At 41.0% G+C, this 144,179-nt stretch overlaps 3 protein-coding genes and 1 pseudogene across 6 annotated transcripts; 3 read left to right on the top strand and 1 right to left on the bottom strand.

The window, feature by feature from the left end:
- The first annotated feature begins 5,802 nt into the window (after nt 1-5,802).
- LOC138089579 (homeobox protein NANOG pseudogene) lies at nt 5,803-7,380 on the top strand (annotated as a pseudogene).
- Nucleotides 7,381-23,778: 16,398 nt separating this feature from the next.
- LRP11 (LDL receptor related protein 11) lies at nt 23,779-73,761 on the top strand. 2 transcript variants are annotated; one of them, XM_068984874.1, is made up of 7 exons: nt 23,779-24,412; nt 32,519-32,676; nt 50,933-51,074; nt 55,370-55,495; nt 56,288-56,494; nt 66,317-66,412; nt 72,224-73,761. In XM_068984874.1, the coding sequence occupies exons 1-7, from the start codon at nt 23,779-23,781 to the stop codon at nt 72,286-72,288; spliced, it is 1,428 nt and encodes a 475-aa protein (XP_068840975.1). In that variant the 3' UTR covers nt 72,289-73,761. The 2 variants fall into 2 exon arrangements, with proteins under 2 accessions (XP_068840975.1, XP_068840974.1); XM_068984873.1 differs by having other exon boundaries at nt 71,963-73,761.
- Nucleotides 73,762-76,660: 2,899 nt separating this feature from the next.
- On the bottom strand, nt 76,661-117,949 carry PCMT1 (protein-L-isoaspartate (D-aspartate) O-methyltransferase). 3 transcript variants are annotated; one of them, XM_068984875.1, is made up of 9 exons: nt 117,721-117,949; nt 104,741-104,845; nt 103,478-103,509; nt 95,309-95,413; nt 93,384-93,504; nt 91,527-91,612; nt 87,082-87,251; nt 79,014-79,157; nt 76,661-77,455 (listed from the first exon to the last, which is right to left on the bottom strand). In XM_068984875.1, the coding sequence occupies exons 1-9, from the start codon at nt 117,947-117,949 to the stop codon at nt 77,443-77,445; spliced, it is 1,005 nt and encodes a 334-aa protein (XP_068840976.1). In that variant the 3' UTR covers nt 76,661-77,442. The 3 variants fall into 3 exon arrangements, with proteins under 3 accessions (XP_068840976.1, XP_068840979.1, XP_068840978.1); XM_068984878.1 differs by lacking the exon at nt 79,014-79,157 and having other exon boundaries at nt 87,035-87,251; XM_068984877.1 differs by lacking the exon at nt 79,014-79,157.
- Nucleotides 117,950-119,752: 1,803 nt separating this feature from the next.
- Nucleotides 119,753-130,882, top strand: NUP43 (nucleoporin 43). Its single transcript, XM_068985439.1, has 8 exons — nt 119,753-119,872; nt 120,180-120,302; nt 121,110-121,187; nt 122,179-122,359; nt 124,160-124,295; nt 125,272-125,423; nt 127,256-127,378; nt 130,463-130,882. Exons 1-8 carry the CDS (start codon nt 119,753-119,755, stop codon nt 130,690-130,692), a joined length of 1,143 nt encoding a protein of 380 aa, XP_068841540.1. The 3' UTR covers nt 130,693-130,882.
- Nucleotides 130,883-144,179: the final 13,297 nt, after the last annotated feature.

Raw genomic sequence — 144,179 nt, 5'->3', positions numbered from 1 at the left:
GCAGCCAAAGATGGAGAAGCTCTATACAGTCAGCAAAAACGAGACAAGGAGCTGACTGTGGCTCAGATCATGAACTCCTTATTGCCAAATTCAGACTTAAACTGAAGAAAGTAGGGAAAACCACTAGACCATTCAGGTATGACCTAAATCAAATCCCTTGTGATTATACAGTGGAAGTGAGAAATAGATCTAAGGGACTAGATCTGATAGATAGGTGCCTGATGAGCTATGGATGGAGGTTCGTGACTTTGTACAGGAGACAAGAATCAAGACCATCCCCAAGAAAAAGAAATGCAAAAAAGCAAAATGGCTGTCTGAGGAGACCTTACAAATAGCTGTGCAAAGAAGAGAAGCGAAAAGCAAAGGAGAAACGGAAAGATATACCCATTTGAATGCAGAGTTTCGAAGAATAGCAAGAAGAGAAAAGAAAGCCTTCTTCAGTGATCAATGCAAAGAAATAGAGGAAAACAACAGAATGGGAAAGAATAGAGATCTCTTCAAGAAAATTAGAGATACCAAGGGAACATTTCATGCAAAGATGGGCTTGATAAAGGACAGAAATGGTATGGACCTAACAGAAGCAGAAGATATTAAGAAGAAGTGGCAAAAATACACAGAAGAACTGTACAAAAAAGATCCTCATGACCAAGATAATCACAATGGTGTGATCACTCACCTAGAGCCAGACATCCTGGAATGTGATGTCAAGTGGGCCTTAGGAAGCATCACTATGAACAAAGCTAGTGGAGGTGATGGAATTCCAGTTGAGCTTTTTTCAAATCCTGAAAGATGATGCTGTGAAAGTGCTGCACTCAATATGCCAGCACATTTGGAAAACTCAGCAGTGGCCACAGGACTGGAAAACGTCAGTTTTCATTCCAATCCCAAAGAAAGGCAATGCCATAGAATGCTCAAACACTGCACAATTGCACTCATCTCACATGCTAGTAAAGTGATGCTTAAAATTCTCCAAGCCAAGCTTCAGCAATACATAAGCCGTGAACTACCAGATGTTCAAGCTGGTTTTAGAAAAGGCAGAGGAACCAGAGATCAAATTGCCAACATCCGCTGCACCATGGAAAAAGCAAGAGAGTTCCAGAAAAACATCTATTTCTGCTTTATTGACTATGCCAAAGCCTTTGACTGTGTGGATCACAATAAACTGTGGAAAGTTCTCAAAGAGATGGGAATACCAGACCACCTGACCTGCCACTTGAGAAACCTATATGCAGGTCAGGAAGCAACAGTGAGAACTGGACATGGAACAACAGACTGGTTCCAAATAGGAAAAGGAGTACATCAAGGCTGTATATTGACACCCTGCTTATTTAAATTATGCAGAGTACTTCATGAGAAACGGTGGACTGGAAGAACCACAAGCTGGAATCAAGATTTTTGGGAGAAATCTCAATAACCTCAGATACGCAGATGACACCACCTTTATGGCAGAAAGTGAAGAAGAACTAAAGAGCCTCTTGAGAGTAAAAAAGGAGAGTGAAAAAGTTGGCTTAAAGCTCAACATTCTGCAAATGAAGATCGTGGCATCTGGTCCCATCACTTCATGGCAAATAGATGGGGAAACAATGGAAACAGTGGCTGACATTTTTTTTTTTCTGGGCTCCAAAATCACTGTAGATGGTGATTGCAGCCATGAAATTCAAAGGCACTTACTCCTTGGAAGGAAAGTTATGACCAACAGAGACAGCATATTAAAAAGCAGAGACATTACTTTGTCAACAAAGTCTGTCTAGTCAAGGCTATGGTTTTTCCAGTGGTTATGTATAGATGTGAGAGCTGGACTATAAAGAAAGTTGATCGCTGAAGAATTTATGCTTTTGAACTGTGGTGTTGGAGAAGACTCTTGAGAGTCCCTTGGACTGCAAGGAGATCCAACCAGTCCACTCTAAAGGAGATCAGTCCTGGGTGTTCATTGGGAGGACTGATGTTGAAGCTGAAACTCCAGTCCTTTGGCCACCTGATGCGAAGAGCTGACTCATTAGAAAAGACCCTGATGCTGGGAAAGATTGAAGGCAGGAGGAAAAGGGGATGACCAAGGATGAGATGGTTAGATGGCATCACCGACTCAATGGACATGAGTTTGGGTGAACTCCGGGAGTTGGTGATGGACAGGGAGGCCTGGTGTGCTGCGGTCCATGGGGTCTCAAAGAGTCAGACATGACTGAGCAACTGAACTGACTGACTGACCATTTGTTGAGTTTTGTGCACTAAACTGTAGGGGTGTCACATTTCAACAAAAAATTAATATCTCAGCTTTCACTAATATCTAGACAAATTGGAAGTTTTCTCCTGTCTGGAATAAAATCAGTTAACTCAATTATGAAGATGCTGTACATTTTTCTTTTCTGATGAGAATCACACGTTTTTATTAAAACTCCTCTAATCAAGGACACAAATTATTTCAGACTTCTATTTTCCACAGCTGCAAAAGAATAAATTTTGATTCTTTAAGCTGTTGAGTCTGGTAATTTTTATGAAAGGACTTCACTTCCAACCCAGCCGGCATCTTCTTGAGCTGCATTCCCAACACCAAATGGTAGTTGGTGAGTTATAATGCAGACAGGAGACCAGTTTTAGAAAAGAGCAAAGAAATTGACCCAGGGATGTCTAGAAACTTGACATCTAGTAGGTGTGGCAAGAAATACCAGTGAAGGGTGTGCTGATCAGTACACAGGAAAGGGATAACTGGTTAATGATGTAAATAAGAAGGAATTTCTGTTTGGCACAATATACAAAAATTAATTTTAGGTTGATTAATACATGAATGTGACTATTCCTGGGGTCTCAGGGCTGTACGCTAGTAGGAGTGCATTTGGTGAGTTCCTTTAGGTGTGGGGCTGGATCAGTAAAAAAGAGAAAGCACCGTTTTGGGTAGGATCCAGGTTATTGTTGGGTCACTAAGTCATGTCTGACTCTTTGTGACCCCATGGACTGCAGCACGCCAGCCTTCCCTGTCCTCCGCTATCTTCTGGAGTTTGCTCAGACTCATGTCCATTGAGTCAGTGATGCCATCCAGCCATCTCATCCTCTGTTGCCCCACCCTCAATCTTTCCCAGCATCAGGGTCTTTTGCAATGAGTCAGTTCTTTGTATCAGGTGGCCAAAGTATTGGAGCTTCAGCTTCAGCGTCAGTCCTTCCAATGAATATCCAGGGTTGATTTAGTTTAGGACTGACTGGTAGAGACCTAAAATTCCTGGCTCAGCCTTGGGGCAGAGTCCTGGCAGCCAGCCTCTCCCCAGAACCACCCCAAGCTCTGTGTGGGCTCTGAGACTGCTGCAGGGCCCCCTGTCTTGGGAGAGGACTCATCAGAGTATGAGTGTGTGTGTGTGTGTGTGTGTGTGTGTGTGTGTGTGTGTGTGTGTGAGATAGAAAGGGGGTTGTGTCTGAGAGGAGAAGGGCAGAAGAGAGGAGTGTGTGTGGCGGTGACACACTTATTTGTGATGAGGAGGGTAAGTGTGAGGAGAGTGAGGGACCACTGGGGAGAGTGTGTTGGGTGTGAGGGGGGCAACTACAACTCATTAGTATGTCAGGACGTTGGGTGTTTGATGGTGTGTGTGTGTGTGTGTGTGTGTGACTGTGGACAGCTGAGCCTGGGACAGAAGGGGAGTGGACAGTATGTGTATGCAGAGGGCCTGGAGGGGGGTGCCCTGGGGGCCCCAGAGAGGAGAGAAACAGTGAAGGGAAATGCCTGTGAAGGGGAATTTTCTGGATGGCAGTGGATGTAGATGGGAGCCTTCTGTGTGGAATTTGTGTGAAGCAGTGTGTACAGACAGTGTGAGGAAGCCAGGGTCCCTGTGGGAGGGGAGTCCAGCGTGTCTCGGGAGAGAGTGGAGAGTGTGGAGGGCAGGCAAGCAGGCACTTGTGTGTGAAGAAGAGTGTGTGGTGGGGGTGGGGGTGTGCAAAGTGGGGAGAGGGTGTGAGGAGACCTGCATGGGAAATTTCTCGAGGGCTTCTGTGCACAAGGGTGGAAGGAGAAGAAGTGAGAAGCACGGAGTGTATGAGGGGTGTGTGAGTGTGTGCAGCTGGAGAGTCAGGGTGGAGTGTGGGTGACGGAGGGCAGTGTGGAGTATGAGGGGGCTGGAGGCTGGGAGGGTGGGGGCTGGGAGAAGAAACACGGATGGGGAGTATGGGGCCAAGGTGGGTGACAGCTGCTGTTGGAGTGGTTGCCATAACGACTGACTTCCTATGACTCGCCTTTCCTTGGCCTGGACTTTGGAATAAATTAACAGGCTTATTCCTGGCCTGGACCTGGAACTGAAGTTGTAAGGGAGCCAAAATGGGCAGGGATAGTAAAGAAACTGACACCCCCATGTCACTTCCTTTCACTCTTTTTTTCTTTTAGCTTGGAAATGCCACACAAGAATAGCTGCCTGGGGACAGGTGTCAGCTGGGGTCATCAGCCTTCACCTGCTGATGCCTCCCCCAGGCCCAGGACCTGAGCTGCATTCCCTCCTTCAGTTTCCAATCAGCCTGGAGCCTCTGAGCAATTGTCTTCCCTTCAGTCCTCTCCTGCCTACAAAGCTCTTGTGGAGGGACTCCTGGGGGTGCAACAGGGGGGAGCGGGGACACCAATGGAAGTGGGGTTTTGTGTGAGAAGAGAAGAGTGTGAGACACTGAACGGAGGTGGGGAGGTCAAGAGGAGTTTGTGGCAAGGGATGGGCAGTGTGGGGCAAAGATGGGAGGTGGAAATGATGCAGAAGGAAGGGGCACGGGACAGCGGGGAGGGGTGGGGCGCGAACCCTCTCCCAGGAGCACTCTGCTGTGCCCCACTCCAGGCTGGGTCCCCCTCTCTGTCCCCTAATCGCTCCCTTGTCCTTTCTTCTCCCTTCACCTTCCTCCTCCCCTTCCTGTCTTTCCTCTTACCACCCCCCATCCCAGATTTTCCCAGCTCTCCCCCAGCTCTGTCCAGCAGCTCAGGCAGGAAGCAAGGAACCTGCACAGAGAGACCCACCGCCCCCCACCAGCCCCACCCTTAGATACCCACGGCCACATGTGTCCTGAACTCTTTCTAGCAGCAGCGGAAGCAGTTTCAGGGGAAACAGGGCTCAGGAGCCTGAGCCAAGTTCCTGGGAAACACTCCATCCCACCCACAGCATTGACTCCAGGAATTCTCTACTTCCAGAGTCTTCTACTCCTGGCATCCTCCCAGGCCCCTTACAAGGACTTTATCTTGACAAGAGGCCACCCTACAACTGATCATATCATGTTTACTTCCCACCAGATGGTTTTTGTTTTTTCAGCTCAGTGGTTAACTGCGGGACTCAGGATCATGTGCTTTCTGTCTCTTGAGTCACTTGGCACTCTCCTCTTCACACGGCTGACCCCCTCCCCAATATGTGTTAGGGCTACTGTACTGGCATCAGCATGTTCCCTGGGGAAGTCCTCAGCCACCCATGTGGATGTGTCTATAGCACATCAGGGGTTAAATGGACACACCAGTGAGGATGGGGGAAGGGGAGGGAGGCTGTAAGGGAACCAAAACAGGGCAGGGACAGGGAGGAAACTGACACCCTCTGTCATTTCCTGTCAATCTTTTTTTCTTTTAGCCTGGAAATGCCACACAAGAATAGCTGCCTGGGGACGGGTGCCAGCGGGGTCAGCTGCCTTTACCTACTGATGCCTCCCCCAGGCCCAGGGGCTGAACTGCTTCTCTCCCTCAGTTTCTAGTCAGAAAATAGTGGCTACTTGCGGTGGAGGAGCAGTACATTTGCAAAGAACTAATATTTTTATTAATACCTGATGCTGGGAAAGATGGAGGGCAGAAACAGAAGAAGGCATCCGAGGATGAGATGGCTGGATGGCACCATCGATGCAATGGACATGAACTTGGGCGAACTTCAGGAGATGGTGAGGGACAGAGAGGCCTGGCTGCAGCCCATGGGGTCACAAAGAGTCAGTCATGACTGAGTGACTAAACAACCGTATTTTTATTGGTGGTTTGGCAGTAAAGAATCCGCCTACTATGCAGGACATGTGTATGAGACACTGGTTCGATCCCTGGGTCGGGAAGATCCCCTGGAGAAGGAAATGTCAACCCACTGCAGTATTCTTGCTGGGGAATCCCGTGGACAGAGGAACCTGGTGGACTGTAGTCCTTGGGGTCACAAAGAGTCAGACACCACTTAGTGGCTAAACAACAACAAAATATTTTTATTAAACTGAAGACAACAGCATCTGGGAACAACATCTGCTCAGAATAGAGGTGAAGACGAGGATTTTTATCTTCTATTTCTTTTTCAACAATATCACACACCCCCACCATCCACTTTATGGTAGAGTCATAAACTCCACTGGGTCATCTCAGCAAGCGTCTCTCACCTGATTTCAATTTGGTCACAGTCATTATTAGGAGGGCAGCAGGTACTCTGGGTGAAGACAGGAGGGCAGGCAAGAGAGGGACCCCTGCCTGCTGGAGAGTATGACCTCATTTAAGAATCAAGACTTTTTTTTCCTTTCTCTAGATTGGGCTGGTTGGCTCCTGTTATCTGACAGTTGATTCCATTCATTCCATCTTCTTAATTCTTTTACACCTGGAGGTCTTCACCTTTCTCTAAGCTCTTCTACCTAGGTTCTTAAGCCTGAACTCTTCCTACCATCTAGCTCACAGGTTTTTTCTCTCTCTGCTTCAACATTAGTGTGGACCCAGCCTGCTTGGCCCCAAAGCATCCAATTCCAGGGACTCTTCACCAATGTCTGAAATTTCTGGGCCTGAAGGAAACCAGGTGTCCTTGCAAGGGTCATCTGCTGAGACCCTCGACAAGGAGACTGGACAGTCCTGATTCTCCCACAAGCCCCAGAGTAAAACTGTTGCCCATACCTGCCGAGAAAAGTGCAGTGAAGAACGAAGAGAAGGTCCCAGGTAAGAAACAGAAGATCAGAACCATGTTCACTCAGACCCAGGTGTCTGTGCTCAATGACAGACTTCAGAGGCAGGAATCAGCCTCCAGCAGATGCAAGAACTTTCCAATATCCTGAAACTTAGCTACAAACAGGTGAAGCCCTGGTTCCAGAACCAGAAAAACAAGTGACTCCGTGACTCAGGGCCACAGAATTCCTGGGTTTCTATTTCTGGCACAGGACTGCTTGGCGACCTCTTCTGGAAACCTGCCTATACGGAGTGAACAGACCTAGGATATCCCACCTGGGAGCAGCCAGAGCTGGAACAGTTGGTCTTAAAGCAACCACCCCAGAAGGAGTCAGAGCTGGTATCCCCAAGCCTGGAAGAGCCAGACTTGGAACAATCAGTTCAACAAACATATCGAGGAATTCCTGCCACCCCAGAGCCAGGGCCAGCAAAACAGTCCTGTCAGCGATTTGGAAGGCACTTTGGAGACTGCTGAAGAAAGCTATAATGTAATATAGCAAACTGCTAAGCATTTGAGTTCCCAGCAAATGGATTTATCCCCAAATTACTCTATAAATGCAGAGTCAGGATTTTTATAGATAACTATATTATTATATCTTTAATATGAGCAGTGACTGTATTCTCTAGAATTTTTCTTCGTTTAGAATTTTGTACCTTTCTACCTTGGAGCTTCCCAGGTGACTCAGTAGTAAAGGACCCATCTGCCAGTGCAGGAGACACCAGTTCAAGCCCTCGGTTGGGAAGATCCCCTGAAGAGAGAAATGGCAACCCACTCCAGTATTCTTGCCTGGAAAATCCCATGGACAGAGGAGCCTAGCAGACTACAGTCCATGCAGTCGCAAAAGAGTTGGACGGGACTTAATAATTAACATACACAAGAGACAACTCTACACATGGACATCACCAGATGGTCAATACCAAAATCAGATTGATTATATTCTTTGCAGCTGAAGATGGAGAAGCTCTATACAGTCAGCAAAAACAACACCAGGAGCTGATTGTGGCTCAGATCATGAACTTCTTACTGCAAAATTCAGACTGAAACTGAAGAAAGTAGGAAAACCCACTAGACCATTCAGGGATGACCTAAATCAAATCCCTCACGATCATACAGTGGAAGTGACAAATAGATTCAAGGGATTAGATCTGATAGACAGAGTGCCTGAAGAACTGTGGACGGAAGTTCAAGACATTGTATAGGAGGCAGGGATCAAAACCATCCCCAAGAAGAAATCCAAAAAGGCAAAATGGTTGTCTGAGGAGGCCTTACAAATAGCTGAGAAAAGAAATGAAAGGCAAAGAAGAAAAGAAAAGATATATCCGCCTGAGTGCAGAGTTCCAAAAAATAGCAAGGAGAGATAAGAAAGCCTTCATAAGTGATCAATGCAAAGAAATAGAGGAAAACAATAGAATGGGAAAGACTAGAGATCTCTTTAAGAAAATTAGAGATACCAAGGAAACATTTCATGTAAAGATAGGCACAATAAAGTACAGAAATGGTATGTACCTAACAGAAGCAGAAGATATTAAGGAGAGGTGGCAAGAAAACACAGAAGAAATATACAAAAAAGATCTTCATGACCCAGATAACCACGATGGTGTGATCACTCACCTAGAGCCAGACATCCTGTAATGTGAAGTCAAGTGGGCCTTAGGAAGCATTGCTACAAACAAAGCTAGTGGAGGTGACAGAATTCCAGATGAGATATTTCAAATCTAAAAGATGATGTTGTCAAAGTCAGCTCAGTTCAGTTCAGTCGCGCAGTCATGTCCAACTCTTTGCAACCCCATGGCCACAGCACTCCAGGCCTCCCTGCTGCTGCTAAGTGACTTCAGTCGTGTCCGACTCTGTGTGACCCCATAGACGGCAGCCCAGCAGGCTCCCCCATCCCTGGGATTCTCCAGGCAAGAATACTGGAATGGGTTGCCATTTCCTTCTCCAACGGATGAAAGTGAAAAGTGAAAGGGAAGTCACTCAGTCATGTCTGACTCTTAGCAACCCCATGGACTGCAGCCTACCAGGCTCCTCCATCCATGGGATTTTCTAGGCAAGAGTACTGGAGTGGGATGATATCGCCTTCTCTGCCAGGCCTCCCTCCTATCCATCACCAACTCCCAGAGTTTACTCCAACTCATGTCCATTGAGTCAGTGATGCCATTCAACCATCTCATCCTCTGTCATCCCCTTCTCCTCCTGCCTTCAATCTTTCCCAGCATCAGGGTCTTTTCCAATGAGTCAGCTCTTTGCATCAGGTGGACAAATTATTGGAGTTGTCAAAGTACTGAACTCAATATGCCAGCAAATTTGGGAAACTCAGCCATGGCCACACTGGGAAAGGTCAGTTTTCATTCCAATCCCAAAGAAAGGCAATGCTAAAGAATGTTCAAACTATCACACCATTGCACTCATTTCACATGCTAGCAAAGTAACGCTCAAAATTCTCCAAGCCAGGCTTCAATGGTATGTGAACTGTGAACTCCCAAATGTTCAAACTGGATTTAGAAAAGGCAGAGGAACCAGAGATTAAATTGCCAACATCTGCTGGATTGTAGAAAAATGAAGAAAATTCCAGAAAAACATCTACTTGTGCTTCATTGACTATGCCAAAGCCTTTGACTGTGTGGATCACAACAAACTGTGGAAAATTTTTAAACAGATGGGAATACCAGACCACTTGACCTGCCTCATGAGAAATCTGTATGTAGGTCAAGAAGAAACAGTTAGAACCAGACATGGAATAATCGACTGGTTCCTGATTGCGAAAGGAGTTAGTCAAGGATGTATATTGTCACCCTGCTTATTTAACTTCTATGCAGAGTACATCATGCAAAATACTGGGCTCAGTGAAGCACAAGCTGGAATCAAGATTTCCGGGAGAAATAACAATAACCTCAGATATGCAGATGACACCACCCTTATGGCAGAAAGTGAAGAACTAAGAAACCTCTAGATGAAAGTGAAAGAGGAGAGTGAAAAAGCTGTCTTAAAACTAAGCATTCAGAAAACGAAGATCATGGCATCTGGTTCCATCACTTCATGGCAAATAGATGGGGAAGCAATGGAAACAGTATCAGACTTTATTTTTCTGGGCTCCAGAATCACTGCAGATGGTGACTGCAGCCATGAAGTTAAAAGACTCTTGCTCCTTGAAGCAAGAGTCTTGAAGAAAAGCTCCTTGAAGAAAAGCTATAACCAACTTAGACAACATATTAAAACGCAGAGACATTACTTTGCCAACAAAGGTCCATCTAGTCAAAGCTATGGTTTTTCTAGTAGTCATGTATGGATGTAAGAGTTCAACCATGAAGAAAGCTGAACGTGGAAGAATTGATGCTTTTGAACTGCGGTGTTGGAGAAGACTCTTGAGAGTCCCTTGGACTGCAAGGAGATCAAACCACTCAATCCTGAAGGAAATCAGTCCTGAATATTCGTTGGAAGGACTGATGGTGAAGCTGAACCTCCAGTACTTTGTCCACCTGATTCAAAGAACTGATTCATTGGAAAAGACCCTGATGCTGGGAAAGATTGAAGGCAGGAGGACAAGGGGATGACAGAGGATGAGATGATTGGATGGCTTCACCGACTCAGTAGACATGATTGAGCAAGCTCTGGGAGTTGGCGATAGACAGGGAAGCCTGGCATGCTGCAGTCCATGGGGTCGCAAAGAGCCGGATGTGACTGAGCGACTGAACTGAACTGAACCAGCAAGTAAACAAAAACAACCTCTCTACCTTGTGTGCCAATTGTGTGCCTTTTGTATCAATTTGGGAGGGGTGGGAATTGTGGGGAGGCTATGACTGGAGTCCAATCAAAGGGATTTCAGAAGCTTTCAGACATCATAAAAAGTGTCTGGCTATGGATAGCTGAATTATAACACCATCTTTTGGGTATCTATAGGATCCAGAATCTAACCTCAAGATAAGGGAGCAAAAGAACAAAGATGTGTGACAAAGGATTATTCATATTTTCTGAGAGTGAGAGGCTTTCCTTGTTAAGAATTTCAGTTGTTAAGATGAAGGGTTAAGCTACCATGTCCTTCACTGATGTTTCCTCTGTCCTGTTTGGCTATTTTACTACAACCTCTTATTTGTTCATTACTAATTTTTATAGAAAGAAGTTTTGTATTTTGCCACATCATAATAGATGTTTGACTAAAGAGGAAGTCCGGGATTATTAATTTGTGCCAAGACCTAAGTTCAAAGCAATATTCATTTTGACTGGCAGGTACATGGATTTTGTGCCAAGCATCATGCTTAATGAAGCAGATAATCGAAACAGAAAGCACTGATTGATTGTACCACATGAAATCACTGAGCCAGCACTGTTTAGTCTTGTAATTCAAGCAGATTTGAGTGTGACTTAAAAAAAATCAGAATATCATTGCTACCACCTGGCTTTCCATTTATACTTTAGATGCATGAGTAAAAGGAAAAATTCTTACAAGAGATTAAAGTAGAATTTTTTAAAAGATAGCATGTCTGATATTTACAAAATTTTTGGCTCTAAACAACTGCGTGTGATGAATCGACAATGAATTTGAGGAAATAATTAAATGGTGAACGAGAGCCTGAAAACTTTTGGGAATATAGCCACATAAAGTGGTAAAACCCAGGAAACTCCAAATTTAGCTCTCCGGCACTGAGCTGCGCCCAGTTACCATTTCCTACAGCCTTGTCATTGCTTTGGGTTAAGTTCAGCTGTGAGACATGGGAAGAGGCAAGGGACAGCTAATTCAGGAAGATGCGTTAGGGGCAGAAAGGACAGGAGCACCTCGTCTAAAGTGTCATGCGAGATGTGCGGTGTGCTGTGATCAGTCACGTCTGACTCTTTCGACCGCGTGGACTGTAGCCCACCAGACTCCTCTGTCCAGGGGATTCTCCAGGCGAGAATACCGGAGTGGGTTGCCATTTCCTCCTCCAGGGTCATGCTAGATACTGGAGAAGCAAGAAACAAGTAAGAGGAGGGAGAAAGGTGGGGGGAATAGAAAATAAAGCAGAAGAGAGACGGATTTCTGATATTCATCACTTGATTTGCTTTTGGAAATTAGTCATTTACAGCAATGCCATTTGTCTCTGATGTCTGTGCCCAGTCAGTATCAAAGATAAAAAACTAAGGCAGAGGATAGTAAAAATCCACAACCACCAAGGAATCAGAGGAAGTCTTTAAAACTGTAATGACTTTTTTCTAAAAGACTGGACATTTTGATTGCAAAATTAAAAGAATCTTACTTTTAAACCTAGTGTAAGCAATAGAGAAATACATAATGAAGTGAGTATATTAAATAATGAACAATTTAGTATATATTCCTAAAAGTGTTTCAATATATGTAATATGGGTGGTATTTGTATGTCAATTTTAATGGAGTATTAATACACTGTAACAGGATTATACCTACATTCTCTTCTGAACCTTTTATCCACTTGCCATTACATTTTTCAGCCTCTTTGCACGTCAAAATTTAGAAACAACTATTCAAGAACATTCCGATTCCCTATTTTCCTTATTAAATGTATTAGCCAAGATTGAGATGGTTTCTTCCTCAAATATTCTCTGTCAAAACATTTCTGATAATGAAGAAAAGAGTGAAATTCAAGTAGCTGAACCAGGGAAAGATCAAGTTTTTTGTTTTTTCTAACATCTCAATAAAGTGAGGAAAATTTTGAAAGTGATGGGAATACCAGACCACCTGACCTGCCTCTTGAGAAACCTGTATGCAGGTCAGGAAGCAACACTTAGAATTGGACCTGGAACAACAGACTGGTTCCAAATACAAAAAGGAGTCTGTCAAGGCTGTATATTGTCACCCTGCTTATTTTACTTCTATGCAGTGTACATCATGAGAAATGCTGGGCTGGAGGAAACACAAGCTGGAATCAAGATTGCCGGGAGAAATCTCAATCACCTCAGATATGCAGATGACACCACCCTTATGGCAGAAAGAGAAGAACTAAAGGGCCTCTTGATGAAAGTGAAAGAGGAGAGTGGAAAAAGTTGGCTTAAAGCTCAACATTCAGAGAACTAAGATCATGGCATCTGGTCCCATCACTTCATGGCAAATAGATGGGGAAACACTGTCAGACTTTATTTTTCTGGGCTCCAAAATCACTGCAGATGGTGATTGCAGCCATGAAATTCAAAGACGCTTACTCCTTGGAAGGAAAGTTATGACCAACTGAGACAGTATATTGAAAAGCAGAAACATTGCTTTGTCAACAAAGGTCTGTCTAGTCAAAGATATGGTTTTTCCAGTGGTCGTGTATGGATGTGAGAGTTGGACTGTGAAGAAAGCTGAGTGCCAAAGAATTGATGCTTTTGAACTGTGGTGTTGGAGAAGACTCTTGAGAGTCCCTTGGACTGCAAGGAGATCCAACCAGTCCATCCTAAAGGAGATCAGTCCTGGGTGTTCATTGGAAGGACTGATGTTGAAGCTGAAACTCCAATACTTTGGCCACCTGATGTAAAGAGCTGACTCATTTGAAAAGACCTTGATGCTGGGAAAGATTGAAGGCAGGAGGAGAAGGGGACGACAGAGGATGAGATGCTTAGATGGCATCACCGACTCAATGGACATGAGTTTGGGTGGACTCCAGCAGTTGGTGATGGACATGGAGGCCTGGCATGCTGCGGTTCATGGGGTCCCAAAGAGTCAGACACAACTGAGCGACTGGACTGAACTGAGGACATTCTGCTAAGTGAAATAAGACAGTCACAAAAAGACAAATACTGTGTTATTCCACATATACAAGATTCTTAGAGTAGACAAAATACTAGGACAGAAAGTAGAATGGTGGTTTTCATGAGTCAAGGAGAGGGTGAAATGGGGAGTTAATGTTTGATGGGTACAGAGTTACAGTTTTGCAGTGATAAGGTCTATGGAGGAAGATGGTGGTAATGAATACACAACAATGTGAAAGCATTTAATATCACTGGACTGTACACTTTAAAATATTTAATAGCTAAGATGGGATTTCCCTGTTGGTACAGTGGGTAAGAATCCATCTGCAAATGCAGGGGACATGGGTTCGGTCCCCGGTCCAGGAAGATTTCATGTGCTGTGGAGGAACTAAGCCCATGCGCCACAACTATTGAGGCTGCATGCCACAACTGCTGAAGCTGGCATGCTTTAGAGCCCTCACATGGCAACCACTGAAGCCTGTGTGCCTAGAGCCTGTACTTCACAACAAAAGAAGCCACTTCAATGAGAAGCCCGTAGCCCATGCACTGCAACAAATGTTCACCACATCTAGAGAAAGCTGGTGTACAGCAACCAAGACCCAGTATAGCCAAAAATAAATTAATTCATTAACTTAAAAAATTAGCTAAGATGGTAGATTCTGCTATGTGTATTTTATCACACACACAAAACAGTTAAGGGGGCACAATTCTGGCTCATCACTGGTCCTACTTTCCTGGCAGCAGGCCTCAACCCTGACCCTTCCTGCACCTGATTTCTGCTCTGAGTCACTGGTTTACAGCAGGAGCAGCCGCAGAGAGAGGCCATACCCGGGCAATGATGATGTGGGTGTTTGCCACTGGGCTGGTAGGGTAGGGAAGGGTGAGGGCAGCTCTAAGTGCCAACAACGAGGATCTGAAAACGTGGACCTGGGACATTGCCTAAAGCTGGAAGACCCCTCATCCTGGTGTGGGTTTCCCAATAGATCAGTTAACACCTGTGTTAACTTAGGTGTCTCTCAGCTCAGCTGAGCTCCTAACAAGGAGTGGTGGGGTGTGGTGACGGATCAGGAGAGCCTGGGGACTGAGCTAATCTTGATCAGATCCATGTTACCTCAGCTTTGACAGGAGGAAACGTCAAGTAAGATGGTGTGAGTCACTGTGGATTGCCTCAGCTTCAAGACAACAGGAAGCAACATGCAGCCTGGTATGAGCCACATGTGCCTCAATAGCTGAGGGTCTTGCCTTGCTGTCACTGCTCTCTCCCTCACCTGCTGGGAGCCAGCGTGAGGAACTCCGCCCATGGCAAAGGTCATGAGGAAGGAGGCTTGGCTTACGCAAAGGCGTGATCAAGCCTCAGGAAACCCCTTGTTCCCGAGCATCTACCCCCAAATCTTGCCTACACCTCTGACTATATGGGGGGCTGTTCCCCACCAGTTCTCTCGGAGAAGGAGTAAATGTGCAGCTCCAAGGCAATAAAAATTCCTGGGCATGACAAGAGTGTTTCAACTTACGGACTCCTCTGAAGGTTCTCTACCCTGCCTGTACAGGTTCGTCTAGCCACATGTGACTGTTTACAGCACTCCAACTGTGAGAGGCATGAGATGTTTTGGACTTACTAAAGGCAGATTCCTTTGGGAAGTTAGAAATTATTAGTATAGTGGGTTGGTTAGGAATTATATTGGTGAAGGGTTTTTCATTTGTTGTGCCAATAATTGCTGCTAATTCCCTGCCCTGGGTGTGACAAGGGTGTCTCAGGTCAAACCTCTCTGCTGGCAGACTAGCTTGTGTGACAGGATTATCCATACTCCTGCCACTACTCCTGGGACATTGCCTAAAGCTGGAAGACCCCTCATCCTGGTGTGGGTTTCCCAATAGATCACCCTGCTCTCCAGAGCCTGAGAAAGGGTAGAAGCTTGTGTACTGACACTTTACCAGAACTTTACCACATGATTGTTAACTACCTTTCAACCATAAACAGCACAGAGAGTTTGGAGTATTTTGAGAGTCTTAATTAGCATAGGGCTTTTCTCATTGTTGAGTCAATGATTGCTGCTAGGCCTCCATATCCTTAGGCACCTGGGAATATATTAATCAATGTATTTGGAATATAGAAAAGGAAATATAGTAGTTTTTTGATGTTAGCAATACTAGACTTTTTGAGTTAATGAATTTTCTCTTTTGTAATAGAGCACTGTACTTTGTTATAAATCACTGTGTCCTTGCTATGGAAAAATGTAACTTTATCACTACCTTAAGACTAAATAGATCTTAAGGGGAACATTGGTGAAGGGTTTTCATTTGTTGGGCTGATGTTTGCTGCTAAATCTCCGTATTCCCTGCATTTATAATAAATATAACTAGCATATAGGAGAAATAAGTATTAACCTTTAAGATTGATCATGTTAACCTTGGGTTAAATAAATTCCTTTCTTGATTGTAACTCACTACACCCTCACCCTATAGGAATGCAACTTTATTTGGAGGGTAGTGCCTGGTTTATGAAAAACACCCTTGGAAAAAATAAGTTTTTTGGTTATCAGAAAGAAAGGGTCGTAAATGTCAGCAGGCCTCATGGCCAGAAGATAATGTAAAACCCCTAAGACCTTTTTTTATGTAAAGCACCTGATTTTGATAAAGGTCAGGACTGCTGACCCCCGCGTGACTCTGTATTCATCCCTATGTGTAACAAAAGGTATATGAGCAAACCTAAAAAATAAATGGGATCAGTTCCTGGAAAGACTGATTCCCCCATGTCGTTTCTTTCTTGCTCCCCGTTTTTCTGGCTGAATAATGTGGGTACTCACCAAGCCTGCTAATTTTGCCTGGGCTTCTAAGATTGGACCGGGGAGGCCTCAGTGCCTCCTCTCCTTCGGGAGAATGGAAAGACGCCTGTGGCCTATGTAGGTGGTGATTGGTATTCCACGTAAACCGAGTTATTCAGCCTCTTTTTCCTCACTAATATTTCCTACTACACTGTCCGTTTCTAATCTAGCTCTCCATCTGTAATTAAATAAGTTTTTTCCTAGGACGCCTACTCCGTCCCCACCTTTGAATTACCCTGCATCCACCGGGGCTGGACCCCGGCATTCACCCTCACCCTAGACCAAGAGGAAGTGTGCACTTCCTAGACCAAGAGGAAGTGTGTACTTCCTAGACCAAGAGGAAGTGTGCACTTCCTCTTGGTCCACTTCCTCTTGGTCCAAGCCCATGACAGAAGGCGCCATAAGCCAGGCTGCCATCGGGCTGTCATAGCTCCTCCGCTGGGCTCACCCAGAGTTTCCGGGGTGTCCAGAGAGATTTCTCCCTGAACTATCCCCAACTTCACTCGCTCTCTGCGGTGACTCCACTTCCTACTGTACTAAGTGTCATGTTGTCTTACAGAGGTGAAAAGTACGGAGGTGAAACAAAACTCAACCCACAGTCAGAGTTGCCCACCCCTCCCCTCATGACTCCATTCTGACTGGTGAGCTGGGTGAGTGGGCAGCCTCACTTCACCTCAGTTTCTTCCTCAGTCACTCAGGGAAAGAAGCAGGACCACTCTAACCAAGGAGTGAGGAAAAAGTGAGGTCACATTTGCCAAGCCCTGGGTGCCCAAGAGCGGGCTTCCCTGATAGCTCAGTTGGTAGAGAATCTGTCTGCAATGCAGGAGATCCCAGTTCAATTCCTGGGTCGGGAAGATCTACTGGAGAAGAGATAGGCTACCCACTCCAGTATTCTCAGGCTTCCCTTGTGGCTCAGCTGGTGAAGAATCTGCCTGTAATGCAGGAGACCTGGGTTCAATCCCTGGGTTGCAAAGATCCAGGAGAAGGGAAAGACTACCCACTCCAGTATTCTGGCCTGGAGAATCCCATGGACTGTACAGTCCACGGGGTTGCAAAGAGTCAGACATGACTTTCACTTCCACTCGGTGCCCAAGAGATGCTCAACAAATATCAGCTGTCCTCATTGACTGAAGAAGCTTCAGTTATTTTTAAACTCTCCAGGATCCCCCAGAGAGAAGCCCTCTACTCCCTTCTGACTAGAGAACCCCAAATCTCTCCCTTTGCAGAAATGCTGACTTCCTTTTCTTAAGCAATTTTTTCTTTATTCACCTCGGCCCTTTTTCTTCTTGATGGACTCAAAATACTTTATTATAAACATCATATTTACAAACACTAAATATGCACATGGTAACACAATGCACTGTTTGTGCTAATAGTAGCTTTTATTTTATTTTTAATTTAAAAATGTTACTGAAGTATAGTTGATTTATAATCTTGTTAATTTCAGGTATACAGCAAAGTGATTCAGTTATATATTATACATACATATATATACCATATAGATTGTTACAAAATATCAGGCATAGTTCCCTGTGCTATATAGTAAGTCCTTGTTGTTTATCTATTTTATATATAGTAGTGTGTATATGTACTAGCTTATATTTTAAATGCAAACTCTGAGCTCCACATAAAGGAGACAAGGAAATTTTTTTTTTCTTTTTTTGGTTGTGCCTTGTGGTTTGTGGGATTTCAGTTACCTAACCACGGTTTGAACCCAAGCCATGGCAGGGAAAGCCTGGGATCCTAACCAGCTGGACACTCTGGAAATATATATATATATGCTTTTTAGCTAAACTCAGAGTTAATAAATTAATAAATTATTTACTCAAAAAAAGAATAAGTTGGTGACAAATTCACACTCAAGTAGTTTTGACTGTTGAGGGAAGTAAGTAGCCTATCATTTGAAACCTTAGCAGCAAACATAGCATACACATAGGTTACACACATTTTGCTATTTGTTAAATATATAGGCATATAGATAAATATGTTTACATCCTTCAGTAAGCTGTAAGAGCACAAAACTAGAGAACAAATCTTTCCTATATTCAACTTATTTGACCTCAAAATAATACACTTTCCATCTTTCAACATATATTCTAATTTCTTACCTTGCCTTAGAAAGTAAATGTACACAGTTCAACCTGTATTATTTCCATGCTAAATACTAGTTGCATGCATTTATTAAACAGGAGCATCCTTATGAGGGGATTTACGAATTTGTTCTGGGACAGAAAATGAGAACCAGATAGTGATTTCATCACCTTAAACTGAATTCCTTAGCATCCCCTCATGATAACATATGGCAAATCTTTAACCATAAAGTACATTCTGGGCCTTGTGTAGTTCAAAGTGCTAGGACAAAATCATACCATTCTCACTACCTTTGAAAATAAACAGAATTCTTATACTTACCTTAGATCTTGTTTGAACATCCCATTCAGTTTATTGGAATTTTTTTAAATGCTGCATTACAAATGTAATACCAAATGAAGAAAACAACTTAAATCTTATTGAAAGCAATTATCAGTCTAATAGCATCAGTGAAAAACCAAAATGGTACTTTTAGTCAAGGCATGAAATACACATAAAATCTAGCTATTTTCCTATTATTCTTTGAGCACTTTCAAGTTGGAAAATACATTACAAAAAACTGAAAGATTCTGCTAAGTTTACTCATTGAGTACTTTTGACACTGAAAATAAGAGAAAGATTAATACCACAGTTTTCACCACTGGGACACAAGAATCATTAAATGATAGGATTGAGGACTTCTCTGGTGGCGCAGCAGTTAAAATCTGCCTGCCAATGCAGGGGACACGGGTTTGAACCCTGGTCCAGGATGATCTCACATGCAGTGGGGCAACTAAACCTGTATGCCACAGCTACTGAAGCCCTGTCTCCTAGATCCCACGCTCTGCAACAAGATAAATCACCACAGTGAGAAGCCAGCACACAGCTAGAGGGTAGCCACTACTTCTCACAACTAAAGAAAGCTGGCACGCAACAATAAACGATCCAGCGTAGCCATAAATAAATAAATAAAATGAAATTCTTTTAAGGAATTTTTTTAAATTTGGGATTTTTTATTTTATTATTTATTTATTAATTTTTAATTGGAGGCTAATTACTATACAATATTGTGGTGGGTTTTTTTTTTTTGCCATATATTGACCTGAATCAGCCATGGGTGTACATGTGTTCCCCATCCTGACCCTCCCTCCCACCTCCCTCCCCATCCCATCCCTCAGGGTCATCCCAGTGCACCAGCCCTGAGCACCCTATCTCATGCATCAAACCTGGACTGGCGATCTATTTCACATATGATAATACACATGTTTCAATGCTATTCTCTCAAATCATCCCACCCTCACCTTCACCCACAGAGTCCAAAAGTCTGTTCTTTACATCTGTGTCTCTTTTGCTGCCTCGCATATAGGGTCAGCATTACCATCTTTCTAAATTCATGCGTGTACCTCAAGACCTCTGCACCTCAGTAACGACACCTGGGCACCCAGGACCCAGCTGGACCCTAACAGTTTCTCCTGACCCACAGTCCATGGGCTCAGTTTCTGTGCATTGCGGGAAGTTAAGTTGTGGTAACTGCAGGCTTTGTACATGGAGGGAAGAAAACGTGAGACATTGAGAGAAACAGGAATTCTGTGTTCAGAGGGGTGGAGATGCAAGACCACCTGGCCTGGAAGGAAAGTAGCCTCTGGGGACCAACTGCCCTGGGCTGAGGGTCTCCGCCCTTGGATCCCGGCCCTCTTTCTGGCCCTGGCGATGCTTCCTGCCCTGCCCATAAGTGGCATATCTCACATGCCAAAGCTCCCTGGTGCTTTTCCTCAGGCCACTGTGAAGTAGGCTTCCGTTGTTTGCAACTCAGAGACTCTGATTTTTATTTTTATTTTTTCTGGCTGCGCTGGGTCTTCACTGATGTGTGTGAGCTTTCTCTACGTGCAGTGAGTGGGGGCTACTCTCTGATTTGGGCTTCTCATGTTGGCGGCTTCTCTTGTTGCAGAGCACCATTTCTACTGTGCTCAGGCTTCAGTAGTTGCGGCAAATGGCCTTAGCTGCTCTGTGGCATGTGGGATCTTCCCAGACCAGGAATTGAACCCATGTCCCCTGCAATGGCAGGTGTATTCTTAACCATTGGACCACCAGGGAAGTCCAATCCACAGAGATTTTACCATGACAAATCCCATCACTAAGTGACGATATATACAAGTCTGTGCAGAGAATCCAAGGAGGAGGCCAGGGAGGTGCCCAAGGAAGTTGCTGGGATGAGAAAGTTGTCAGGCAGCCCCTGCTTTCACTTTCTCGGGACTGTGTGTCCCCCATGCTCTACAGGTGCCCCCTGCACCCCCTCAGCTGAGCAGCTTCTCTGCTCCATCACCCCACACAGGACTATGTACACACACACACCCCACTCGCCCAACTGGCCTCCCAGCTTCACTTCCCTCACTAATTCCATTGTTCCTAGATTCTCTGTCCTTGGGAGACAGTGTTGATTGCTGGGCCCGGGCCAGGAATTCATTATGGTTCCATCAGCACTGGACGAGGTGGGTCACCTGGGAGCTGGGGCTCCAGGCAGGTGGACAGAGCAGACGCTGTGAAGGGGGTGAGGATGGGGACGACCTTAATAACATGACTGCTGGGCCAGAAGGTTGTAGGGGATTCAGGCTTCAGCTAGTTGCACATCTTCTAATCTTGGGGAAGCTCCCTTATTTCTCTGGGACCTGGTTTTTTCCTGTAAACTTAAAAGGTAGAACAAGAAATCATAATAATTATTATTTATTGAGCATCTTCCATGTGCCAGGTGCTCTTGTAAAGATTTTACATGCACTAGTTTCACTTGTTTATTGCCTGTAAAGCATTTAAGACAGTCACTAGAATGACAACCTCATTCCAACCTTCAATAAATTGATGTATAATGTGCAACTCTCAATTTGCTGGACTTTTACCTTTAATGATCTTATAAAACAGAGAAACATCTCCATCTATTCAGATCACAGTCCTGACATTTGTATCCTCATATAAAATTTCTTCTGTCCATTCATAAGGTTTTGATGTTTAGGCTTTCAAATCAAAGCTATCCTATTTCCAAAATAATGGAAATGAGTTTATTTATTTTACAAATATAATTTATAAATATATTTATAACTGATAAATAAATTACTTCCTTTATCATAGTTCAGTCACTCAGTCATGTCCAACTCCTTGCAACCCCAAGGACTGCAGCACGCCAGGCCTCCCTGTCCATCACCAACTCCCAGAGTCTACTCAGACTCATGTCCATTGAGTCGGTGATGCCATCCAACCATCTCATCCTCTGTTGTCCCCTTTTCCTCCTGCCTTCAGTCTTGCCCAGCATTAGAATCTTTTCAAATGAGTCAGTTCTTTGATTCAGGTAGCCAAAGTACTGGAGTTTCAGCTTCAGCATCAGTCCTTCCAATGACTATTCAGGACTCATTTCCTTTATTACAAGTCATAGCAAAAAATTGAATCAATACAAAGCCTTATAAAGTAAGAAAGTGAACACTTGCTTCACTTACTTCTCCTTTAGACTTCCTTCACTCACTTCTCTTTTTGACTTATTTCACTCTGTCTGACAGACTCTAGGTCCATCCACATCTCAAAAATGATCCAGTTTTGTTCCTTTAAATGGCTAAACAATATTCCCTTATATATATGTACCACATCTTCAAATTCATCTGTCAATGGACACAGGTTGTTTCCACATACTGACATATAACTGATTCACTTTGCTGTGTATCAGAAACTAACACAATATTGTAAAGCAATTATACGTCAAGAAAAAAAGGTAAAACATAAAATAAAATCATGTCTTCTCCCTGCTACTAGAAAAAAAAATAATGATTTAAAGGAATTCCTTTGTTTATCTCCAAGTGTATACTGAAGAGTGCACCTGGAGTCAAAAGGCAATAAATTATTAACTGACAAAAAGATTTTTTTAATTAAAAAATAATAATAATAAGCCCAGCATGCTTGAACCAGAATGCCCTCCCAGAAGTGAAGGCCGGTGGGGGAGGCGCTAGGCCCCTCTGGGGCACCGCCTTCTTCCCACAACTACCTTCAGTTCAGTTCAGTCACTCAGTCGTGTCTGATTCTTTGCGACCTCATGAACCGCAGCATGCTAGGCCTCCCTGTCCATCACCAACTCCTGGAGTCCACTCAAACCCATGTCCATTGAGTTGATGATGCCATCCAGCCATCTCATCCTCTGTCGTCCCCTTTTCCTTCTGCCCCCAACCCCTCCCAGCATCAGAGTCTTTTCCAATGAGTCAGTTCTTCCTATCAGGTGGCCAAAGGATTGGAGTTTCAGCTTCAACATCAGTCCTTCCAATGAACACCCAACTGATCTCCTTTAGGATGGACTGGTTGGATCTCCTTGCAGTCCAAGGGACTCTCAAGAGTCTTCTCCAACACCACAGTTCAAAAGCATCAATTCTTTGGTGCTCAGCTTTCTTTATAGTCCAACTCTCACATCCATACATGATCCCTGGAAAAACCATAGCCTTGACTAGACGGACTGCTGTTGGCAAAGTAATGTCTTTGCTTTTGAATATGCTGTCTAGGTTGGTCATAACTTTCCTTCCAAGGAGTAAGCGTCTTTGAATTTCATGGCTGCAATCACCATCTGCAGTGAGTTTGGAGTCCAGAAAGATAAAGTCAGCCATTGTTTCCACTGTTTCCCCATCTATTTCCCATGAAGTGATGGAACCAGATGCCATGATCTTAGTTTTCTGAATGTTGAGCTTTAAACCAACTTTTTCACTCTCTTCTTTCACTTTCATCAAGAGGCGTTTTAGTTCTTCTCTTTCTGTCATAAGGGTGGTGTCATCTGCATATCTGACAGCTACCATCCCTGCCCACACACACACACACACACACACACACACACACACACACACACACACACACACACACAAACAAACAAAAGCGAATATGGGCGGGCCCGAGCTTGCGGGGTGCGGGCCCGGAGGGGCGGGGCTGGGCGGGGCTTGACATGTCCCACTTCCCGCGGCCGCTGTTCACCTCCGGGTGCTGATCCGGTAGAGGCACCCTCCTTCTCGCCGATCTGCCCCCGGCTCCTGGCAGAGAGTCGCCGTCTCGCCCGGGCTTCCAGGAAGGGACGAGGAGTGGTGCCAAGGCGGCGGGCCGGCTATGCCTCCAGCCGCTACGATTCCCGCAGGCGACCGCGCGCCTGCGGCCTCGGGGACGCAGCGGGGCCCCGGGGAGGCTGCGGTTTGAGGTCCCCGGGGCCTAGCGCCCGCCGCGATCGCGCCCTAGAACCCCGGGGCCGGCGCTCTCCCGTCTTCCGTCTCCCTCGCACTCTGACGGCCAGCGTCGCCTCACTTCCTCCGCCGCCGCCAGCCATGGCCTCCGCCGCCCGGGAGGGCGCGGGCTCGGGGCGCAGGCGCCCGCCGCCGCGTTGGGCACTGCCCGGCCTGTTGCTGCTGTGCTTGTGGCTGCCCGGTGGTCGCGCGGCCGGCTCGCCCTCCGCGCCGCTGTCCGAGCTGCATGCGCAGCTCTCGGGGGTGGAGCAGCTGCTGGAGGAGTTCCGCCGACAGCTGCAGCAGGAAAGGCCGCAGGAGGAGCTGGAACTCGAGCTGCGCGCGGGCGGCGATCCCCAGGAAGGCTGCCCGGGCCCCGGGGGCGGCGGCTACAGGGCCAGGCCCGACGCCATCATCCGCACCAAGGACTCGATCGCGGCCGGCGCCAGCTTCTTGAGCGCGCCGGCGGCCGTGAGGGACTGGCGGCAGTGCCTGCAGGCTTGCTGCCTCGAGCCACACTGCTCCGTGGCCGTGGTGGAGCTGCCCCGGCGGCCCGCGCCCCCAGCCGCCGCGCTCGGCTGCTACCTCTTCAACTGCACCTGGCGCGGCCGCAGCGTCTGCAAGTTTGCGCTGCACCGAGGTTACAGCAGCTACAGCCTCAGCCGCGCCCCAGAGGGCGAGCAGGAAGGCCTGGAAGCCGGTGCCCCGGCCCTCGCCCGGGCCTCGCCTCGCCTGGGTAAGCACGCCACCCGAGGCCCGGGCCTGGTCGCTTGGGCCCTGCTGTCGCTGTCCTTGCACCTGCTGGTGGCTGCGTCTGGGAGACCTGCCTAGGCAGGACCGCTGGGCCCTCCTCAGTCAAGTCAGAAATAAAACATCTGGCTTTGATGTCTCAGTCCTAGGGATGGTTTCTGAGAAGCCCCCAGTAGATTGGGTGGAAGCGGACATGGTGGACTGCTTCTGGAATTTTCCTAAGCTTAGGGAGGAATGCTGATCCGAAAGGATTCACAGAAATTCGATTTAATGGAAGAGAAAAGTTCAGGGGGGAAAGTCTATTTTAGTCTCAGATTCTTACAAGATATGGTCTTTGTCAAGTAATTACAAAAGCAAAATCTAATTAGATGCCAGATTGCTCATAGCCCACCCTTATTTCTTAGGTTGGCTCTCAGGATCCATGATTCCACCTAAAGTTGCTTTATCAGACAAAATTCAGAAGGGAATAGGTAAGGTTATTTTGAAGTGGGTCTAACTATTTCCCATGAACTATGGTTCTCTTTTTTAAGGAGTGGGGAGAAAAGGAACTCGATTAATTGAAAATGAAGTTTAAAGCACCTCTCTTTTGAAGAGGAGCTAAAAAGGATGCTTTTCGTTTGATGGTTTTTATTCTGGGGATGATCAGAATGAGAATTAAGACCCAAACAGGAGGCAAAAAAAAAAAAAAGTGGCAGTTGGAGATAAGATCTCAGGAACTAAAACCTTGATTGGGCCTGCTTGTGTTCAGCTGAGTGTGTTTGATTGCGCTCTGTTGCTGTTTGGTTTATGATGACGCAAGAGTGAAACCATAACAAGATTAGAGGGGCGTAGCCTCAGCCACTTTGGAAATCTGGAGTCTCCATGACCTTTAGGTCCAAAGAGAATGGTCTGGAAATCTGTGTCCACAATGGCCCATCTCCCTTCCCACCTCCAGTGGAATAAACATCCAAGGTCACCCGAGATTTCTAGGCCTTGAGGCACACACTGCAAAGGACCCCAAAGTTTTCTCCCTGAAGTGGAGGCAGGAGGCACTTTCACATGCGTCCCTCAGCTTACCCATGGCTGTTAGACACACATCTTTCCTCTGCCCAAGCAGGGACTCAAAAATAAATCCCAGCACCAATGAAACAAAATCCCTTTCCCTTCTCACTGCACAACTGGAGGAAACCAGCATTGCCAAATGGAGCTTTCTTATAAGCCAGTGGAAACAGAAAGGAAAGTGGAAACAAGGAAAGAATATATCCACCATGAGGGGTGGGGGTGAGGGACTTTAGTTTATTGTAGAAGTTTCTGGATCATTTTTTCTTCTACTCCCTTTTTTGACCTTCCTTTCTCTGGGCGGGGGGTAGGGGAGAGTTTGTCTAGTAATTCACTTTAGAGATGCTCAAGGGTACACCCAGATGACCACTGGGCTTGGTCCTTATTCAGGAAAAGAGCCACCTTGCTCACAAGTTCTTTGGATCCCAGGAATATGGACACATGGAAGGGTACTGCTTGGCCCAAATGCCCTCATTCTGTCTGCAGAGAGGGCAAAGGTCACTCTACCCGAGTGTCTTGTGTTTTTCCTACCTAGATCCTTAACCTCCTGAAGTTCCCTGTGCTTCTGAGACTAAGTGGTTCCTTCATGAATGTTTTTTGTTTTTCTGAAGCTGTGAGCAAAAGTAGTTTAAGGCTAAAGAAGCATAAAAATGGTTTAGAATTTTACAGAAAATGTTTTAGGGTCCATTTGAGGTGAATACAAGGATCATAAAAAAAGGGCAGGGGGCCAGGTGGAATTGCACAGTACACATTTTTAGCGGACCCCATCAGCCCTGTTTGTTGTTATAGCAGACCCCATCAGCCCTGTTCTTTGTGGACATTTATTGAGTTTGATAAGTGGTACTGCTATAAGCTCCTTAGACACGTGAATTCACTCTGTCCTCACAAATCTGTCCTTTCCAAATCTAGGTTCTCTCATAATCCCCAGGGTACTCGAAGGCTTGGTGAGAGAAAGTAACCTGCCCAAAGGTCTCATAGCACCTGCTTTGTGGAGCTATGCATTGTAAGTTGTGAGCTGTGCTGTGTGAGTTGTTAGCTGTGTTATGTGAGTTGTGACCTGTGTTGTATGTGTTGTGAGCTGTGTTGTGTGAGTTGTGACCTGTGTTTTGTGGAGCTGTGAGCTGTGTTATATGAGTCGTGAGCTGTGCTCTGTGAGTTGTGGAGCTGTATTCCGGGGCAACTTGAATGCTTTCTCCAACAGCATCAGGACACCTGGAAGCAGAGATGCCCTCAGTAGAGTTTCCAGGGTGAGACTGACTAAGCAGCTACCTGGGATGATGGGAGGAGGTGGGAAGGAGTGGAGTATGCTGGAGAGAGAGGTGTGCTGAACTGACGCAATCTGCCTGCAGTCGTGTGCAAAGGGCAGGGCAGGGGGCTTGCGGTCCTGAGTCCTGAATTTGAGAGCCGGCTCTTCTCCATGAGGTTCCCTGCTCATCCTCTTAGGACTTGAGTGCTGGCCTTGCCTTCCAGCTGGGCTGTCATGAGGATCAAGGGTGGACATGCTTTGTGAATTAGAAAGGCGGTTCCCACGTACCTGATGTCACTATGGGACCTTGGCTGTATTGTGTGGCTGACTGGAGGACCTGGGGGGGTCTATGTTTTCTGATGAAAGTGAGGGACGGCAGGAAGGAGGGAGTGGAGCAGTTAGGACCTCAGAGGACCCGGAGAATACAGTCTGAAGAGCTCAAGGGCCAGCACCCTTATGCTCTTTCCACTGGATATTCAGCCTGAAAACCAGGATCTCTGGGCAAACGCTGGGTAATCTGAGAAGTCAGGCTTGCATCTGTATTAGGGAAAGTCAGTGTTGGACAGCACTCTGCCATCCCCTCTGTAAACCCATGCGTAGCCACCCCAGGCCTCTCTCTTATCTACTCCAAGAGCAAAGGAAAGAACTGACCTGGGAAGGTTCAAAGCTCATCCCTCCGTGAGTGCCTGACCTATTGCATGCTTCTCACATTTTCAACCTCTCCCTTTTGTGTTACAACTAAATATCACAAAAGAGTTGCAAATAATCATGTAATACTATTGAGATAACCAGTGGGAATACATTGAGACTTGCAACTCAGATCACACAGAAATTCCAAATGGGTTAAAGAATTAAATAATTTTTAAAAAAATTAGGCCATAGGTTACTCCATACATAGAAGATTTGAAGAAAATAAATCCACTATTACACATCTGGGGGGAAGATAACTTTCTAATTGATTAAAGAGATCACGAAGAGAAAGGATGTAGTGTACACATGTTTTGAAAAACTTCATTATGTCAAGAAACAAAAGAAATTGCAAATAGAAGTCTGGGTAGATATGAGACCAGTGTATTTATTGTATTAATAGTAAGCTTATGTGAATCAGGGGCTTCTCTGGTAGCTCAGCTGATAAAGAATCCGTCTGCAATGCAGGAGATCTGGTTATGTGAATTAGTAGGAAGAACAAAAAGAAGTAGGCAAAGGATATGAACAGTTTCCAGAAGAGGATATTTAATTGATAAACATGGAAAAATGTTCAACCTTAGAAACATAATCAGAGAAATGCAGATAATACCAGCTTACTGTTCCCAGGTGGCACTAGTGGTAAAGAACCCGCCTGCCAATGCAGGAGACCTTAGAGACTCTTTCAGTCCCTGGGTCAGGAAGATCCCCTGGAGGAGGGCATGGCAACCTACTCCAGTATTCTTGCCTGGAGGATCCCATGGACAAAGGAGCCTGGCAGAGTACAAGTCCAGAGGGTCACAAAGAGTCGGACACAACTAAAGCGACTTAGCACACACACATGCGCTGTTATTACACTGGCAATAATACATTTACTGAAGAGTTACGTTGGTATGCATGTGGAGAACTTCTAATCATACATGGTCACTGAAAGTGTACATTGAAATGTCTCTTTTGGAAATCAATCAAGAAAGATATCAGAGAACATTAAAATATTCATTCTCCTGAGATATGTTTTAAGGAAAATGATCCATGCTAAAGAAAAGTATGAGCAAAAAAATTATTGTGGCAATATGTATGATGATGAAGAAAATTGGTAACAAAGTAATGTCCAGTGGTAGAGGCTAGGGACTTAAAATGACAACTGTGAAGTTTATACAGTGACGCAAGCAATGGTAGGATGTATGAATAAATATCAATAAGTAAGAATACATCAATAAGTTAGGTTAAATTCAGGATGTAACCTTATATTTACTCTAACTAGAATACATTTGAGTGCTCCCAAAATACAGTGGGTTACGTGGAGCCTTTCAGTTAGACAGATCTGAGCTGACATCTCAACTGACAAATTTATCACTTGTGTGGTCTTAGGCAACTAAGTTTGCCAATCTGACCTAGTTTCCTCAGAGACTTGTGAAAATTGGGTGAATTTATGGCTCAAAAATGCTTCATGTGATGCCTGATACAAAGAAATCACCCAATAAACAGTAGTTGTTACTTATTATTGGGTTTCCCTGGTGGCTCAGTGGTAAAGAATCTGCCTGCAATGCAGAAGACCCGGGTTCAATCCCCAGGTGAGGAAGATACTCTGGAGAATGGAATGGCTGTCCACTTCAGTATTCCTGCCTGGGAAATCCCGTGGACAGAGGAACCTGGCGGGCTATGGTCCACGGGGTGGTAAAGAGTTGGACGCAACCGACCAGCTAAACACCAGCATCACCAACATTAATTGCTATTATTGGCAGCTCAGGTGGGGAAAGACCAACAATACACGCCAAAAATGAAGACAATCATATTGCGGTTGTAAATAACTTTTTCCTGACATGTTGCAATTAAGAAAAAAGGTCACAAAAGCAAACAAACAGAAAAATCAAGATGGACTTTGACCTTTAATATCTAAGCCTCTTCTCTTAGTCTGGCTGGCCCCACTTCCATATCCTCAGCCTTGACTATTGGTGCCCACGCAATAAGACCCAGATTCCTCTTTCTTGTCAATAAGGCGTTGTTCAGAGCAACATATAGAAAATCAGAGTAGTTAATATACCTCTCTGCGTAAAGTGCCACCTTGATATGCTCCATCAAGATTGATGTGAGTTTTATTTCATCTGTGTGGATCATACCAAATATGCTTAATGTTCAAAAGAAATCAGTGTTTCCAGAGTACTTCACGCTGGCTTATTACATTTTTATAACAAAAACTCAAAGTGACGTTTAAGCTTGTTCTTCATTAAGTCAAAATTTTTCTTGAGTGACGGCACATTCCTTTCCTCCTTTTGTTGTCATTTGTTTATTTTTAAGACCTGTTTCTGGCTTAAGTCGCCTAAGCCAAATCGCTCTGGGTTGTTTTATTTTTAAGATGTTATTTACTTATGTGTTTATTTATGGTCATATCAGTTCTTCATTGCTGCATGCGGGCTTTCTCTGGTTTCAGTGCATGGGCCTCTCATTACAGCAGCTTCTCTTGGTGCAGAGCTTGGGCTCTCGGGCTCTAGGGCTCAGTAGTTATGGTGTATGAGCTTAGTTGCCCCACTGCTTGTGGGATCTTAGTTTCCAGACTAGGGATTGAACCTGTGTCCCCTTCCATGGCAAGCGGATTTTTTAACTACTGGACCACCAGGGAAGTCCCAGCTCTGACTTATTTTTAAATACATTATACAGTGTAATTTGCCTGGACTTAAACTGAGGAGGAAATACAGTTCTATCATTTCTGATACAAGGACCAATTTAGAGGATATGAAGATTTTACTGTGTTCATAAACCATATCTTTAAGCTTCCCTAAAGAAAAGTAAATGACTACAGTGATTTTTTTTCTTCCAGGAGGGCCAGGATTAGTTTTATAATATGTGCAGTATTTCCGAGCTTATCTGATTTTTCCATCTTAAATATTTTTGGTTAAATCTTTGAGGGCCTAGGACTTCCCTGGCAGTCTGGGGGTTAGGATTCCACTCTTCTTCCACTTCCACAATGGGCGAGTGTTCAATCCCGGTTGGGGAACTAAGATCCCACAAGCTTTGCAGCAAGGCACAAAAGATTCCAGAATTGTAATGTAGTAAACCATTGTGTGGAAAGTGACGAACCTTCCAGAAGCAAAGGAAAGTTCTCTGTAGAACTAAAAGAGGGCCTGTTAGTAAAGCACTTGTCATCTCTCTGCTTCCCTGGGAGAAGCAGAATAAAGTCATCAGGCACTGGCTCTTTGCTCAAGGGGTAAAAAACAGACCAATTGTCTTCTAAGGCAGGGGTTGCTTGTGTGGCATAATTTGATTACTAGTCCTCATTGTTCTAAATGACTATAAAAATGGGACTCATTTTCTCAATAGGAATATGTACCCTTCAGCAACAGCAAGTGTGCTGATTCCTTGTGTTAGTCGCTGAGTCGTGTTCAGCTCTTTGTGATCCCATGGATTGCTGCACGCCATCCATGCGTGCGATGGTGGGATGTCCTCCACCATCTCCTGGAGTGTGCTCAAACTCCATTGAGTCAGTGTTACTATCTAACCATCTTATCCTCTGCTGTCCCCTTCTCCTCCTGCCCTCAACCTTTCCTAGCATCAGGGTCTTTGTCAGTGAGTCAGCTCTTTGCATCAGGTGGCCAAAGTATTGGAGCTTCAGCTTCTGCATCAGTCCTTCCAATGAACATTCAAGGTTGATTTCCTTTCGGGTTTACTGGTTTGATCTCCTTGCAGTCTGAGAAAATAATAGGATTACTGCTAGCTTCAAATGTCAGGCTGTTGCAGAAACCAGTACTCGAGAAACCAAGCACCATGCTTGGAGAGCTGGAGAAGTCAGGTTTATTACGCCAGCGGGCCCAGAGGAGTTAACACTGTAAATTCTGAGCCCCGAACAAAGGGATTACAGAGTTTTTATAGACAGACTGTAGTGGGCTACACTAGCTATTAATAGGCTGGTTTAAACTAAGGGATTTCTCATGTGAGGGAACAGTGGTCAAGATGGGGAGGGGGATGCCTGACCTGGACAGGCATGATTAAGCAGGTTTGCAGGGGCTGAGTGATTGCAAAGAGCAGAACAAGGGTGAGCGAGATAAGCTCCAGTTCCTAGTATTGCAAGTCCCCATTTTCTGGGACTATGCAACCTACGTGATCTAGACTTTGCAAGGGGCAAGCTGAGTTACAGAGGCAGGAGAAGGACGTTATGTAAAACTTCAACTTTTCCCCTGCAAGGCAGTGGGTATCTGGATTGGCCCTTAGAAGTTTGCTTGGGGGGCAACTTCAGCTGTGCAGAAAGAGAGCACTGTCTTAGCAACATCATTCAAAATAAGTTAAGGAAGTCCAGCCCAAAATTCAGATCAAGTTTTGGTGCTAGAGGAGGAAGGAGATAGTGGAATAGTGGATGCCAAGAAGGATGTATTACAAAAGCCTGCAGAGTTGTTTCTTCCCAGCTAAATTACTAAGTTTTGGGGACTTCCCTGGTGGCCCAGTGGTTAGGACTTCACCTTCCAATGCTGGGGGTGGGGGGCGTGTGTGCAGGTTTGATCCTTGGTGGGGGATGTAAGTCCCACATGTCTCATGGCTAAAATACCAAAACGTGGAATGGAAGAAATACTGTAATAAATTCAATGGAGACTTTAACAATGGTCCACATCAAAAAAGAAATTACTAAGCTTCATCAAAATATATGTGCATTTGCGTAAGTTTACTAATAAGATGCTTAAATCAAGTAAAACATCCACAATTCTGCTCTTAAGAATGCTTTCTGTGTCTGATGGCTTCAACCAACCATCCCTGGAGCAGCTGTCCATCATGTTTAATATTTAGTGGACACAGTGAGAATCACCATGAAGGAGAAAAGCTAAATATCAATACACACTTGTTCGCTATTAATATTTTAGGATATCTCAAATTCTGTGTCAGCTTCCCTTATAAAAACTAGTAAGAAGCTGTGAAACTCTTCTGTTTTCCTAGATGAAAATTGGATTCCAAGAATTTCTATGTGAATTTTATGTGAATCCAAGAACTTGTCTTAACTTTCCAGATTTAATTTATTGCAACGAAAATAAGAAAATAACTTTCAGTTGCTATACATCCTCTTGGCAAAAATACCTCTCATAATAAATGAGAAAAAATAGGGAATCATTTCTCCTATGAATTATTTATTTTCTTTCACAGAAAAGGACGAGCCTCCACTCAGCAAGGCTGGGCAGGATGTGGTTTTGCATCTGCCCACAGATGGCGTGATTCTGGACGGCCGAGAAAGCACAGATGACCATGCCATCGTCCAGTATGAGTGGACAATGCTGCAAGGTGACCCAACAGTGGACATGAAGGTAATTCATGTTGTAATTGTAAAGAAAACTAATGTTTCAGCAAAGTGATCTTTCTACTTACGTTCCCCGAATGTCTGTAAATTGGCAGAAGTGTAAAATGGAGAAAGCATAAAAATGGTTGTTGAAAAAGTGTCTTATTATATCAATTTACTTTTCTTCTGAGTAAACAGTGATCCTGATCATGTGTTTTGTTCTTATTTTGTTTTTTTGGCCACATCGTTCAGCTTGTAGGATCTTAGCTTCGCAACCAGGGGTAGAACCCAGGCCCTTGGCAGTGAGTGCATGGAGTCCTCAGCCCTGGGCCACCAGGGAAGACCCTGGCCATGTGTTTTAAAGCTTACCTTCATTCTTGCTTTTTTGTCGACTTCTCTAGAGCACATAAAAGCTTCAAGGGGAAAGACTCATGCTTTGTTTTATTGACTTGGATTAAAAAATGTCTTTAAAACATTTAAGAAATGTTAAAAGCATTTTCCTTTCTTCTTTGTTTCAGTTCAGAGCCCAAGTAGAAAATATGGAACATACAAAAGAACATAGAGAGGAAAATAACAACAAAATGAACTTACTGTTCGCATGATCCAGAAAGCAAGCTTCTCACTTAGCATTAGGCCTGCCTGAGTTAGTTGAGTTAATTAAGTGAGGAGAGTTTAACATCTAGGCCTCTTATCAAGTGCACGTCACTGATTTTCATAGGCTGGAATTGCAGCCGATGGGAATGAGCTTCTTGTCCAGTGCCTACCTACACTCAATTAAGATGTAACTGACATGCAACATTATACCAGTTTCAGATGTAGGACATCATGACTTGATATATGTGTATATTCTGAAATGATCATCACAGTAAGTCTAGTTAACATCTGTCACCACACAAAGTTACAATTTTTTTTTCTTGTGGTAACAACTGTTATGATTTACTCTCTTCAGTTCAGTTCAGTTCAGTTCAGTCGCTCAGTTGTGTCCAACTCTTTATGACGCCATGAATTGCAGCACGCCAGGCCTCCCTGTCCATCACCGACTCCTGGAGTTCACTCAAACTCATGTCCATTGAGTCGGTGATGCCATCTAGCCATCTCATCCTCTGTCATCCACTTCTCCTCCTGCCCTCAATCCCTCCCAGCATCAGAGTCTTTTCCAATGAGTCAACTCTTCACATGAGGTGGCCAAAGTACTGGAATTTCAGCTTTAGCATCATTCCTTCCAAAGAAATCCCAGGGCTGATCTCCTTTAGAATGGACTGGTTGGATCTCCTTGCAGTCCAAGGGACTCTCAAGAGTCTTCTCCAACACCACAGTTCAGAAGCATCAATTCTTTGGCGCTCAGCTTTCTTCAGAGTCCAACTCTCACATCCATACATGACTACTGGAAAAACCATAGCGTTGACTAGACAGACCTTTGTTAGCAACTTTCAAATAAGAGACAGTGTTATTGACTAAAATCACCATGCTGTACATTACATCCCATGGCTTATTTATTTTATAACTGGAAATTTGTACCTTTTGACTCCTTTCACCTAGCCCTGCCCCCTGCCTCTGGCAACCACCAGTCTGTTTGCTACATCTCTGAGCTTGGTTTGGGGTTTTTTGCTTGTTTGTTTGTTTTAGATTCCATGTAAGTGTGAGATCATACAGCATTTAATTTTTCTGTCTGGTTTGTTTCACTTACCATAATGACTTCAAGGACCATCCATGTTGTTGCAAATGGCAAGACTTCCTTCTTTTTGTACACCGTATTTTCATTTTGCTCTTATCAGTTGATAGACGTTTAGGCTGTTTCCATATCTTGGCTGTCGTAATAACACGGCAGTGAACATGGGGTGCATATATCTCTTTTAAATTTTATTTATTTTCTTTTTGGCTGCTCTGGGTCTTCCTTGCTGTGTGCAGGCTTTCTTTAGTTGTGGCAAGCGAGGGCTACTCTCTAGTTTCAGTGCAAGGGAGGTCATTGCAGGGGCTTCTCTTGTTGTGGAGCACAGGCTCCAGAGTACCTGGCTTCAGTAGTTGCGGTGTAGGCTCAGTTTGTGGCCGCAACGCACATGGAATCTTCCTGGACCAAGGATTGAACCCATGTCCCCTGCATGGCAGGCAGATTCTTAACCACTGGACCACCAGGGAAGTCCTATATGTCTTTTCAAGTTAGTGTTTTTCTTTCCTTCAGATAAATATCTGGACGTTGAATTGCTGTATCAACAGTCTTCAGTCCTTAGGAAAGTGGCTTTTTATTAACCCTGCTGGGCCTCTTTGTAGATAAGAGTATTTCCTGGCTTAGGCAGATAAACTTCATCCAAATCACTCCAGTCAGAGAAGGTGGAGAAAAATCTGGGTTGGTTTGCCAGGGCTACCATAGCAGAGTATCACAGACTGGATGGCTTAAACAATTCATTTCTCACTGTCCTAGAGGCTGGAAGTCCAAGGTCAACGTGTCAGCAGGTCTGCCATCTTCTAGGGCCTCTCTCCTTGGCTTGCAGGTGGCTGTCTTCTCCTTCCTACATCTTCACAGGCTCTTTCCACTGTGAGGAAATACTGATTTCTCTGCTCTTGGGATGAAAACAAGAACAGTAATCAGCTAGTCCCTTACGACTGATTTAAGCACATTGATTTATCCAAAGACTATACAGTCTTAGAATTGGACCAGACCTTTGACCAGCATCTTACCCAGTCTCCTGTCCGTACAAGAGCCTCTGCTTTCACCTCCCTTCTAGTGGTCATGCAGTCTGCCTGGTATTTCCAGAGATGAAAACTCACTAGTTCGCATCATGTCCTGTGACATCTGGAATCAGCTGTCATAACTAGGCCAATAGGATGTGCCTCCCTGTTACTTCTATGCACCTATGTTGGGTCTTCCTTTTGAAAAACACTGAACACATCTTTTTATTCTATGCAGCAGCAATTAAAATTTGTGGGGTGTTTTTTTTTAAATGAATGTTACCACTGAAAATAGTCTTCTCAGAGCTCAACACTCCCAGTTCTTACGATGTTCCTCATATGAATTGGCTCTTAGACTATCCACCATCCAGCCTTTTTTAGATTTTCTCAGGTTCATCCATGCCCTTCTTAAAATCTGAAATCCTAGTTGAAACCTATACTTAAATCTGTGGTTCATCCTGACAGACTATTACCTCCTGTGATCCAGACATTGTCTCACTTCTATTAATGAAGATTCATTTACATAAACTATTTTAGTATCTGCTTCTCACTATAGGTTCATGTTGACCTTTCCATCAGAAACTAAAAATATGCGTGCCCAGTCATGTCCAACTCTTTGTGACACCACAGACTGTAGCCTGCCAGGCTCCTCTGTCCATGGGGTTTTCCAAGCAAATGCTGGAGTGGGTTGCCATTTCCTCCTATAGGTTTCCACTATAGGTTCATGTTGAGCCTTCCATTAGAAGGAACACCTAAAGCCTACTTCATCTTTCCACACAAATTGCCATCTTGAGGTCTCCCCCATTCTCTGTTTGTGTAATTGATTTATTGAACCTGACTGCAAAGCCATATGTTTATCCCTTTTATACTTAAGTGTAGTTTTCAGCTACAACAGAAATAATTTTTGAACTTTGAGTATCATCCATTATATTGGGCTTGGCAAAAAAGTTTGTTCATGTATGGCTGAGTCCTTTCACTGTTCACCTGAAACCAGCACATTGTTAACTGGCTATATATCCAAATAAAAAACTTAAAGTTTAAAAAAAAATTTTTTGTATGGGTTTTTCTGTAAGATGTTAAACCTGATAAAAAACTCAAATGAACATTTTGCCAACCCAATGTTTATTATTCCTTTGTGCTTTGTGTGAGCTGCAAAGTTAATACATTTTTACTGAAATTTCTGAGAATTAAGATTGATAAATCTGAAGCCTTGAAGAGGGCTTCCCTGGTAGCTCAGACAGTAAGGAATCTGCCTGCAGTGCAGGAGGCCCATGTTCAATCCCTGGGTCAGGAAGATCCCCTGGAGAAGGGAAGGACAACCCACTCCCACATTCTTGCCTGGAGAATTCCATGGACAGACCATGGGGTCGCAGAATCATACACAACTGAGTGACTAACACTTTCACTTTTACTTTCAAGATTGATCAGAAAAGGAGCATGAACAAGCCACTGATCAGACCTCTATGAGAGTTCCCTTGAGGTGGATGCTGACTATTAACTGGCACTCATGGGTATATTTGTTCAAGCAATTGCAAATCTGTCTCTATGATCACCTAGATTTTCATAGTTGATAGGAAAAGCTTTATTCTGTAGATTATGAATTGTGTGTATGAATGCCAAGTAAAAATAATGCTTATGATTCAGTATTAAATTTACTGAAGGTGTTTATAAAGAAGTAACAAAATTAGGCATTTGAGGCTGACTAAAGAGGAAAACGTGTGGGGCTTCCCTGGCAGTCCAGTGGTTAAGACTCTGCACTTCCACTGCAGGAGGTGAGGATTCCATCTCTGGTCAGAAGAACAAAGGAAAGAGAAAAGAGGAAATTGTGGACAATTCCCCAGCCAAGTTATAACAGTGATAGCACATAGACCTAAAACTATAAAGCCACCATCTAGCAACAAAGCCTGCAAGAGAGGAGCTATTTGCTCTCAAACTGCAACTGTCTTACAGTGGTTATTTATAATCATTTATAAATAATTATATATACAAATATATATTGTATATATTATATAATTATATTATATATTTTATATATAATATAAATATATAACTATATTTATAAATAATTTTATATTTATATATAAATATATTCTATATCTATATATATTATATATAATCATCATATATAATTATATAATATATATGATAATATATATTTATATATACTATAATATATATAAATATATATTCGTGAGACATTCACGAATGCCCTCAAAGTTAACTCAACTCTCATTGGTCAGGCTTTCCACTGAGTGCCTATCCCAACCCCTTCTTGAGCCCTCTCCTCCCCTCTCTTCACCATCTGCAGAATTCTCACCCCTTTTCTCATCTTCCATGGTACAATAGTCAATCCTCGCTTTGTTTTGCAATACTTTAAGACCAGTTTCTAGGACCTGTCCTTTCACATCCAGATCACCCATTCAGGTCTCCAAAAAACAAAAATAAATGAGGTTCTCCATCTTAAGAAGAATTATGCTGCCACCTTAATTATGATAAAATGAATAGCTAACCTTACTTTAGCATCTAGTGTGTGTCCAGTATTGTTCTCAGCACTTTAAATTGACTAAGCATAAGGAAAAGCTCATGTTCTTATGGAAAAGCTCATATGGTTTCCTCATTTATGAAGGAAATGAGTAAGAGAGATGACTGGCCATGACCAAGAGGATCTGTTTGTTTTGCTTTGTGCTTTGGCTGACCCTGCAGCTTTCAGGATCTTAGCTGCCTGACCAGGGATTAGACCCAGGCCACGGCAGTGAATGTGCCAAGCCCTAACCGCCAGACCACTAGGGAATTCCCAAGAGGTTTCTGAATTTAAAGTTACATATTTTCTGCTTTCTAACAGGATATTCCACATCCATTTAACGGAATATTATTCTATAACACATTCTTAAATGTAAGAAGACACTTTTTTTAGATAGTCCATTATATGTTGCTGAGTTTCATGATTATTTAATATAATACATTAAATTTGAAGTCAGAATGTAAAATATGATACAGAGTATGACAGTGTTCAAGGAGACTTGAAATTCATAAATCTGTAGATTGATTTCCATTCATCAGATGTGGAAAATTGAGCTAAACTGTCTTAAAATACCATGTGTGAAAGTGTTAGTCGCTCAGTCATGTCTGACTCTTTGTGACTCCATGGACTGTAGCCCGCCAGGCTCCTCTGTCCATGGGGATTCTTCAGGAAGAATACTGGAGTGGGTTGCCTTTCTCTTCTCCAGGGAATCTTCCCCACCCGTGTCTCCTGCATTGGAGGTGGAGCCACATGTAATGGAAGCCTACTAAAGGATGGATGTTGTTTACACTAATAATGTCATTATTAACTTAAAACCAATTGCACACTGGTGTGTCTGCTATAAATAATTAACTTTTACAAACAGATAGGTGTATTATCTACATGGAAACATGTTTGTGAAGTGGAAATAATAATTACACCAGGACCACAGAGATCAACTGAAACTGCCTTGAGTAAACAGATACATGGGTCCCTCTTGATAAAACTCAAGTTTCATGAGACTGAATGATTAGCCTCCTAATTAATCTCATTTTTAGATCCCCTTAAATGGATTTAAATAGGTTTTTAAAACTGAGGCTTAGAGAAAAGGTTTTCTAGGAAAGAAACATAAATAGAAAAATATTGACTTTTTGTCTTAGGGGAAAGAGAATGTAAAATAAATGTTGAATTTCAAATTGTCTTCTGTCTTATGTAGGAGATGTTTTGTGGTTTACCCCTCCTCAGTCAGATTCCCTGGGATATAATCTGGGTCAATACTGAAAATGACTACAAAAGGAAAGAATCATATATGTTAAGAGAACATTAAAAAACATATTGAAAGACTTTCTAAACATTTAGTTAGCAGGGTTTTCAAGGCAGCCTGGGTTGTTTAACTAATACACAAAGTTCCAGAGAACCCATGTGATCTTTGAAGAGTAAAGGCTATTAATAACAATATCTGTCTTCTGTTTTTCATTTATGTTTGTTGATAACAGGTCAAGAAAATACATAAAATCTATACTATCACAACAGAATTTATAAGGATTATGAAGGATTTCTTCAGAATTATTTTCAATGAGGGACAGAGTGATGAGTGGATAGGGATTTCAGTCATTTGTATGCTACCAGGATTTCTCCCCCTTTCTCTTTCCCTCCCCTCCCTCCTCTCTTCCTTCTTCCGTTTCTCCTTCCTTCTGTCCCTCCTCTTCCTTCTCATCTTTATTTCTTCCTTTCTTAATATTCTTTCCCTTTATCTCCTGAAGCCTAGAGCTATACTTTGTACTCACTAGGATGCTGCTGCTGCTAAGTTGCTTCAGTCGTATTCGACTCTGTGCGACTCCACAGACGGCAGCCCACCAGGCTCCCCCATCCCTGGGATTCTCCAGGCAAGAACACTGGAGTGGGTTGCCATTTTCTTCTCCAATCACTAGGATGCTAACACTCGCTAATTGATTGGCTCCTTTAAAAAAAGAAAAAAATGGTTGACTATTTTGCTAACCTTTCAAAAGCTTCCCTTTTAACCCTCAAATTTTTATCATCCTTCCTAGCAAGATCAGCATTGTTCCACACTCTGGCCTCACATTGATGTTAAGAAGGGCCGCTAAGAGCTATCTAACAATTACTTTGCATCTCATCAAAGGAGATCCTAGGCACATATCACCTATTGTTTTTTCTTGGCTACTGGACAATATCTAGTCTTCATGAAACAAACTGTAAATCCCTTTAATAAAAGTTATCCTAGATATTCTAGGCCATGGGGTAGGGGTAGAGGAGCGAAGGGGAGTAGACCGTTTCTAAATTTTAAAAAGAGAAATGATATTAATAAATAACTGAGAAAGCTTCCTATCACATTTCAACTATTTCTTTCCTCCCTCAGTGAGTCAGTTTAACAGTGAATGAAAGAAAAAGTCTAACGCAGCCTCTGCTTGGCTTTGGTTTTTGAATCCTCGATTCACCACTTCCCTGTGCCAGATGGGATAACAAAAGGCCTCTTTCAAGGTATTATCATTGCATGAACAGGGACACCCTTCCATGGCCCAAGACTGGGCTCTTGTCTAACACTCGGGCACAAATGTTCCAAGGAGACACAGGTGCTGACAAAGTAAGAGAACTCACTGGGAAGAGGTGCCCGGGTGGAGAACAGCAGGATAAGGGGACCCAGGAGAACTGCTCTGCCACTTGGCTCACAGTCTTGGCCTTTACCGTGATGGGATTAGTTTCCAGGTTGTCTCTGACCAATCATTCTGACTCAGGGTCCTTCCTGGCAGTGCTCGCATTGCTCAGCCAAGATGGATTCCAGCGAGAAGGATTCTGGAAGGTTGGTAGGACATAGAGGTAAAGAACCTGCCTGCCAATGCAGGAGACAGAAAGAGACACTGCAACCCCCTCTAGTATTGTTGCCTGGAGAATCCCATGGACAGAGGAGTATGGCAGGCTGCCGTCCATGGGGTCATGCAGAGTTGGAGACAGCTGAAGCTACAGCGCACACACAGACACACACACACACACACGCACACACACACACGGTAGGACATATGGATTGGCATCTGCTCTCTCCTTCTGACCTTTGCCGAAGTCTTTCAGTTGGAGGTAGTTCAATAGGTTCCACGCTCCTTACTACTGTAGGGTAACTCATGCAAGTGGTTCCTGTCGAACGTGGCCGGAGTGAGTGGGCGGTTTCAGTCAGTGGTTCTCCTAACATTATTACTGCGATGAAAGGATGAAATGCAAATGCAAATAAAACCCCTGGAACAGTGAGCAGCACAGAGTAAACAGTCAAAAAGCATGTTATTCTGTTTATTCTGAGATCATCTTTCCTTCGATGGTATCCACATGGTCTCTGGTAGTCCTGTCTTGCACCCAGACAGACTATGTTGGTGCCTGGATAATGTTCTCTTAGAGATTCTCCCAAGGAACCCCAAATACTTACTCTCTGTGTTCAACAATGCCCAGAAGGCCTTTAACAGGGAACAAAACCTCATACCTCCAGTGCCTGTGGAGGAAATCCTCCAAACTCTGGTCTTGAGGTAGGAGATAGATGGACCCCCCCACCTCATGTCCCCCCCACCCCCAACACACACACACCCAGGGTGAGCATTGGAATTTGTTCCCTGTGGACAGAAACTCCAAAATATCATAGAGGGACCATTGAGAGAGGAGGCTGGGCCCCTGCTCAGATAAAAGATTAGAGACCACATATTACATATTTCTCATTCTTGAAATCAAGGAGACCCTCCCAACTAGAAAGCTCCTTGGAGGTCAAAAGGGGAGTGATGTCAAATCTACCCATAGACCTCTTTGGTGGAGTCCATCTTGCCTGAGACATGTGCGTGCACACGTGGGAGAATCCTGAAATATTCCTAATACAGATTCTCAACCAGGCAAATCAAAATGATCGGCCAAAGGACACCCAAATGAAAAAATATCCCATAAAAGTGATTCAGACTGCCACTAGGGCATGACTCTCTCTCTGAATCCGCCTGTGTGTCCGTCCACATGTACTGTATTCTTTTTCCTCCTAATAAACACTTGTTTCACTACTTCCCATCTTTGTGGGAATTCTTTTCTGCCAAGCTGAAGGGGCAGGGCCTTGTCCCTGACCTCTGGTCTAGTGTCTAGGATTCAGCTCTCACTGTCGTGCCCCGACCTCAGTCTCCAGAACCAAAGCCCTCAATTGCAGGTGGAGGCCACCCCAGATCAGTCTGGGTCAAAACAGTATGGTTTTTTCCCCCCTTTCAGAGATACAGGATAATATGTTTATTTGAGAATTACTCAAATTTAGTAACCTTAACAAACAGTGAGTTTGAAAGTAACAGTGACACTTTTGTAATTAAGTCCCATTCAGGCCCCTTTTGTATTAACTCAAGAAAACAGTTATAGTTCCACTGATTCATTTCCTGGGGACCACCAGTTTTCCACTGGTTTCCAGACACTCTCCCCCTCCCATACATACACACCCCTCTGGAGATCTAAGTATAATATGTTTCTTTTGGAATTACTTAACAGATTTGGTAAGTTTAGAAGCAACAGTGACACTTTTATAAGTCCCACACAGTCCCCTTTTGTAATCACCCAAGGAAGCTGAGTTCCACTGATTCATTTCTTGAGGACCATCATTTTCCCACTGGTTTCTGGACAGTGTTTTGGGTTTTTTTTTTTTTTTCCCCTCTCTTTTTTTTTTTTCCTAAACAGGACTTTTTTGAAAAGTGAAGTTTCTTTTTTTTTTTAAGACATTTATTTTATTTATGGGCTACTCTTCCTTGCGGTGCTTGGGCTTCTCATTGCGGTGGCTTCTCTTGTTGCTGAGCATGGGCTCTAGGGTGTGCAGGCTTCAGTCGTTGATGTGTGTTCTCAGGAGTTGCAGCCTGAAGGCTCTAGACATGGGCTTAGTAGTTGTGGCACATGGGCCAAGTTGCTCTGAGACACACAGGATCTTCCCAGACCAGGAATTGAACTCATGTCCCTTGTAATGGTCCTGGAGAAGGGAATGGCAATCCACTCCAGTATTCTTGCTTGGAGAATCTCATGTACTGAGGAGCCTGGCAGTCTACAGTCCATGGGGTTGCAAAGAGTTGGAATTGACTGAGTGACTAAGCACCCTTGCACTGGTAGGCAGATTCTTAACCACTGAATCATCAAGGAAGCCCCCCCAAAGTGCGAGTTTTTCTCTGAAAAACCAGAGAATAGTGGTTTCCTGGAGGTGAGAGCAAACAGAAGGGGAGACAGAGAAGCAAAAAAAAAAAAAAAAACCCACCATATGTCAGGGCACCAAAACAGATATGGACCTCGGCAAAATTTCACCTACATTACTGCCTCTCAGCTATTTTATTCACCTGAAAATTTTAATAAAAGGCAAAAAAAGTTACAGCAGCCCACAGGGCATTTTTGACACACAAAAGATTATCAAGGCTGCAAATTTCCTAAGAAACATCTGGGGATAAGTTGGTGTACATGTATGAATATTCTGTGGTGGCTTTAAGGATTTCTTTGTATCTTGTTTCAAGAATGAACGGTAATGTCAGTCAGTAGGAAAAAAAAAACACACCTTACCCCCCAACCCACAGCAAACCCTAGGATTTACTGTTCCACTTAAACAGGAAGATACATGAGAACATAATGGATGAATAATTCATACTTGTTTTGTTTCAAAGTTAACCTGGAGCCTTGAGGCAGACTACTCTTTAGGCATGAATTTTTTTTACACAGTAGCTCAAGACCTTCAATATTTAACTGCTTTTTTTTTTTTCCTTTAAGAAAAAATACTTGTTAGAAAAGGTTTAAAAGTAATCTCCCTGGGGAAAAAAAAATAGGTATTACCTCATGAAAAATAAAACTGAGTAAGCTGAGTTGTGAAAGCTCTACTCCAATAGCAGCAGGAGCTTTGTAGTCTCTTTCCTGGTCAGGAACACTAAATTTACAGCACAGTAGGCTTCTGGCATCACAAAATCTGCAGTCAGTCTGGGCTTCCAGGTCCTCTTGCATTTAAACCTGACTTCCTGTCACTCTCTTTCAAAGGTCCTGGCACTTCTATTTTGGTGTGGGTAGTGGGGTGAGGATGGGGTGGGGGAGAGCTTTTAGAGGTTTTAAGGGACTCTGTGTGTGTGTGTGTGTGTGTGTGTGTGTGTGTGTGTGTGTGTGTAAGGAGTATCTGACCTTTTTAGACCACAACAGGCAGCTGTGGTTCAGAAATGATTCTTGGAATAAGAATGCAGAAGGCTTAAAGCTCTGCTAAGTTGCAGGATATAAAATCAACACACAGAAATCCCTTGCATTCCTGTACACTAACAATGAGAAAATAGAAAGAAATTAAGGAAACAATTCCATTTACCATTGCAATGAAAAGAGTAAAATACTTGAGAATATATCTACCTAAAGAAACAAAAGACCTATATGTAGAAAACTATAAAACACTGGTGAAAGAAATCAAAGAGGACACAAATAGATGGAGAAATATACAGTGTTCATGGATCGGAAGAATCAATATAGTGAAAATGAGTATACTATCCAAAGCAATCTATAGATTCAATGCAATCTCTATCAAGCTACCAAGGTATTTTTCAGAAAACTAGAACAATTAATTTCACAATTTGTATGGAAATACAAAAAAACCTCGAATAGCCAAAGCAATCTTGAGAAAGAAGAATGGAACTGGAGGAATCAACCTGCCTGACTTCAGCCTCTACTACAGAGCCACAGTCATCAAGACAGTACGGTACTGGCACAAAGACAGAAACATAGATCAATGGAACAAAATAGAAAACCCAGAGATAAATCCATGCACCTATGGACACCTTATGTTCAACAAAGGAGGCAAGAATATACAATGGAGAAAAGACAATCTCTTTAACAAATGGTGCTGGGGAAACTGGTCAACCACTTGTAAAAGAATGGAACTAGAACACTTTCTAACACCATACACAAAAATAAACTCAAAATGGATTAAAGATCTAAATGTAAGACCAGAAACTATAAAACTCCTAGAGGAAGACACAGGCATAACACTCTCCAACATAAATCACAGCAGGATTCTCTGACCCACCTCCCAGAATATTGGATATAAAAGCAAAAATAAACAAATGGGACCTAATTAAAATCAAAAGCTCCTGCACAACAAAGGAAATTCTAAGCAAGGTGAAAAGACAGCCTTTGGAATGGGAGAAAATAATAGCAAATGAAGCAACTGACAAAGAATTAATCTAAAAAATGTACAAGCAACTCCTGCAGCTCAATTCCAGAAAAATCAGTGACCCAATCAAAAAATGGGCGAAAGAATGAAACAGACATTTCTCCAAAGAAGACATACAGATGGCTAACAAACACATGAAAAGATGCTCAACATCACTCATTATTAGAGAAATGCAAATCAAAACCACAATGAGGTACCATTTCGTGCCAATCAGAATGGCTGCGATCCAAAAGTCTACAACCAATAAATGCTGGAGAGGGTGTGGAGAAAAGGGAACCCTCTTACACTGTTGGTGGGAATAGAAACTAGTACAGCCACTATGGAGAACAGTGTGGAGATTCCTTGAAAAATTGGAAATAGAACTGCCATATGACCCAGCAATCCCACTGCTGGGCATACACACCAAGGAAACCAGAATTGAAAGAGACATGTGTACCCCAATGTCCATTGCAGCCCTGTTTATAATAGCCAGGACATGGAAGCAACCTAGATGTCCATCAGCAGATGAATGGATACGAAAGCTGTGGTACATACACACTGGAATATTACTCAGCCATTAAAAAGAATACATTTGAATCAGCTCTAATGAGGTGGATGAAACTGGAGCCTATTATACAGAGTGAAGTAAGTCAGAAAGAAAAACACCAATACAGTATACTAATGCATATATATGCAATTTAGAAAATAGTAACAATAACCCTGTATGTGAGACAGCAAAAGAGACACAGATGTATAGAACAGTCTTTTGGAATCTGTGGGAGAGGGCAAGGGTGGGATGGTTTGAGAGAATGGCATTGAAACATGTATATTATCATATGTGAAGCAAATCTCCAGTCCAGGTTCGATGCATGATACAGGGTGCTCGGGGCTGGTGCACTGGGATGACCCAGAGGGATGGGATGGGGAGGGAGGTGGGAGGGGGGGTTCAAGATGGGGAACACATGTACACCCATGGCAGAGTCATGTCAATGTATGGCAAAACCAATACAATATCATAAAGTAATTAGCCTCCAACTAAAATAAATAAATTTATATTAAAAGAAAAAAAAAGCTCTGCTAACTCAGAGGTAGGATTCTACAGCGACTACAAGCATGGAATTTGGAATCATATGCTGTGTTGTGCTGTCCTTAGTTGCTCAGTCATGTCCAACTCTTTGTGACACCACGGACTGTAGCCCACCAGGCTCCTCTGTCCATGAGGATTCTCCAGGCAAGAATACTGGAGTGGGTGGCCATGCCCTCCTCCAGGGGATCTTCCCAACCCAGGGATCGAGCCCAGGTCTCCCACACTGCAGGCGAATTCTTTACCATCTGAGCCACCAGGGAAGGCTAAGAATACTGGAGTGGGTAGCTTATCCCTTCTCCAGGGGATCTTCCCAACCCAGGGATCAAGCCCACATTTCCTGCATCTCCTGCATTGGCAGGCAGACCCTTTATTTGGGGCTATGCTGGGTCTTCATGGCTGCACAAGGGCTTTCTGTAGTTGTGGCAAGTGAAGCCTACTCTTCGTTTTGGTGCCCAGGCTTCTCACTGCAGTGGCTTCTCTCATCTTAGAGCATGGGCTCTAGGGCACATGGGCTGCAGTAGTTACGGCATGAGGGCTCACTTGCCCCATGACAAGTGGAATCTTCCCAGACCAGGGATTGAACCTGTGTACCTTGCATTGACAGGAAGATTGTTAACCACTGGACCACCAGAGACATCCCCATTTGCTCTATTTCTATGTCTACATATGTTTCTACACACTGTCAGCAGTTAACTTTGCTCAACCCCTTGGATTTTATATGCTGCTTCTTTGTGCCTCTAGCCCTTCTTCCTAAGTTTGTAAGAAGATGATTATTCTCTGATTGGGCTGAGATAGAGGCAAAGAGTTGGACACGACTGAGCAACTAACACTTTCACTACTCTTGTTTTGACTAGGAAAATAAAGACAATTGAGTTCGTTTTGCTTCTTTTATGAAATTTTGGGTCATATCTGTGATGAAAAGTAAATAGAAAAAGGAACACATAACTAAAGAACAGAACCTAAGCATGTCCATCTGAATTATCTAGACAATTGTATTAATAATAGCAATTTATGTTCTGGCCTCTGTTGGTCAATTTAGCTGCCCCCTTGTCTCTTTCAGCCTGTGTGTGTGCTGGGTTGATGGCACTGGATTACAACAAGAATCTTGATGGCCTTCAAACCACTAACAGAGTTCTCTGTTTTGCAAGCTGACATGAGGCAGAAAGCTAGCATGCCTTTGGGTTCATTGGTTCAATGGAATTTCTTACTAAAATATTTTGTATGACGTTATCTTGTCACTACTTATGACAATTTGCCCAATGCCTTATATACTTTAAAAGCAACTGTGGGGGTGAGGGGAATAGACAGGTAGTACTTGTTTTGTAACCAAGTGTTGTACTAATAATCATGTATGTATATATGTGTGGTATATAAAGAAATGCAAATGTATGTTCCTTGCCACTAAATTACTATTTTAGGGAGGTGCAGTGGAGCCAGAATAACAGACTGAGTTATACATTGATTTAGCTAGAGGCTGACCATCAAAGCCTCTGTTACTATAGAACAGATCCTGGGCTGAGATTAGAAGTTCTTTGTTTTATTAAAGGTAATGTATCTTTCAAGTTACAAATTGGGTGTGTTGTGGTACTTCCAAGCAGCTAAGACTCTGAGCTTCCAGTGCTCGAGGGTGTGGTTCGATTCCTGGTTAGGGAATCCCAGATGCCCTGGGGCTTGGCCAAAAAAAAACAAAAAACAAAAAACAAAAATTGGACATGTTGCGTATACATCTGTGTGTATGTGTGTGTGTATGTGTGTGTGTATGTAAATGCTTCCCAGTGTCATAAATGTGAGGAGACGTCTAGAAACGCCTGGATGCTTGGAGGGAAATCATCTATCTTACAGTTCTATATATTTTTATATTGATGCTGAAGAAAGATAGCATTTGTTAGCTAAATAACTAAACTAAAAAGGACCAGGGAATTAAAAGTACAGATTACTTTGTATAAAATAAATAAGCTACAAAGATGTATTGTACAGCACAGAGAATATAGCCAATATTTTATAGTAACTATAAATGGAGTAGTTATTGACTCACTATGTTATACACCTGAAATTTATCTAATATTATACATCAACTATACCTCAATTAAAAAAAAAAGCACGTCAAGCTATGTCACAAAGGAAAGTGAAGTGGCTCAGTCATGTCCGACTCTTTGCAACCCCGTGAACTGTAGCCTATCACGCTTCTTCGTCCATGGGATTTTCCAGGCAAGACTACTGGAGTGGGTTGCCATTTCCTTCTCCAGGGGGTCTTCCCAACCCAGGGATCAAACTTGGGTCTCCCGCATTGTAGGCAGACACTTTACTGTCTGAGCCACCAGGGAAGTCTTTCTTGGTGGTCCAATAATTAAAACTCTGCATTCCCAATGCAGGGCATTCAGTCGCTGGTTAGGGAACTAAGATCACTAATGCCACACACAAAAAAAATTAGCTTAAAAAAATAATCAAATCAAATTAGTGTTTTGCCTTTTACAGCTTAAAAACTTGAAAGTGTTTTCTGTATCCAGGAAATAAAACCACAGAGGGAAAAAACAACGTGAAATGAGGAAATCCAAAAGTCAAAAGTGTTTGCTTCCTTTTCTCTCTGGGTCTGGGAGACAAGATGAAACAGCAAACTCTTTAAATAAATTGCTGCACAAGAAGGGGCAAGAAGCCTTTCGTAGAAGAATTTTCACAGGAGACTAAGAGGATCTTGTTGACTTTTGCAGTTATCAAAATAAATCTCACACAAAGCTCTTGGTATTAAGTTACTGTACTTAGTTTCTGCTCACAGAGGAAAGGCCTGCAGGTGTGGACCGGTGCCAATTGCAAAGCCTTCTTCGGAGGCCCTTCAGGCAAGATCCAGTCTCTGCCAGCTGTTGTCAGCATCCACCTTTTCTATTGGTGCCCAAACCCAGCAGCTCTCAGAGCTTTCCCATGGATACAATCGTCACCACGCCAATGGGTAGCTGAGTGGCAAAATCTGACGTACCTGTCCTTCCCCTCTCAGCAGACTTTTCAAACTCGATTTATCTGAAAAAGTTTTTGAGACAAACTTCTATATAACTCGGCTATATTTACTAGAGTGCTCTTGCCCCATAAAGGCCAGAGGGAAATTTGGGTCATTAAAAACCATATTAAGGGATTTCCCTGGTGGCTTAGTAGTGAAGAATCTATCTGCCAATGCAGTACACACAGGTTCGATCACCTAGTCTGGGGAGATCCCACATGCCATGCACCACAGCTCCTGAGCCTATGCTCTAGAGCCCCGGGGGAGTGATGTGCAGCTACTTGAGCCCGGAAGCCCATGTGCCTTAGAGCCTTCGTAGTGAGAAGCCTGAGCACCACCACTAGAGCAAGGCCTGAGCAGCAACAAAGACCCAGCTGTTGCTGTTGTTGTTTAGTGGCTAAGTGGTGTTGAACTCTGCGACCCCATGGACCACAGCGTGCCAGGCTTCCTTGTCATTTGCTATCTCTCAAAGTTTGCTCAGACTCATATCCATCAAGTCAGTGATGCCATCCAACCATTTCATCCTCTGACCTCCCCTTCTCCTCCTGCCGTCAATCTTTCCCAGCATCAGGGTCTTTTCCAAGGAGTCAGATCTACACATCAGGTGACTGCGAGAACCCCATGAACAGTACAAAAAGACAAGAAGACCCAGTACAACCAATATATAAATAAAATTATTTTGAAAAACCATATTAATCCTGCCAAGTGAATAAGGACAACTAGAGCTGCCATTTAATAAAGACTGTCAACTCACACACACAAAGGAAGAAAGCAGGGAAGGGTTATTTCATTTGAAAAGACTGAAATTAGCATGCACCCAGGTCTGGATCTGGATCCAGTCTTTCCTGCCGCAGAGAGGAGGTACCTAGGAAGGCCACAGGGAGCCTTCAGAGCCGAGGAGGACAGATGGCCCCCTTAGAGGGGGGTGCTCTGTCCTTCCAGCCCCAGAGTTGGGAAGAGGCTTCCCGGAGAAGGCCCAGCCTGCTGAGGTGTAGTTGGACACTGGCACACTGAGGTGTTGACATCCAGAAGCCCAGTACCTCACTCACCTTCACAAAAATCTGACCAGGGCTTGGGTGAGGCTGATGTCTGTGTGGATGCCCCACCCAGCCCCCAGACTCAGTGCTTCCCTGGTCTCTTAAAATCTCCATTAACTTCATCTGGGCCTCACTCAGCGTCCCCCATTCACAACCACACTCTGACTCAGTCCTCCCATCTACCCGGTACACTTGGGGTGGCAAACCTCCAGGCTGCTGGCCTTCAGCAGTCTTAGGTCTGAGCTCGGGCAGACCAGCTGGAGCAGAGGACAGAGCCTCTCTCTCTCACACACGTTGCTTGAGGATGCAGGGCTCCCGTCAGCACGCTCCAGTGTGGTTATCACCCGCCCCCGAGTTCCCCTGCGTCCCTGTCTAAGTCCCAAGAAGCAATAAACAGTGGTGTCACCTGCCACATAGCTGCCGCCTGGTACGGCCTGCCTGATTCTAAGCCAGAGTCAGAGACAGCGAGAGTCTGCCCAGCCACCTCCTCCGGGCAGATCCGCACTTCACTACCTGCCTGGCCACCCTTTCCCTTTGGCTTAGCCACGCCCCTGTGGCCATAGGGAGGGGTCATAATGACCCTTCCCTTGCAACCATATGAGTGGGGGTGGGAGGGAAGTTTCCCAAAGAAAGGGGGTGTCAGGCCCCAAACCCATTGGAACTCAATCTCCTGGCCAGCCTGCCAAAATTGTGTGTGATCAGTATTCTGAGACCTAAGACCAGGAGTGGAGAAGGGGGTCATAGGACTGCTCCAAGGATGGCACTGATTTCCAGCTCAGGAGGATGTCAGATTCTGTGCTTCAGGCTCTTAACTATGATGTTTCCTGTTTGGGTATCAGGTGCCTCAGTCCGGAACCCTGAAGCTGTCCCACCTGCGGGAAGGAACATACACCTTTCAGTTGACAGTGATGGACACTGCTGGACAGAGGAGCTCCGACAACATCTCAGTGACTGTGCTTCCCGTGGCCTTCTCCACAGGAGGTGAGAAGAAAGCCCTTCCCTCACATTCATGGTGGCCAACAGAGGCCAGGCTGTGGATGGAAGGGTGGTATTAAACTGGCATTTTAGGGGTTTCCCTGGCGTCCAGTGGTTGAGGCTTCATCTTCCAGGGCAGGGATTGCAGGTTCCATCCCTGGCCGGGGAGCTAAGATGCCCACATGCCTTGAGGGCCAAACACCAAAACACAGAACAGAAGCGAGGGCTTCCCTGGTGGCTCAGTGGTAAAGAATCCATCTGCCAATGCAGGGGACACAGGTTCTATCCCTGGTCCAGGAAGATTCCCACACACGGCGGAGCAACTAAATTGTACCCAGAAGCCACATCTACCGAGCACACGTGCAGCAACTACTGCAGCCTGCATGCCCCAGAGTCCGTGCTCTGCAACAAGGGCAGCCACTGTGACGAGGAGCCCTCACACCAGAGCTAGAGAAAAAGCCCGAGCAGCATTGAAGACCCGGCCCAGTCAAAAATAAATAAATAAAATTATTTTTAAAAACCAGAAGCAATATTGTAACAAATTCAATAAAAGAAAAAAACTTTTAAAATGGTCCACACTTTTAAAAAAATTGCCATTTTATATCCTAGCTGGGCAATATAATGGGCCCTTCCATTTTATTTTTGGCTGTTGCTGAATGGGAAAATCTTAACTAAAAATATGATTACAAAACTAGGCTCCACCATGTTTCATGTTAAGTGATACTGCTGGAGTAGGGCGGAGTAGAGTGGAGCACTTTACACTCCAGGGGATGACAATAGGCTATGTGAGTCACAGGGCCTTAGAGATGCCCCATCTTTCCTTGACTCAGTTTCGTAAAAGACATCTGGGTTTCCCAGGAGAAGGTGGGGACCACCCTCATATTTAAAGGAGGGTGGGCTAGTTGATACTATGTTCAAAGAACGCAGCTAAGAGGTAGACTTAAAACAAATTAAAACATATACAGTGCACATGTCAATTTAAAAGGACTGATGAAAACTTTTCATGGACACTTTACACAGAAGCACAGATACATTGATAATATAGCTCGACGTATATATAATGGTTCCCACATTCTGTTGCTCACTGTAAACTCATTTCTCTCATTTATCTGTTTCTTGCTTTCCCAAACATCTACAGTTCTAAGATTAGCTCATTAAGTTAAAAAAAATGTAAATGGAACTTGGCGGCACTAAAACTATAGAGGTATTGCAGAGATTGTGTGTGTGTCTAGAGTCCTGTCTCTGTTGGGGGATACTTTCTCAGCATCTGCCGTGAATGGCAACTGTGTGCAAGGAGGCGAGCATGGGTGCTGAGTTCCACAGACCTGATCCCCAGCCCTGATTAGTGACCCTTCACTAACCCTGGCTCTAGCAAACTTGTAGCCTGCCTCCTATATCCTTGATTCCTCCATATTTCAATCACAATCATGTGAGCAGTCGGGAGAAAGAATAAAATGATTGGATTTGCTTGTACTTTGGCTGACCTTGTCTTCCACCAAAGACAAGGGTCAGTGTGCATGTTAGAAATGAAGGAAAGAGACTTTAGAGTTCTAAGAACTCTGCCACCTTGGTAATTTGCCTTCCACAAAGATCCAGTGCTAACAAGATACAGATACTAGCAACATTCAAGATTAGGTCGGCTGGCTTTCCTTGTGGTCTGGCAGTTAAAAATCCACCTGCCAATGCAAGGGACACGGGTTTGATCCCTGGTCCAGGAAGGCTGCACATGCCTCAGAGTAACTAATCCCTGCCATGTGCCACAACTACTGAAGCCCACATGCCCTAGAGCCCATGCTGGGCAACAAGAGAAGCCACCACAATGAGAAGCCCTCACACCCAACTGAAGAGTAGCCCCCCTTCTCCGTAATTAGAGAAAGACTGAGCACAGCAACGGAGACCTAGTGCAGCCCAAAATAAACAAGTAAATCTTAAAAAAAAAAAAAATCAGGTTGGCTCACTCCTGTTCAACCACGGTTCGATTTGACCTGGAGGAAGGAAGGGTGGCTGCAAATAAGTATCCCCAACTCCAGTCCAGTAGAGGATTTTGAGTCGGCGATGGAGAATGAGCCAGCCAGCATCCCAGTCCGTATTGGAGCAAGGCCTTATTTGTGGATTTACTGCAGCTATACAGAAGAGCCAGTTACCTAGAACAAACCTGGCAATGCTGACTGTGCACTAGGGCAGGAAGTAGGGTAGGTGGCGAGTACAAAACAATGGCATCCAGTCCAGCTGAGGTCACAGCCAGTGGGGAGGTGCTGAGCTCGGAGGGCTGTGCTCCTGGGAACAGGGCTCCCCAGCCAGGGACCAAAGTGCTCCTGGGCAGCTGTCAGCCCTACAGAAATCAGCAAAGGGAGAAATGGCCTGAGCTGATGGAGGCAAAGGGCTGACATCAACCAGCTACTTGTTGCATTGATTTATTTACCCTGGCCAGTCTTCTGGGCTCCCAAGGCAACTAGAGAGCAGCCAAGTTGCCAGTTGTACATTTCTGGCCTTTCTCAAGATGACAAAAGTGTATTTGAAGCTGCAGAGGGTGATATGATTCACCTCTTTTTACTGAAAGGCCAGGTGGGTGAAATAGGCTTTATGTAGGGCTTCCCTGGTGGCTCAGATGGTAAAAAAAAAAAAAAAAAAAAATCTGACTGCAATGTGGGGGACCAGGGTTTGATCCCTGGGTTGGGAAGATCCCCAGGAGAAGGGAATGGCAACCCACTCGGGTCTTACTGCCAGGATAACCCCATGGACAGAGGAGCCAGGTGGGCTACAGCCCAGGGGAATCACAAAGAGTCTGACCCAACTGAGCAACTTTGAGAGATAGAGATCTTATGTATGTAACTTTATACAGAAAATAAAAAGAGTTCTGTTGTGTTAACTGTCTTCTGGAATCACCCACTGGTTAGATTGGAATAACAAACTGAATTAAAGTTAATAAGACACCACATGCTTCTGCTGCTGCTGCTGCTGTTTAGTCACTAAGTCGTATCTGACTCTGCAAACCCATGGATTGTAGCCCAAAACAGGCTCCTCTGTTCATGGGATTCTCCAGGCAAAAATACAGGAGTGGGTTGCCATTCCCTTCTCCAGAGGATCTTCCCGACCCAGGGTTCAAACCCGAGTCTCTTGCATTGGCAGGTGGATTCTTTACCACCAAGTCACTTGGGAAGCTATAGGACACCACATAGAGACGTTGAAAATGAGAGATGGGGATTGAGAAGGCTTCTGTCCCCTTCATTGTATACATAGATCTTGCAGCTAGCTTGCTTTCTGGTAATCAAAGATGGCAAATTCTGTAGTAAACAGGCAAGCACATACCCTTGTTTCTATGATTTGGATATAGAGGCCATATATTTTCAAGCTTTGCAAAAAATAATCTAGTCAAAATGAATAAAAATCAAGCAACAATCTCAGAGAGCAAGCCAACAGACACTTCCAAGATAACCCAGTTATGTGGTCTCCATATAGAATCCCCCACAGACAGTCAAGACATTTTTTAAGATGTAAAAGAAAATATCAGAACTTATATTTGTATTCATTTTTAATCTTCTTTACATTTTCAGTCTATTTTATGACATGTATTAAAATAAAATATGTTCCTACGGTGGCACATGTGTATGATTTATAGATGGGAGATATAGATAGTCAAAAAAAGTCCGGAGACCACAGATCCAGAAATACATGGATAAATTGTTCATGTGGATCTGTCTCCATAGTTACCAGGGAGTCAGGGGGCACAGGTTAGATCCCTGGTCAGGTAGCTAAGATCCCACATACCTTGGGGCCAAAACACTAAAACATAAAACAGAAACAATATTGTAAACATTCAATAAAGACTTTAAAAATGGTACACTTAAAAAAAAAAAAAAACGAGTATCTCTGATAAAATAGGGTCAGCCAGCCAAGTGCTGTGCAGAGGGTGAACCCGTGTTAAGGGGCCTGCTGAGGATCTGATGGGTGAACAAATGAATGCAGAGAGAGTCACCTGAAGGAGGAAACTGAGAGCTGGATGGGGAAGCCCGCAGCTGCTGCTGCTCTGTTCCCACCTCTTTAGCACTGTTGGCTTGGAGAAGGACCCTAAGACGAAAAGCCCATGGTGATTCCTGAGAGTTCAGTCAGGAGGGTCAGGAAGGAACCCCCTAACCTTTCCAGAACCTACTGCTGCCGCACAGACTGTTAGGTGTTCCCTCATTACCTGCATCTCCTTACCCAAAGGCATTCCATCATACACACGGTCTCGGTTAATCCTGACACGGTGGAAGCCCTTTCCTTTCCTGCACTCCTGTGACTTGAGACTTGTTTACATACAGGATGCCCGAGTGTCTGCTCACGCTACCATTTCTTTTGTGATGATGGCTGTTGCATTGACATCACGTTGGCTTGCGACGGAGTGGAGCAGTGTCCTGACGGGTCTGATGAAGCTTTCTGTCAAAATCGTGAGTCACCTGCATCACGTTTGGGGGTAGAAGGGATGTCTGTATTCTGACAGTAAAGGCACACTCGGCAGTGTTCTTTTTCTGCTGGTTTCAGTGTAAGTTCATGTGAACAAGCTATGCCTTAAATTCAATGAACATTTCCTGTAAATCTTTAATGCAAATTATAAATGTCAAATTTTTGTATTATTTAACATTTTACGAGATAGTTTTCAATTTTCTAAGAGTCTTCCCCATCCTAAAAAGGCTGTTTAGCATACGCTTTTTAAAAAACTAAAATGAGTTAATGTTTTGTTTTGATAGATTTTTTTTTAGAAAAGTTATGACATTAGGGTGTCACTAGGTCAGAGCTGTAAATCGGTCTTGTGAATCTGAGCAAACTCGGGGTGATAATGAAGGACAGGGAAGCCTGGCATACTGCAGCTCATGGGGACATAAGTCAGACATGATTTAGCAACTGAAAAACAACAATGTGTACATAAACACCGCAAGAAAGGAAGACGGGCTGTGAAGAGTTGACTGAAGAACTGGAAGTACTTGAATGAAGAACTTGAAGAAGGGAGACTTATCTCAGAACTTTAGGCTGAAGTGTATCTTTGTCTATTTCTTTATGAGAATTTTCAGAAAGCTAATTCTTAAAAGAGAACTGGTTACTTATTTGGAAACAAGAGCTAGTAGTTTGCTATGAGGCTCTGAAATATCTTAGATGATATGCTTTAAATCTGTTGCAAATGTTGTGGTTTTAGGTGAAGGTCAGGGGAGACACCTAACTGATAGCAGTTCTCTCACTCTCAGCGAGCGTTAACCGAAAGATGGTGACCCACACAACCACGGCACAGCCTAGAGCCACGGGACCAAGCGCAGATGCAGGCCAGAGTGCGTCGCTAGAAAAGTCTGAGGAAGCTACCACCCCCAAACAGCCACCTGAATTATCAACCTCAGAGAAGAGTAATCATTCCACCTTTTGGGGACCAGAAAGTCGCATTGATCTTGAGATGCCAGGTAAGGACTTGAAGCCAGTTTTCTCAAAGAGTCTCATTTTCTATGACACTTGGCTCGAAGTAAGCCTCTATTTGAAGAGTGTTAAGGACATACCTTAAAAGAAAGGACAGACTTAAAGCAAATGATTTGGCCAAAAAGAAAAAAACCTGACATTTTTGCTGATTATTTATAGCAAGGAACACCTATTAAATACATTCATACATATGTACATATAACGAGGAGATCAAACAAGTCAGTCCTAAAGGAAATCAACCCTGACTATTCATTGGAAGGACTGATGCTAAAGCTGAAGCTCCAATACTTTTGCCACCTGATGTGAAGTGCTGACTCCTTGGAAAAGACCCTGATGCTGGGAAAGATTGAGTGCAGGAGGAAAAGGCGACAACAGAGGATGAGATGGTTGAATGACATCACTGACTCAATAGACATGAGTTTGAGCAAACCTCGGGAGCTAACGAAGGACAGGGAAGCCTGGCCTCCATTCATGAGGTTGCAAAGAATCGAACACGACTTAGCGATGGAATAAAATACATACTCCAGAGGTATCAATACATTTATTGTTAATAAGGTGGAGTTTAAAAGTTTTAACACCTATGTTAAAGGAAACTAATGCCCTAAGTGCTAAATTTTAGGTTATTGTGAGGTGAAACAGTATAGCCCCTACATGTTTATGTAAATCCTCTTCACACTAAGCAAGCAAAAGTAAAGAAAATAATGTGCTATGTTGAAAAAGTAGCATGTGCTAGCAATTCAGTTTCATGCCTCCAATTTAACTAAATCTATCATCTTTTTTTAAAAGATCGCTAATAATGTTTTAAAATACATTCATACTCCTAAAGCATTACAGGATTCTCTTAAAAATTTTTTTACACTGTTATATTTGAATAGTTATATGACATAGGAGAGAGAAATATAGATGATCACATTTCTGTATGCTTTTGTGAATGTCTTTCAGAACTCAAACTGCATACATTTTACCAAAGTCTGTTCTTCTGTCATTGCTAAGTCATGTCTGATTCTTTTGTGACCCCATGGACTGTAGCCTGCCATGCTTTTTTGTCCATGGGATTTCCCAGGCACGAATATTGGAGTGGGTTGTCATTTCCTTCTCCAGGGGATCTTCCAAGCCCAGGGATCAAACCTGTGTCTCCTGCATTGGCAGGCAGATTATGTACCACTGAGTCACCAAGGAAGCCCAGAAAGGGACAAACCAAGGATTGAGCTTCAAACTTGAGGGCAGGATTAACACCACAACTGACCAGAGTAGGTTGCATGGAGAAAAAGTAAGTAGAAAAGGCCTTTGCGCACATGCGTGCTAAGTCACTTCAGTGGTGTCCAACTCTTTGTGACCCTATGGACTGTAGCCCACCAGGCTCTTCTGTCCATGGGGTTCTCCAGGCAAGAATACTGGGTTGCCATGCCCTCCTCCAGGGGATCTTCCTGACCCAGGGATCAAACCAGTGTCTCTAACTTCTCCTGCATTGGCAGGTGGATTCTTTACCACTAGCACCACCTGGGAAGCCCACAGCAAAGGCCTTTGTGTAAGGCAGATCGCATTATCTTTTAGCAGCTTGGCCAGGATCTGGACTAGAGGGTGTTGGGTGGGCTTGCTTCTGCTCCTGAGGGCCAAAGGCTGGCAATGCCAGCAGCGCAGTGGGGAGTGCACTCCTGGCAGGGCTCCTGTCGCCTGAGTGCCAAACAGCCCCCACACATCAGCTTTCCCAGCCGTTTCCTTTATAACCTTCCCAAAGACCTGGTGACTGATGGAAAGACAGAAAGCACCCAGCACCTTGATCATCAGACCCCCTGTTAGTACACCCTTCACATTTAAGTAAGAAACAATATCAAGGGCCTGCCTGTCTCCTTTCTCTTCCACACTGGTCCATTATCTTTTCTCAATCAGACAAGAGGCCGAACTGCACAGACAAAATATTACCAAAATAGTCTCTCACTATTTCAGAAACTTCTTTATAAAACTATTTTGTTCATTATAGAAGATCCAGAAGATGCAAATAATGAAAATGGAAATAACTTAAAATATCACCCTTTTATTGACATTAACTTCTAATATTTCCTTCTAATCTACTTTGTAAATTTATCTACAAAGTTATCTACTTTGTAAATTTTAAAGTGCTTTGATACAAATATATCTACAAAATACCCTACAAAAGATTTTAAAACAAAACAAAAAAAGCAAAACCTTGGTCATACCACAGATATCTTCGTTCCCCAAATAGGGATTGAACCCACAGCCTCTGCACTGGAAGGGCAGAATCTTAATAACTAAACCATTAGGCAAGTGCCCTTCAGAGACCTGCTTTATCTATTCCTTGCTGGTACTGCCACCTAATGGGAGAACTTTGTCACTTCATACAAGGCTTGGACTTTGTCTTAATCCATTTTCTCCATATGAAATATTTATATGGAGAAGAGAGCTACCTAAGGAGCAGAGTCGGGGGATGGGGGGGGGGGGTGCGGAGAGCAGGTGTCTTTGGCAGCAGGGATGAAGCTGACCGACTGAACGAAGTTCTCAGAAGCCACAGCAGGTGAACTCCTGCTCCGTCACTTTCTTGGAGAGGCATGTGTGAACGTGAATGAATTAGCTGAAAACAGAGTGGAGACCCAAGGCCCTCCTTCCTGAGGTCCAGTCCCGGCTCTGTGTTTAGAACCCTGAGGACTTGCTTCATGTCTCTGAGCCTCAGTTTCCTCATTGGTTAATATGGGTTTCAGTGATAACCCCGAAGGCTCTGTCTAGCCTGGTGTCTGTTTCAGGGAAGAGAAATTACCATAAACTCATGCAGGCCTCCATAAGCCCTAATGCATGCTAGATCCTGCTCTGTGATCCCAGTTCTGCCTCCTGTGGGAGCGGGGGATGGGGGACGGGTGGGGGTGGGGGAAGACAGCTTCAGAATCATTTTGCAAGTAATGCTCCAGGCTGCCACCATTGGTGAATGGGAGTTGACACCCAATCTGAAATATATTTTTAGCTCTCCTTATTTGGGGGTTGGGGGGGGGGGGTCATTCATCCCATGACTCAGCAGCACAGGGGATCTTTTTATCCAACCAGGGATGGAACCAGTGCCCCCTGCAGTGGAGTGCAAAGTCCTACCCACTGGACTAGCAGGGAAGTCCCTGCATCTCTATTTTTTTCTTTTTAATAATAAACCTTTGACTTGGGCTGTGAAGGTGTAAAGAATGGAGTTTCATAGATGCAGCGAGAAAATATCCAGTTATTATTTCTACTACATATTATTTTTCCTAATCACTAAAGTAAAATGTATTTACTGTAGAAAATTTGGAAAATACAGAAAAATATGAAGAAGTAAAATTATCTAGCAAAACTCACCACTAACAATTTGTTGCATTTTCTCCCAGTTCAGTCACTCGTGTTCGATTCTTTGCAACCCCATGGACTGCAGCATGCCAGGCTTCCCTGTCCATCACCAACTCTCAGAGCTTGCTCAGATTCATGTCCATCGAGTCTGTGATGCCATCCAACCATCTCATCCTCTATTATCCCCTTCTCCTCCAGACTTCAATCTTTCCCAGCATCAGGGTCTTTTCCAGTGAGTCAATTCTTTGAATCAGGTGGCCTAAGTATTGGAGCTTCAGCTTCAGCATCAGTCCTTCCAATGAAAATTCACAACTGATTTCCTTTAGGATGGACTAGTTGGACCTCCTTGCAGTCCAAGGGACTCTCAAGAGTCTTCTCCAACACCACAGTTCAAAAGCATCAATTCTTCAGCACTCAACTTTCTTTATAGTGCAACTCTCACATCCATACATGACCACTGGAAAAACCATAGCTTTGACTAGACTGACCTTTGTTGGCAAAGTAATGTCTCTCCTTTTTAATATTCTGTCTAGGTTGGTCATAGCTTTTCTTCCAAGGATCAAGGGTCTTTTAATTTCATGGCTGCAGTCAGCATCTGCAGTGATTTTGAGGCCCCCCCAAAATAAAGTTTCTCACTGTTTTCATTGTTTCCCCATCTATTTGCCATGAAATGATGGGACCGGATTGCATGATACTGGTTGTTTAACGCTAAGTTTTAAGCCAGCTTTTTCACTCTCCTCTTTCACTTTCATCAAGAGGCTCTTTAATTTTTCTTTGCTTTTTGCCATAAGGGTGGTGTCATCTGCATATCTGAGGTTATTGATTTATCCCAGCAGTCTTGATTCCAACTTGTGCTTTGTCCAGCCCGGCATTTCACGTGATGTATTCTGCATATAAGTTAAATAAGCAGGGTGACAGTATACAGACTTGACATACTCCTTTCCCTATTTGGAACCAGTCTGTTGTTCCATGTACAGTTCTAACTGTTGCTTCTTGACCTGCATACAGATTTCTCAGGAGGCATGTCAGGTGGTCTGGTATTCCCATCTCTTGAAGAATTTTCCACAGTTTTTTGTGATCCACAACAAAATGTATATACAGACACATGTACATTTATTCACTTATAACAAAATTAGGATGTTATTTTACAAAATATTTTTCTCACTTATGAATATTTTCATGTTATTAAATGTCCATCAAATTCACAAAATTATTACATCCAGGGTAGAAATTCCCTGGTGGTCCAGTGGTTAGGCACAAGTTCAGTCCCTGGTCTGGGTACTAAGACAGCCAAAATATTTTTTTTTTTAAGTCCAGGGTAAAGAAAATGGGAAGAAAAGAACAGAGCCTTGAAAGTGTTAGAAGGGGCCTCCCACAATGTGTGGTTTCTGTTTGGACAGCAGCCCCCATTTCCTTCCTCTTCCGTCACCCTGAACCACCAGACTGGAATCCACAGCCCCTGACTTCTGTGATTTGAAATTATGTTATACTCAGCATAATACAAATAGGTTTAAAAATGCATTGTTGGGGACTTTTCCTGGTGATGCCGTGGATAAGAATCCACCTGCCAGCGCAGGAGACATGGGTTCGATCCCTGTTCTGGAGAGATCCCACATGCCGCAGAGCAACTAAGCCTCTGAGCCACAACCACTGAACCTACTCACCTTAAAGCCCAAGAGCCGCAACTACTGAAGCATGCATGCCTAGAGCCTGTGCTCCACCACAGGAGAAGCCACTGCAGTGAGAAGCCCACACACCACAACAAAAAGCAGCCCCCACTCGCCACACCAGAGAAAGCCTGCACAAAGTGATGAGGACCCAACCCAGTCATTAAAAAACTTTAATGCATCATGGTTAGTGACCTATACCAGTGTTTTACAAGGATCATCAGCTAGTACAGTAAATACAGACAAGCTGATTTTTCTGCTCCCTCCTTCCCACACAGGCTTGGGAGGATAAATAAGACTTAACTCACTGAAGACGTGCTAAAGAGATACGAAGATTAATACTAATGATGTAGTATAGAAAGTAATGAGATGAAGTTTTTTAATCTACCACATTGGCAAAGGTAAAAACATAATAATAATAATAATATTTATAAGTGTATAGAGAAGTATCTCACCTACTTTTGGTGGGATTCAAATTAGTACAGTCTTCCAGAGGGCAGTTTCTGAAGCCTTGTATGTATACCTTGATCCAGTTAGCCTGCTGTTAGGAATTTATGCCAAGCATGTTGCTAAGGATGAAGCTAAGGGTGTGGGCGAATATTCAGTCCCACTGGTGAACGCATGCTCTGTACTCTCAGAGCCGCAGCGGGGCTGGCATTTGCTCGTGACGCAGAGGCACAATGGCTGGATTGTTTCTGGGGTGGTTGCAGCTGTAAGGCCTGTTCTCTGTGTGGTCCAAGTAGTCTGTTAACAAGGCAGTCCTCTTGTGTGGACCCAGCTGAAGGAAAGACATCTGGTTTCCAGTTCTGCAGATTAGCTAGAAAAATGTTCGGGTATCCCCATTCACACTGAATCTGGGTTTTTTCTTTTTAATAATTAAATTTTTTATTCCATGCTGTAGCAACCTTCTTCCATTTGCTGACTACTCTAATAACTTTTTAATTGGAGAAGAATTGCTTTACAACATTCTGCTGGTTTCTGCCATACATCAACATGAATCAGCCGCAGGTACACATATGTCCCCTCCCTCCTGAGCCTCCCTCCTGACTCTGAATCTGGATTTCTTTTTTAAACTAGAATACATGTTCATCCCAGCAGGTTAGCCACATGTTTTAAGGATCCAGATTAAAGCATGGACTTAGGAGAATGCACAACTTCTGTATGGATGTGAGGGGGTTTGCCTGTACTTTCTTGAATTCCCTTGCTAAATATGCCAAAGCCTCGTTGTTAGACTTATCTCTGGAGGTAACGAGTGAGCAACTTCGATCTTTGGATTATCATGGAAAGTATTTTATTCAGAGAGGACATTCTCACAAAGGATATTTAAAGGGTTTCTTTTCTTTTTTTTTTTTTCACATGCCCCATATTTCATGTTTTCATTCTGAATAGTCTATTGTCTTCCTGCATGGTGGTGGGAATCAACTGGATTCTCAAATGAATGGAAGATTTAGTTAAAGAAATGTACTTGTCACAAATGAAGATAATCAGATGGCTATTTCCACAAACTTATTTTGAAAGGAGTAGGTCCTCTTTCATTGACCTAACTTCTTTGGAAAATATCATCTAATGAGCTGTAATCAGCAGATGCATTTAAATATACTCAAGTATTCTGGTACATTCTTTGGCATTGCCTTTCTTTGGGATTGGAATGAAAACTGACCTTTTCCAGTTCTGTGTCCACTGCTGAGTTTTCCAATTTGCTGGCGTATTGAGTGCAGTAATTTGACAGCATCATCTTTTAGGATTTGAAATAGCTCAACTGGAATTCCATCACCTCCACTAGCTTAGTTTGTAGTGATACTTTCTAAGACCACTTAACTTCACATTCCAGGATGTCTGGCTCTAGGTGAATGATCACACCATCGTGGTTATCATGAAGATCTTTTTTGTATAGTTCTGTGTATTCTTGCCATCTCTTCTTAATATCTTCTGCTCCTGTTAGATCCCATCCCATTTCTGTCCTTTATTGTGCCCATCTTTGCATGAAATGTTCCCTTGGTATCTCTAATTTTCTTGAAGAGATCTCTAGTCTTTCCTATTCTATTATTTTCCTCTATTTCTTTGCACTTATCACTGAGGAAGGCTTTCTTATCTCTCCTGCTATTCTTCGGAACTCTGCATTCAAATGGGTATATCTTTCCTTTTCTCCTTTACCTTTTAAGTCTTTTCCTTTCTCAGCTGTTTGTAAGGCCTCCTTGGACAACCATTTTGCCTTTTTGAATTTCTTTTTCTTGGGGATGGTCTTGATCACTGCCTCCTGTACAATGTCATGAACCTCCATCCACAGTTCTTCAGGCACTCTGTTTATCAAATATAATCCCTTGAATCTATTTGTTAAAGAAAGGCAATAACAAAGAATGTTCAAACTACCTCACAATTGTACTCATCTCACTCCCTAGCAAAGTAATGCTTAAAATTCTCCAAGCCAGGCTTCAACAGTACATGAACTGTGAACTTCCAGATGTTCAAGCTGGATTTTAAAAAGGCAGAAGAACCAGAGATCAAATTGCCAACATGTGTTGGATCACTGAAAAAGCAAGAGAGTTCCAGAAAAACATCTACTTCTGCTTTATTTACTACCCCAAAGCTTTTGACTATGTGGATCACAACAAGCTATGGAAAATTCTTAAAGAGAAGGGAATACCAGACCACCTGACCTGCCTCCTGAGAAATCTGTATGCAGGTCAAGAAGCAACAGTTAGAATGGGACATGGAACAATAGACTCGTTCCAAATTGGGAAAAGAATACGTCAGAGCCATATATTGTCACCCTCCTTATTTAACTTTTATGCAGAGTACATCATGAGAAATGCTGGCTCGGTGAAGCACAGGCTGGAATCAAGATTGCCGGGAGAAATATCAATAACCTCAGATGTGCAAATGACACCGCTCTTATGGCAGAAAGTGAAGAAGAACTAAAAAGCCTCTTGATGAAAGTGAAAGAGGAGAGTGAAAAAGTTGGCTTAAAACTCAACATTCAGAAAACTAACATCATGACATCTGGTCCCAGTTCTGTTCAGTTCAATTCAGTTGCTCAGTTGTGTCGGACTCTTTTTGCCCCCATGGACTACAACATGCCAGGCCTCCCTGACCATCACCAACTCCCAGAGTTTACCCAAACTCACGTCCATTGAGTTGGTGATTCCATCCAACCATCTCATCCTCTGTCGTCCCTTTCTCTTCCTGCCCTCAATCTTTCCCAGCATCAGGATCTTTTCCAATGAGTCATCTCTTCGAATCAGGTGGCCATAGTATTGAAGTTTCAGCTTCAACATTATTCCTTCCAATGAACACTAAGGACTGATCTCCTTTAGGATGGACTGGTTGGATCTCCTTGCAATGCAAGGGACTCTCAAGAGTCTTCTCCAACACCACAGTTCAAAAGCATCAATTCTTCGGCACTCAGCTTTCTTTATAGTCCAACTCTCACATCCATACATGACCACTGGAAAAACCATAGCCTTGACTAGATGGACCTTTGTTGGCAAATTCATGTCCCTGGTTTTCAATATGCTGAAGAAGCTTTAAAGTTTTTTGTTTGCTTCTTCATAAAATTCCCGACATCAGCAGATCACTTCTGATTCATTTCCATTGAGCATTTTATTTTGCAAAAGTCTCACCTGAAATTACACTTCAGCATAAGGAAACTCCCAGAGAAGGCGATGGCACCCCACTCCAGTACTCTTGCCTGGAAAATCCCATGGACGGAGGAGCCTGGTAGGCTGCAGTCCATGGGGTCAAGAAGAGTCAGACACGACTGAGCGACTTCACTTTCACTTTTCACTTGCATGCATTGGAGAAGGAAATGGCAACCCACTCCAGTGTTCTTGCCTGGAGAATCCCAGGGACGGGGGAGCCTGGTGGGCTGCCGTCTATGGGGTCGCACACAGTCAGACACGACTGAAGCGACTTAGCAGCAGCAGCAGCATGAGGGTAACCCCACTAACTCATTCATTATGATATTGTCAATATCATTAAGCACACAAGTGCTATGAATTCCTAGATGGCAGATAATAGAATGACACAGCCATGGCTCATCAGAACCTGAGATGAAAATTCTAAGATTTAATCTTCTATTACATTTGCTCTCAGGAGTATGTTATAACTGAATAGAACAGTTAAACAATGAACAAGCTATCATTAAGTCAGAAGTGCTGGTTTCCACCAACAAGCAGTTAGACACATCTGAGTTTGAATCTCAACCCTATGACTCACTGATTACTTGAATGAAGCCAGGTTAGGACTGAACCTCTCTCAGACTAGCCAGAAAAAAAAAAAGGCAGCAGAGCTATTAATGCCTGCCAAACAGCGTTGAGGTAAGAAAGTGAAGTGGCTTTGTGAGTGACTTATGTGTGCTCACTGTTGAGTTCCTAAAGAAAAAAATGTTTCTGGACTGTTTCTGCCTTCTATGGTATAAAGTCCAACCCTAACCCTTGACTTTTCTAGCTGAGCTTTTTCCTTCCTTCTCTGGGTGCAGGGGTAGGGGTGGGGGTGGAGTGAGGGGTAAGTTCTGGAGTGGTGAGTTTGTTTCCCATCTCCGTCCAATGGTTTTTCACTAGCCTCACCTCTGCTGTATTCAGTTGGTCACATTGGTTATCTCGTGTTTTAGTATCAAACATAGGCCTATGTTTATTGAAGAAATAAAGCCTGTAAGTCCTTTCTTTAAGCCCTTCCTTAATATATATATAATATATATAATATAATAATATATTGATTAATATTAATATTAATATATATTAATATATATATGAGGCTATATTTTCATGTCTATTTCCTGAAGTTTCTGATGCACCTTCAATATGTTTTATTTATTTTCCACAGATGGTGGTTCCTCAGGGAAGAACAGAAAAGAGGAAAATTATATTTTTGAGTCAAAGAGCAATCGAGGAGGAGGGGAACACCCAGCCCCAGAAGCAGGTAAATGCTCACCTTGGAAATTCATTGCAGAGTCAGAACAATTGCAGAACCATGTATCCTGTAGTTGAGCTTATTAAGTGAATCTGCAAGAATTCATGACAAGAACAGGGCATATGGGTTGGAAAAATTGTGTATTCTCATCTTCTATATCACACCTCATCTTGGGGATCTTGCACTAGTATCTTCACAGCTTTGGTCCTCAGCTTTCTGTTCTCTGAGTTGACTGGAATGGATGATCACTACAGTCCCTTTCCAGGGGTAACATTCTGTGGAATGAGTAGGTACTCAGGACACAGTGGTTAAGAACATGCGCTCTAGGATCAGATGCCAAGGTTCAAATCCCCTGCTCCATCACTAACTCCATGACCAGTTATCTTCTCTCTCTGTGTCTCAATTTCCTCATTGGTCAGATGGGCGTGATAACTATACCTGCCTCACGGGGCTGTTAGGGAGAATAGATAGGACATCACTATAGAGCTTTTAGCATATTGCTTGGCTCATGCAATAAGCCATATAAATGATGGCTATTACGACTGTTATTTGTGATCAACAAGGGCAGAGGTGTTAGAGTATACTGTTCTCTCTCCAAGTGCTTCAGTGACAAGAGACGGAAGACACAGAAATGGGAAAAGGGTGCAGGAGGTAGAGGGGATATTTGGTAAGTAGAAGAAGAATACTGTAATTTCATGGTTTTGGTTATTTTTAACTAGATAGGAAACACTTTCAACATAGTCCTGTAGAAAGTTAGATTTTGATCCTAAATCTCACAAACTAATCAGTAAAATAAAATTTAGGAGAACCAAATATTATTAAGCTACAGATCTAAACACTGAGAAAACATTCTTTTTATCCTAGAAGTAGTCTTGTAACAATGGTCACATATAATTTGTTAATAAAATCGTTAAATAATACATAAATTTTTAATAATAAATAAAATTTTAAATAATAAATAATAAAATAATCCAGATGTCAAGTATCTAGATGCTGCCCAGTCTGCAGACCTGCTGGACTTTGCTGTCCGAGGATATTTGAATAAAAAGAGCCTGTTGGACTTCCCTGGTGGTCCAGTGGTTGAGAATCTGCCTACCAATGCAGGGGACGCCAGTTCGATCCCTGATCGGGGGAGATTCCACATGCTGTGGAACAATTAAGCCTGTGCGCCACAGCAAGAGAAGCCACCACAATGCAAAGCCAGCGCTGCGCAACCAGAGAGTAACTGCCTTTGCTCACAGCAGCAGAGACCCAGTGCTGCAGCTAAAAAATAAATTAAAGAGGAAAAAAAGAGCCTGCCCCCTGCCAACAGACACAGAGAACAGGGCTCGCCCCTCGCCTCCATGGCCAGGTGTGTCCAGAGACCTTTGGTTCTAACTGCCCAGTGCCTGTCCTAATTGTTACATACCTGAGTGTCACTCCCACTCTTATGAACAGAATACCCAGTTCATCTACTTAACTCATTTCTGAGAAAACTAGCATGGTGTGTTTTAGAAGAGAATGTGTGTGTGTGTGTGTGTGTGTGTGTTAAGTCTCTTCAGTCATGTCCAGTTCTTTGAGACCCCATAGACTGTATCCTGCCAGGCTCCTCTGTCCATGGGATTCTCCAGGAAGAATATTGGAGTGGGTAACCATTCCCTTCTCCAGGGAATCTTCCAGACCCGGGGACTGAACTCTCCTCTCCTGCATTGGCAGGCAGATTCTTTACCACTGAGCCACTTGGGAAGCTGTATCTGATTTTGGCAAACAGAAAATCCCCTTAGATTATATGCTGTTTTATGATTGCCATATCTCCCTCTGAGTCCCATTCTTGGGACTGGGGTCTTCAATCATAGCTCTCTTCTGAAGCCTAAACGCTGGTGTTCATCTTCAAACAAGTCACATGTGTTTAGAAAGGCAGCCTGTAATCATTTTCCTTCCCTGAACAAGCAGAACTGGGGCTGGGTGTTGGGATCCAGTTTGTAAGAAATGGTTCTAGATTCCTAGGGTTGACCAAAGTCTCCTTTGTATTCAGTTCCTTTATAACCTATCCATCTTTGTGACTAGTACCAGAAGATGCAGGGAAACTGACACCTTCAGGGCCAAACTGAGCCCTTTCAGAACTTCTTTCCTCAGGGTCACCATTAGGAAACTGGAATGTATGCACCAGCTCGAGAGTCAAATTCTAGATGGTTGGTTTATCACAGACTTTTATTTTTTACAATTCTCTTCGGGAATACTGTGCATGTATGCTCAGTCGTGTCCAACTCTGCAACCCCATGGACTGTGGCCTCCTAGCCTCCTCTGTCCATGGGATTTTCCAGGTAAGAATACTGTAGTGGTTGCTATGTCCCTTTCCAGGGGATCTTCCCAACCCAGGGATCAAACCCATGCCTCCAGCTTCACCTGCTTTGGCAGGCAGATTCTTTGCCACTAAGCTACCTGGGAAACCCTTGGGAATACTGGACTCACTCAAAACACTGTTTTGTATCAGGAGTCACTGATGCAACCTCTTCATCCCATCCTCCAGAACCCAGACAATTCCAGAATGTTCTTGAGAATTTTCTTCAGGAGTTTTACCTAGGATTCCACGAATATACCAGAGATTGAAATGCCATTAGTGTGTACTCAGCTCCAGCTCCTCTTGTCTTGGAGAGCAGGCCAGCTATACCTGGGAATGATTTTAAGCTTAGAAAATCAAAGCTATCCCAGGTGGTGCTAGTGGTAAAGAACCTGTCTGTCAACGCAGGAGACACAGGAGACTCAAATTCGATCTCAGGGTCAAGAAGTCCCCTGGAGGAGGGCATGATAACCCACTCCCGTATTCTTGCCTGGAGAATCCCATGGACAGAGGAGCCTGGTGGGCTACAGTCCATGGGGCTGCAAGAGTCAGACATGACTTAGTGACTAAACCACCACCACCATCAGGAGTGAACTTTCTCAGTTACTTGCCCCCAGTACCTGTCAGTTCCCACCCTCTCTTTTTTTTTTTCTTGGCCCCACTGTGCTGTTTGTGGGATCTTAGTCCCCCAACCAGGGATCAAAGCCATGTCCCCTGCATTGGGAGTGTGGAATCTTAATCACTGAACCACCAGGGAAGTCCCCCACCCTCTCTTCCTTCCCTCCAGTGCTAAAGGAAAAGGTATCCTCTCTTTCCAAGGTCAGTATCCCCCTCTGACCTTGATGCAGCTCTTTATCACCTCGAATTTGTTTTTCCATCATTTATTAACTCGCCACGTTTATAATCTCCACTGGTTCATTCCCCTAGACACATTCAGCTCTCAAAATATACAAGAAACAAAACAGCATCCCTCAGCCTTCAATCTCCCTGTAAATGAACTCCCAATTGCTAAGCTCAGTGGCCTCTCCAGGTCTTGCCTCACTTGACCTTTCCTTAGCATTCGATTCTGCTGACCACTGTCCTCTTGAAATAGCCTCGGCCCTCTGCTTCCAGGACTCCCTGCTCGGTTGGTTGCCAGCCATCCCTCTGACATGTCTCTTTCTATGCTTTCTGGTTCTCTTCTTTGTCTGCCCTCTTAAGTGTTGGCATCTACTAGAGCCTTGTTCCTGGCCCTCTTCTCTCTTCCCTTTCTCTCTGGAAGTCTCACCCAGTTTTGTAGCTGCAACCACCACCTTAATCCTAAAGGGTGCCACATATTTTTTTAAATTTTTATTATTTATCTTACTTTGGCTGTGCTGGGTCTTTGCTGCTGTGCTCGAGCTTTCTCTAGTTGTGGTGAGCAGGGACCCCTCTCTAGTTGCGGTGTGAAGGCTTCTCCTTGCAGTGGCTTCTCTTGTTGCAGAGAGCAGGCTCCAGGAGATGTGGGCTTCAGTAGTTGCAGCTCACGGGCTCAGCAGTTGTGGTGTATGGGCTTAGTTGCTCCATGACACGTGGAATCTTCCCAGGTCAGGAATCGAACCCACGTCTCCCATATTTGGCAGGCCGATTCTTAACCACTGGACCACCAGAGAAGTCCCAGCCCTTCACATATTTAAGCCCAACTAATCAAAGAACCTAATGGAAAATCCTACCTGGATTGGCTGTAGGCATCTCAATATGAAACTGTCAAAAAATAATCTCCCTCGCCTACCCCAAACAAGCTCCACCACTCATCTAAATTGTGCAAGCAAAAGTCCTAGGAATCAGATGCACAGGCCACTCCTTTTAATATCTGCACTTCATATGTAATTCTACCATAGTAACTATAATACTTTATTGTATCTTTTCATTTAAATGTCTTTCTTACCCAGATTTGAAGTCATTAGAAAATGATCTCATTTAACTTTTGAAGAAGTGGTATACATAGTGGTTCTGCACTGTACCACTAACCATACTTAGTCAAGCTGCTTAATCCTCAATAACTTAGTTCCCTCATTTGTAAAATGGGGATACAAATAGTACAAACTCATATGGTGGTTGTGAGAATTAAAGCCCTTCATGTATAAAGCACTCTTTACTGTCTTTGATTACCAGTGTCGGCACATGGCTATTAATGCAAAATGAATGAATAAATAAATGAAAGAAAATATTATGAAGTCAGTTTATGCCATGGAGATTTTTGCTCTTCTAGTTCCACCAGTTGGCAAGGCCCCTGTAGCTAAAAATATTTCCGCCATACCATCTCCAAGCCTGGCCTGACTACAGAGCAGAGCAGACTAAGAATAGACGCTGCTGAGCTTGATAAGACAGACTGATCTGGGGTACACTCTGTCCCTTCTGGACTCCTGGACAGCTCTAAAAGATGCTTCTAGTCTAGGTGTCTAGGACAAACCCCACAGGGGAAAAAAACCCATGAAGGAGAAGTAGAGATTTTTTTGCTTAAGCTTTTCTTTTTCTAAGTATTTATTTGGCTGCACCAGGGCTTGGTTGCAGCATGCATGATGTTTAGTTGCAACACCTGAACTCTTAGTTTCTTAGTTCCCTGCCCAGGGATTGAACCTGGACCCCCTGCATTGGGAGAGCAGCCCTAGCCACTAGACCACCAGGGAAGTCACTTCCTCAAGTTTTTACTAATGGTTCTACAGGCCAAGAGTAGGTACTCTGGCTTTAGGAAATAAAAATGTCGTTAAGCCCTAACCAGAGCAAGGAATCAGGAGTTTGTCCATATTTATTTTAATGGAGAATGATCATGTATGAATCCATAAATGTAAGTTACAATGAATGTATTTCCTATGGCTACAGTGTCTTTGCAGTTGTCTGTTTACAGGATGTCTATTAAAGTTGGATATACAGGTGTCTGACTGCAACATTTGTACCCGATGATGGTATATGCATCTCATAGGAACTTGCCACACAAGTTGGCTTTAAGGAAGTCTGTGTTTGAGACCTAGACCTTCCGTTTACAAGCTGTGTGCTCTTAGGCCAATTACTTAATCTTTCTGTACCTCAGTTAATCTGCCAAACAGAGGTAGTACAAGTACCTACTTGTAGTATCAGCAGTACTTGTCGTAGTACAAGTACCTACCGAGTTGTTCAAGTTAAATAAAACAGTGCATGAACAGTGTTTATCATATAGTAGATTGTAGCTGTCATTGTTCTTAATCACTGACTCACCCTTGTTCATTTCTGGCCTTGCACAGGTGCAGTGCTACCTCTGGCCCTGGGTTTGGCTATCACTGCTTTGCTGCTTCTCATGGTTGCCTGTCGACTACGACTGGTGAAACAGAAACTTAAAAAAGCTCGTCCCATTACATCTGAGGAATCTGACTACCTCATAAATGGGATGTATCTATAATAAGTGGAATCTAAATAGCTGAGGGCCCTTGCTATGACATGTTTCACTCATAATTTATACATAGTTTGGGTTCTGATATTTATTACCTCTTCTGTTTTTAACTAAGCTAAGAAAACTACTGGAAACCCTGGAAGATTCTGCAAATATTCAACCTTTGTTTTTATTTATTGATTTTCCTTGGGAAGTATGTAACACATTTTGAAACTGAGGAGTCCACATGTTTAAAGACTTTAACAAATCTGATTTATGTAAGCTATCCCTAAAAATAGGAATTTATAGTTAGCCAAGGCAGAAAATTCAGTGTCTCTAGAGGTGCCTGACAATGGCGGTATTAACACTTTGCTTCACAGAAGCCAGCCGTTGGCACTCCATAGCACCCCGCGTCCCTTGTCCTGTGGCCTTCCCCTTCCTTTCAGCTTCCAGTGCTCTCCCTTCCCTTCTCCTCTTCAAAACCTGTTTCTGGGGATGGATCTCAAGTGAGCACACACCTTCAATGAGATGTTACCTGTGGCAGGAATATCTAAGCTATAAGCCTAATAATCAGGTCAACGAGGCCTCCGGGAAGGTAAATAGCAGTACTTTCCAATGGCTGACTGACATCATGTCACGTGGCTGCTTCATTTTCCCGAAGGACAGTAACTCAGACTTTGGATTACAAGCAGCTCTAACATGGTCATCAAGTGAGATAGGAAATCAAAGAAGCAGAGAACCTGGCAGGTCAAAAACTTAACAGACACTTAGCTGAGGGAAAAATGATCAAGGAACATGTTTAGTTCTTTCTTGGATCTACTCAACGCTGCTCAATGGTCCAGAACATAGCAGCTCACTTATACAGTCACTGGTTTTCAACATTAGTGTTCAGGGAAGAAAAAAACCGCATTCAAATGGAAAAACAACACTGAATGGATCTCTGGGTACAGCTTTTGCAAAAATAAGACTCAGTGATTCATGAATAAATAATCAACTTAAGAATCGGTGATTCTTCCATTCAGTGGAGTGATGCAGTTTTCCCATTATTTATTTAATGCTCTAAAACGTTACAGTATGCAAACAGCTAATGCCAGGCTTATATATTCCCAGAGCATAAGGGAGTTTTGCACAAATTCATCTTTATAGAAAACCAACAACTAGCTTAGTATCTTTTACCATTTAATCTGTAGGATTTTAAAGGCATATTATTTCCACCATTGCTTAATGCTGGGACAGTACACATTCTAGAAATTACTCTACTGAGGCGAATGTATAATATGTTCTATTTATATGTTTTGTTTTGTTTTTTTACCATAAGTGGTAAATCTTTTAAGATACTTGAAAACCCTCTAGAAAACTATGTTTAGACTGAACCTGATGTAGGTTGTTCCTTTAGCAAGGGACTTAATTTGGATTGGAGACATATATTAAGAAATGGGTAGTTAGTGGTCGGAAAACAAAGAAATTAGTTATTTTTTATTTCCTGAGAAACTCGAGCATTTTGTTGAATTTTAGAGTTGAGCAAAGATTTAAATTTCTCGTTAAGGAGTTTAGAGAAATGACTGTATGTATGAACTTAAGATGTTTGTATTCTTTATGTGATGCTGTGCAATGTTTTTATATAGAAGGATGTCACCTACAGCCATATTCAATAAAATAAAAACTGTTGAGGCATGCATCTTTCAGCACATCTTTTATACATGAAGAAACTAAAACACAATTTAGTATTGCTATGGTGTTGAAATTCTTGATAAAAAAGATGTCCCATATCTATGTGTACAATATTCTTTAATAAATTGTATTTTATTCTTAAGCCTTTTTTTTTTTTTTTTTACAACTTTTAATATAATACTTACTAGCACAGATGGTCTCCAATTTGATATGTTGCTCGGACTTACCTTTTTCCTTTATGATGGTGCAAAAGTGATACATATTCAATAGAAACCATACTTGAATTTTGAATTTTTCCTTTGGCTAGTGATATGCTGTGTATCTTCTCTCATGACACTGGACAGTGGTAGCACAGGTCTTCCCCACAGCCCGCCCCCAAGAAAATATCCTTTTTACTATTGATTGAAAACTGATACAAAAGTGTTATCATGGAAATTTTGCAGCCTCTTTGATCCGTAGCTAATTTCTAGCCAAAGTCCTGATAGGATAATCATACTCAATGTGATGCAAGGCTGTAAGAGGCATAGTAATGTTCAAGGCGTGGGAATTCAAATAAACAGATGTCCTCAGCTGCCCTAGGTCCCTGGATCATTGCCTCTTGTATTAATACTTAAAGTATCCTCACTATTGCCATCACCAGCCTGGATACTCCACCCAAGTGAGGATGAGTTCTTTAGACCCAGCAGCCCTAGAACTTCCTCTCATGTTAGGAAAGAAAAAGGGAAGGAAGTGAAGGGAAAGGGAAGAAAAGCAGCACAGGAAGTGAGGGTGGGGGTGGGGAGTGGGGGTGATGGGGTGGGGAGAGAATGAGGAAAGGAAGCAGGCTTTCACCGCCCAGGAGAGCACTCTAGGAACCAAGGCAAGGGGGCATGGGAGAGTCCTACCCCAGACAACACAGGTCAGTTAGGAAAAAAGAGCCTGAAATGGGGAACCAACATGACTGCTGCAGCTGTGATTACGCATAGGGAAATTATCAGGCTTTTTCCTCTTTATTATAATAAATAAACACAAACTTCCTTGGGCCCCAAGGGCCAGCCAGTTCTCTTCAAGCAGGATTTCTTAGTGGCGCTCTATTTGGTCTCTTCCTTGAGCAAAACATATGTAAATTAAAAGTTCATATAGTTAAAATTCATTCATCTTTACCCATTAATAAATGGTGCTTGCTTAAAATCCATTCCTCCTTATTCAACAGTTTTAAAAAATCTTTTGGGTGTTTTTTTTTTTTTTTTTTTGGCCACACGATATTTGGGATTTCAGTTCCTTGACCGAGGATCAAAGCCCAGCTCCTGCAGTGGAAGCTTGGAGTCTTAACCATTAAACTCGCAAGGAAATTCCTAAACATTTTTTAATTCAAAAAGTGTGAAGTCCAAGAGCAAGGCTTGGCATAGCATGTGTCTTCACGAATCAGATGCCACTTATTTGTCTTATCAGATTTATAAATTGTCCCCTCAACCGACTACAGACTACACACCCCTTGAGAGTAAGGGCCTTTTTCTATCCCCAAGACCTAACAAAGAGACTTAACATAAATTGTTGATCATGGCTAGGAAGGATACAGACGAGTGAATAAGTTGAAGAATTAAAGTCCTTGAGAATATTTGACCTTTGAAGCTATCGCAAATGACAAGTCCTGGATCAAATGAGTTCATGGCCTCAGTCCAGAAGCAATACTAACCACAGCAAATTGAAGCCAGCAATGAACTCACAAGTTTTGGTCATCAACTAATGCAAGTTTCCTGTGCCTAAGACATTGCCCAAGAAGAGACACTAGTCAAAGATGTATGCACAATTTTTTAAAAGCTATTTTCAAAGAACTAATATTTTAGACTTTAACTTAAGAGGTGGAGGAAAGTTGCCTCAGCACCTCACTAAGGCTCTGCCTGCAAGAATCATACACACTTGCACACAATAGAGGGAAGGGCTTTGCGGGGAGTGCCAGTCCTGATAGCTTCGAGAGCATGCATTTCTTAAAGATTTCAGTCAGTTCAGTCGCTCAGTCGTGTCCAACTCTTTGCGACCCCATGAATCACAGCACGCCAGGCCTCCCTGTCCAGCACCAACTCCCGGAGTTTCACTCAGACTCCCGTCCATCAAGTCAGTGATGCCATCCAGCCATCTCATGCTCTGTCGTCCCCTTCTCCTCCCGCCCCCAGTCCCTCCCAGCATCAGAGTCTTTTCCAATGAGTCAACTCTTCACATGAGGTGGCCAAAGTATTGGAGTTTCCGCTTTAGCATCATTCCTTCCAAAGAAATCCCAGGGCTGATCTCCTTCAGAATGGACTGGTTGGATCTCCTTGTAGTCCAAGGGACTCTCAAGAATCTTCTCCAACACCACAGTTCAAAAGCATCAATTCTTCAGCGCTCAGCTTTCTTCACAGACCAACTCTCACATCCATACATGACCACTGGAAAAACCATAGCCTTGACTAGACGGACTTTTGTCTTCAAGATTTAGAGCCCTTTAAAAAACTAATATCCTGCCATAAAATCAAAGATCACAACATTTAAGCAAGATCCTAACGTGTTACTGACTTAAACTCATTTTACAGTCATTATATTAATAAATCTATTTATAGGTCATAGATGGGTTTTGGTAAATTTATCCTTAACCTGTTCTTTCTTGACATCAAGTCAATTTATTCATTCATTCATTCAGCATATATGGTACATCTACAAGAGGCCCTGTGTTAGGCAAAGAAAAATAATAAATGAGGTGAAGTTCTTGTCCCCAAGAAACAGTTACATTCCTCAAATGTGCAGTTCGATTAATGCTCTTAACTTACTCAGATCTCACAAAATGGAGCGTCAGAGAAACAACGTTTTCTCTGTGATCTTAGCATTCTGTACCTGGTGGACATATGGTTCTTCTATATTCAAACACCACCAATGCCTCTTTCACTTTTAACTTTATTTGGCAAAGCAGCACTGCATAAACTGTTCAGTAACTAGGACACAGCTTACACAGCATGTTAAATCCATATACATTATGAGCAGCAAGTTAGAAACAGAAAAAACAATACTAAGCTACAAGTCTCCTATCATTTTTAAAGAGAAAAAGGAAGAACTATGTCAGTTATGTCCAATCTGAACAGCCGAGTGTTTTAAGGGACATCACCTGCCATCTCCTTAAGTTTTAATATTTACAAATGCTTAGTTTTAAGGTAACAAAGCAGCTGATTGTATCTACAACATGCTATTCTATGACACCACATCAAAAGCTTTAAAAAGGAAGCTCATCTCTATTTTCTTAGTAGCATCTAACATACACCCAAAAACCAAGAATCTTAACTTGTGAATGGTGGTGTTATCTGATGCACAAAAGCAATCTGATAAATTAACATTAGAAGAGAATTAAGTGCCTAAGAAAAGAAAAGTCACTCCTCAAAATCAATTCACAAACCATGTTTTCCATTTTGCAGAACCCCTTCTTTTAATATTTAAAGGAAAACGTGGGCATGTTAAAGTAATAATACACAAATTTATATTTTGCATCCTTCTTCTTTCCAATCTGGCTTCTGTGCCTCTCTGAAGAATTAGAAACCCCACAAATCCACACATTTTCATGCTGAAAATAGTGTAAGGAAGTTCAAAACAAGCTGTGATGCTGTTGATTTTCAAAAGCTTTGAGGACTGAGATGAGCAATCCACTGTAATATTATTATACTGGTCAAGCTGATGTTGCTTTTACAGTTCATCCCTGGGGGGAGAAAGAGAGAAATATATAAGTAGGAGTTACATATGATAAAACTTGGCTTTCTAACAGTTTAGATACAACTAATAAATCAGTAAAAATATACTGATCCCCAAGCAATATATTTAAAAAAACAAAAACAAAAAACTAAGCAAATGATTCAGGTCAAAGCAAAAATGGAAATCAGCCATTTCAAACATCGTTCATGCTACTCCAGAATGAAGAATGAAAACTGAAGGGCCTGAATTCTTTATTTTTTAATTCAAAAGTAATTTTCTTCCTTCAAGACCAAAAATTTAGAGAAATGATAACTTTTAGATCCAGGATCTTGCTAATACTATTTATTGTAAAATAATAACAAGTATTTAGAGTTCAGATAAGTGTTTATATTCACAAAACTGGACAAAAATTTAGTCTTTTGTTTATAGAGTATCTGTTGAGTATATTGTTGAGCAATCACTGAGTGGGTCAATCTCAACCCAAATTCTGTGAGAAAAAGTATCATCTGTAGGTATAATATACCTGTCAGCTGATTTCATAAGGCAGCTTTATCACCTCTAAGAGAAACTATTTGCTCAGCCAGCTGCAGCACTGTACCAGCAACTGCCAGTGAGAGGAAGGCAGGAATAAAAATGCAGTCTAAAGCAAACTGTATGGTATATAAATTATACCTCAATAAAGCTGCTAAAAGTGAAAAAATAAAGCTACCAGAAAAGCTTCTTATTTGAGGATAATCTGAGTATCAAGCTACACTGTTAAATACTCAAGTACTTTAGGGGTAAAGAAGTATGATGTTTGCAACTAAATATCAAATGATTCAGGGAAAAAAAATGTGTGTGTGTGTGTGTGTGTGTGTGTGTGTATATATAGAGAGAGAGGAACGGAATGAAAAGGAATGTGGAAAGTGTTAATAATTGTTAACTCTGGATGAAGAGATTCAGGAGTTCTTTGCACAATTCTTGCAACCTGTCTGTAATAAATTTTTTTTAAGTTTTTAAAAAGTTGTTAAATAAATTTGAAGGAAAGATAAATAAAGAGCTAAAATTTCCCAGGTATGTGGTGAATTAAGGGATTTTTGGACAATATGGTAGTTTGTATAAAATATGAATTTTATAAACTGTTTAGGAAAATAATTTAAAAATGACTTCTCCCATAAGCTGTCTTTATCATACAGTACTGGATTATCTGCCAAATGATAAGTTATCAGTTCTGGCTCCTCTTAATATATTCTTCCAAATAATATAAGTACTATAATTCTCATAAAACAGCTTTTACTGAAATTCATGCAAGCATTAAAATACTTACTCTTCAAAGAGTTTACTTGCAAAATGCTCTATTCATAAATTTACTCGTGCTTTTAAAAATATGAATTAAAGATACTATTGTTTTTTTAATAATTTTACCACATTTTACAGTTGCAAGGTACTAAGGATTTTGTCAATAAATATACTTATTGCCCAACAATATAGTACAACATTTCTAAATATCCTCTCCATTTAAAAATTTTTTTGAAAAGGGAAAAGGATTAAAAACTCTCAACAAACTGGGTATAGAGGGAACGTACCTCAACATAATAAAGGCCACATATGACAAGCTCACAGCTAACATCATTCTCAATGGTGAAAAACTGAAAGCTTTTCCTCTAAAATCAGGAACAAGACAAGGATGCCCACTCTCGCCACTTTTATTCAACATAGTACTGGAAATCCTAGCCAGAGCAATTAGGCAAGAAAAAGAAATAAAAGGCATCAAAATCGGAAAGAAAGACGTAAAACTGTCTCTTTTTGCAGATGATAACTAACTAAAATTAGTTGTTTCTATATACTAATAATAAACTATCAAAAGAAAAATTAAGAAAACAATCTCATTTACAATTATAGCAAAAAGAATAAAATATCTAGAAGTAAATTTAACCAAGGAGGTGAAAGAGTTGTACACTGAAAACTATAGAATGTTAACGAAAGATACTGAAGATGACACAAATAAATGTAAATATATTTTGTACCCATGAAATGGAAGAGTTAATAGTTAAAATATCCATACTACCCAAAGTAATCTACTCAGTCAATAAAATCCCTATCAAAATTTCAATGACATTCTTCACATAAACAGAACAATCCTAAAATTTGTACAGGACCACAAGAGACTCCAAATAGCCAAAGCAATCTTTAGAAAGAACAATAAGACTGGAGGTATCACACTTCCTGATTTCCAACTATATTACAAAGCCAAAGTAATCAAAACAGTATGGTACTTGGCATAAAAACAGACAGAAAGACCAATGGAACAGAGTAAAGAGCCCAGAAATAAACTCATGCATATATGGTCAATTAATTAGGAGCCAAGAATATATGATGAAGAAAGAACAGTCTTTCAATAAGTGGTGTTGGGAAAACTGGACAGCCACATGAAAACAGAATGAAACTGGACCTCTATCTTACCACCACATCCCCAAAAATCAAAATGGATTAAAGACTTGAATGTAAGACCTAAACTTATGGTGGTGATCATTTTGCAATATACCACATCACTATGTTGTACACCTAAAACTATTACAATGCTATATGTCAATTATATTCCAATAAAACTGGTGAAAAAAATCATACCATTAAAAAATATTTAATGATGAGGGACAATGTTGGTGATATTTTATTAAGTAAAGAGAGATTATAAAATAAAACTATGATCTCAGGAATACAAAAGAAATGTATATACTTCTATGGATATATAGAAAAGAAGAAAAAATCTATACAATGTTAATAGAGGTTATCTCTAGATTCTAGGGTATGGGTGACTTTTATTCTTTTGTGTTTGTTTTTTCCTATTTTTACAATGCATGTACACTACTTTGATAGGAATATTACTGTGGAAAACAAATAGAAGGCAAGGATGTTAACAGTATACCCCCACCCCCACCCCAACCCCCAAAACAAGGAAAAGAAATAAAGTTTACAAATCTGAATTATAACATTTAATGTGTTAAGGAAAACCAAAAATTTGCTGTCATGGCATGTATAACCTTGTCACATCCTAAGACTCCAAAATCTATTAATCTTCTTAATTTTCCCCAATATTTAAAATTCTACATAACCATATTTTTATCTGACTTACATGCATAGATCATTTAAAATAAAAAATAGTATGTACTAAATTTCTACAAAGGCTCTTTAAAACTGCTACTGCTGCTAAGTCACTTCAGTTGTGTCCGACTCTGTGCGACCCCATAGACGGCAGCCCTATATATGTGTCAATATTAATTAGATTAATTAATTCAGTTCAGTTCAGTTCAGTTCAGTTGCTCAGTCGTGTCTGACTCTTTGTGACACCATGGACTGCAGCATGTCAGGCTTCTCTGTCCATCACCAACTCCTGGAGCTTGCTCAAACTCATGTCCATCGAGTCTGTGATGCCATCCAACCATCTCATCCTCTGTCGTCCCCTTCTCCTCCCACCTTCAATCTTTCCCAGCATCAGGGTCTTTTCCAATGAGTCAGTTCTTCGCATCAGGTGGCCAAAGCACTGGAGTTTCAGCTTCAGCATCAGTCCTTCCAATGAATATTCACAACTGATTTCCTTTAGGATGGACTAGTTGGATCTCCTTGTAGTCCAACGGACTCTCAAGAGTTTTTTCCAACACCACAGTTCAAAACCATCAATTCTTCAGGGCTCAGCTTTCTTTATGGTCCAACTCTCATATCTATACATGACTAATGGAAAAACCATAGCTTTGACTAGATGGACCTTTGTTGGCAAAGTAATGTCTCTGCTTTTTAATATGCTGTCTAGGTTGGTCATTGCTTTTCTTGCAAGGAGCAAGTCTTTTAATTTCATGGCTGCAGTCAACATCTACAGTGCTTTTGGGGCCTCCCAAAAATAAAGTCTGTCACTGTTTCCCCATCTATTTGCCATAAAGTGATGGGACCAGATGGCATGATCTTAGTTTCCTGAATATTGAGTTTTAAGTCAGCTTTTTCACTCTCCTCTTTCATCAAGAAGCTCTTTAGTGCTTCTTCGCTTCCTGCCATAAACGGTGGTGTCATCTGCATATCTGAGGTTATTGGTATTTCTCCCGGAAATCTTGATTCCAGCTTGTGCTTCATCCAGCCCAGCGTTTCTCATGATGTACTCTGCATATAAGTTAAATAAGCAGGGTGACGATATACAGCCTTGACGTACTCCTTTCCCAATTTGGAACCAGTCTGCTGTTCCTTGTCTGGTTCTAACTGTTGCTTCTTGACCTGCACACAGATTTCTCAGGAGGCAGGTCAGGTGGTCTGGTATTCCCATCTCTTGAAGAATTTTTCAGTTTGTTGTGATCCACAGTCAAAGGATTTGGTATAGTCAATAAACCAGAAACAGAAGTTTTTCTGGAACTCTCTTGCTTTTTTGATGATCCAACGGATACTGGCAATTTGATCTCTGTTCTTCTGCCTTTTCTAAATCCAGCTTGAACATCAGGAAGTTCACGGTTCACGTACTGCTGAAGCCTGGCTCAGAGGATTTTGAGCATTATTTCACTAGTGTGTGAGATGAGTACAATTGTGTGGTAGTTTGAACATTCTTTGGCATTGTCTTTCTTTGAAATTGGAATGAAAACTGACCTTTTCCAGTCCTGTGGCCACTGCTGAGTTTTCCAAATTTGCTGGCATATTGAGTGCAGCACTTTCACAGCATCATGTTTTAGGATTTGAAATAGCTCAACTGGAATTCCATCCAACTAGTTTTGTTCTTAGTGATGCTTCCTAAAGCCCACTTGATTTCATATTATTTAGATTAACATTAGCTTAATTATTTAGATTGTTTAGATCATTTAGTTTAATATTAATTGGATTAATAACTATATATATTACTTTATTGTATAATAAATATACACATAATTATTAGGCTAATAACTCTCAGACACTAATATCTAGTATTTTGTATTCTTTATCAAGAACAACTGAAAATATGTACTGTCAGGAAATAACAATCAAATTCTATGAAAGTTTTCTAATTAATGGGCTTTCTGGGGTAATACAAGCTTTGTACAATTAATTTTGTGCAAAGCATTATGAAAGACATAAAAAGAATCCCAAAAGTAACAATATATTCTTGCTTTAAGAATACAAAGTTTATCATAATGCTGTGTAACACATGTAAAGAAATTAAAAAGGGACAGTATAGAACAATTTGGAACACAGGATCAATTGGATATGCTAGGACCTATACCCTCAATCCTAGAAATGCCCAGTCAGTTCATAACATCCTTTTCATGCATACATGGCACTTTAAAAAGACATCAATAGACAAAGTACTTATGGAACAAGAACCCTGAAACTTTCCTGTTTCACAAAACAGAGATGGACTTATTCCATCGACCCCTGTGGCTATTTAAAACAAAAATAAAACTTACCAGAAGATTAGCAAAATGTTGATTTCTAGGTATATAAAATAAACATGTATGTATAAAATAAAATATAAATAAATATTTGTATTTAGTTAGTTGCAACCAACTAATGCAACTATTACCTATCTATAGTCTTGAACGTAATACCACAGATTCTAGGTCTACAGCCTATCTACCTGGCATTCTCTCTCCTTTTATTAATCCATCAGAATTGCAAGGAATATTCTTCTAAGTATAAGAGGACAAAAGTCAACATTCAAGTTTCTGGGTTTATCTAACCTGAGAATTCAGCATGCCCACTAAGTCCTCTCTCTTTTCTTTTCCCCATCTAGTTTCTAGCACACCTTTCCAGCAAAGATTGGATCTCACTCTCACAGAGCACTCCCCCTAGCTCTGGATGCCTCAATTAGAGGAGGATGGAAAGCAGGTGAGAAACAAGGGAATGTTTGTAAGAAAGCACTGGGATGAGTCTTTAAATTAATCCTGAAGAAAAAAAATCATCAGACACAACTGAGTGACTTGACTTTCACGTTTCACTTTCATGCATTGGAGAAGGAAATGGCAACCCACTCCAGTGTTCTTGCCTGGAGAATCCCAGAGACGGCGGAGCCAGGTGGGCTGCTGTCTATGGGGTCGCACAGAGTCGGACATGGCTGAAGTGACTTACCAGCAGCAGCAGCAGCCTGACAAGAAACTGAGGAAGCTTTTTACATAATTCCCATGTGAGATGAGAAAATATAAGTGATTTTTTAATCACATTCTATCCTTACCACCACTGCTTTAATTCAGCCCACCATCACTGCACCCCTGATTTGCTATAGGTATCTTCTATTTCTGGCTATAGCTTTATCCCTTTCCAATCTACTCTCTACCCTAAAACCAAAATTATCTTTCTGAAATGGAATTCTGATCCCTTCACTGCCTGGCTTGAACAATTGCTCCCTACCACCCTCAAGCCAGAGTCAACACATTGCACTCTAACTGCCTGTTTGTCTCGTTTTTTTGATTTTTTGGATCCTCTACCTGACTGTAAGTTCCACTAGAATGGTCAGTTTCAAATTCACAGCTGTGTATTCCTGGCCCTGCAGCAATGCCCACATAGTGGGCACACACACACTTGTTGAATTAATGATGTATTAGAAGGTCATCACACTAAAGATATTTAACAAATTTAACAGAACTGCCAAAGAAAAGTATTAGATGATGCTTTTTCAAAGGCAATTTAAAACAGATGCTCTTTTTTTTTCCTGTCAAGGACAGTTTAAGCACAGATTAGCCTGATGGCAGTAGAAACAGGACATATAAAAGCTAGACGCCCTCTCAAATCTCTTCCATTCCTAAACTTAGAAAGAAGCAGAGATCTCTGCTCCATGGGAGGAAAGGGGAGGGAAGGAGGTGGTGAGGGCTGACTTCAGACTACATCTGGCCGAGGGCCTCTTCCTCTCTGAGGTAAAGTCTGTCTGCTGTGATGCCCTGGTAGAGAGAAGAGGGCAGTGGGAGAGAACTGAGGCGATCCCTACATGTGGGAGCAGCTGCTTTGCTCTCTAGCTACAGCTCCTGTCAGAGACCCCCGCTCCCCACCCTGTCTCTGCTCTCAGTGGGTTCCAGTAAAACTGTTCCCTCACCTTTAGGTCTGGAGTGGTAACAGCTTCCTACTACCACCTTGGGAATCCCTGGTCCCTGGCTATGTCGCATCCTTTACAGCTCCCATAACTTTTCCCATATTTCTTTGAATAGTCCCTTCATTAAAATCACTTCAAAATGCTAGCTAAGCACACTCGGACCTTGACTGACAGTTTATGAACACAAAAATGAATAGCAGATGAATGGTCCCTTAAGATGTTAAGTTAACTGTTGATGCTTTACTCTTTCAAACATTCTATTTTCTAATAATTTCTTTCAGCACAAATTTTTTTAATGTCAGTTTTTTTTTTGCCAATTTCATTTCTAGATTCTGTTTTATATTCTTTAAACGTCATGATTTACAACTAAGTAACTGATTATCTCTGTAATTAGAACTACATCTTTGGATGTAGGAAAATGTGTTTGAAAACACAGTAAATTTGCAATAGAAAAAAATTAGAAAATCCTCTTAGTACAACTGGAGAAAAGTTTCCTATGTGCATATATGTAAAATTGCTCAGCATTTTAAAAAGTTGAAGGCTAAAAAGAAAACCAAGTGTGTGTATATATATATATATATATTTAAATATTTGGTAAATGACTGAACAATTGTCCACAGATTTAAAAATTATTCTAAATTTAATACAAATAGTTTAGTCTTATCAGGGGTAAAATACAGCCAAGTGGAAGCCTGAAGCTTATATAATTGGGTAAGTGGGCAGGGGGGAGCTGCTTTATGAAGGGGAAAAAAAAAAAGGTAAACTAAAAATAAGACTATGTAAATAAAATTTGGTATAAGGCCATGAATGGCCCAAAGCAAGTGAGGGCCCAGAAACTTAAGTTTCATTACCTTCAAGCTAAATCTACTTCTGGTTATAAAAACAAAACTCATTTTATATATATCTGGTTATAAAAACAAAAAGCACTCTTACCTGATACCATATTTCAGTAATTTCAGTGATATGTTTGCCCCATTTATAGAGCAGCAATCATAATATTTTGTAATTATATAACCATACTAGCAGCAAAGTGAAGGAAGTTTGTAACTATATCTGATTCTAATTGACAAGACTGCTAGCTTTTAAAAAACTTTAACCTGGCTGTGCTCCAGGTTAGAATTCAAAGAAAACAGCTATAACTACATTGCGAAGTGAAAGTCGATCAGTCGTTTCCAACTGTTTAAGACCCCATGAACTGACTATACATGTAATTCTCCATGCCAGAATACTGGAGTGGGTAGCCTTTCCCTTCTCCAGGGTATCTTCCCAATCCAGGGATCGAACCCAGGTTTCCTGCATTGCAGGTGGATTCTTTACCAGCTGAGCCACAAGGGAAGTCCTTAACTTTATTAATAACTATATTAGGTGAAGAATTAAAATGCATTTCCTGATAAGGATCAACAGAAATGGCCAGTCAGAATTAATCAAAGTAAAACTCAGTTTTGAACAAACAGAGTTAGATTCATTACCACTTTTGCTGTTAAACATTCGTTAAAAAGGTATCTTTCCTCTTCCCAGAAAACAAAATTGAGAGGTCTATGAAGCCTGGTGTGTTGCAGTTCACGGGATCACAAAGAGTCAGACACTACTTAGCAACTAAACAACAACAACATTAAATCTATAATCGCCATTTTACTTATTAAGAAATCACCTTAAAATAAGTAACTCTTGTCAAGTAAAAACAGATTCTAAAACAAGGAAACAGTAAGACCTTTCTTATTTTGGCAGTTAATTTCAAGTAGTCTTAGCTAATGTCTTACTTATGGATCTCACTCCCTCCCCCTGGAGAGAGTGGGCAGGGGAAGAAGGAAGAGAAAAAACAGAGAAAGCTTGGCTTCAAAGGGAATATCCAATGATGCTGAGACACAGAAACAAAAGTGGGCGTTAAATGAGCCATGCTGTGCTGAAGATATGCCGCATGCTGCTGGCCCTTTGGGTGGGTGTGTGAGACCTGGGCACTCACTCACAGAACCCTCTTCCCTCCCCAGGAACTTAGAGGAGCTCAACAATTGACCAGTCTGTTGTATAAAATGGTAAGCTTTTTCCTTACTGTGGTTCTGAAATGACAGCGGGATATAAAACCAGCACAAATTGTCAGGCATCTATGAACCTGATTGAAAAAGAGAAGTCAAGCTCAGAGTGACAGTGTCCTCTCTGGCACTGACACCTTCGAAAACTGGGACAAGAGTATCTTTTCCCTTCTTTGTCTTCACAAAATGCTGTAATAGAAGATGAACTAGGGCAGGAGATTATCCCTTCTCTTCAGATGAAAGCCTTCATTTCCATGACCATATAGCAGATGTAAAAATTAGTTGTCAATATAGAAACAGAGTGGCTGATAATAAAGTAACTTTACAAAGTGTGACTGACAGCCTCTTTAAAAAGAAAAACACCTTTGTGCCAACCAAGTCTCACCCCCTTTCCCAAAGATGAGTTAAATCAAAAGGACAGACCATGCAAAACTTTTTCTACATTTTTAATGTAGTGAATTTTTGATGTTAAAATGGAGTAGCATAAAGGTGACAACCAAAAAAGCGGCTCTTGCAGTCTGATCTCTTAAAATTCACACCCTTTCACCTTGCATGTGTGGAAGAAGAAAGAGCAGAAGATAAAATCACTTCCACCTGGACCACTGCTTTTCTTTATCTGTTAAAGGCACGTATATCACTCCCATCAGAGGTTTCATTTTGACACTGCCATCTTGCAGCTTGTCATACTGCTCCAACATCTGGTTTCCACCTGCAGGACCGACTGGCAATATCAATCTTCCACCAGGCTTTAACTGGTCTATTAGCTAAAAGAAAGAGAAAAGGACACACACACCAAGTTATAGATTTTATACTAATAGTCATTTTACATCACTATAGACAACTTTCAGTGTCCATAGGCAGAAAGCAGAAATGTACCTTATTTAGTACATACATTCTTCCATTGTTAAACTTGGTACTCAATTACTCACTTATTTACTACCGACCTCCTCTACTACAGTACAAATTCTCTGATGACAGGGATAGTGTCTTATTCATCTTTGTGCCCTTAGCATCAAACATAGTACCTAGTATAACTGCAAAGCTCAAAATGTTTGAGTTGAACCACATAATGTGGACTATCCTCTTGAGAAGACCAAAGGCAAAGCAGAAAATTTCAATTCCTGTATGCCTGTTTTCAATCTTTGTAGTTTGGAGGGGAAGCGGGGAAGTGTAGAAAATCAGCAAGGAATCCCTATCCTATCTAAGAATTTAAGGCATCACTGAACCAGAGATAAGGGAACTCTGGTTTTACAACTGAATTTAGGATCACAGGCAGCATGACATGATAAAGGAAGGTAGGGCTGGAGTCTCTGCAGCATTAGAAAGAGGACGTCCCTGTCAATGAAGAACCAAAATTGCTCAGTTAAAGCCCCTCTGGTTAGAAAATTTTTAAGTCACATGTTACAATGTGAATGCAGCTGAAAGATGACCATCAATCAAAAACAGTAAGGAAAAAACCTTCCCAGAGAAGGGAGTCCTTAATTAAAATTTGGTTGTCAGCAAGTCTATCTTATTTTTTCCAATTCCTCTAAATGTCAAGATTTTCAATAAAAAAATAGACTTCTTCCCTCTCCCTCAATCTTGCTCCTTTAATCCATTAATTTTAAAACCTTTTAGCTGTCTTTTTTTATAGTGCTTACTTCTAAAGCATGCCATTTATTCTTTTTAACTGAAATATAATTGACATATAAACATTGTGTTAGTTTTAGGTGTACAACATAATGATTTATGTATATAAAGTAAAATGATTACTATAATAAACTTAATTAACATCTATTATCACACATAATTACAATTTTTTTGTGTGATGAAAACTTTTAAGGTTTACTCTCTTAGCAACTTTTAATTATATAATATAGTATTATTAACTATAGTTAATAGTCAATAATTAACATATTATTAAGTATAGTCACCATGCTGAATAACATTTCCTTTTCTACTTCAAATTCTATGCCAGATGAGAACTAAGCTCTCATACATAAACAGTTGTCCCTCAGTATCCAAGGGGGACTGGTCCCAGGACCTTATCTCTGATACCAAAATCCATAGACATTCAAGTTCCTTATAGACAATGGCGTAGCATTTGCATATAACCTATATATCCCATATACTTTAAATTATCTCTAGACTTCTTATATTTAATACAAGGCAAGTACCATCTAAACAGTTGCCAGGTACAACTTCAAACTGCAACGAAAAATTCAAGTTCTGTGCTTTTTGGAACTTTCTGGAAATTTTTTTCTGAATATTTTCAATCTGTGATTGGTTGAATCCTTGAATGTGGAACCCTTGGATACAGAGGGCCAGCTGCATACTGCTTCTTTCCCCTAATCCAACCAAGATCATCATTTTTTATGAAAACCATTTTCTGTTATGACTGTGTACACATAATTTGCAGCTGAGCCAAGAGGCACTCAGTTACTGTTTCCTTTCTTATAGAATGGTTGTTTTCTCTGCAGTTAAAAACTGAAGCTTTTTCTTTTTTTTTTCACTCACTTAATTTTGTTTCTCCCAACAGCTTCTTAATGAAATTTTTATACAGTCAAATCTATTTGTAAGCAACGTCCTTTTTCCTTTTACTTCTCTCGTGTGTGTGTGTGTGTGCTCCCTTCTAGTTCTTTTCCTCCTCTGCTCTGAATCTGGACTGCTTACTCTCCTGGCCTGCTGTATGGCTGTCATACCAGGACTGGCCTTTGCAGCAACATGGGCAGCTCTGGCCATCTCTCTCCTGAACGAGGTGTCCTACCTTCCTAGATGCCATGGCTGCTTCCTTCTGGTTTCTCCCACTGTCTCTCTACTCCCTCACTTTTTGATGACATTTAAAGCAATTCCTCCAGAAGTATTCTGTGAAACAGTATGTGGAATACTTTTTAAAGAGATTGAGATTTGCAAGTCTAAAATTATCTTTCTTCTATGTATTTAGTGATATGTGCAGGTACAGGATTCAAGATTGGAAACTGGAAATCATTTTCAGTTCAGAATTGTGATGCTTTGCCTCTGACTTGTTCATTCTAATGCTGCTTATCTACAGTTTGATGCCTTTCTGATTACTGACCTTTAATGAATGATCCACTTTGTTTTTCTGGAAACTTTTAGAATATTCTCTTTATAATATTCTGAAATTTCATGGTGATATTGTGAGTCCCCCCCTTTTTTAAAATTCATTATACTAGGTACTCAACAGATGTTTTTAAACTACAGAATCATGTCTTTCAGTTCCTGGAAATTTTCTTAGGGCTTCGGGCTAACTGTTCCTCATAAAGAATTTCAAGCAGCAGCTCCTCTTTTCAGGCCACAACGTCATTTCTGGTTTCCAAGGTCCTGATGCCTTGAGTTTCTAAGCTTTTGCTGAGTTCTGCAAAACAAGCGGCCTCTGCACTGATACTCCCCTCTGCAGTCTCTTTGGTCCAGCTTCCTCCACCCTTCCAGGTCAGTTATTACTCTATCTGCTTTTCTGTCTTCATACACTGTAGCGTTCAGGACTGTTAAGTATAATCTCCTAGATAACTGAATATAGAGTTTCATATTTCTTGTTTCTGTTTCTTGTTTTTCTAGCTGTTATGTGGTGGTATCCAAAGGAGGCATAAACATCTTGACTCTATTCTCTTAAAACTGGAAAGCCCCTCCAGCATGTCTATCTTCAAATTTAATCAGATGTAAAGAGCCACCCTCCAAATAATACTCCACCTGCTACTACAAATGTTCAAATTCATACCAAGCTAAAGCCAGAAATGCCCTTCAAGATCACCTTAGGATCTTAGTAGGGAAGATGAGTCCTGTCCCCAAGAATCTTTCATTTAAACACATTTCTATTTTCTATTTTAGATTTTAATTGTTCCCCCTAGGTTGCCAATATTTTCAAAAAAGAAAAAAGTTTAAGAAGTTAAAAAAAACCCTGCTGATCATGTGTTCATATATGAAAATTCATTATTTACTTATGACTTGTACAACTTTCTACATCATGTTAATACTTCTGTTAAAAACTACTAGTTTGGTCTTTTTTAAAAAATAGATAACAGGGCCAGAGAGAATAGTTAATTTTCCTAAAGTCATTCAGTCAGTGAGTAACAAGTCAGTAATCAGAACAAATCTCCAAACTTTCAGCTCCCCATAACTGTGTAAATACACACAAAACTACTTCCAGGTTGGGGAGTTAATGAGACTGGGCAAAAGAGAGTCAATTTTAGCCCCTTGTCATCTAGTTAAGAACTATGTAAGAATCACATGTAATAGAAATCTAAGCCAAGGATTATTTGGGCTGACCTAAGTTTATCAGAGTCTTACTAAAATGAAAACTCAATTTTGTACTTAAATATTTCCTTGATTATGTAATATATACTACTGGAATATCCTACCTTGTCATTGCAACTATGCAAATTAAGATTTCTTTCTTTCTTCCTACTATTCTTTAAGATTCAGTTCAAATTTTATTCCTGTATGAAATTTCCTTCACTATTCTATACAACATACTCCCCTTCCTCTGAACTCTTACAATGCATATTTTCTTTTCCCTTCAATATCTATCATATGCTGATGATATGCTATCAAATCATTCATTTCCCTGATATATGTACAACAGATCTCTTCTAGTAAGGTCAGTGAGGATAAGATGTATGACAAATACTTCCTGGTCTTACCCACGAACCTAACATAGTCTTGCACATAACACACCAAGTGATTACCAGGTCATGAACTCCAGAAGGATTTTCCCAATTTTACTGGTGTACTAGTTTTTAAGTTGAATCAAATACTGCTTGAAATAAGACAGTCACGAGCTGCGGCTTAGTCATCTTCATGTCATTTATACAACTGTTTGTATATGAAAATAACTGCCTACTAACTAATTAAAATACACAGCTAATTAAAATTAAAACTCAAGTTAAAAAATTGAGCATAATTATCAGCCCCCGCCCCCCAAAAGGGCACAATGTAACATAGATGGTATTTTCAACATCAGTAGAAGTCACTTTCTATAAATGTTTAAGAGCTTTAGTTGAATAAAGTATACAAACACAGAAGAAAAAAAATCAACAACTCACTGCCTGGGGCACAACTGGGGCTGCAGCTCCTACGTGAATAGCATCATAAGGGGCTTCTGCGGCATATCCCATTCGTCCATCCCCCACTGAAAGAAAAAAGTGCTTTAAACACCTGTTCTGATAGAATTACCCAGTGTGAAGAATTATAGGAGGTTTAAAGCAGCGAAAGGACAGATCTTTTTAAAATCACTTAAGTAAGTGATGCTGGGAAAACAGATAAGTCAAAGAAAAAATAGATACTTGGACCCCCACACCTCACGAATACACAAAAATGAACGTCAAAAAGATCAAAGGTCTAAATGTAAAAAGTTAAAATGGTAGTATGTCCAAGAAATAATTCAAGGATGTACCTTCATGATTTCAGAGTACCTTAAACAGGATATTAAAAACACTACAAGAAATGGGTTAAGTCTGACTATATTAAAATTAAGAATTTCTAATTATCAAAAAGAACAGTATAAGAGTAAAAAGACAGATCACAGAGTGGGAGAAGAGATTTACAGTGTGTATAAATAGACAATAGTTAGTGTATAAAAGTCCTACAAATCAAAGAAAAATATAACTCAATATCTGAATAGACATTTCACAAAAGAAGAAATCCAAATGGCCAAACATATGAAAAAGTGTTCAACTTCACTGATTAGTATTAAAATACAAAATTAAAACCACAGAGATACTACCATACACTAAGTGGGTGAGGAGAAAAATTTAGTCATCCCAAGTACTGGGATTGTGATGGGAAGCAATAGGAACCTTGGTATATTATTGATGGGAATGTAAGCTGGTTCAGTCACTTCAAAAAACTGCTTTTGCAATATCTATGGTCACTCTATGAACCTGTAATAACACACCTCCAGAAATAAGGTGTTAGTATGATGTGTATATCAGCATCTGGACTTATGTACATTGTGAATATGCAGCACTGTGAATATCTCTTAATCAGAAACAACCCAAAATATCCATCTACAGTAGCATAAATAAACAAATTTTGGTAATGTTCCTACAATTGACTGCTATACAGCAATAAAAATCGACTATCATGCAAAAAGAAGGATGGATCTTACAAACATAACAATGAGTGAAAAGTCATTCATCATAGAATATGTACTGTATGATTCCATTTGGCTAACATTCAAGATATTGAACATCATCTATGGAACTGCAATTAGGCAGTAAATGCCTAAAAGTAATGTTACTAGTTACCACTAGGGAAAAGGGAAGTAGTTACGATGATGGAACAGAAAGCAGAGGACTTTCAAGGTGCTGATAATGTCCCATTTCTTGATCAGTGTGGTGATTAAACAGGTGCTTGTTAAGCTTCACATTTATGTTTTCTGCATATTTTGAGGTCTGTTATTTTTCTCAATATAAAACATACTCACATGGAAATGTGTCCACAGATACCACTGAATGGAAAAAAGCAAACTAAAGAACAATATGTAGAGTACAAGTCAATCTAAAAAATTGTGTGTGTACAATTTATTCATACACATATTTATATGTCTGAAAAACTTGAGGAAAAAGAGAGGTTTTCTTTATCTTACACACCTCTGTGTACCATTTACATTTTCTATATTCAACACTGATTACTTTGATGTTACTTCTTAAAAAAGTAATGAAGAAAGAACTCAACATGACATTTTCTGAAATGGTTAATAGTCATGTCACCTCTGGTCAAGATAGAACCAGTATGACATTTTAGAGTAATTTATTTTCTTGCTTAGTACTTAAAAGTGAATGTTTTAAAAAAAAAAGAAGCAGCAATAATTAGCTCTGAATATTATGTTGCTTGCATGGGATTTTTCTGAAAATAAAAATTCTCCAGAGAGGAAATTTTCAAAGTTTTCTGATACTTACCAACCAGTTGCACCCTCCCTGAAGACAAAAGCATTGGATCATCCTTTCTGACATTATTTATTGAGTCATCTACTAGCTCTTTAATGTGGTCAATTCCTATGACTTTCCCACTAGGTCCAACCTGGAAGTGAGAATAATTCAATAATTCACTGGTCTTAGTTTTGCTAAGGTGTCAATAAAATACTTATTTACCCAAAGTCCTATTTAGTAATGAGAAATCAGGACAAATAAATAGTTTAAGCCTCTAATTTGATTGTTAAACACTCAGTTTATTATAGATTATTTGACAAATAACTTTTTCAGCCATAACCCTAAATGAATAATGATATTTCAGTAATTATAAAACTAGAATTATAAAAAATTTATAACACTAAAAAAATGGTATCTTTCTTCCTTCAGTTTCTAATTTTTAGACCCAGGATTCTCAAATGGGACTTAGCTTCCAATATTAAATGGTAGCTATTAGTGCAACCATTTTTTATTTAAATTCCACTGAAAGTGTGACTTTAAATATTACAGATACATAAAAAATTCTATAGGAATTTCTATACCTGATTCTACTGCCACATGTGGGAAATATAAAAATAAGTAAAAATATTAAAAGACTCTAAACATAAATATTAACTGTAGAATGAAATTAACACAATAAAGACTCTGAAGTCTGCCTATCTGGGTTTACATTTAAATTTCTAACTTACAACTATATAACTTTGACAAGTTATTCTATCAATCAGGTTCCTCAGCTGTAAAGTGAGGAGGAAGCGGGTACATACCCCATAAATGACATGAGGAACTAATAAGAGAATACATGAAAAGTATTATGAACACTGACCAGCACATGGTAAACATGTGAAAAACATTAATTAGTATCATTTTCAAAAAGATAACTCAGAAAGGAAATGACTTTTTAAAAAATGATAATGCCTCTGAAACCATAAACAGTCAAGTATAGAAAACAAGCCATTAATTAAACACCATTTCTAGTATTTAATTACATCCCATTAGTGAGGGTTAAACTTATACAAAACAAGTCAAACAACTGAAAAGGAATATCTGAATTCTTATTGTGTGCCTGGCACTGTTCTGGAGGCTTAGAATACATCAATGAAAAAAACTCAGAAAAATTCCCACCACTCTGGAGCTTACATCCTAATAGTCTGCCAATTATATATTCATAGCTAATTAAATGGATTCTAGTCAAAAAGGAGCCATAAATCCTAACTTAAATAGACCATAACCTTCCAAGCTGGACTCCAGGTATAAGATTTTTCATGATCAACCTGACTTGATTATCTGAGCACAGATAAACTTTTACTCCAAGGTGCCTCAGTGGGTCTCCAGACTCAAACTCCAAATAGTCATTATCAGATAAGCCTCTGATGATGAAATTTGAAGTACAGTAAAATAAAATAAAAATGCATTCATTTTTCTTAATGTAAAAAGAGCTCTCCTTCAATCCTAACAAACCTATTGTTTGGATATCAGGCTGGTTCTGCCAGATGAGAACTTACAAGAATGAAGTCTGGGAGCTCTTGGTTGCCACTGTTTGATCACAAGAGAAAAGCATATCTGAGAATGCAGAGAACTTGTGGAGCAGAGCCAAGTCAAACCAAGAACCAGAGTGAGACTCACTGTCCATAACAACTTGAGATCTTCCTCTGAATCCAGCCATACAGGAAGCCAGAGAGACCTCTAGACTTTTCCATGATATAACCAAATAATTCCCTTCTAGTTCTGCCAGAGTTCAACTGAATGTTCTGTCACCACCACAAGAAAAAGAAATCCTAGGTGACACATATTCTAACTGCTATCTCAAAAGAATTTAAAAAGAAAGAAAACCCTCAAAAACTGCTAGGGAAAAAAACACAGGGCCAAATCATATAATATGCTTCTGCTGGGGCCAGAATAGTAAATAAAGCTCTTACCATACGTGCAAAACATGCAGTAAGGATTCCACTTCCAGATCCTACATCAAGAGCTTTAGCTCCTTCATGCAACTGATCAAATAGAAGTTCTAGTGCATATGCATGCTGCCAAAAGAAAACAAAGCACAAGTATTCATTTTTCTTCCCAAGATTCTATAAAGTATCTATACCATGGCATATGAATAAAGCTGATAACTTCTCAACATTTTTTCCACTACAATGAAAACATAACATATTACATACTTACACCTACAGAGGAATTATGTAAGAACATTCTAGTTTGATTAAAATTCTTGTATTTAAAGTGTTTCATTAATTTTAGATCTCCAGTATGTGAATATTTAAAATTTAACGATTTCAAAGTAAAAAGCTACAAAAAGATTTACAGTGAAAGGTCTCCATTCCACCCCTCTCCCCAACCAGTCTCACTCCCTAAAGGCAACCAATGTTACCAGTTTCTACTGACTCCTTCCAAACATATCCACTTTATGCATATGTAAGCAAATATGTAAGTATTTATAAATATATCTTAAAGGAGTATATGTTTGTATGAATGTATTATAAGAACAAATATGCCTAATGAGAGATACTTAAGTTAGCTTCAATCTTCCATAACAAATAGATGAAATAATCTTAAAAGGTATTAATATACCATAAGATAATAATCTTTTTAATAATCTTGTAAAGTATATCTATGGGATAAATAGCTAGAGGTGGAAGTAAGGGGGTCAAAAGATATATATGTTTATGTTTACAGTACAAATTACATGTCAAATAAAGTCATTGGTTAAGGTTTGGATCAAACCAAGAAATAAAGACTTCTCTATTCCATCCTCTTTATGAACTTACATTTTAGTACTTTTCCAAAATATGAGGTTGGAATTAATAAATGGTATCTCAAAAGCTGTCCTTAAATGCCTAGTACGTTCACTACTAAAAATCATCAGATCCAGTAGCAATAAGCACATTCACTATCAGATCTTGGTTGACAAAAATACACATCCATGAATCCATAGTGACAATAAGTAAATATATCCCTCTGCTGCTGCTGCTGCTGCTGTTGCTAAGTCGCTTCAGTCGTGTCCGGCTCTGTGCGACCCCAGAGACGGCAGCCCACCAGGCTCCCCGGTCCCTGGGATTCCCCAGGCAAGAACACTGGAGTGGGTTGCCATTTCCTTCTCCAATGCGTGAAAGTGAAAAGCGAAAGTGAAGTCACTCAGTCATGTCCGACTCTTAGAGACCCCATGGACTGCAGCCTACCAGGCTCCTCCATCCATGGGATTTTCCAGGCAAGAGTACTGGAGTGGGCTGCCATCAGTTCAGTTCAGTCGCTCAGTCGTGTCCGACTCTTTGCGACCCCATGAATTGCAGCACGCCAGGCCTCCCTGTCCATCACCAACCCCCGGAGTTCACTCAGACTCACGTCCATCGAGACAGTGATGCCATCCAGCCATCTCATCCTCGGTCGTCCCCTTCTCTTCCTGCCCCCAATCCCTCTCAGCATCAGAGTCTTTTCCAATGAGTCAACTCTTCCCATGAGGTGGCCAAAGTACTGGAGTTTCCGCTTTAGCATCATTCCTTCCAAACAAATCCCAGGGCTGATCTCCTTTAGAATGGACTGGTTGGATCTCCTTGCAGTCCAAGGGACTCTCAAAGAGTCTTCTCCAACACCACCATTCAAAAGCAGCAATTCTTTGGCACTCAGCCTTCTTCACAGTCCAACTCTCACATCCGTATATGACCACAGGAAAAACCATAGCCTTGACTAGATGGACCTTAGTCAGCAAAGTAATGTCTCTGCTTTTGAATATACTATCTAGGTTAGTCATAACTTTTCTTCCAAGGAGTAAGCGTCTTTTAATTTCATGGCTGCAATCACCATCTGCAGTGATTTTGGGTTGCCATACACATACATAAATGGAGGATAGGGAGAAACTGTTTTCAAATGTTCCAAATATAGATGAAATATTGAACTTAGAAAACTGCCATTTGGCAACAAGTTCAGTAATAACTGATTAAGTCAAAAATCACAAATGGATGCTGAAACTAGTATATTATCACTTGATAAGCAAATATTCTCAAAGTATTTGCCCAAGACACATTAATTACAAAAGGGAAAAATAACAGCTTTACAATGGAGTGAGAAGTTTCTCAGTGGAGAACTTTGACTGACACTCCCTCAATCAGATGATTAATGTTAGTATCACCAAAAATGGGACACTCTGACGTTACACAATATCTGCGATATTTCAGGCAAAAGTGTGTAGCTTATATCTAACCAGGTAGAAAAATCAGACCAACCTAAATTGAGAGGCAATCTATAAAATAACTGGCCTGTATTCATAAACATTTTCAATACTATAAAAGAAGAAAACTAAGGCACTATTCCAGATTAAAAAGACATGGCAACTGAATGAAACTCCTGATCTGCAACCTTCTTTTTCTATAAAGACATTATTAGAACAACTGATAACATCTAAACGAGGTCTGTAAATTAGCTAACAGTGTTGTGTCAATGTTAATTTCCTGATTTTGACAACCGCAGTATTTAGGTGAACATTCTATTTTTAAAGATAGAGAGCATTCTGTTTGCAAATTACACCTACAGAGTTCATAAAAAAATATGTATGTATTTCTTACATATATATATATATATATATATCTTCCTCCCCCCATATAAATAGGGGGAGGGAGAGAGAAGAAGGAGAGAGAGAATAAATGATAAACCAAATGTAGTACAATGAGAACACTTGGGGAATATGGTTAAACAGTATCTGGGAATTATTTCTACTATTCTTAGAATATTTCTGTAAGTCTGAAATTACGTCAAAATTAAAAACTTTTTTTTTTAAATCATCAGATACAGGTACCATTCAAAATGGAGGACAGAATAGAAACTCCCTAACTTAGCTGATAAAAGCCAGAATACTGGTTACCTAGAGGATGGAGGTTGACTAGGAAAAGAAGCCTTTCTGACTGAGAGAGCCTTCTGGAGTGCAGGAAATGACCTGAACATATGTAGACACGTAATATTCATCAAGCTGTACACTTAAGATGTGTGCATTTTGAAAAAGTGAAAGTGAAGTCGCTCAGTCATGTCCAACTCCGCAACCCCATGGACTGTAGGCTACTCTAGCCTTGGAATTTTCCATGCAAGGATATAAAGTGGGTTGCCATTTCCTTCTCCAGGAGATTTTCCTGACCCTGGGATCGAATCCGGGTCTCCCACACTGCAGGGAGACTCTTTACTGTCTGAGCCACTTTTGGGTATACTGCAATTTAATTAAAAAACTTTGAAAATACTGTTTAATCACTAAAAGTGGGTGGTACAAACATTTATGTACCTCCTGATGTGATGAACAGAAGAACCATTAGGAAATTTTCTTGAAAAGAAAAAAAAGGAAAAAGTTAATATGGCTAAGAATCATTTAATGAATTTGGGAACTTCTATAGAATAAATGAACAAATTTTGTCTATAAATAAATGGCATTTTCAAAAGGAAGACTATTAAAATGAAAAGAGATTTTAAAAGACTAAAAGAGAAATAACTATATAAAACAAGATTAGCAAATTGTTGGTAATTAATGGAGTTGGGTGGCTACATGAGGGTTCCTTATATTATCCTATTTGCATGTGTGGTGTTGGAAATTTTCCATATTAAAAATTCTTTAAAAGACATTGAGGCTATCTTTTCCCACAATTAACACAAAAAGTGGAGAAGGCTATTAATAGATGCAGCCTCATATAATTTGAGGATTTTGAAACCATGTTCCAGAAAGTAATTAAGGTTCTGCAGAACTTATTTAGGAGCAACACACAAATGTAGATCGGTGGCTACTATGTTTGGGAAAAGAGTTATAGAAAACTAATTTTTTCTATTTTTCATATAGATTCTTTTGCAAAGAGCTTCTTGCCTAATGAGTGTAAACCACTAGTACTATGAAAGAGAGTCCTGGATTAAATGTTCAAAGTATTGCTATAAAGGATATCATAAGGACAATTGGAAAAACTTAAAAGGAGTTTGAAGATTAAATAGTAGTTAACGTGTCAATGTTCATGTCCTGGTTTTGATGACTAGCTATATTGTGGTTGTATAGGAGAATGTCCTTTATAGGAAATATACTACATCCTGAAGTATTCAAGAGTGATGGAGCATCATTTCAGCAACATATCAAATGGAATAAAGACAGAAAGGTTCTTAATAATATACTTGCAACTCTGTAAGTTTTGAGACTGTTTCAAAAATTTCAAAAATCTCTCATTAACCTCATCTTTCTTTGATGTTTCAAAAAGACAGAGTGGGATATTATCTTTGAATTATCATTATGTACATCAACCAGTGGAACAAAGAAGTGTTAATTAATGAGGTTTCTATGAGACACACTAGTTTAACTTTAACTGAAGAAACTACTAGAAACATTTTATTTAGTCAAAGTTATTGTTTTTAGACAAAGAGGCTTAGCATGAAGAATGGAATCTCTAATTAAGAGAAAGTTTGTGAACTTTCTTCAGGAATGTCTGTAACTTTTATCAGATATTTTGAAACAATAAGTATCCCCTGCAAGTTTAATAAACCCATTAATAAGATAACAAGTATCATATTTGGCTGAGGTAATCAAAGAAACAAATTAACTCCTGTAATAGCTACACTTTCTTGAGTCCAAAAATGAAAGGACTAGAAAGGATTTGAGGTGCCAATCCCTAATTTATAGGCAGTACTGTCCCAACTTAACACCGAAAGAAACTCAGGAATTTTTTTTCAGTACTAGGTTTGCATAAAATTTGTTTTTTTTTAGAGAGTATCCTAAGCTATTATTAAAATCCTATTCAGATTTAAAACATCAAGGTCTTCAATCGCAATTACCAGCTTTTTTTCACACTTTTATCACTATAGTTAATATTCTGTTGGATAATCCATGCTCACCTCTAAGTCTAAAATTTAAGTTTTTTAAAAAAACTCATTTTTAATAATTATGAAAAATTTCAAGCCCACAGAAGAATTTTAAACCCACAGGAAATGCACATAACACCCTTTTCTCCTCATATAGTCATCAACTGTTTCTATTGTGCCATACTATTTTATCAAACATCTGAAAATATGCTGTGGACATCATAATACTACACTTCTGAAACACATTAGCATGTACCTGCCAAAAAAAGCAAACTGGGACATTTTTCTTTGCAACCACATCTCCATTACCACACTCAAGAAAATCATGTGTTTAGTATCAACACTCAAGGGAAGCCTGCAGCCCATGGGTTCAAAAAGAGTCGGACATGACTTAGTAACTGAACAACAACAAAGTAACATACACACCACACTCAAGTTTCCTCAGTTGTCCCCCAAATCTCCTTTACAGCTGTTCCCTCCAATCCATTCAAAGTTCATGCTTTGCAATCGCCAATTCCAGGATATTCTCCCCCATTCTTCTGTTCCATTCACCACTTTCTTTGTCTATCAGAGCACTGACTCCTTTCAAAAGCCCTGCCCAACTGTCCGACACACTACCCACACATTCTAGACATGTCAGTTTCCGCATGATTAGATTTAGATCAAAGAACTTTAGCAAGACCACCACACAGGGCTTACAGGGCACCTCCCATTGCATCACATCAGGATGCACACAGCACTGAGCCCTCTCACTACTGGACTTGCTCAGCCGAACAACTCAGTAAATGTAGTAACGGCTAGATCACTCTACTTTTCAGGGCATAGCTAGCTATCTCTTTGTAATTAATATGTCAAATAATAATTTGAGACTACAAGGATGTTTTTTGTTCCCCAACAACTTTCCTCTTAATGGTTTAGATTAACTGATGATCTTTGCCTAATTCAACAATTACACTGAAATTACAAAGAACTGATTTTTAAAATTCTATTATTCTTTCCACATTTATTAATTGACATTCTTCTGTTTTTCATCTTTTCGATCCTGCTATTTTTTTTTTAAAGTCTCTATGGACTCACAGATTTTTTTTTCTGAATTCACTGTGTTACAATCCATTATCTTCATTATCTACCATTTTTTGATTCTCAAACTGTCTCCAATTTGGTTTCTGGGAGTCTCTTTAAATCTGCTCCAATGTCCTCCTGATAATACCCCAGTAGACTTTAGGTACTTCTTCACTTTCTGAAATTCAGTCACTTCTCCATGAAGCTCTGGTATTTCTTTTAGTGGTATATGGGATTCAGTGTCTGGATACTAAATATGCTCACTGCTACCAGGACATCATTTCATATTTTTCTGTAATTAAGACTTTGGAAAATATTCCAGAAATGTAGTTACTTTCAAACCTATGACTTTGAGGTTCATTAAATGCAGATATAGAAACAGTGTATAAGCACATGAAAAGACACTCATCATCATTATTCAGTTCAGTTCAGCCGCTCAGTCGTGTCCGACTCTTTGCGACCCCATGAATCGCAGCACGCCAGGCCTCCCTGTCCAGCACCAACTCCCGGAATTCACTCAGACTCACGTCCATCGAGACAGTGATGCCATCCAGCCATCTCATCCTCGGTCGTCCCCTTCTCCTCCTGCCCCCAATCCCTCCCAGCATCAAAGTCTTTTCCAATGAGTCAACTCTTCACATGAGGTGGCCAAAGTACTGGAGTTTCCGCTTTAGCATCATTCCTTCCAAACAAATCCCAGGGCTGATCTCCTTCAGAATGGACTGGTTGGATCTCCTTGCAGTCCAAAGGACTCTCGAGAGTCTTCTCCAACACCACCATTCAAAAGCAGCAATTCTTTGGCACTCAGCCTTCTTCACAGTCCAACTCTCACATCCATACATGACTACTGGAAAAACCATAGCCTTGACTAGACGGACCTTTGTTGGCAAAGTAATGTCTCTGCTTTTGAATATACTATCTAGGTTGGTCATAACTTTCCTTCCAAGGAGTAAGCGTCTTTTAATTTCACGGCTGCAGTCACCATCTGCAGTGATTTTGGAGCCCCCAAAAAATAAAGTCTGACACTGTTTCCACTGTTTCCCCATCTATTTCCCATGAAGTGATGGGACCGGATGCCATGATCTTCGTTTTCTGAATGTTGAGCTTTAAGCCAACTTTTTCACTCTCCTCTTTTACTCTCATCAAGAGGCTCTTTAGTGCCTCTTCACTTACTGCCGTAAGGGTGGTGTCATCTGCTTATCTGAGGTTACTGATATTTCTCCCAGAAATCTTGATTCCAGCTTGTGTTTCTTTCAGTCCAGCGTTTCTCATGATGTACTCTGCATAGAAGTTAAATAAGCAGGATGACAATATACAGCCTTCACGTCCTCCTTTTCCTATTTGGAACCAGTCTGTTGTTCCATGTCCAGTTCTAACTGTTGCTTCCTGACCTGCATATAGATTTCTCAAGAGGCAGGTCAGGTGGTCTGGTATTCCCACCTCTTCCAGAATTTTCCACAGTTTATTGTGATCCACACAGTCAAAGGCTTTGGCATAGTCATTATTATTAGGGAAATGCAAATTAAAACCACAATGAGATACCACTTCATAGCTACTAGGATGGATAAAATAAAATATACAATAACAAGTGTTGAAAAGAAGTGGCAAAATTAGAACCCTCATACGTTGTTAGTGCGACTATAAAATGATGTAGCCACTTTGGAAGACAGTTTGGCAGTTCCTCAAAATGTTAAACATAGAAATGCCATTTGTTGTTTAGTTGCTAAGTCTTGTTCAACTCTTTTGCGACCTCATGGCCTGTAGCCTGCCTCTGTCCACGGGATTTCCCAGGCAAGAATACTGGAGTTGGTTTCCATTTCCTTCTCCAGGGGATGTTTCCAACTCAGGGACTGAATCCGTGTCTCTTGCATTGGCAGGCAGGTTCTTTACCACTGAGCCACCAAGGAAGTCCATGGTCATTATATTTTAAAAATATTCTTTCCTTTAATTAACTCATCACTAAATAAATAATTACTTTTTACATCCACTTTTTACATGATTAGATATCAATGACAACCACCAAAAACAGTTTCTACCAGAAAGAGTTCCTTCTCCACATCTTGTATTAAGAATAATTAATTCATTACAAATAAAATAATAAAACTGATTATGATTAGAAGTTTAAAATGTTCTTATAACCATTTTTTTACTGAAGAAAGCACTCTTAAGAGGAAAAACGTGATCCATTTGCACCCAAATGACCAATGTCAACTTACCATGTGTGGAGCACTGATTGTTGCTTGGAACCCTGCAAAAGAAGAAGAGGACTACTGATACATTCAGCTGCAAAAACATGAAATGCTCCATGTAATTCCTTTTCTAGCATCTGTACATTATTTTTCATAATTATTTTCACATTTATGATCTCAAGAAATAAAAGCATTTTGTACTTGAGAGTACTGTCATGCACAGTTAAAATTAGAAAATATAATCAAGCCAAAGGCTATTTGTGCTCATACAACAGTCCCACTATTTCTAAAAATTTCTTCCCCCATATAGTTAGTTAAGGAAGAATTTCACTGACTTGATAAATTTATGATGTTTTTCCCTTCAGATTCATAAAAAGAAAATAAGCTTCCATATATCATAAAATATGCAAAGTCACTGCAAATTAACTTACATCATATTTTTGGCACCTTAAAAAAAACTGGCACGAGCAACTAGAGGAACTTAAGAGACTAATAAAGTACTTCCCTTTACTCTTTACACTATCACCTAATGTTAATTAAAACAATCTTTTTTTAGTTTTTAGCTTTTAGTTTTTTTTCCAGTATTGCCTTCTCAAGACTTATTTACCTGCTTCTGCATCTGAAGCAATTTTCACTGAGCGGTGGTAGCAGGTGCCTTCGGGGTTCAGAAGCTCCCCAGGATCTTCTCTGCTGACCGTTAAAGTACTTCCAAAAGAAGGCAGCATGGCAGCTGGCCGACAGAATCCTGAGGCACTCCTAAGCCTCAAAGGCGCCCACTGCCAAGGCTCAGCAGTTTAGCAAAGCCTGCTTCAGGAGAAGGAGTTAAATATGGCACTTTCTAAAAACAAGCACAAACCAGAAAACTCAGGGCAAGTGAAGCAGAGAAGTCAGTAATAACTTTGCTACACAGTCCCTTCAATATTGATTTTAGAATTTTCTGCTACTGCAAAAACCAACCTTTGTCAACATTAGAGACCCTAAGAGAATTCAGCACGCAGCTTAAACTCTCAGCTTTCATCTAAAGTGCACTTTAAGGAAATGTTTATAGAATTCTTACATATATCCTTCAAGAAAACAGAAACTGTAAGTTTTCATCCAAAGGATGCTTTAAGAAATTGTTTACAAAATTCTTACATATCTCCTTTAAGAAAATAGAAAAGATACTTCATAAACAACACTTTATTAAAATAGATCAGCAAGGTAATAAATGGAAAATGGTCTATTTTTACTTACAAATATTAGAGAGCAAATGAGTAAAATTTGTGACATTTTCAAAAATCCAAAACTTACCTATTGATTGTGGAGAATCCATATAAGGGTTACATTTTGCATAGTGGGAGCGGTCTGTGGCCAACATTACTTCAAACACTTTATCTGTCTTGATGATTCCATTTTCTGAAATGAATGAGGCAATACTTAAAAGTTGAGAGTGGCATGATTAGATGTAGTAGTTTAGCATAATTACTCTGGCTACACTGTAGAGACTAGACTGGAAGAGAGCAAAATTGTCACGATGGCTCAGGTAACTGCAATCTGGTCTTTAATAATGAAAGTAAGGATGAAGAAAAGAAGGATTTGAGTTATATTTAGTAGGTAAAGTATACTTGACTGACTAGATTTGGAGGTAGGAGGTGGATAATGTTTGAGATGCTGGTGTCATATACTGGTCTGAGAAATCCTAGAGAAGCATCATAGCTAAGGAGAAAAAGGAAAAGCTATGTATTTAGAAGGAGCTATGGACCATACCCATGTAGATACATAGCAGCCAGTTGGACAAACAGATCTGGGGCTCAGGAGAAAAATCTAGATTAGAGATATAAATGACTAGTTGTACAGATGGCAACTGAAGCAATGGAAGTGAAGGAAACTGGCCAGGGGAAAAAGTACACAAAGAAGAAAAACAAAAGTGTCCATTTAAGAGAAAGGCAAACGGACTGGAGCCTTCAAAGATTATGATGAGGGGCAGCCACAGAGGCAGAAGAAAATCAAGTGGACACACTGTTACAGGGATCAGGAGAAAAAAGTTTCAAAAAGGAAGGCAAGACCATATGACATAAATTATTTTTGAAAACATGATAGAAGTGAAAGAACTCAGGCACAAAGATGGCATAGTATATGATTCTATTTAATGAAATGTCCAGAACAGGCAAATCTATAGAGAAAGAAAGTAGACTAATGGTTGCTTATGGTTAGGAGAATAGGAGGGCAAAACAGGGTATCTTTTTGAGGTGATGAAAATATTGAATTGACCATGGTAATGGCTGCACATACCTGTAAATATACTAAAAATCACCAATATCATCTAAATTAGAGAATTATTTTAAAAATATAGTGGGGCCAGAAGTAGCAACCATAAGAAGCACTGCTTCTGAGAGAGAACCATATATAAGCAGGGAAAGGCTGACATCCCGTGATACGGCAATGAAGGGAAAGAAGGAAGAAAGTGAAGGATCCTACAGAAACAGAAGAGCAGCAAGATACACCGACTCCTCCCCCTTCTCACCACTGATACCAATATCATTATCCATTAACAAAACTGCAAGTGCTCTTGAACTGTGTGCATAAAATGCCTAAAAATAGGAAAAAGAAAAAATAACTCCAGTCAAGGCTACTGCAGAAAGAAGAAAACATGCAAACAAAATACTTCAGCTGATTAAATGTACCAATACCATATTCTAAGAAAACTTAACAGAAAGCAAATATTACCAGAAATATCAACATCCAAGACATCTACTAATACAATTATCAGGGAATTCCCTGGCAGCCAAGTGGTTAGGACTCAAAAGTGTTTTCACTGCAGTGCATCTGCGTTCAAACCCTGGTCTGGGAACTAAGATCCCACAAGCCACATGGCACAGCTAAAAAAGAAAAAAAAAAAGGGCGAGAAGAAAAGAAGATACCATCAGACTTTAAAACAAGACAAAAAATTTCAATTCTCAAGGCAAAAAAATAATCTAATTAACTAGTAAGAGTTTTTTTAGAAAAAGGCAACCATTAGCTTTTTAAGGAGCAACATTCAAAGCAAAGCAAGAATGAAGCAGTAGCATTTGCAAGAAATTCAAGGAAGGAAGTGCAAGTTAAGAACTAAAAAGGAGGAAACTGTAAATATACCCAACAACATGAACAAATCTCAAGAGCACTAACCTCAGTGAAAGAAGTCAGCCAAGTAGATTTTACCCTATATGATTCCATCTATTAATATACTCAATTCCAGAAAAGTCAAAACCATAGAGGCTGAACTGATCTGGAGTTGCTAGGGGTTGGGGGGTGAAAGGAGGAGATTAATTGCAAAAGGTCATGAGAAAATTTTGTAGGTGAAAGAAATGGTCTGTATCAGAGAGCAGCAAACTTCTGTTAAGATCAAAACAGTAAATATTTTAGGCTTTGAAGGTCATATAGTCTCTGCCGCAACTACTTGACTCTGCCACTAAAGTGCAAGAACAGCTTATATAGCAGACATAAACTAATGGGTGTGGTTGTACTCAAATAAAACTTTATTTCTAAAAACAGGCAGCAGGCCAGATTTGGCCTGTGGGCTGTAGTTTGCTCACTCCTGTATATCATTAGGGTGGTGGTTATATAATGGTTATTTGTCAAAATTTTCAAATCGTGGTCTTAAAATTGGTGAATTTCTCCATAAATTGTATCTCAATAAAGCTGACTTTTTAAAATTACAGCCAAAACTGTTCTTCAAATTGCCAAGGTTATAGGAAAAATGTCTTAAATGTGCAAGAACTCAGGGAATGCTAAACACACATGTCCTTCCTAAGAAATCTTCTGGAAGATGTGCTTCATCTAATGAAGCAATTACCAGGGATACCTCAGAAAAGGATATATGTCCAATTGTAGAGCAAAGGTTAAAATTGGGTGGACTGGCCTGCCTCCAGAAGGATCCTGTTAAATTGGTTTAGCCAGAACACCCATTACTCCTGATGTAATTTTCCACCCACTGATCCCCACCCTGCTCCTAGACTATAAATCCCCACTCGCTCATGCTGTATTGATAACTGGGACCAGTTTTACACTGATGGCTCTTTTCCCCTATTGCAATTGTTATTGAATAAAATCTGGTTTTAGCTTAAAAAAAAAAAAAAGACTAAAAGGGTAAAGACACTAGTGGAGGACCTCCCTGGTAGCACGGGGGATGGGAGTCCACCTGCCAATGCAGGGGACATGGGTTTGATCCCTGTTCCAGGAAGAGTCCACATGCCACAGAGCGACTAAGGTCATGGGCCACAACTGCTGAGCCCGTGGCTCTAGAGCCCAGGAACTGCAACTCCTGAGTCCACATGTCGCAACGACTGAAGCCCGCACGCTGTAGAGCCCATACTCCACAAAGGAAGTCACCGCAATGAGAAGCCTACATACTGCAACTAGAGAGTAGCCCCTGCCCACCGCAACTAGAGAAAAGCCTGCACAGCAACAAAGATGCAGCACAGCCAAAAATAAATAAATAAATAATTTAAAAAAAAAAAGACCAAAAGCTGTTTAAAAAAAAACCAAAGAGACACCGCTGCAATGAGAAACCCATGCATGCAACAAATAGCAGTGCCCACTCACTGCAACTAGGAAAAGCCCTCACAAAGCAACGAAGATCCAGTGCAGCAAGAAATGTTTAAAAATGACACTGGTGGAATAATAATACTTAAATGTTATATGTTCTGACAAAGTAGAAACGATGCAACTAAAAACAATGGGAAAAGGAAAAAAAGGGAAAAGCAGAATTAGATCATTGACTGTTTTGAGGAATCAAAGGATACCACTTAATACTGACTGACCAGACAGTATTAGAAAGAAATACTAATATAAGAAGTACTAAGTATAAGAAAAGGTGGTTTGAGGACACTATAAAATGTATAAATACACACTTTCCAAAAAACAAAAGAATGTTTTAAAAATTAGCAAATAAGGCATACCAACTAGAGAAACATTTAAGTAGTCACAGACTGGTAAAGATAAAAATCATTTTCCAACTAAAAATATTACGAATTTGGATTCATTAACCCAAATAGAAAGTACTGTTTCTACATAAATAAGCTCGGGCAAGCTACCTAAAGTAGTAGGTACCTAAAGTAGTAGCTACCTAAAGGCTACTAAAACAGTTAAAGCATTTTCTAAAAAGTTTTAAAAGCAGAGTAGTAATAAGAGAGGTATCATTTACTGAATATTTACCACATGCCAGAAAAAACCCTAAGCACATTACACTCTGTCTCTTTTGAGATATGTTGCTAGCTTATGAAGCAATCTTACGTTATCTCTAACAATCCTATAAAGTAAGCACCATTATTACTCCATCTTACAGATAATAAGACTGAGCACTGAAAGACCAAGTTGTTCCAGCACAGAGCAAATGAGGGGTAGGGCCACTGAAGCTGAGATGTCAGATTCCTGCTGACCACCTCACTGTACTGCTACTACCAGATTCAAATAGCTTAGTGGCTTACACAAATTCATAGACTCTCAAGGTCAGAAGGGTCATCAAGTCTAACTTTTTCATAAATTGGTACCATGATCTCTGCTTGAAGAGCTGCACAATGTGAAACAGCCATTTCACATTTAGACTACATTAATTATCAGAATTGTGTGAACTGTGAAAGTTGCTCAGTCATGCCCAACTCTGCAACCCCATAGACTATACAGTGTATGGAATTCTCCAGGCCAGAATAGTGGAGTGGGTAGCCTTTCCCTACTCCAGGGGATCTTCCCAACCCAGGGATCGAACCTAGGTCTCCAGCATTGCAGGCAGATTCTTTACCAGCTGAGCCACAAGGGAAGCCCAATTATCAGAATACTTCCCTATATTAAGAGGAAATCTCCCTCTTTATAACTCACTTACATAAACCCTTAGTGCTACTCTCTAAAGTCACCCAGAATATAATGAATTTTCTATCCAACACGTTTCACACATTTAAGAAATCATGATCATTTCACGTTTTTATCTTTCTCAGGTTAAGCAGCCTCACTCAACACTTCCAATTACCATTATATTCACACATTCTTCTCTAAATGAACATTTGTGATATATAAAATCAAACACATTGCTGCCAGCACATTCTAAAAATCAAGTATATTAAAGAGATTACTTCCCTTAAGCTAGATAACATACATCTATCAAACCTACCTGATTTCTTTGGTAGGTTTCTTAATCTATAGAGGGATATAGAATTCACACACACACCAAAAAACTAACAGGTTTTAAAAGTATGTCACCAGTAATTTATTAAGAAGCTGAACGCATAAGGCTCAGGATAAAGACTTCTTAGACTATAATTAGGTGATTTCCAAAATTTCCACTGTAAGGTTATTATTTGATTTTTCCCAGGATTTCCTATTTTGAAAGATGCCTAAAGCAAGCTAGTTACAAAGCTATTAAATCATTTTCCCATTTTTGACAATCTGACATACACAACTGCCAGTGCCCTGCAATATTTCTAGCAAACAGCAAAGTAATGTTTTACTTCATTTGTACAGCCTAATTATAAGTAAACATGCAATTACTATGAGGTTTTCTAAATTAGTGAACAGCTTTAGAACCACTCACGCTCAATTTTCCTGCACCCTAAGGGTCAAGGGCCCTAATTAAATAATTATAACAATGGTTAATGTTGATCCAAATAAGAAGTGAGCAGAATCCAGAAAGGAGAATGCAACAGAATCCAAGCTATAAACAAACAAAAAAAACTTGAAAAAATTAGACCCATGTTAAGAAGGTATTTGTTTCTCTTTTCAACTTGAGGAATAGGGAAGGGTGAAAAGGGAAATAAATTCCAGGAAAAAGACAAAAACCCTATACAAGAGTGATAATTTATATAAGAACTGTAAACTGTGGCATGATTTCAAGAAACTGATAAAAGTGTAAAAGAAGGAAAAACGTAAATTCCCTGGAAGTTCAGTGGTCAGGACTCAGCACTTTCGTCACTTCAGTCTCTGGTCAGGGAACTAAGATCCTACTAGCCAGACAGCACACACAGGAAAAACATCTGACTGCTCCTCGTCAACAGTAGAGGGGTCTGTGATATTAGAAACAAAGAGCAGGGAATAAACTCATTGCGTACTATGTAGCTCAGAGAAGCATTGACCCAGTCATTAATGTTTGTGATGATGGTTATTAATTTTCAACACTTAAAAATTAACAGAGTATAAATGACTTACCGCTCAGAACCAAATGAAATGTTATCAACTTTGACAATGTAAAATAGCCACCAGTAAGTTGAAAAATAAGCACCCTTTTCTACAAAGTGGAAAGGTTAAAGTATAGTGTCAGTTTATAAATTATAGAACAAAAAATTGAGGTTAAATTATATTAGTCAAAGTTAAAAGGTAACCACAAAAGAGGAAGCAGAAATTACAACATAACTGTATGTGGGGGAAGGGAGTAAGTTAAAAGGGTGTAAATACTCATCCATCTTGACAAGAAGTCAGTAGATGATGTCTAAAGCTGATAAAGAAACAGCAGTTCAAGGATATTATTTAGAGACATGAAGACAATCACCAGAAGACCCAAAAATGCAATTAAAAGTGTTCACTAGAGGCTCCAGTGAGCAAGATGTAAGATGTGGCAGGGTCTCTGTTTCTTTCAAGGTGGTAGAACTGGGGGCATTATCTAGCCTCTCTCTAGTTAAATATAGCCTTACGATTAAGTTCTTGCCAATAAGAATACAGAAGAAATTATGTATGCCCTTAAAAGGAATGTGGGTTTTCTCCTTTTCCCACTTTTCTTCCCACCAGCTGGAATATGGAAATAATGGGGGTAAATTAACTTCAACTTTGTACACAAGGGAAAGACTTTAGCGGTCACAACAAGAAAAAAGGAGCCCAGGTCTCCAAGACCATAGAACTATCATATTAACTCTGAATTGCTTGTTTATACTTTGATTGTTACAGGAGACAAACTTTGTATGGGTAAAATGAGACCAGTCTGAACAACAGGATTGGAGTGGGAGCATGGGAACAGGTTGTAGAAGACCCCTAAAAGCCCTGAAAGCTAAGCAAGAGGCATTTCCAATTGGTACAGTAAGCAACAGAAATCTTGGCAGAACAGTGACAAAACAGAGAGCAGTATACTAAGACAATCAGTGCAAGGCGTAGCATGAACCTGAGGGGACAGAAATTCAAAATGTGATGACCAATCAGATACTTGGAGGCCTATCACTCCAAGTAAGAACTAAGAGCCTAGGCTAGGGTACAATCAATGAAAATACGGTGAAAGGGTTGACCGTGAAAGGCATTTGTAATAAATACTGAGTTAATCTCAGGACAATCTGAAAGAATCAATAACTATTACAAGATTTCTGATCTGGGAGAAAATAAAAATCGGAAGCAATCCTGGCAGAGATGGAAAAAAAAAGATCCTGTGCTGGTATGAAGCACTGAAAACACAGATAAGAAAACAGGCTACGGATGGATTTCAAGTCACACAGAAACTAAGTTTCTGTACCTTGTTACAGAGTTAAATCTCAAAAAAAGAACTATTAGATGATTGTATTAGTTTTATGACTTGAGCATTTGTTAATCAACTACTCTCTATTTCTTCCCCACTAACAAAATGCCAGGGAGAACAGAAAGAAATCAACAAATGGTTTCCTTTTACTTCCCATCTAGAACGATTAGGCATTTAAAGGAGGTAAGTAGAACCTGAGATATTCTCCATACAGAAAGTCTGAAAGGACTAATTTTAAATTATGTAATAAACCATAATCAAAGCAAAAATTTAAGTGATACCAAGTTATGATAAAGCATATCATCTAAATATCAGAGATTATTAAAAATACATCTTTCTCTAAATCATTATCACTCTTAATGGATTCACAGTTATCTGTTCTGACACTACTTCTCAAAAGAGCTTGTTCCTTGGACTCCTTACATTTCTGACAAAGTAAAATGTCATGCAAAACTCTAAAATATAGGTAACCAAATGTTAACTTCTCTGGCTCTCTCCTATAACACACACACACACACACACACATACACTCCCCATATGTGATTTCATGCAAACCATGAAGTGATTAAAATTATGGAATCTTGGATTTGGAAGGGTCCTCAGAGGTCTACTATATAGTGAAAGCCGAGGACAAATCTCTTCCACGATATCGATTACAATGAAATGGTCGATCATTCTTTGCTTCAACATATCCAGTGACAGAAAACAGTTTTTCAAAGCCAAATCTTTGTTAGGATTGCTTTGTGAATACCTCCGTATAACGAGTCAAAATCTCCCTCCCATCTGTCCTGGTTTGACCTTTCACTACATGATTTCCTTCAAATATGTAAACACTACGAGGGAGCAGGGGATGAGATTGGGATTGACATATACACACTACTACGTATAAAACAGATAACTAACAAGAATCGACTGTATAGCACAAGGAACTTTACTCAATGCTCTGTGGTGCCTTAAATGGGAAGGAAATCGAATATATGTACAACTATTCACTTTGTTGCCCAGCAGCAAATTAACACAACATTGTAAAGCTGCTCCAATAAAAATTAATTTTAAAATAAACACCACTGCTCTCTTTAGCTTTCTCATTGCTAAACCAAACCACTTCCATTTCATCAAACCGTCATAGAAGCTGGTGCACTTGTCATCTTGACCACTCTTGTCTGAGAATCTCCAGTATTTCACTGCTACGCTTAAAGCGTGTTGGTCTTAACTAAGTGCAATACTAATAAAAACACGTGGAACAGCACAACAGAACTGAGATCACACTGAATAATGTAATATCATCCACCATCTAGGTCTAGTGCTGCTCCAGAGAACTTCTGATGACAGAAATGTTCTACATCTGCACTGCTCAGTCTAGCCACTAACCTCACATGGCTACTGAGCTCTTGAAATGGGGTTGGTATGACTGAGGAGCTGAATTTTTAATTTTAGTTAAATTTAAGTAGACACACTGATATTAAAATTCTTCCTCAACAGTTTTTCTATTAAATGTTAGTCAATACCCTGTAAGTTCACTTACCAGGGTGTAATCATAAGACTGACATAAGTTACAACGAGGAAGTATTTTTTGGATTCTAAGTGAGGCCCAAATTTCTAAAAAAAAAATCACTTAGGGTTTTATTATCTGTTACACTTAGCCCATGAATGCACATGATAAAACTAATATTCTCTTTTCCACCAGTTATGCTGTTAGTGGATAAGAACTGACACTCCAAACAGAATAAGAAGATGATTTCAATTTATTTGTAGAAATAAAGAAGGACACAAAAACTAAAAATTTTTAAAAATTTAAATGCCTACTAAGGGTCTTCACTTTAATGTTTTATTAAGCAACTCAAACCAAACACTTCCCCAGATAAACTCCTGTTCTCCCACACTTCCTAGCACACCCCATCCCCAAATCCCTGTGGCTCACTCACTTATTATTTCCAACTCAGAAAACGGTAAATCGTTCCCATTGCCCAGGTCTAAAACCTTGTGTCATATCCTTGACTCCAGACCTTCTCCTACACCCAAGTCCAAATCTAGCATATTCTATTTTCTCTGTCTAGTATGCCTGTTCCCCAGCTCTACCTGCACGGCTTGAATTTCTTCTTCTTCATCAAATCTTTACTCAAATGACACCTTAGTGAGGCCTTCTCCCCTACAACTGCAAACCTCCCACCCCATACTCCCTATACTCTTTCCCTACTTTGCCACTTATCATGTGACATGTATTTTATTTGTCTGCTCCCACAAGAAGTAAGCTTCAAGAGAGAACAGATGTTTGCTTCTCATTGCTGTATCCCCAGTGTCTGGCACATAGAAGACAGTCAATGTCAGCTGACTGTTTCCATAGATTATACATACACTATACATGCAAATGGCATACTCAAGGTTGCAAAGGAAATATAGTTAGAAATCACTGGTGTCTTAGGGCAGTGGACTGAATTTTTTTAACAACAACAACAACAAAATACGTAAAAGAACTATTATTAGCATTGTTTTCAGTGACCAATACAGAATTTGAAGTCTAGTCAGAGTTAATCTTTCACAAACACTCTGGTTTGGACATCCCTGCTCTAGCAGACAACCTCTCTCAAGCTCATCCACTCCTCCCCCTGTCTTTTCCTTTCACAATGGCATAAAATTATCCCAATAAAAGTAGAAAATAAACCCTAATGTAAACATTAATTGTCACATTCCCTGGATTAAACAGACTCTCAGTTGTTTTGAATTAACATTTCATGAACATGTTATCAGTCTATAGCCATAAAATATCTATTTTCCATTTCTAAAGACCTGTGATGTCCAACATGTGGTATCAAAGTTAATTTAAATAACACAAAATCCAGTTCTTCAGCTGTACTCACCACATTTCAAATGCTCAATGCCCCATGTAGCTAGTGGCTACCGTACTGAGCGGCACAGATACTGACACCACAGGCAGCTCTGTTGGGCAGGTCTGCTACAGATTTTTTTCCTAAAATTTTATTTCAAAGTATAAAAATGATTCAACTGAAACACTGGCTGGGTTTAGTCTTGTAATTTTCAGTTCTCTATGTCAGTGATTCTCAAAGTGTGGTCCCCAGACCAGCAGCAGTATATTACTTAGGAACTTGTTGGAAGTGTGAATTCTTGAGCCCCAATAATTGATCTTAATTTGTTTTAATGAGCTCTCCTGGTGATCCAGCAGATTTTGAGGCATGCTCAAGTTTTAGACCACGGTTGGCAGTAACTTAAGAGCAGTTATCAATACAAACATAAGCTATGAGATATTATGACTGTATCGTTACAATCTAAAATAATCTATAAATATCAACTGTGAAATCATACTTCTATCACGTCGTCTTGTAGAAGAAACACCTCAGTAGGCATTTTCAATAAAATTAATATAAAATATTAAAATGAAACCAATCATGAACCTTATTTGATTAAAAATAAGAAAACTGTAATTTGCTTCCTCTTCCAGTTTGCAGATCCATATTCACTTCAGCATCAGCATTATCACATTTTAATCTTTTTCTACAGATTCAGTTAGAAGCCTTTAAGTGAGGAAGAATACACAGTGGTGCAATTACCAGGAAAGAGTGAGAAATTTTCAGTGTGTGCCAACTGAAATTTTTATGTGAGCAAATACTAGTGTTATTAGTGAACTATTAAATAAATATGAAATCTATTGGCTTAAATTAATTCAGCAAGAAGTTGAAACTAAAGTTGCAAAAGGTTATGAAAAAGGCTAAACAATCTGCCTACACTATTTCCTCTTACTAATCATAGAACTAGTATAAAACTATCCACATCTATGTATGTTAAATATTTCTCATTTAATTTTCTGATAGGAAAACATCCTTAGAAATTTCAGCTAAGAATACATTTAATGCAATACATTAAAATGATTACAAAACCACTGGGAAAAGATCTAGTTTTGGCTTACTACAAATTTGGCCTAAAAAGGAGCGTCAAGAGCCTGATTGATTACAAATTTCTGCCACAGCCAAGTGTTTACTGAGATAACCTTCTGGTGGAAAATTACTTAATCACAGTTCAAGTACAGAATGTTTCAGGTGTGTAGGCACTAGATAATTTTAAGAAGTTTTATTAAAATATTTACAACATATTGAGCTTCTGGTCTATGAGAACCTAAATCACTCTTAACACTGACACTGCACATAAATTTCCATTTCCAATCAAGTATCCTTCCATAAAGTGAATACTGGCAATGTTAGACAGGGCTTTTAAACCTAAACATTCTTTGAACATATATATATATAGCTAAGTTGCTTCAGTCATGTTCAGACTCTGCGACCCCCGTGGACTGTAGCCTATCAGGCTCCTCTGTCCATGGGATTCTCTGGAGGGCAAGAATACTGGAGTGGGGTGCCCTATCCTCTTCAAACATTCTTTACTAAACACGAAGGAGTTGGTGATGGACAGGGAGGCCTGGCGTGCTGCGATTCATGGGGTCACAAAGAGTTGGACACGACTGAGCGACTGAACTGAACTGAACTGAAGGACACAATCTCCAACTTTGGAACACTGTGTTTAAAAAAAAAAAAAGACTAACATTAAGTACTAACCATGTGCCAGCCAATGTTACTTATTCTCTCACTAATCTTAGTATTCCTAGCCTAGATCTAAGCATATAATATATACTTAACTGGCATTTATTTTTCAAAAAAGTAATCATTATTAAGATGAGGGGATTCAAAGACTAAAAAAAAAAGGTTCTGGCCCTCAAGGAGGTTACAAATCGAATTCGGAATCATGACACGCGAAAAGCTAAACAACCTATAACAATTAAAAATACCACGTGGCAGGGTTGCGATTATTTGCAAAGTCAGTGGCAAAGAAGAGTGCTATAAATTCTGACCAGAGAGAGAGTACTATAGACTGCGGTTCCGGTCTCCCGACCAGACGGCGACACTATAGTTCAATTTAAAAAAAGAAAGTGACACAGCACTCATCCCACCCTAAAATTATCATCAGAGGAAGGAATACAATAACTAAAGAGAACGGTGTAAAGGAAACTTCCATACACAGCTTTTAAAGCATACGATGGCCCTGATAAAAGTGAAAACGGGCCGCAGAACACAATCTTTCGCTGGATCTCCAGGACCTCTGAAGGCTCCTGAAACACAGTCTCTCAAGGAGAGCATCCTTCCTCCTTTCTCCCTCAGCTCCCTACGAAGCTTTCCACTGGACAGCCGTCCCAGAAATTTCTCCCAGCATCCGCAGTGACAGCAACTCTCATCTTCCTCTCCCTCCCCTCGCCAGTATCAGACGGTGGCATCTCCCGCCAGGGGAAAAAACGGAGGGCGGGGGGCGGGGGGGAGGCAGAATAGGCGAGAAAGCTTGCAGCTAGATTGATTTAGGACGGGAAGAGTAGGTGGGAGGACGCGGGGGTCGAGGGCGGAGTCCTCCCAGCTCCAGCTCCAGTCTCTCGGAGGTCTAGCCAATATCCCACTCCCCCTGCTCCACCCCAGGGCGCGCCCCTCGCCCGCTGGACCTGAACTGGGAGGCGACGGACTCGAGTGACAGCCCCACTACCTGTGCGCCCCCAGCCCCCAGCCCCGTCCCCCAGGCCTGCGGGGAGATGCCTGCCCCCGCCCCACGAGCAGCGGCCCCGGGCTCCTTCTCTGATTCTAGTCCACATCGCCGATGAGTGACAGGTCCCGGGGGAGGCAATCGCCAGCGCTCGCTGGTCGGGCCCGCGGGTGCAACCGTGCGCCGAAGCCCTCCAGCAAGCACGGGGAGTAGACAGAACGTCCCGGGCGGCCCCAGGGGACCCGGACCAGGCCTGGCCTTCCCCGGTTGCCCCACACCCGGCGGGGGTGGCACTTACTGCGGAGGTTGTGGATTAGCTCCGAGTGGCTGGCGCCGCCGGATTTCCAGGCCATCGCTAAGCACACCCGGAGCAGGTACAGAACCACCTTCAGCGCGGCGACGGTGCCCAGTAGCTTCCCCAAGAGTGAGACCACCTCCCACACGGTCACCGCCCCGTTCTCGTCCCCGCTGGAGCCGCCGCTGTTACTGCCGTCGTCGCTGCTGCCGCCACTGCGCGCTCCCGGCATCCCCCGCGGCGCGCATGCGCTCTGTGACGCCGCGCGGCCTCGGGCGCGGCCGGGTGGGGCCGGAGGCGGGGGTGGCTTCGCGACCCGCAGCCCGGGCGAGGGGCCGCTGCGGCTGCCCGAGACTGGCGGCTTGGCCTCGCTGAGTCAGCGCCACCGCCGCCACTGCGTGGCCTTTCTGAGACCTCGGGCTGCGCAGCGCCTCCTTGCTTGGGTTTGCCCTGCGGTCAGGCGGGGTGGGCCCCAGCGCGGCCGGCCGCGTGCCTCGCTGCGGCTCTGGTCACCGAGAGCGGTGGCAGGATGGCAGGGCGGGTCTGGTTCCGAGGCTGCCGGTGGCTCTGCAGTCGTCGCTGGGTCAGCTGTTGCGAGTGGCGGGTCTGCTCCTATAGCTGTCCAGATTGTTAAACGGTGGGCTTCCTCCGGTCCTGCCTTCACCCAACCCAGTGAATGACTAACATATTTAGGTCGGTTAGAGTCAGAGCTCCCTATGGTGAACATCGAGTATCTTAAACGGAGGGCAAACGTCCTCTCTAACCCGAGTACTCCAGGCTCTAGCTAACAAGTACATTTAGTGGCTGGTTAGCAGAGACTTTGGGACCCTGATTTGTTCTCAGCTCTAAAGCACAAATTCAGAGAGTGGAAGAAGACAGACACGGGTTGGAGGGGGAGCACCGAGAATGCTTTGCTCCTTAGGAAAATGCACTTGCTTAAATACACTACAGTAGCCTGTGGCGACTGTTTTTCTCCTAACACAAGTGTGCGTTTTTAGCTATTTAAGCCTCACAAATTCCACCATTAGACTGGACCCCGGCTTTGCTGCTATCAGCTATGCAAGACACCGAGTGAGAAACTGACAAGGAACATTGCCAGTAGAATCCAACTTGCTGACTCCTAATCAGAACGGAGACTGGAAGGATCCAGTCATTTAGTCCCAATAAACTTTTAAGGAAGGAAACAAAGCTATGTAAAGACATTGATGCTACTGCGTCAGCAACAATGCTCAAATTTTAGTTCTAACCAGACCTTGGCAAATGTGGTGTCTATGTAAGTATGTGTGTATATATATATATATATATATATATATATATATATTCCAATCCAAAATATACTTATATATTAACTATTTCGTGGGATTCTGCGATAATAACCGAAGCAGCATTCTTTACTTCAATATTGGGAATAAATTAGCCAGTTTGGGACTCAAAATTGGAACTGGGGGTCTTCAGAATTACAACTCCAGTTTCTGACCGTGTGTGTTATCATTGAAGAAAAGTACTTGCTTGGGGGGACAGGGAGGGAGAAGTTTTTAATAATACATTGGTACGTTAATGGACGTACTTCCACGAGAATTTAAGGATTTTTAATCTTTTCTATGCGCGGTGAAATGCAAGCCTGCTTAGGTGTGGCTACTAGCTCGTTTCTCTTGCATTGCTTTTATTTTGTTTTTGCTCTTAAATTTGTCTTTACATTGCAAATTCTTTTGCGCCAATGTATTGTCTCGGTGTTCCTATACGATTTTGCAGATTAGAAGATGATCCTACAGCACAAGGACGGGCATGCTCTTGCCCTGGTGCACAAGGACGGGCATGCTCTTGCACTGGTTCAGAGCCGCCTTAGTGAGGAAGGCCGTCGCATCTTCGCGTTTGGGGCAGGGTTGTTCGTTCCTGCACTGCGGACGGAGGAGAATTGGCTCTCTGCAGCCACCGTCCCTCATAAGGTCCGGTCCAATCAGGGCTCAGCGAGAAGGGGCGGGGCTGAGTGGCGCGCGCTGTACTTCGTGCTGTGCCTACCTGGGTTCCTCTCAGCATGGAGGAAATTTACGCTAAGTTTGTGTCACAGAAAATCAGCAAGACTCGTTGGCGACCATTACCTCCAGGGAGCCTGCAGACAGCGGAGACTTTCGCCACGGGCTCTTGGGACAATGAGGTACCCCTGCGCCCGACCGGGAGTCCCTGCTATCTCCTTCCTTCCAGGAACCGCGCCCCCGGCAGCCAGCGCGCGAACTCCTGTTTCGTAGCTCCTCGCGCGGTTGTCTGTCTCCCGAATGCACGTCTCACGCTCGGTCGCCTTATATCTGAGAGGCATCAGTGGCCTCGTTTCTTGTGTTTTTAATGATTATTATGCCGTTTGCCCTGGATACTTTTAAAGCAGGGTTGATTGAAGGCAGTGCACATTTCAATTTCGAGGAGTTTAATGTATATTTCATCTCAAAATGAAATTTTCTGCTTTTCAGGAAAATTATGTTTCACTGTGGTCTATTGGAGATTTTGGAAACTTGGATTCTGATGGAGGATTTGAAGGAGACCATCAGTTATTGTGCAGTATCAAACATCATGGTGATGTAATGGATTTACAAGTACGTCTGTTGTAATATCCAAGAGCTAACTTTTAAAAAATTGAGAGTAATACATTGAGAGATGTAAAGGACCTCAAAGTTTGTCTAGTCTTACCCTGGGTTTACAAGAACTTGAGTTCTCTGTAGGTTATGATTTGTCATGTCATATAGCTGGTTATGGCAGAATCAGCACTGGGGAAGGGGATATGAAGTTAATCATAGCTTGTTTGTTTAATTAACCATCTACTATGTGCCAAGCTGTGTTTACATAAGTTAATTTCATTCTCATGGAATGCTGGCGAATCAAGTATTGTTATCTCTCTTATGAGAAAACTAAGATCTTTTGAGCATGGATTATATGACAAATACTGTGCAAGACACTTTACATGTTTTTGCTTTTTGAATTCTCGTTTTATAAGTTTACCAAGGCTTGGAGAACTTAACTTGGCCCAGGTTTCAAATCGGGTAATAAGTGGTGGGAATGGAGTTAAGTTTTCAAATTCTGATCTGTAAAACTTCAGAGTCCCTGCATTTTCTTCTGTGGAAAGCTGCCTGACCCTGGGAATTATACTCTCCTAAACCTTTATGGTAGTTGTACAAAATTAAATCAATTGTAGATGAACAGGTTTGAGGGGGGAAATTATTGTTGTTTATTCTTCATGAAAATACTTTTATTTGTATAGCAGTTTTGACTTTGGCATTTTATTTGCTTAGCATTTGTAGGTTCTTTGCATTTTAAAATTGTTACACTGCTAATTGAGTTAGATAAATGGGCTTCTTCCCTGCTGATATTTATGAATTTATAACATGCAGGAATTTTCTGTTTAGTTTTTGGACCAGGAAAGAATTGTAGCTGCTTCATCGACAGGATGTGTGACAATTTTCCTCCACCATCCAAATAACCAGGTAAAGAATTTTTGTTTGAAAACTCAGTTTGCATTTTAATTATTTTTAGGAAGGCTTAAAGAAGGCTGTACTTAATAATGACAAATAATAAAGTTTTATTGTCTCAAAAACTATAAAAAGGAGGGGGAAATGTCATTGCATTACCCATCTTTTAGTTGACCAATTCTAGAACCATTTCTGTGTGAACTTTCATTGAAATTGGGTAACTCTTCAATTTTCTTAGGTTCCATGTAACAATATGGTATTCTGGCAAGTAATTTTCCTGTAACTTTCTGTAAAGATCCTCCTCTGGTTTTCTGAAGAGAGAAAGAGCACTTTCTAGCTCAGACATCATGAGAGGGAGCAGGAACAGCTACTCTGCTTCTGTGAACAGAACCGAGGTTTTAATTAGAAGGAAAGACACACTATATGAAGGCTTGACACTTTTTCTATGCTTTCCTTATATGTCAAAGGCTAAGAGTGCTGACCTTCAGAGCATAGTTTAAGGGCAGTCCTTTAAAATAGGCCCACTTGAAGTTAACAGTTTTAAGTTGCTGGAAGAGAATGCTTATTTAGATTTGGATATTGATAAAGGTCATCTTACTAATAGACATGCCTAGTAAGTATAAGACCCAGATCTAGTTAAATGTTATTCTTACAGAATCATCTGGAAAGCCCTGCAGAGATTTATCTCGTCAGTGTAGATCAGTTCCCTTAAGAATTTAGAGTTGTCTTTGAACACATAATTACCTGATGCTTAAAAACTGTTTCTTTAGTTTGAGATAAGTTTGGAATATAATTAAACAGGGTTTCTTTGGAATCTAATCTGGTGAATACAGAGCTTTAATGGAAGTATTTCCTAGACCTTAATACTTTGAAATACAAAGCGAAAAGAGTACTATTTTTCGAGAAAGGTATAAAACACAGTTTTAAAATAATAGTGTAGTTAGGGAAAGTGCTAATTATTTGGAGCTTTGCTTTAATTAATCATAGCCTCATTTCTGACACCTAGACTCTGTCAGTCAGCCAGCAGTGGACAGCAGCTCACTACCACACGGGTCCAGGCAGTCCTTCCTGTAGCAATGCACCATGCACAGGTGTTGTGTGCAATAACCCAGAAATTGTCACAGTTGGAGAAGATGGTCGGATAAATCTCTTCAGAGCTGATCACAAGGAAGCTGTAAGAACTATAGGTAAGAAAAATCATCTTTCTTTGGTCTATCTTACAGTAATTCAGCACCTCCTATGTGCAATGCCAGGGGTTAAATGTTTGAGGGATTTAGAAATATACAAAGCAGGATCCCTTTATCAAGATAGTATGTTGATAAGGCCTGTATGAAGGACTGACTAGAAGAAAGAGAAATTTGTGGGGAGGATGGTTGGAAGGAATTATCGGATAAAGAATTGAGGGGCAGGGCAATTCATTTAATCTAGATTCGAGACCATAAATAATACTGAGAAGTGGCACGCCAGATAAAGGGAATAGCAGAGAGGCGGAGTAAGGCCAGTCAGAGAATGACAGACAGTGCAACTTGACCTGACTTTAGATATTTGTATAGGAGAATTGAGAGATGAAACAAGAAAGGTAGATTGCAGTCAGGTTGTGAAGGATAATACCCTTTTTTAGGTAGACAGCAAAAGAGCCATTGAAAGTTTTTGAGCAAAGGGGTAATGTACCCACATCGTGTTTTAGAAGGATTATTTAGTGCAGTGGTAGTGGTTTAGTTGCTAAATCATGTCTGACTAGTGTAGTAGTTCTCAACCATATTTTGCACAGACTTGCCCGAGGAGATTTTTAACAGCCCATCACCCTAGACCTCTTGAATTAGAACATCTATGGATTGAGCCCATGAATCAGTTTTTTGTATTATTATTATTTTTTTTAGTTCTGAGAAATACCATTTGTTTAGCTTTGAAAGACTGCTGGCCTGGTGACAGTTTTGAGGAGGGTCACAAAACAAAAGTCTTTAAGTATATACTAAATAAAGATGTATAAGCTTAGACACACTAGAAAAAGCAGAAGGACCATTAAGGCAAACAGGAAGAACTTCATGGCAGAAAAGAGAGCTGATAAGGATAAAGATGAATCAGTTTGAGATGAGTCAGCAGAATAATACAGGGTCAGAATGAGCTCTGTAGGAAGCTGTGGTGTTTGGCCCAACAGAATGGAGGTTCCGGATGAAGCACTTGAGTTCAGTTGCTCTTTGCGACCCCATGGACTGCAGCCCTGTCCATCACCAACTCCTGGAGCTTGCTCAAGCTCATATCCATTGAGTCAGGGATGCCATCCAACCATCTCATCCTCTGTTGTCCGCTTCTTCTCCTGCCTTCAATCTTTGCCAGCATCAGAGTCTTTTCCAGTGAGTCAGTTCTTCACATCAGGTGGCCAAAGGATTGGAGTTTCAGCTTGAGCATCAGTCCTTCTAAAGAATATTCAGGACTGATCTGCTTTAGGATGGACTGGTTGGATCTCCTTGCAGTCCAAGGGACTCTCAAGAGTATTCTCCAACACCACAATTCAAAAGCATCAATTCTTCGGCACTAAGCTTTCTTTAAAGTCCAACTTTGACATCCATACATGACTAGTGGAAAAACCGTATCTTTGACTGGATGAACCTTTGCTGGCAAATGATGTCTCTGCTTTTTAACATGATGTCTAGGTTGTCTAGGGTGAAGCAGTGGTGGGAGATAAAATTGGATCATAAAGAAACTTGAACAGCTGTCTCAGAAATGGAGGGTAGCACTCTTAAGTGGAAATAGAGAAATATATGAAAACTTAGTCCTCCAGTTGGAAAACAGTTCAGATGTCCTGTGAGTAATATCAAAGGAGAGTCCATTTTAACATATGTTCCTATATTTTTCCATAGAAATAAAATTGTGACTTATTTAAAATTTCACTTGTAATTTTTCAGTCAACAGAGGGAACACTGTTTAAGGTATTCATGGAAAAGTGGTGCCCTGTTAACATACACTGCAGTTTTCTTAATTTACAGACAATGCAGATAGCAGTACACTCCATGCTGTAACCTTCCTTCGAACTCCTGAGATTCTTACAGTAAATTCAATTGGACAGTTAAAAATATGGGATTTTAGACAACAAGGAAATGAGCCCACGCAGATATTATCACTGTAAGTTTTGATCTGTAATTTCAGTAGTATAAAGCAAATTTGTTTATTTGTAGCAACTAACTTTATAAGCCATATTGTATTTCAATTGCATGTTAAGAGTAATTTCTGATTAACTTTGATAAAGCAAATACAGTTGACCCTTGAACAATACAAGCATTAGAGTCACTGACCCTCTATACACTCGAAAATCCATGTATACTTTATAGTTGGCACTCTACCAGGAATCCTCTGTACCAAAGGTTCCACCTTCCCAGATTCAACCAACCTTGGATCATGTAGCAATGTATATTTACTATTGAAAAATACTCATATATAAGTGGACCTATGTTGTTCAAGATCAATTGTATAATTTGATGGACTTGATAATACCTTGCTGCATTTAATAAATATTTGTAGTATTGATTCAGAAGTTTATATTTTCTTTTTGAAATGTATATTATTTAATGGGGAACTTATTTTTGCTCATCAGGTAATCCAATTAATAGTGAAATAATACGCTCTAGATGTGATTGGGAGAAAAATACGGTACAAGATACTTTTTCTAAGCAGAAATCCCCTTTCTATATGTGCAGCCTTCTCTAGATAATAGTATGTGTCAAACTGAAAAATAAATATGTAAACTAAGCATTAAATAAGACAGAGTAGAAGTAAGGAGTATGCTGTTTATGTTGATATATAATGTTTTTTAAAAGCTAAGAAATGGAAATGTTTTGCATATCTTACCGTCACATTTTCTTGTTGCATATATGTCCAAATTGAAGAGAGAATGAATAACTCCAGCCTTTAATTCCTCCTCAGAATTCTAGTATTTAGAGGTATATTTAATGTAATCAGGTTTTTGACATGATTTAAGTTTAGCCAGTAGCCCTAGCCACAAAATTATCATTTAGTTACTGGGATGAAATTTGTTTCATTGGTTATTCAATGATAAATTATACTTTACCACTGTTTGAAGTCATCGTATTTCCCGTTAAAGGACTGGTGACCGAGTGCCACTCCACTGTGTGGATCGACATCCCAACCAGCAGCACGTTGTAGCTACTGGCGGCCAGGATGGAATGTTGAGTATTTGGGATGTTAGACAAGGTACAATGCCTGTGTCTCTACTAAAGGCTCATGAAGCTGAAAGTAAGTGTTGTGAAGATACGTTAAGTTTTTGGTGGCTGAGCTATACAACGTAGCGTTAGCAGATTTCCATAAATGATACATCATTCTACAGCAGAACTTTTGACTGAGTTGTATAAATTTGTAATGATTAACTCCTTTCTTATTTGACATTTACGTTCTTTAACATGTTTATTATACATAAAACTGTAGTGATTATCCATATATGTTTATCTTTATGTGCTTATTTTTTAGGATAATTTTTTAGAAATAGAATTGATGAGTCAAAAAGTTGGTATAATTTTAAAGCTGTGATTCATGTTGACAAATTGTTCTACATAAAAATAATAACCAGTTTATATTGTCATACCCAGTATGTCAGAATGCACTTTTCCCATTCAAAATGCAGGTTGTTATTCTTAATATTTGCCAGTCTGTGTGTTCTTCAATTTATTATTATACCTTTTTTTTTTCTTTTAGCAAGAACAAGAGATATAGGCTCTTCCTTTTTTTTGTTTGTCCTTTGATTTTAGTGGAGATGTTTTGGCTGAATAGAAGTGTTTCATTTTATCACCACAGGTCAGGGTGGGTTATAGTTTTAAATTCTGTCTTAGGAAAAGTTGGTATTAATGCTTAAATAAAAGTGTAGAACCCAGTGGTAGTTAGAATTATAAACTTTCAAAGCTCTTCTCACCAGCTTATTTTTAAATGCCAGCCTTTATTGTTAAGCAGAACACACTAGTGGCTTGTAGTGTATTTCGATTCATCTTGACTCTTGGCTAGAGGTTTGTTTTCTAACTGGAAAGTATATAAATACATAAGTATCTCGATTTGGGCAGTCTGCAATGGCTCTGTTAGGCTCTTCTGTTTTACTTTGTTTTAGTGAAACAGCATGAATGTACTTTACACAGGGACTCACCCAGGACACATTCTTTTCCGGAGGAAGGTCACCTTTTTGTTCTACAGCATGTTTAATTGTGGTAACTGTCAGAATGAAAATGCCAGCTTGCAAACATGTGCCTTGCACTTTTTATACTACACTCTGGGTGCTTTCTGTGCTGCCTTTCTGAGCCTACCTAACCCAGAATCATAGAACCCTTTGTTACAGACTACTTTTTTTACCTTCATGCTGCAGATACCTTCCTGAGAAGTCCTGGCCAGTCTTTGGTTCCCAGGTGTCTGTTGGCACACAAAGTTCCCCTTAATGTTTAGAGCTTGAGGAGCCCCCAGTCCCAAGTTGGCTTCTTAAAAGTCCTTCATCTGAAACTGGATCCAGATTCTTGAAGCCTTTCCAGGTTTTGGCTTGCTGAGAGCTAGTTGCTATTTCTGTGATACAGAGCAGAGTCTTGGCATGAGCCAAAATTGGACTCTGCCTCTTAGAACTTCATTTGTATATTGCTTTTATGGTCTTCCCGCTCTCCCTTTCCAATAATAAAACCTTCAAATATTAATGACATAGGAATTGAAAATAAAAGAACTTAACAAGTTTCAAAAAATCTTTCAGAATTATCCCATTGTCATATTGGGTTAGCGAAAACTTTGTTCGAGTTTTGGCATAAATTGATATGGAAAAACCTGAACACACTTTTTGGCCAACCCAATACTTTTCCATATAAAAAAGCAGTAGGTCAGATGACTAGCATTTATGTTCATTCATTTGCTGGCCCGATACATGAGCAGATTTACTTGACTTCTTTATCCTATCTACATTATATTATGCCTTCTCTTTGACACTGAAGCCTTTGATTTTTATCACAGGCTTGGAGTTTGAAGGTGTGTGACGGAGGTTAATGGACGATATGCCTAGAGGTAGCGTTTTGATGTTGGTTTAACTAACCCTGGTTCTTATCTCATAGTGTGGGAAGTTCACTTTCACCCATCCAACCCAGATCATCTGTTCACTTGTTCTGAAGATGGATCTCTCTGGCACTGGGATGCCTCCACAGACGGACCTGAGAAGTCGTCACTCTTTCACCAAGGTAAAATGTTTTAATGAAGATTCTTGTGGGCAGCTTGAGATTATATTTTGGTATGCCAAATGAGAAATACTCGTATTTTTAACATTAAGGAGTGATAGAAGGTTTCCATTCTCTGGCCTCAGGGTAGATTTTAGTATCACAGGGCATGAAATCTATCAGCTACTGACCACTATACTGCTGACGACTAGAAATGCTATTAGCTGGCTAACTTTGTAAGTACATTGCTGTGGGCCCTCATGCCACAGAATAGGCACTGATCACTCTCCTATATTACATTGTCGAAGGTGTATGACTCTTTTTATGTATTAAGGTACTGGTTTCTCAGAATAAAAGGCTCTGTCTCCTGATTAAAGACAGAGGTAAGTAAAGGTTGGACTTCCCAGGTGGCGCTGGTTGTAAAGAACCTGCCTGTCAATGCAGGAGACCTAAGAGGTGCGGGTTCAGCCCCTGGGTTGGGAAGATCACCTGGAGGAGGGCATGGCAACCCACTCCAGTATTCTTGCCTGGAGAATCCCATGGACAGAGGGGCCTGGTGGGCTACTGTCCGGAGGGTTGCAAAGAGCTGGACACGACTGAAGCGACATAACACAAGTAAAGGTCATCCAGAAACTATATACTTAAAATCAAAACGAATTTTTATTTTCATTTTTGGTATTTTCTAAGCTTTCTGGTTTTGAGCTTGTCTGTGACTGCAAACTTCGTTCATTCAGTCAGCAAATGTTTATGAAGTGCCATGTGCTAGGTACCCTTCTAGGTGTTAGAGCCCATGACACCGAGCAGAAGAGCCTTGAGGCACGTAGAGCAAATATTCCAGTAGACAGTAAGTCAGTAGATGATATTTCAGTAAAAGTCCAAACAGAAAAGCAGAAACTACCCTGGGTTTAGAAGGAATTGTTTTCATGTGTGTTGGGCTAGAAGAACAAAAGGGAATAGGAGGGATGCTGGAAGAGCAAATAGCAAAAAGGAGGAATGCCCAGAAATGAACAGTTGTTACTAACCTCCCCTGTCCTGTTAGAAGTGCTGTCAAGAGTTGGTTCTGGATCAGCAGAAAAGGTGCAACCTCAGCTGGGGCTGGAATCACTGTGCTGGTGTCAGAAACCTGGAGCTTTTTCCCATCCCCACCCTACTCGCCACAGCTTCTCTGCCTTCGTCACCCACAATAGTTATCTCCCATGCTCAGGGTTCACCTGGAAGGCAGATAGCAAGGGAACCTGGGAAAAGGAATTCATTCCTACAGTACATAGTAGAACATAGCAAAGGAGACAGAGCAAAATGGAAAAGAACTGGATCAAATACCCTGATGACCATGCAGAAGAGTGAAGAGAGTAGGATGATAAAAAAAAATTAATTGGGGAGGGGCCGCTTGGCAGAGGAGAGATCTCAGCAGAGACCTGAAGAGATGAAACTACTAGTCACAGGCAAGCATTCCAGTAGAGGAAACACCAAATTCCAAAGGCCTGAGACTGCGAACAGAAAAGAACCAGTGTGGCTGCAGTTCAGCAGGCAGGAGGGGGAGTAGATGGTGAGAAGGAGCTGAGGAGCAGGACTCTGCAGACTGGGAGCAGCTGAGATATCGTACTGACGTCACCAAATGCCACTGGAGAATTTTGAGCAGGGAAGTGGGGTGATCTGTCTTATATGTTTCCAAACAATCGCTTTGGCAACTATGGGGAGAGGGTTCGAAAAGTGGAAGCAGGGGGACCAGGAGACAGACTTTACACAGTGGTTCTAATGTTCATTTTCACAGTATTCAAGAGTAATACCAGAGCAGTAAAAGGTAAACAGAAACTAAGAAGGAAAAGTCCAGAACTTCTCCAGAAAAATGCTGGAAAAGTATGGAATGTGCAGAGCATGGATGGAGTATGCCTGTGCTAATAAGTTCATGTATGGAGAAACTAATAGTTCTATTAGTTTCTAATGAATACCCAAGAGTAGGTATTTAGGTATTCAACTAAGCACTTGGTTTTTTATTTCTTCTTCTAGCCCCACTATCTTGCATTTGAGATTTTATAGTTTGAAGAATGCTGGTTAGATTGGAAATAGTCATTAACTGTATCCTGTGTCTGGTATTGCAAAGAACAGTATTAGACGCTGAAAAAGTAAAATAATCTATACAACCTGCTCTTAAGGAATATTTAATTTAGTTTTAATTTAGGAGAAGGGGCCAAAGAAAGTTAAATCATGATATAAGAAATGTTGCAAATAGTAAATTATTAGGGGTGCATACAAGTGCTGTGGGTTCCAGGAAGGAAAAGAGAAGCATGAACTAGAGTCATCTTGACAGACTTCTCAGAAAAGGAAGTTGAGCTGGGCTTTGAAAATCAGCAAGATTTAAACCCACTAATTTTTCAACTTCCAGGTATGAGAGACTTTGCCTTGTATTCCCAGCACTTAGCACAGAGCCTGGCATATAGTAGGTGTCAGCCATTTATTGAGAGTAAACGAAATCTGTCTGTATTTGATCTGGCAAAAAGTAGAAAGAAAATTTCAAATGAAGGCTAAAACTGAAATAATTAATTCTATGTTAAATGCAGAGCACTGTCAGAGATAAAAGTTTATAATTTGGTAGTGTTCTAAAATTCTACTTTTAAGAACATTTACCTAAAATAAACACAAGAATAAAAGGAGATCTACAGCAAGTTGATTATATTTTTAGAAATATATATTTTTAGAAATATGTCCAGAAATTTTCTCATGATCACTTCATTTTTTGATTATCTAACCGTGTAGATCTCTACATATTATCTACATCTATTCTACTTGTCCTCTAGCCATTTTGCTACATTTCTGAGACTTTCCATTAAAGTATAAATAGGAAGACAAGGTCAAAATTAATCTTGTGCTTTGCTGAAGAGTTCAAGTTTGAAAGCCATGTTATCCCATGAAAATTTGAGTGTTTAATATCACTGACTTAGAAGCTTTTGGTCAAAAATGGTGATGCGTTATAATGGAATCATCAGCCTGTTATTCTTGAGAGTTAAAACAAGTTTATATCATTACATTTTTTAGATATTAGAATTTCAGAGATTTACTAGTATAAAATTGGTCTTGAACAATGTTTTCCCGTTTTCTTTTTTTTCCCAGGAGGAAGAAATAGTACTTTTTTGTCTCATACCATTAGTAACCAAGCTAATGTTCACCAATCTCTTATAAGCTCCTGGCTCAGCACTGATCCTGCCAAAGATCGTATTGAAATCACAAGCTTGCTTCCTAATAGGACTTTGTCTGTGAACAGTCTGGATGTTTTAGGTCCTTGTCTTGTTTGTGGAACGGATGCAGAAGCAATTTATGTTACTAGACAGCTTTTTTCATGAAGATACTAAAAGATTTCAGGTAAAACATACAGTTACAACCTTTCAAATGCCAGTTTCTTTGCAAATTTTTGTTATTGGAAAATGTGAAATTTGCAAGGGGAACATCCATAAACTATTGTTAATGTTGATGCCCAGTTTGTTAGTTGAATATTGCTCTGACAGTTGCTGGAGTCTGATTGATGACCCATGGCAAAAGAATTGAAATATGTGGCAGAACATCAGAGGGATCCTTGTTCTGATGAATGCGCTGCCTTCAGCACCATTCTAGACAGCTCATGGAACCAACTCAACATTTTTGATGTTGTAGGGCTTAATAATGTCAAACCACCAATAGGTTCCTTTCCTTTTCAGGAGTATGTGGGATATGGTATGTCCCTCCCTGGTGACATTTTTCAATACTAGTATTTATTCTCTTTACTGCAAGTATTTCTTCAGTCCTTCAACATTTTATTTCCTTAATAATTTCAGTAAACTTTGTTCAGTAAGAATTGAGTAGAGCAAAAATGACAGTTTTTGGTAGTGTTGAAATTTTTTTTAAGGTGAAAATGTTTTGATGGGTTCCTTTATTAGAATGGGTTTGAACAGAACTCTGTCACCTCCTTAGACCCAGCTTTGTTTCTCTTGAAAAAAGACAAAATACATTTTTCGTAAGGATTTTTGCTTTTATTTAGTTTTTTACGCCATAATTGAAAATTGATGAATTGGACATTGTGCATTAAAATAGGATTTGACATTGGTAAGTGAGGCAGCTTCCAAACTAAAATTTGAGAGGTAACATGTATGAGACTAGTATGATGATGTGATAGGAGTAAAGAGTTTTGCCATCCTTATCTTTAATGTTAATGATGACCTAACACACAGTATTTTGAGACAGTTTTATGATACTGTCTTTCCAAAGTTTGTTAAGAGTAAATGCATCATTGAATTGTAAAGACCTTAATGAAAGATCACTCCTGTTACACAGGAAGTTTCTGTTTATTTACTTTACAATTCCAACAACAGATAACTATGAATTTTTGTCTTTCTGGCCCAATAAATATTTTCAATTTTTTTATGTTGAATTCTCAGGATTTGGGGGTTTGGAGTTTGTTTTGTTTACATTTTAAAATAGAATATATATATGCATTTGTTGTTCTGTATATATATATATTTGGCTCAAAAAATAATTGACTAAAGATATTTAGTAACTCTGAATTCCAAAGACTCAAAGAAGGAAAAAAATGTTGCTGATAGGAATTTTTAACCAGTTTCTAGTTTTATTGCTGGGGCTAATTTTTAAAACTTTGTTTTACAAAAGCCATTCATTACAGAAAAAGCAGTCAAAAGAAAAAGTACCAATAATCTCAAACAGACATAGTTTTCATACCACTTTGTATCCATTAAATAATTTTTCATAAAAAATGAAATATACATATTTCTGAATGCACATTCTCTCACAGTAAATACATGGATTCAGTAATAAAAATATACCTAAGAATTGTCCTTTTGACTGTATATTTCCCTTTATATGAATACCTTGTAGCCTAAGCTCCACTGTCCCTCTCTTCACTTAGTAGAGGCATCCTCCCATTCCACTCGGCAGGTCAGCATCCTTGCTTTGAATGGGCTGAGTTGATCCTCATTCCTGGGAGACCCTGGAATGTCCCAAGTGGCACATTTTCCATGTACAGTGAATGGCAAATGCTTTGTGCCTCTGCTTTAATCATATTGCCTGCTGCTGAAAAGCTGAAGTTTTCATGAATGCTGTTAGCACCCTTCTCAATTTCCAGCAGTAATGTAAATAATTTCTCTTGATTGTTGTAGTAAATAATCGGTAGAGGGAGGGAACCAGACATTTAGGCTTAGCATACTAGCTTGGACTGGAAACAAATTCGAAGTTTGAAGCTTTGATTTGATTTAAGGGTATTTGTAACCATAAGTAAAAGAAAGGACATTTGAATAGTGTTACATTTTCTATCAGTTGATGATTTCTGCCAGATGTAATGAGAAACATAAGCTTTATGTAGTATAAATAAAACCCTAATTTATGCGGTCGCAAAGAGTCTGACACGACTGAGCAATTGAACTGAACTGAACTGAATTTATGAATTTGTTCATTCTCACTGCTTTCATTCAAGAAAACTATCAAATAGTTTCTTTTGAGGGCTCTAGGATCTCCAAGGTGAATGATATCTTTGAGGGCATCTCCAACCTAAATTTAATCATCACATCCACAGATTCCCAACAAAAAATTTTCATCCAGCCTCTACTTGAAAATACACGGTGATGAAGTCTCCCATTTCCCAGTGTAGCCTCCTCGTTTGGACAGCTGTAAGTGATATAGCATATGGCAAGATTTTAGTGTGTGAGTGGCATCCTAAACAATCCTGTAAAAAAGGTAGAATCATTGTGGATTAATGAAATGATTGTGTGAACCTACTGTAGGTTCACTATGAGATAAAACCAACCACCAGTCATTTTATGGAATTTCCATTGTGTTGGGGTGCTATACTGTAAGTTTCCACTAAATAAACGAATTTTCACATACTGAACTGAAATTTGCTTCCATTTGTCTTCTTCACTCGAGAGCCACAGAAAGCAACTTTAATTTCTTTCATCATATATTTAGATACTCAAAACTACGTATTGTAGCTGCTTTGGGGCAAACTTTTAAATCAGTGGTTTCTTGTGGGCAGGGTTCCCTGTCCCACCTTTTTTTGCCCTTTTTGGCTAAATCCGGCTTACCTTTCTGAACTCCTTTTAGGTGTCATTTTCTCAAGAAACCCTTCGCTGGCCTCTTAACAATCTGGACTAAATTGTACTCTGCATCAAAAGCCCATTGTGCAGAGCTTGTACTGTGCTTACTGCCATCTGCTGAGCAGCCTGTCTCCCTCTACTGGACCATAAGCCCAAGAACAGGGCCCATCTTTGAGCTGTTTAACACAATATCTGATAATAGTAAGCCCTGAATCAGCCTGAACTAAATTAAATTCACAATTATGTTTTCCCATTTGCCAAAGACCACCATTAAAGTGTGACTTCCAAAATGAATACTTCCCCAGTGTTCTCTGCCTTGCTAAGAGTATGACAGAAATTTATCTTGGTTCTGGATACAATATTCCTTTGTAGTGGCTGTCTCAGCCTTTTCTAACTATTTTGATACTTGTTCGATTAGACTGCTAATTTAACTTACACCTTTAATTTTTCACACCTGATACTCCCTGAACCATACTTCCCTATCTAAAGTTAACGCCAGTGGTTTTGATTCTTGCAATAGGTACATCCTTCCTGGTTAAGACAAATGTTATTTCACTTAGGAAAGAGCTAATGATCACCTTTCAGTCCTTTCTGCAGAAGCTGATCATTTTAGAATTGCCCAGCATGCTTGCTGCACCTTCATCCCCTTGTGTTAAATGGACTATAATGCTTAGGCACACTCCTAGAGTCTTCCCGAGTATCAGTGACACGTGAGTCATTACTATTCAGCTACAGTTGTTGAAATATTTGTAAACCAGCCTGATTTTTTACATTCAGCCCCATTCATTTATCTTGCTCGCAAGGCTACTGTGAGAATAGCCATCATCCTATCCAAATTTTGGCATAATTGAAAAATTCCTTGTCCCTTGAGAATAACACTTCTATTTCACGGTACTGTGGAAACATCATCCATTTAATAATCCATTCTAGAATCTTGTCTGAGAAGCATACTAAGCTCACTAGTGTATAAGTTTATATCAAGCCTTCATTTAAGCTTATGATATCAAGATATCTAGCTCAGACTAGTTAGATGATCTGAAGCAGTAGATGTGCTCTTGTTTTACAGAAATGAAATCTGAGTAGAGCCAAATTATGCAACTGTTAAACTGTTTCATTGGTATCATTCTGAACCACAATTAATGTTAAGTGGCAATACAGAATAAAATAACTTAACAGACTACACTCTCAGTGGTAAAGAATCCACCTGCCAATGCAGGAGACACAGGAGATTCAGGTTGGATCCCTGGGTTGGGAAGATCCCCTGGAGGAGGAAATGGCAACTCACTTCAGTATTCTTGTCTGGAAAAATCCCATGGACAGAGGAACCTGGCGGGCTACAGTCCATAGGGTCTAAAAGAGTCAGACAACTGAGTAACTGAGCATGCACACACATACTCGACTGCAGTCATCTTAGCACCAAAACATTTTCAACACTTCACTAAATTAGAAGAGAAAGCCACAAAGGAGGTGGGGGTGAGAAGACAGAATTAGGGAGAAGAGACTAAAATCTAGCTGATCAGGTAAATTTAATTATAAACAAACTGTCATGACTGGACTTTGGGGGAAGAAAGGTTGACAGCCCAACATAGCCATCAGATATGCATCAGTTTTCAAAACAATTTTTGTACAGGCCATGGAAATAAGCTAAACTATTTAATACCAGACAGTAAAATCCTAGCTGCAACAAATCAAAACACAGACCTTACTCCTGCATAGTATGGAACCAAAATTTCTTAGCTAGAGATCCTACAAGCAAGGATACCTCAGTAGCAATGAGTACAACTCAAACCAGATTTGGTTTCTAACAACATTCTCCCAATAAAAGGAACCAAGACTCCTTGGAAGGCAAGAAATAAACCAGGTAGTTTAGAGCATTTTGCAGTGCCAGAAAGTGAGAAAGTTTTGTTGTTGTTGTTGTTTTAAGCCCACAATGATGGGAGTATGTCACAGGGACACAGAAGTTAACTGGAAGAGCTCTTAACAGACAAAGCTGGAAAAATTTGATCAATTTTAAAACTCCCAAGCTATTAAATATCCCTGAGTCCAGTCCACATTGATAATGTTTGAAAAAAACTGGACACAAATCTGCTCAGAATTCCAAATAATTTACCTAGATTCTCTGCTCTCAAGAAGGTGGAACACAATTCTCCACTCAGGCCTGGCATGCTGTGGTTCATGGGGTCGCAAAGAGCCGGACACGACTGAGCCACTGAACTGAACTGAACTGAAGTGGAGATTATGGCTACTCACAGTTCAGAACCTTCCCCTAAGATATTATGAACTGGGAAGGCCTGTGTTCTCAGGACCACAGTGCTCTGCAGACTTCTTCCACGTGTGCTGCCTCTGTTCCTACAATTACCCAGGTATGACATTTGGCCCCTTACATTTTGTTGATAAAAAAAAATGAGACAACTTACTCTACATAAAATAGACAAGCAACAAGGGTTTGCTGTATAGCACATGGAATTACATTCAATATCTTGTAATAACCTATAATGGAAAATAATCTGAAAAATATATACATTTAGAACTGAATTACTGCTGTACACCTGAAACTAGCACAATACTGTAAATCAACTACACTTAACAACAAAAGCAAAATAACCTTCTTCCATGAAGCACTAAAGAACTGAATAGGCTGAAGCTGGACCAAGGGTTTTCTATCACAGTGACAAAAAGACCTTCAAACACAATGGCGTGTATTGTCATTCTTAGACTCCAGCACTCCTAGGAGGTACTTCCCTTGTCTTTCACTTCCACCCTCTCCCATTCTCTGCCACTTTTCATCTTTGTGGTTGGTTCTTCTCTCCTGAGCACTCCCTCTCTTCTTTCCCTGCTCTTTTCTCCCTCAGCTTCACAGGAGTAAACCTCAATATAGAGAGAAATTTCCTGAGCTCCTTGAATTATCCTGGAGTTTTCCCAAAGACAGTAGTTTTTGGAGATACCCACCTTTAGGTTTAGAGAGATGAAGAGTTTAAGATCTGAGGGTTGGTGACAGGTGACAAGGTTCAAGGGGCAGTCTGCTCTTTCAGATACATAATCCTACAGAGGGCAAGCAGGCCCATATTAGATTCACAGAAGTCACAGAATGTTGTTCTCTAGTTGAAGACAGTTAAGACCTAGGGCCACTTTGGGTCATATCTTCTACAGACTCTGTGACTGTGGGATATAGATTTTCAACCATCCTCTCCTGGAATGTAATCTTTTAACAGAGGATTTCACATTTAAACTTCTCCATACAGTAGCCAACAACGAATTCAACATCAGAAAAAAAAAAAATGTTTTAAAAACAAATAGTCTCCTCTAGTTAAAAGAGAATGAGATATTTGAAAATACTAACTATATATTTTCTAGAGGCAGAATTGGCAAAGGGGCTCTGTACAATGGGTTGAAAGGACCTTTAAACATCATAAACTCAACGATCCTATCTGAACCTTTTAATTCAATCTAACAAGAAATAAAGCCTCTTCTTGCAGTCATCATTATCCCAATTACGGCAATAATGATTTCCTCTTCTACCGATTCGGTGGTCGATCAAAATATCTAAAACTCCCTAGTCTGTCCTGGTTAGAGAATATATTAATCCGGCTGATTCAGCAAATTCTTAAACTCACGGATTTACTCGGGGATCGTGCTAAGCAAAATTCTAGTTATTTCAAAGTCTCTAGAAATCCCGAATCCTGAACGTCCACAGCTAGGTTTCAGAGGGCAACTCACTGCTGTCTCCTTCTGAGAAATAAACTCCTTCAGATACGCATCTTTTATTCTATATTCAGCCACAGAAAGAGCGCAAATAAAAAAAGAGAGACACTGAAATACTTGAGTGGGCTTGGGAGGAGGGAGCCTGACGCCACCAGACTGGGCGAGTCACCTGGGCAGCGCGAGGCGGGGGCGACGCAGCTGGCGGACACGCAGACTAGCGGGCGACCGCAGAGGGAGGGAGGCCGCAGGCGGCGCGCTCGCTCCCCGCCGCCAGGCGGGCAGAAGCCCCCAGTCCTCGGCCCCCGCGCAAGCGACGCCGGGAAATGCCCACATCCGGGAAACCTGCAAGGGAGTGCGGCGGCGGCGACACCAAGTGAAAGGCAAAATGGCGGCGGCGGCGGTGGCCTGGTGCTGAGGGGAGAGCCAGGTCCCCGCGACCTCCGCGACGGGCCGCGCTGGCCCGCGGCAGCCCCCCGGTGCCTCTGTCCGCCCTGCCCCCTCGGGGATTCTTGGGGTCCCCGGGAAGGGCTCCGGCCGCCTCGGCGCCCGCCCTCGGGCCCGTGGCCGCTGTCCAGGAGCCCCGCTGTCCCCCTGCAGGTAGGTCCGAGGCTGGCGTAGCGGGTGGGGCGCACTCTCTCCTCCAGAGCTGGAGTTGCGGGGCGGTGGCCGTGGGGGCCCACGCCCATCCCCGCTGGCGGGGGTCCAGGGGCTGCTGTGGACGGGCGGGCCGCGGCGGCCGGTGCGGGCCCAATTTGGCTGGTTGCACGGACCTGAGAGGAGCCCTGCCCTGGGTAAGCGAGGCTTGGCCGCGCTCGGGGCTGCAGGAAGAGCCCCGGGCTTTGCGGCCTTAGAGGTTCAGGTTAGGCTGGGAGGGACCTGTGCCGCTGGAGGCCTTGCGCGGACTGTCTTCCCTCGCTCCTCCACCCTTATCCTCATCGCTCTCGGGTCAGCGGTATTTAGGAAGGAGGGAAAAGCGGAAGGTGGTTCTGAAGGAAATGTGCAGCAAAAGAGCCACGGTTCTTTCATCCCAGAGGAACCAGATGCTATATACCTTCAACAAATGCTGCGAATTTCTGTTTACAGTCCTCTGTAAATAAGGTACAGTACATAGTTGGAAGGGGTAGGAGAGCTGGAGGGATCATTACGGAGTAGGAGTATGTATGTAAACGCAGAAAAGGAAGGAAAGGAAAGTAAGGGGACACTGTTTAGTATAACTTCAAAAAGAATTTGTATCACGAAGAATGACTCTCAGGTGACTTGATTTCACCCCATTCTCTCCAATTGAAAGTTGTTTTCTTCAGTTGAAAGTACTTCTCTAAGGGAGCAAAATTTAATGTCTGTCGACCCGTATGTTCATATTACTCAAAATATAACGTCGGGTAGAAGTTATTCTTAAATCTGGTGAGAAATAAGTATAATCTCACAAATAGTATTGTTTCACTCCAGTTTGGGAAATGGATTTGAATCAGAAGCTTGTCAGGCCTTTATGGATTATATATTGGAGATTAAGAATTTTTTTTATGAAATTAACTCCATGTGGAAGAAGAGGTAGGACTCTTATCATTGGAATGAATATTCTCCGCTAAGGTGTCTACATTTGTGATTTAATAAGTTGACAGACGGGTAAAATGAGCTTGTTGATTCCCTAAGGCAGTGGAGGAATTTGACTGATTTAACAGTAAAAGAAGTAGCATTGTGTTCCCCTGATCAGCTGCTACTGCAAGAAACTAGATCATGGTACATGCCAGGGAAGGCACTTTTTTTTTTCTGTGCTTGAATATTTATTGAATATGACTTGGCACTCTTCAAAAGCAAATAATAAATGCTTCTGCTACATATTTTTGTTATGATACATAGATTTCCTTCTGTAGGTTCTTCGGTTTTTTATTGTGGGTTTTTTTAAGTTTTTGTTTGTTTGTTTATATTTCTGGTTGTGCACTCAGGCTTTCTCTAGTTGCGGAGAGCGGACTCTCTAGTTGTGGTGTGCAGGCTTCTCATTGCGGTGACTTCTCTTGTTGGGATTCTAGAGCATGGGCTTCAGAAGTTGTGGCGCTCAGGCTTAGTTGCTCTGCAGCATTTGGAATCTTCATGGACCAGGGATTGAACCTGTGTCCCCTGCATTGGCAGGCAGATTCTTATCCACTGTACCACCAGGGAAGTCCCTTTGTTTTTGTTTCTAATGCTTCTCCTTATTACTCTGCATAAATGTAGAATTGGAATAGTTTCCACTCTGATGATTTAGTTTTCCTTCCAGATATTATATTTAGATTAATGGGGGATTTTTGTTGACTGCAAAAGTAATTTAGTCATTGGTCAACATTTTTATCAAGTGTAAATGGCAATCTTTTTCAGCGTGAAGATAAAATATAATGACTGTTTTCACTTTTGATAAGTTAGTTCTTAGAAAGTGAGTTGGAGAAAACGTCATCAATATGCAGAGATTCTTGAATATTGCTGTATGAGCAGCTAAGGCTTTGCTGCCAAGATGGTACATATTACTGTTGCTGTTCTCATAACTGATTTAGTCAAAGTATGGAGACATGCTGTCTCTTGCTGTAATGAATGGCATCTATACTTCTTTTAAGCTGGACAAGATATCAGTGATATTTTTTGAGACTTACATTTGTACTTTAAAAAAATATGATAATTTATTGTAAAAGGAAGAAATCTAGGGCACATCATTGTTAACGCAGTCCTTTTATCTCTGAAAAATGGAACTCCTACTAAGCTTTGAATCTCAGGGGGAAGGATATGGGGGAAGGGTATGGAAGGAGCTCATTTTGTTCTTTGTGTACATCAGAAAACTCTCTTAGCAAGCTGGACTTTCAAGTGTTGAATAATGGGATAGTAGGAACAGTTATGATCTATAAGTTGTTTTTTTTAAAAAAAAAAAAAAACACACCTCTAATTTTGTATTGGAGTATAGCCAATCGCCAATGTTGTGATAATTTCAGGTGAACAGCGAAGGGACTCACCCATTCATATACATGTATCCGTTCTCCCCCAAACTCCCCTCCCATCCAGACTGCCACCTAACATTGAGCAGAGCTCCATGTGCTACACAGTAGGTCCTTGCACATTTGATCAAGGTCCGAACTTTCTAAGAAATGGAGGTTTTGTCCGTCCAGTCTAACAAATTGAAGAGTTCCTTCAGAGAATGTGAATCATAATCCCTTAGGAAGACTCAAGATGTAGGTATGATAAAAAGAGCCCTGGACTGGTTCAGGTTATGAGGAGTCCATTACTAGCATGACTTCCAGCTGGCTATATGATCTTAGGCCGGCCACTTTACCCCTCTGGATCGATCGTCTCATCTGAAGAATATATATATATATTCCCAACACATCTTATGGTCTTGTGATTTAGCAGGAAAAGTAAGTTTTATTTGACTGTGTAAAGTGTGCTCAGATAGGATAGCAACTAACATTTCAATAAAAACTTCCTGAAGGAAGCATTTGAATGGTACCTTAAAGGCTGAGTTTCATTTCTTCAAGAAGAAGTATGGCAGAGGTTTTCCCAAGAAGAGTGAACAGGAAGGGTAAGAACATGAAAGTAGAAAAGCACAAGGTACATTAGCTGAGAGCAAGTAATTTGGTTCGATTAGCTTGTCTGTTACATCCAGGAGAATCTGGGTGGGTAAGATGGTGAAAAGAGTAAGAAGATAATAACATTTATTGAATCAGGCCCTTATTCTAAACATTTGACAGGTATTAAACTTATTTAATGCTTAAAATAACCCTATTTAAATAGGACTGTTGCCCAATTTGAAGATCACAAAGCTTGTTACTAGTAGAACTGGGATTTGTACCCTGCTCTTTGACCCAGATCTCTGGCTTTAATTACTAAGCTAAAGGAATCATTGAGGGCTCTGTAGTAGTGAGGTAACATGGTCAGGACTATATTAGAAAGACTCATCTAGCACCAGTGTGGTGTGGGTTAAAGAGGTAAGCTGTTTAGTGTTGAAGAGTTGTTTTAAAAATGTTCTCTACTTCTTGAGTTTTCGCATATCATTTTCACATTTGTTAATGCCAGGGTCAACTATACATTGTTGGAGGGCTTGTAAATTAGTACAGCTTTCTGGAAGGCAACCTAAATAATAAGTATCAGAATTTTAAATACTTATTCTCTTTGACCAGCAATTCCTTACACTTCTAGGAATTTATCTTAAAGGGAAATGCTCAATAATTGGCACACAAAGTTTTTTTTTTTAATGGATTGTTTCAATGGTTACAATTCTGTAATGATTGAATTATGCACTTCATTATTTATGTATTTATTTTTGGCTATACCACTGCATGGCATGTGGAATCTTAGTTCCCTGACCAGGGATCTAACCCATGCCCCCTTGCAGTGGAGGTCCCAACACAAGAATTTTTATTGCCACAATTTTTATTAACTTTTATATGTACAAAGAACATGTGTATACATGTAAGCTATAAAGCATAATAAAATGAATACCCATGAACTCACCACCCATCCTCAGAACTGGAATATTACCAATACAGTTGAAGTTATCAATGTTTAAGACATTATAATAGCAAAAAATTGGAAATAGCCTAAAGGAACATAGTAGGGGATAGATAAGTTATGATACATCTACATGATGTAATTCAATATAGTTATTTTAAAAGATGACGTTGAATTGTCAATTTCCTCCATTCCATGATACCATTAATAAGTCTAAAACAAGCAGTCTGTTTAGTAACAGTTTTTCAGAGCAAAGGAAATAAACATGGTTTTTAACTAACCTTCAATGGCATACATTTATCCCTTCAATTGTATGCCTTTCAATTTTTGGGGGCCTCAGCCTTATTCACATTCAGAATCTGGAATTATTCTCATTTACTTTGGACTTCATATAACATCATGATGGTGTGTTGCTTTTTATGACCCCAGCTAATAATCTTCAACCTCTTTATTGTCTTTATGATTGAGTATATAATATGAGGCATATTGAAGAATACTGGAGTTTTGTCTTCCTTTCCTTTTTGCTTAACCTCTTAGGTTGTTTTTTTTTTTTTTCCTGAGTTGAGTGAGTTATCGCTAGAAATTAAACAACTTCTGAAGGTAACTCAAAAGGTTTTGACAGATATTTCATGTCTAAATGCTTGTCCTTCATAAAAGACTGTTTTTGAAAATTCTGTGATCTCACCGAAATTTGATAGCAGTTTATGCCTTTAATTGCATTGCATATCGGATGACAGTTTCTGAATACATAATGTTACATCATAGTGAAATCTTTTGAAGACATTTTGAAGATTAATCAAAGGTCTAGATTCAACCACATGTGGTGCTGCCAGTGAAAATAATGCAATTGAAGTGACAAGGAAATTTGACCTCTTACTTATGGTCAAGTGAGAAATCTGTATGCAGGTCAGGAAGCAACAGTTAGAACTGGACGTGGAACAACAGACTGGTTCCAAATAGGAAAAGGAGTACGTCAAGGCTGTATATTGTCACCCTGCTTATTTAACTTCTATGCAGAGTACATCATGAGAAACGCTGGACTGGAAGAAACACAAGCTGGAATCAAGATTTCCGGGAGAAATATCAATAACCTCAGATATGCAGATGACACCACCCTTATGGCAGAAAGTGAAGAGGAACTAAAAAGCCTCTTGAGGAGAGTGAAAAAGTTGGCTTAAAGCTCAACAATCAGAAAACAAAGATCATGGCATCTCGTCCCATCACTTCATGGGAAATAGATGGGGAAACAGTGGAAACAGTGTCAGACTTTATTTTTGTGTGTGTGCTCCAAAATCACTGCAGATGGTGACTGCAGCCATGAAATTAAAAGATGCTTACTCCTTGGAAGAAAAGTTATGACCAACCTAGATAGCATATTCAAAAGCAGAGACATTACTTTGCCGACTAAGGTCCGTCTAGTCAAGGCTATGGTTTTTCCAGTGGTCATGTATGGATGTGAGAGTTGGACTGTGAAGAAGGCTGAGCACCAAAGAATTGATGCTTTTGAACTGTGGTGTTGGAGAAGACTCTTGAGAGTCCCTTGGACTGCAAGGAGATCCAACCAGTCCATTCTGAAGGAGATCAGCCCTGGGATTTCTTTGGAAGGAATGATGCTAAAGCTGAAACTCCAGTACTTTGTCCACCTCATGCGAAGAGTTGACTCATTGGAAAAGACTTTGATGCTGGGAGGGATTGGGGTTAGGAGGAGGAGGGGACGATAGAGGATGAGATGGCTGGATGGCATCACGGACTCGATGGACGTGAGTCTGAGTGAACTGTGGGAGTTGGTGCTGGACAGGGAGGCCTAGCGTGCTGTGATTCATGGAGTCGCAAAGAGTCGGACACGACTGAGCGACTGAACTGAACTGAACTAATGGTCAAGTTACCTGTGTTCTCTGCTGTTCCAGATCTTCTCTGGTTTCGAGCTGGGAAATTCCTTTTAATATTGATTTTAAGATATGCTCAGTTTCAAAAATGTTAAAATGTGGAAAAGCATGTATCTTGGAATCAAGAAAACACTATACTTTCTGTCCTTGAAAGACATTCATAGTACTATGTTATTCTCTTGCTAGCATATTGGGTCCTAAGCAGCAGTAGTTAGGTTCACACACAGGTCCTGTGTTCTGTATGTCCAGTAATCTCTCCATCAGGTCCAAATATAGCTCCTCTTGGTCCAGAGATCTGTGAAGTTATCCTCACTCTCGCTGTCTGTCATCCTCTCTTGTTACCTCTCATTCACCGTGTACACAGTGGTAGAACAAGGACAGGAGGGCCATAATAAGCAGTACTATTAGAAAAGAAGAACGGGGGACTTCCCTGGTGGTCTAGTGGTTAAGAATCTGCCTTGCAGTGCAAGGGACACCAGTTTGATCCCCAGTCTGGGAAGATCCCACGTGCCAGGGAGCGACTGAGCCTGAGCTCTAGAGCCCGTGTGCCGCAACTACTAAAGCTGTGTGCCTGGAGTCCTTGCTCCACAACAAGAGAAGCCGCTGCAGTGAGAAGCCCTTGCCCCACGAATAGAGAGTAGCCCCTGCTTGCCACAACTAGAGAAAGCACAAGTACAGCAATGAAGACCACCATAG

Source organism: Capricornis sumatraensis, chromosome 13, assembly GCF_032405125.1.
Source record: "Capricornis sumatraensis isolate serow.1 chromosome 13, serow.2, whole genome shotgun sequence".
Lineage (NCBI taxonomy): Eukaryota > Metazoa > Chordata > Mammalia > Artiodactyla > Bovidae > Capricornis > Capricornis sumatraensis.
Note: the sequence above shows the minus strand (reverse complement) of the source record. Positions and strands in the feature narration are given on the sequence as shown.

Excerpts from the sequence above, each read along its gene's own strand:
- LRP11 (XM_068984873.1), top strand. The coding sequence starts at position 23,779 with ATGGCCTCCGCCGCCCGGGAGGGCGCGGGCTCGGGGCGCAGGCGCCCG. Across the intron at positions 24,413-32,518 it reads CCGGGCCTCGCCTCGCCTGG|AAAAGGACGAGCCTCCACTC; the intron begins GTAAGCACGCCA and ends TTTCTTTCACAG. Across the intron at positions 56,495-66,316 it reads CATTGATCTTGAGATGCCAG|ATGGTGGTTCCTCAGGGAAG; the intron begins GTAAGGACTTGA and ends TATTTTCCACAG.
- PCMT1 (XM_068984875.1), bottom strand. The coding sequence starts at position 117,949 with ATGCCGGGAGCGCGCAGTGGCGGCAGCAGCGACGACGGCAGTAACAGC. Across the intron at positions 93,505-95,308 it reads CTGCATGTTTTGCACGTATG|GTTGGACCTAGTGGGAAAGT; the intron begins GTAAGAGCTTTA and ends TCTCACTTCCAG. Across the intron at positions 91,613-93,383 it reads AGGGAGGGTGCAACTGGTTG|TGGGGGATGGACGAATGGGA; the intron begins GTAAGTATCAGA and ends TTTTTCTTTCAG.
- NUP43 (XM_068985439.1), top strand. The coding sequence starts at position 119,753 with ATGGAGGAAATTTACGCTAAGTTTGTGTCACAGAAAATCAGCAAGACT. Across the intron at positions 119,873-120,179 it reads CGGGCTCTTGGGACAATGAG|GAAAATTATGTTTCACTGTG; the intron begins GTACCCCTGCGC and ends TCTGCTTTTCAG. Across the intron at positions 122,360-124,159 it reads GGAAGCTGTAAGAACTATAG|ACAATGCAGATAGCAGTACA; the intron begins GTAAGAAAAATC and ends CTTAATTTACAG.